A 138,079-nucleotide genomic window follows, 5' to 3' on the forward strand; every position below is an offset into this window, starting at 1 on the left:
GGGCAGAAAACTACACGTTACAGGGTGGAGAGTGGCAGGCGAGGTTTGGAGAGGGTCTGTGAGCTGAAATTCCTGAAACACCTACCCTCAGTCCTAACTTTGATAACACTTATCCAGAATTTAAGCGGAGATTCGAAGCTACTCCTAGGGAACAGGGCAGGGTTCTCAAACAGTGCACTAATTCATTTCGCTCAACAAATATTTATTGAGCACCTGCTATGTGCCAGACCACAATTCTAAGTGGGCAGATGGGATGACGGCAGCAAATATCAACACTAACCTGGGTTCTGCCCTCTTGGAGTTTACAATCCAGGAAACAGCAAACAAATAATCACACAAACTTGTCAACTGTATCTCAGTTAAGCTGAAAAAAACCAAATAAATATATATTTATCAACTATAGTAAAACTATGAAGGGAAAGTACAATGTGCTATGAGAGAAAAGCAGGGAAACCTAGTTTAAATTGCAGAGTCATTTTTTTTGTCTGCGTTGGGTCTTCGCTGCTGCACGTGGGCTTTCTCTAGTTGCGGCGAGTGGGGGCTACTCTTCCTTGTAGTGTGCGGGCTTCTCATTGCGGTGGCTTCTCTTGTTGCGGAGCACGGGCTCTAGGTGCGCGGGCTTCAGTAGTCATGGAACGCGGGTTCAGTAGTTGTGGCGCACAGGCTTAGTTGCTCCGAGACATGTGGACCAGGGATCAAACCCGTGTCCCCTGCATTGGCAGGCAGATTCTTAACCACTGTGCCACCAGGGAAGTCCCAGGGAAGACATCTTAAGTGATGTTTGACTGACAAAAATGAGTAGGAGTTAATCAGATGAACAATGGGGAAGAGGAGAGCAACGCAAAGTCCCAGAGTAGGAATGGGCTTTTCCTAGAGGGACTGAAAGATGGGAGGCGAATGGTACTGATAAAGCTGGAGAAATAAGAAGTCAAATGGCAGTCTTTGTAGACCAAAGGTAAAGAGATTTGTAGTCCAAACGTAAAGAGATTTTTTTTTCTTAAGGGTAATTAGAAGTCATTGAAGTATTAGAGCAGGAGAGTGTCATTCAATTTATATATATATATATGCGCTGCACTGCACAGCTTGTGTGATCTTAGTTCCCAACCAGGGATCGAACCCGAGGCCCTGGCAGTGGGAGCGCCAAGTCCTAACCACTGGACTGCCAGGGAATTGCCCAATTTATATTTTAAAAAGTTCACTCTGGCTACTCCATGGAGAATGGATTGAAGGGGAGCAAGAGCAGAATTTGAGAGACAGTTGGGAGGCTACTCTCATCATTCAAGTGAGAGATGATGGGGGCTTGGCCAGGATGGTGGTGGTGGTAGTGGAGATGGAAAGAGGCGGACACATTTAGGACAGCTTTTGAGGGCAGAATCTCAGGACTCAGTGCTAGACTGGATGTGGGGGAAGGAGGAGTAAGGGGGAGGGAGATCTTAAGGATGACTCCCAGGCTTGAATAATTGTGAGGATAGGGTCATTATTTTGTGTTGGGGAGAGATTTAGATTTCAGTTTTGAACACGGCAAACCTGAAATGCCTTTGAGACATTCAAGTGGAGCTGTCAAGTAGGCAGTTGGAAATACAAGCCTTGAGCCCGGGGGAGAGTCTGGGTTGGAAATATACTCTTGAGAGTCATGGGTATACATATGTATTTAAAGCTATGATATTGGATGAGATCACCAGGGAAGAAGTGTACAGAGAGGCTTAGGACCAAGACAGGGATGGCAGTACTTAGAAGCTGCAATGATTAGAAGGTGCCAGCCAAGAAATCTGATAAAGATGTGCCAGAGAGGTAAGAAGAAAATAAAGAAAGGGCGGTGTCCTAGAAGCTAGGAAGAAGGAAGTGGTAAACTGCTTAAAAAGGGAGTGATAAACTATTGAAAATAACTGAAAGGGCAAGCAAGATAAGAACTTAAAAGAATCCATTTAATTTAGCAACAGAGAAGTCATTGGTGTGTACAAAATCCTGCAGTGAATAAACTCATGCATATGTTTTCTCACACACACACAAAAGTCACTGTTGAGTATCAGAAGAGGAATTCTGGTGGAGAGGCTGGAGTGGAAGCCACACTGGAACAGATTGAAGAGTACATGAGAGACGAGGAAGCAGAGATGGCGGTTGCAGAAAAGTTTGTCTGTGAACGGAGTTAGAACAATTGGGCAATAACTGGAGGTGGGTTGTGGGGGTCAAGGAAGGGTTTTCTTGAAGATGTAGATAATAGTGGGTACATGTGCCTGTGGGAGTGAGCCAGCTGAGAGGAAGAAAAGGATGCTTCAGAAGGGAGATGGGATGATCAAAAGAGCAAAGTCATAGAGAAAGGGGCAAGGGAGATGGTACCTAGAGTAGCATCTTCAAACTCCTTTGTGCATGTACCCTCACAAAAAATATATTTTTAAAATGCACCCTCTTCATTTTTAGTTGATGCCTAAATTATTTCATAATTTTAAATAGTTGTAAAGGACATATTTTCTGCTTGTTGTATATTGTGCTCTTTATTCATTTCTAAACTTTTTTTTTCTCTTGGTGTTTCATTTTGGATAATATCTATTGCTATGTCTTCAAGTCCACTAATCCTTTTTTTTTTTCTAAAACGTCTAAACCGTTGACTCCATCCAGGGATTTTTCTTTTTTTTATCAGACATTTTAGTTTTCATCTCTACAAGTTCAATTTGGGTATTTAAATATATATATATATATATGTATTTTTTCTAAGTCTCTACTTAGCTATGTGAACATATGGAATACAGTTATAATGTTTGGACATTCTTGGCTTTGCCCTCTCAAGATCTTCCTCAAGCAGAGCATTCTCAAGTAGTCCTTTTATTTGTTTTTCAGAAAATACTGCAGAGGGAGATGCCAGAGTAGGAGTCAGAATGAAGGAAGGGTCAACTGGGAAAGCGGAGGTTGGGGAGGCGAACTTGCCGACCTAAGGCTGCTTCTTAGGCTGATGAATATGAGGAGAGGAAAATTATGAAGAAGGAAGCTCTTGAAACTGATTCCCTTAAAACTATCTGTGCCCACCTACCTTCTAGAAAGTTTTCATGTCTCTGTGGGAATGCAAGCCCTAGTCGAAGGCCTCTGATGCAAAGTGTGTGAAGCCATTGATGGGGCCATTACTGCTTCTTTCTTTGTAACAGAAAGGACGGGTTGAGAAGCCAGTAGGAGCACGGTAGGTGGGTTGGGGACTTGGTGCCTTGAAGGTGAGCACATTTCACTCTGATGCCTCCAGGTTTCTTTATGAATAATGAGGTTTTTGTCTACTGAAAGTCGGGGTGCAGGGAGGTGAAGGGCATCTGATGTCTGAAGCAGGTAGAGAGAGTATGAAATGATCATTGCAAAGAATGGAAACTAGTAACTGGAATGGAAGCTAGCTAGGCAGGACGGAGACTGCAGGTGAGGTTGGTGGTCATGGGTTCAAATCTACGTCAGTCTGCCCAGCTGAGTGATATTCGTTAGCAATCCTGAAGCTCTTGTTTGATGTTTGTGAACTTGGTAAAATGTTGATCTTTTCCCTATGTTAAGGTCTAACATGAATAACCACACAGAGGCCTCATGAAAACAAGTTTATCAAGGTCTTTCCAGGGCTCTTCAGCTTGGGACAGCTTGGGACTTCCAGCCATGGACAAATGGCTTGGGACGGCCAGCCATTTACATAGCACACAGTGGCTTTCTTTTGTTTCTCATCTTCCCAGTGAATTGAGTTACAGCTTCTTCTCTTAAGCATAAACACCACTACACCTTGAGTTACTGTTGTCCCTGTGAACAAGGGTGAGGTTAGAAAGTGTAAGCAATGTCTGTTTTTCCCACCCCCAAGCAAATCTTTTTTTTTTTTCCCAAGCAAATCTTGATGCATGGCATGGGTGCCAGAAAGCTTGTCATTGCCCACGTGTATTATCAAAGGCCAAGATAAAGCCACCATGGAAGAAAAGATCAGAAACTCTCCAATATGTCCTCTTTCCTGGTACCCCTCCCCCGCCTCCCTGTCTTGTCATGCGCTGGGAGAAGAAGGAGTTAGTTGCAGGGGCTGAGGGCATTTGGCTTATAAATCTCCTGTGAGATGTCTCTTTCAGAATCAGGCTCAAGCTGAGATATTGCCTAAATATCATGGTATGGGATGTGCCCGTAAAATCTAAGATTCTGCTGGTCAAATCTCTAACATTGTCACCAAAGTGCCACAGCCATGGAAAGATGGGTTTCCCCATAGTGACAAACTATTCCAAGTTACATTCTTAAAACGTTCGGTACACATACTCATGCTCTGGGTGTGAGTTCAAGGACCTGTGGCACAAATAGGACAAATGACCTCAAGTCCTAAATGAGTGTTCATGCAGTGTCTCAGTGTTAAGAAACCATTTCTTGAATTTTCCAGAGCCATCATGAATGCTTTGACTGGTTTTCCCTTGCCTCACAGCATGCATCTAAGCCTCTCCCCACATGTGTCCAGGGCCATACACTCACTGTAACCACCCATAATGATAATAATAGATCTGCTGAAACTCAAAGGAAATAGAAAGTGCTTCAAATCCTGCTTTCCAAAGTTGGGGCTAGAGAGGCGGGTGGGATTACCCACTGCTGTGGGAAGCCTGCTCTTCGTTCGGGCCCCTCTGGGTGTGAGGTGCTGTTTTGGATTACCACTGGGTTCTTCCAGTCTTTGGGCCCGCTGGTGTAAAGAACATATCTAGTGGGTGCCTCGGCTGCTCTGACTCATCTGCCTTCCTGAAGGGTTGTGTGGCCACAGCCTGCCAGAAGGGGACCCTGCGGAGGGCCCTCAGTTGTGCCCAGATCCCTGATGCCCACCCCAGCGACCACTTCATGCTCTCTCGAATGTTTCACTGGTTGTGTTCAGGCCAAATTCCTGAAGCTCCTGTCCCAGACATCAAGGTCTCCCCCTGCAAGACACGAAAGAGGGTGCGGAGGAGCAGGTCCTTTCGCCCAGGGCCCTGCTGCCGTCCTACAACCCAGGGCAGAAGAGCCGCGGTGAGTCACTGAGAGGCCACTAAGACGCTGGACTCGCTTTTGAGTCGAGGCCAGACTTCTGCTCATGCTCAGTAAGAAGGGCTCATCTTGTCCTCCCTCTGGCTGATGGTCTCAGACGAGACCAGAGCTCTCTCAGCCTGGCTGTGTGATAACAGAAGCATATAGTCCATGGTGCAGAGAAGCCAGGCCAGAGAGGCTGAATCCTACTCGTACATGAAGAGAAAGAGGTCCCAGCGGACCTCCAGGGAGATGGTCCAAGTTAGTCCTAGTCACTGTCTCTCCTTCCTGGTGTCAGGAGTCAAATGGTATCATTATCTTGCAAAGGAGCCGACATAACCGGTCATTTCTGCCCACGGTCTTCTGTCTCTTCCACAACGCCCATATTTTCATTGGGCTTCTGGCCTCACTTCTTATGGGTTACTTGGAGTGGGAGGTAGGGCTCAACAATATAGGAAAAAAACCCAAAACACCCCCTGATTTGCCTCCAGCTCTGCCACAGGCTGTCTCTTTGGCCCTAGAAAAGTCCTTCCCCTCTGTGATACTCATCCATAAAATGACCTGCATCAGTGGTTTCGCACCACAATCTTCAGAGCCACCGGGAGCTTGAGGGGTTCCCCAGGGTCCCCTGAGAGGCACAGTAGAAAGGGAGGCTGACCTGGCTCTGTACTCCCCCACCCCCAGCACCCACCAGAGTGGCTGCTTTTTATCTGCTTTATATACTCTTTCCACCCAAGGATTCTTTGAAGAAAGGATCCTGAGGCTCCAAAGTTTGAAAACTGCTGGAATAAATGATTGTTAAGGTCCCTTCCAGTTTGAGATACTTGGACTTCTAAAGCCCAGCTCAAGTCGTTCCTCCTCCAGGAAGCCTTCCTGGTTACCATTCCTGGGTACTTGAGCTCCAGCAATAGTCATGGTGACAGGCCTATGGCCCTCAGCATGTGCTGCATGCTACTATCAGTGACCCATTGATGCCTGCATGTGCATGTGAGCTGTTTCCCCAGCTAGAGAGTGAGCTCCTTAGGGCAGATGTCTGATTTTCACTCCTTGCCTCTGTCCCCGTGTAGTGCCATAGGCAGAGTTGGTGTTCAGTAACTTGCTGAAGCTCCAGGTGTCGTGAGCTCTCATGTGGGATAAAACCTTCCAGAGAGACCCTTTGCTTTGGGGAGGGGGCAGTCAGCCTTTGGTCTGCTGAGTGCACCTAGAGAGACCTGTCCTTAGGAAGCTGGGACCTTGACCTGCGAAACAGCTTCAGACTTACTCCTAAAGAGGGCAGCCCTGAGTTCCTGCCTTAATTGAACTCTTCTCAGCCTCTACTGCCCTCAATGCCTCTCCTGGCAGGGACTCTCCACACATTGTGGCCACTGAAGAGGCCTCCTCCTCTTGACCCTGAACCTGGGAATCAGAACAGCCAGGATGCCTTATGGATGGTAGGCTTCTCAGCTGGAGCTGGAGGGAAGCACGGGGGAGATGGGGAGGAACTCCAGGCTTGCTCAGAATGTAGCTCTTTCTGGAGATGCAGGCCTAAAGTGAGGAAGGAGAGGAGTTTATTGAGAGGCACCTGCGAAGGCAGGTTGTTAGAGGGTGTCAGAGACCAAAGATCAAGACAGCCACAGGCCAACGTCCCTGGGGCAGGTAAACAGGAGGAGAGTGGCAGGTGTGGTGGGATGAGTCAGGAAGCCTGTTCTGCCATTTACTAGCTATGCGACTTTGTGTAAATCACTTAACCTTACCTAGTCTCAATGTCTTTACCTGTAAACTGGTGGCAAAAGGACCTGACCAACTGTAGGCTACCCCATACAGAAGTGGTGAGATTCCCAGGACACGATGGGTGTGGAAGTGGTCTGCAAACTAAAAAGTGCAGGACGTAAAGGATTCTTATTGTTGTTAACAGGGGAGAGGACCCTTCCATGTCGATGCAGCTCCCCATGAGGGACCATCAGCAATTTAGGGGTGCTCTGAGGTTGACCATTCCTCCTCCTCCGCTTCACTTCCAGCAGCCATCTCTGCCTGGCCTTGACAAATTCCTGGTCAGACTGAGGAGTGTGAGGGGCACAGGTAGTTAAGGACAGAGGGCCCAGCCCAATTCTGGCCCAGAGAGGATCCCCAAAGAGAAGGAAGTGTCCTGATAAAAAGCCCCTGAAAGGTGTGAGGTCCAGGAGGCTGCTGAGGTTTCCCAGCGCTCTTTTGGTTGGTGAGGGGCCCTGGCAGGGTCCCAAGGACTGGGTCCCTTAGTCCCAATGACCTTCTTGTCACTTGGCATGGGGGCCAGGTCAGCCTCCCCTGATACATAGAGCTACACCTGTGGCCTTCCCCCTTCCAGAGGGTGGGTCCTGGTTGGCACTGTGGGGTGGATGAGTCCTCAGCAGGTCACAAGGAGAGCTTGGCGTTTCACTCCAAAGACCACCCCCCCGCACGCCCCCACTGAATCCTCTAGATGTGGGGAGGAAGCAGAAGCCCCTACCAAAGCTGGATCATCTGGCACGGTTTAAAATCCACAGCTGGAGAGTGAGACCCCTCCACGCTGATGTGAGGAAACACCAACAGGCTCTAGCCTGCTGCTGCCCCTGCCTTGTCACCCCCGACAGGCTCTGGGCCCCAGTCCGGCCTCTCGGGGCCCCCCTCAGCTGCTGTAGCCTGAGGTGTGGGTGCTGGGCCTGCGCACCCAAACGTCTGGCAGATCTGGCTGGCTGTTGGGCAGCACCACAGGGCTGCCATCCCCCGGCCCCCCACGGCCCTTCCAGGATGAGCTGCTCTGGTGGGAGGCGGGCAGTGATGGATCGTACACGGTCTCTCTCAGCGCCAGCCACAGCGTGTCCCGCTTCCCATTCAGCTGGCCCCGCTCATGTACTGTTTGCTCAGTTTCATCCAGGTCCTCTGGAGAGGCACCCACGGAATCTGGCACACGGGCACTGGGCTCAGAGGTGCTTAGGCAGGTCTCATCAGACACACTGAGCCCCTCCAGGGTGCTGGCTGAGGAGCAGAGGCAATCAGGAGGCTCTGCGACCTGGGGCTTGGGCTTGGGGGAGTGGGCTGGGGCTTCCGGTGATGCCTGCACGGGCTCAGCCTTCTGCCCTTGGGAGTCCTGCCTGGCCCGGGTTTTGGGGCTGGGGCCAGCCTGCTTATAGGGGGAGGAGGTCTGCAGGGCTGGGCACTGGCTGAAGAGTGCCTGGTGGTCCAGGAACACCTCCCTTGGGGAGGTAGGGGCTGGTGGGAGCCGGGAGCAGCAGGGGCCATCATGCAGCTGTAGATCCTCAGAGAGCACTGAGGGCCGGTGGGACAGCTTGCTGGTGGCTGTACTAGTGTCAAAGCTGGGACTCCGGCGTCGTGCCAGGGGCTGTAACTCGTACTGCTCTGGACAGGACCCAGGCGCCCCTCCCACTGGCCCTGGTCGTTGGCGGCCTGCCTTCTCCCCACCAGGCTCCCCAGTTCCGGCGTCCCATGGCAGGTGGGCACAAGGCCAGAGGATTTGCCCACAGTTCTTCTCTGGTCCAAAGAAACAGCAGAGAGATTGGAAGAAGAAGCTGGCGAAGCCGCAGCTGACGCACTTCACCATCATGAGGACGATGCCCAGCTTACGATAGAGCAACACCGAGGCAGGCAGCATGAGCACACCGGCTGCAAACAGGGCTGCAGCCCCCACTGCCGTGGCGCAGCTGGTCTGGCGCAGCGAGAAGGCCACGCGGCTCAGGCGGTCAGGGTGTGGGCACAGGTGATAGGAGATGCAGTAGTTGACGGTGAAGTCGACCGAGAGGCCCACAGAGGCAGAGAGAAAGAGGGCCTCAGCAGTGTTGAGCTGCCACTCGAGTAGAACCAGGAGCCCCACCGTGAGCAGCACGGTGCCTGCCACGGCTGCCACAGAGAACAGGCTAAGTGGAACGTTCCAGGTGCCCAGCAGCAGTGTGGCAAAGGCCAGCGCCAGCGCCAGGCCCAGCACCACGGCAGGCTCGGTGCTCAGGCTGTGCTGCAGGCTGTACAGCTCCAGACGGCTGGTGAACCAACCCCGGCGCAGGCCGGGGGGTGCCCTGCCCAGCTCTGCTGCCAGCCAGTAGCTGACCTCAGTGTAGAAGTGGTGGGCCTGGCTGTAGTCTGGACTATACTGGAAGTTGGTCTGGAACTGCAGGACCAGGGCAGCCAGGCCGCCCTGGGTATTGAAGCGGGCCCCCAGGTCCCGGGTGCTCTCGGGGCCTTGCTCCAGAGCCATCATCTTGAGGCAGTGCAGGAAAAGCTGGGGGGCCCAGGGGAAGCCCGAGGGGCCACAGCAGAGGCCAGGCCCCAGGCGGGCACAACCGGGGCTCTCCATCCAGCGCCGGAGGGCCTCCACGAAGCACAGTGTCGGCCAGCCCTCTGGCTGGGCCCCAAAGAAGCTCTGATTCCGAGCTCCCTGGCAGAGTGCCAGCAGCCAGCGCTGGGCCTCAGGACCGCTGGCCGAGAAGGCAGGGTCACTCACCAGAGAGCTGTTGCTGCGAGGGTCCAGGGGGTCGCCAGTGTCCACCGGCAGGATGCCCCACACCAAAACCACAGGCATGTGGCCGCCCTCGCCCTGAGGCAGCCGCTCGAACAGAAACTGCTGACGGTACTCGGCGTCGAAGCGTTCGAAGGGGTGGCTGGGCCGGAAGACCTGGCCGCGGGGCGGCGGCAGCGTGGGCAGCCGCAGGCGGGGGCTGACGCCGGCGATGTAGGCGCCCCCCGCCGCCAGCGCGGCGAACCAGCAGATCCAGATGTAGCGGAACTTGATGACGCCGCAGGGCAGGAGGCGCTGGAAGAGCAGGCGCGAGGTGCTGGCGGCCGCCCTCCGAAGCCCGCGGAGCCGCCGGTGCAGCGCCAGCGCCAGTCGCCGGGGCGCGCTGCCGCCCCACGGGCCGCGCGCCTGGGACGCACAGCCGCGCGCTAGGTAGCGCTCGTGGAGCACCGCGGAGGAGGGCAGCCAGGCCAGCGTGAGCGCCAGGTGCGCCAGCACAGCCGTGCCCATGTAGAGTGCGAAGCAGCGGACGGCGGGGAGGCGGCTCAGGTAGCTGGCGTAGAAAGCCGCTCCCGTGGTGAGGCCCGAGACGAGCAGCAGGTAGCCGAAGTGGTGCATGGTGCGGCCCACGCGCTGTGCCAGCCCCCCGGAGGGCAGCTGGCTCTTGCTGAGGCGCCAGAGGTCGAAGAAGATGAGGGTGTGGTTGGCGCAGACGCTGCTCAACAGGACAAGGGCCGCCAGATTGACGAAGGGGAAGTAGGCCATCCGGAAGGCCACTCGGTAAAGAAAAAAGGCAAGCAGCAGGGAGCCCAGCACCCCCAGTAGCACCATGAGTGTGAGGAAGAGGGAGCGCAGGTAGAGGGCGATGCTGAGGAAGATGGCGGCCAGGGCCAGCAAGGGGTACACCGTATCCTGGGCCAGGTAGTGCCTCAGCAGCTCCTGCTTGAGGCCCAGGTCCATGCCAGTGATGGATGTGTAGTTGTCGGAGAGCCCCCAGGGCACGGCTAGGCGGTCCAGGTAGATGCCCATCATGGAGGCACCCTTCGGGGTGGGCAGGAAGAGCAGGCTGTACTTGAGGGAGGGCACCTGGTAGTCAGCCGTCTGGGGACTCAGAAAGTCCCTGTCCAGCAGGAAGTGCAGGAGTTGGTAGACAGCACTGCTCCGGGAGCACTTGGTGGGAACCTGGGCACAGCGCGGGGGCTTGTCCTTCCCAGGTCCCAGACAGGAGGGCACCAGGGCACCACGGTGATAGTAGAGGGCACAGGCCCGCAGCAGGGCCAGCGTGCGGGCTGTGTCGGCTTGAGTAGTGTCCAGGCAGGAGGAACGATTGGAGAGCACGGCCACATAGTTGCCCAGGGACCAACTGGGGCAGCACTCGTTGGCCGCTGTACGCTGGCACAGAGCCCCAAAGCTGGTATGGGAGCGGACCTATAGGACACACATAGCAGGAGAGAGCTCAGGGGCAGTGCAGGGGCCCAGATTTCCCCAGCACTGTCCGAGGCCCTCTCACCTCCTTTCAGGCTTTAGGGCAGAGGCAGAGAGGTATCTTGACTGCCCAGCAAAACCTGATTGGCCAGACCCAGATTCCAGCAGCTACATCTTGACTCCATCAAAGAGGAGCCTCAGGAATGCTGCCCCAGGCCTCAGCCTGAGAGGTCTTGCCCTAAGGGCCCCAGCAGGTCACACACCCCAACTCTGCACTGCCTGAGACAGGAGTAGGAGTGGAAGTGGCAGCCACAGATGGAACGGGGCCAAGTGTCCAGGGAACTGGACAGGTGGGAAAAGTGGAGGCCGAAAAATTCCAGGATCAGGGTCACTGCCAAACCCTAGCCCCCTATCTCTGTCCACTGGTCTGCTTAAACCTTGTGAGGGATAGGGCTATTTCTTTTTCAGACCTCATGCCTGTTTTTCTCTCCCAACCCTGATGCTGACATTACAATAGCTGGTGTAGTTACAGAGAATGCCAGCCTGGGAATCAGAGGCCCTGTACTGCCATCAACTGGATGTATGGCGTTGGGCCTGAGATCATGGTGACAATAGTAACATTTATTGAGAGATCACTAATGTCAGTCATTATGCTGTATTTTTTACAAATTCTACCTTGTTTCATTGTCACAACACCCCTATGAGGAAACTACCATTATTCCCATTTTATATAGACAAAGACCGAGGCACCGAGAGGTTGAGAAATGTGTCTGAGGTCACACAGCCAAGAAGTATTAGAGCTGGCCTTGAATTCAGGCATCTGACTCCAGAGCACATGTTCTTTAAGCCTAGTGGTGTTCACACAGTTTTTAGTAGTGAAACTTTCTTCAGATGTTATAGCACATGGTTCTCCAGTTAGCATGACTGGATCTGCAGCGCTTGAGTTGATGGGGGCTGGGGGCCTTGGGCCAGGGCCTCCTCAACAGCTCTTGAGGCTCCTTTTCAGGACCTTTCGAAAATCCCCAGGCTCTGCAGGGTCTGTCTTCCAGCACCTGTGTCTTGGCTCTTCTGGCAACAGCTGACTCTTCTCTCCCCGCCAACCCAGAACCTCTCAGCAGGGCTGCAGTAATTTTCTAAGCAGGGAATGCTCTCTCCTAGTCCAGGCTGGGAGTCCTGGCTCAGCTGTATTTCCTTATGATCAGGTCCCTGGTGTCCCTGGTTCCCTCCCAGCCCCTGGCACCTCCCTAGCCAGCTCACCTGATCCTGTTCCATGCGACACATGGAATGGATGGCGTGCAGGTTCCACAGGCTGCCCGCTGAGGTGGACATGAACACCAGCTGTGCATAGCTCTTCTCTGCAACACACCGCCCAGAGCTCACCCTTTGGCCCCAGGTCCTGGGCCCACCAAAGGGAAGATGCTTACCCAGGGCCATAAGAGGTTTAGATTCCCAGGAGCCTGAAACCTGTGCCTGGCTGCCTGATCCTGGGCCTGCATCCCTCCCCTGTGGCACACCCCCATCCAGCTTGCCCCTACCTGGCTGGAGTACCTGAGACCTGCCTCATCCTCCCAGCTGTAACTCAACTTCCTTGGCTTGAATGTGACTGGCCAGGCTCCTTGCCCTTCTGTCTGCCCAGATTTGTTCTCCTGGGCCCTCATGTTCTCGTAGGTGGGGAGGGGGGTAACCACCATTAAAGCCAGGAACTGGCCAGGCCGCAGCTTACCAGGGGGGCCACAGAAGAAGCTCTCCTGCCCTCTGGCCTCCAGGGGTTCCACCATCCTCCGAGGCCGGACCATGCCCTCCTGGGCACTGCTCCAGGGTGTGGGGCTCAGAGTGGTATGGGGGTTTGAGCTGAGGTAGAGAGAAAATCTATGCCAGGCCCTCTGACCTGCTTTCGGCTGCTCTCTGGAGACCTCGTTCCTTCCCCGGTTCCCCCCAACAGTGGAAAGATGGGAACCCATTACCTGTTCAGCTCAAGGTCTGGAGAAAGGGAAAGCAGCTTCTTGGGGCCTGTGAGGGACTGTAGTGCTCTCCAGACCACTAGCTTGCGCCCAATGTCCGTGTCCCGAGGCTCAAAGCCCTGCAGGGAGGAGGGCAGAGATCAGGCCGACAGGAGGGGGAGTTCTCCTTCTCCCTTCTCGGCTCTGCCCTTTTGGGTCCCTGGAGCAGGGAAGGCTGGCCTGCCTGCCTGGATTGTTGGACACGAGGATCACCTCTATACCATCTCCCAGCTCTCTCTGGAGAGCCCACTGCTGCCACCCCACTCCCAGCTGGGCCACTCCAACTTTCTGCCCCAGACTGAGCTGAGGTGGCCAGGCCTGGGGGCCCATCCCTCCCCTTGGTCCCTCACCAGTAAGGGCTTGGAGAAATCGGGTAGCTGGCCCCCCAGCAGTCCAGCCAGGGTGCAGAGGAGGATGACAGCCAGACACAGCAGCAGCACGGCCACTGGCCACTCAGCAATCAGCTGGGAATAGCTGGGAAAGAGGAAGAGATCCCACATGAATTAGCGTTGGGTGTGATAGCAGGGAATGTGGGAGCTTAGAAGCTACCAACAAGGGATGGTGGGGCTAAACTGGGCACTGGCCTGGCCACCCCTAGGGCTCCAGAGAAGGCCCAGGCCTACCTCTTTGGCATCTGGAAGGCCCGTACCTGCCTGTGGAAGAGAAGAAAAGACACTTGCTTGCTAGAGTCCTCTTGTAGGGTGGGAGGTTGGGATGGGGGTGGAGGATAGAGGAAGATGGTATGAACCCTTTTAGGCTTTCCCACTCCCAAGCTCCAACGCTTCCTTCCTCTTCCATCCAGGCTGCCTCCTCCATCAGACGCAGGGGACATCCTGGGCTGCCTCCTAGTGAAGGAGTCCAGAGCCTGGGGGCGGGGGTCGACCCCACTTTTAAGCCCTGCCCCACCTTCCAGGGCAGCTGGCAGGCTGCTGGACCCCTCCTTACCTGACGCTGACCACATGGTGCTGCACAGATGCCGGCTTCCAGGCCCCATCATGCTGTGAGGGGGCTGGGGAAGGGCTGAGGCTGGAGCCATGGGAGCACAGCGCTGCCCGGTCCCCAAGCCCTGGAAGGGAGCTGCCCCCCCGGTATTCCTGTGGTGCCCGGGGATAGGTAAAGTGGGCAGGGGCCAAGGGGCTGGATGGGCCCACAGGATGAAGGGTGGAAGTTGCTGGTGGGGGTCCTGAAGAACTGGAAGGGTCCTCAAGGGGGCAGCTGTGGAGGGTGCAGCTTCTCTCTGGGCTTGCCTCAGGGACCACAGCCTTGCTCTGGGACCTGGGGAGAGAGGAGACAGGGAAAAAGGGGGTGGGAGACAGCGGTGGTCCACACCATGCAGCAGCCTTGCTCAGTGAGCTGAGATGGACGGGGCTCAGGCTGTTCTATTCCTAGGCCTGGGGAGAGGCAAGGAGGGTGGAGGCTCTGGGTCTACACCCCCAGCCTACTTCTTGGGGTTCACTGTCTCATTCAGTCATCTGCCCATGCACCTCAAAACACATATGATCTTATTTACTCCTTTAAAAACCATACAGGGGAAGTACTTTCCTTCTTTTATAGATTTGAAAACTGAGGTTCAGTGAGCCCTGAAGAGCTGGGCCTTGAACCCAGTTCTGACTTGCAGCCCTGTGCTCTTTCTGCTATAGTTGTCTCTTCATCCTCTTGTCAGACGTTTATTGAGCACCTGCTGCACTTTTGTTCCCACCTTAGAGCCTTTGAGCTTTCTTTGCCCTCTGCTTGGGATGTTCCTCCCCAGATAACTGCACGGCTCACACCATTACCTTCTTAGAGAAGCCCTCCCTGACTACCCTCTCTAAATAATCATCCACCAACTCCCATCCCCCTACCTACTCTATATTTCTTCCTAGCATTTTCCACAACTGGACATTGTATTATATATTGTCATGTTTACTGCCTGTCTCTCCTATGGAACGTGAGCTCTGGGAGAGCAGGGCCTGGTGCATTTGTTCATCTGTGTCCCCAATGCCTTGAGCAGCACCTTGCACACCGAAGGTGCCCCAGGGACGTTTGCTGAGTGAAGGCTGAGTGCTGGACGGGCTGCTAATAGTGGTGCCAGGATGAATAAAGCCCAGTCCTTGTCCTCCAGGCACTCATGGTAGGTGGGCGATGTGCAGGGGCCACCGTGTTGAGTGCTGTGAGAGGGGAAGTCACACAGGGCTGAAGGTGCCCAGAGGAGGACCCAACTTTGACAGGGATGGGGGGGTCAGGGAAAGCTTTGCAGAGGCAACCACTGCCTTTTCACCAACCCCGGGCCTTGGGGCAGGAGGTTTGTTCTGCAACGGTGTGCACAGTTGGGAGAGGGAGTTGGGACCCCCAAGGAGCTTGCCAGGGAGGAGTCAGCAATAGATTCCTCTTTCCAAATTACGCATGAGGGCAGCACTCTGTGCATGGACCCAGCCCCACTCCTTGGGTGCAGGCAGAGGTGCAGTCCCACCCCAGGGGCAGGATTGCCAGACCTGGGACAGGAGAAGATGGCCACAGAACAGAGTGCCTGAGGGCCATGGCGGGTTCCCAAGGGGTTCTGGGCCCTCCAGCGAGTCTTTCTTCCATCCGCCTGCTACAACTTGCATAGCTCCCATGGGAGAGCCAGGTCTATGCCGAGCAAACCCTGGCTTCCAGTCTTGCCTGCTGCACTGCTGAAGAGGCCGTGGGCCAGAGTCCTGGCTGTGGTGGCACGTGGACATTGCCCACAGAGGCTGGGTTCTGCCCAGAGACCAAGTAGAGGAACTGGAAAGAATAGGCAAGCTCCTCCTCTTCCTCCCAGAAGGTTGGATGGCAGACAGTCAGGGGGTGGGGTATAATTCTCATGCTTGGACTAAAATAGGGGAGCAGTGGAGGTGGGATCCTGGCTCCATCATCCTTTAACTCTGGGGTCTTGGGAAAGACACACAATTCTTGGAGCATTGGCATCCTTGTCTGCTGAGTGAGGGTACGATGATAACGTTTCCCTCTCAGGTTTAGTATGGGCATTAACTGAGGTAACACATGTGAGGTGCCTGGCGTGGAGCCTGGCATGTGGAAGACATTTACTTTCCTGCCTCTTCCCACACTCAGTGCTGCAGGGAGTGTGTAGTTTAAGAAGTATATTTATATTTACAATTTGACCTCTTTAGGCACTGCAGATAATATATCTCCATTTGAGAACTTCTCACACCTTGAGAATCTCACTACATATATAAGTACTTTTCTTTTTGTTATCCAGAAGCAGCATCAGAATTTGTTTCATGATTTAAACCACTGATTTTTTTTTCTAACTAACTCAACACTTAGAAAAATAGGAATTTGACTAAACTTGTTCTCAAGCAAGACCTCAGATGACACAGCAACCAGTGTCCTTGCAGATAAAATAGCTTATGGGCCCATCACCATGGGCCAAAGGGAAGCTGGAAAAATGACCGGGGTTCATGTGTGTAAGTGTGGACATCTACTTCTTTAAGATTTTTATTCTGCAGGTCTTTTTTTTTTTTTTTTTTTGCTGTACGTGGGCCTCTCACTGCTGTGGCCTCTCCCGTTGCGGAGCACAGGCTCCGGACACACAGGCTCCGCGGCCATGGCTCGCGGGCCCAGCCGCTCCGCGGCACGTGGGATCCTCCAGGATAGGGGCACGAACTCGTGTCCCCTGCATCGGCAGGCGGACTCTCAACCACTGCGCCACCAGGGAAGCCCCTGCAGGTCTTTTTTGAGCACCTGCCACAGGCTGGATACTGTGCTTGGTCTGGGTTGGATCCTGAAGGCATGAAGGTGACCCATTAGTCTTAGTCTCCCTCTTTAGAGCAGGGCCTGCTTTCTGCAGTCAGGAGGGTGGGGCAGCCAGGGTGCCTATTTCAGCTGCGCATGGTCTTAGAGCACTCACTGAGCTTCGGGCTTATCCTAGGAGCCAGGCCCCCGCTTGGAGTGTCAGTTTCTTTTTCATTAAGGGAAGCCAGCACTCCAGGGCGTGCTGGCAGAGAACAGGAACTCCAGTTGTCCTTAACCAGTCTACCAAATCTCATAAGCCACCCCCTTCCTTAGCAGGCTCCTGTTCAAGGGGGATTCCAGCATCCACCATTGGTTTGCTTCTACTGGGGTCTCCCTGGCCCCAGCCGCTTCCTCTCAATCCCTTCTATCCCTCTCCCAAATCTCACCCTTTATGACTGTGCCCATCATTGTGAATGTGGCAGAATTTGAAACTTTCCACATTCCGACTGCTGTAGAACCGGGAGTTTGTCTTGACCCTCCCAAGGAGAAGAGCCAAACTGTTCTCAGAATAAAAGCTTTCTCCTGCCAGCCACTGCTGCCCTCTATTTTCAGGAGACCTAGTAATAGTATGAGTTAAGCACCCCACGCCTTGCCTCCCCAGGGGGCTTTCATTTTCACCCTCTCAGTTCCATGGCTCTGACTGGGATGAGCGATTTCCTGGGCCACCTGCCTGGGCCCACTGGTCTGTAAGCTAAGTGATTGGGGCAGGCAGGTAGGTTAATGGAAAGTGATGACACAGGCCTCACTCATGGCCAAAGTCACAGCAGTCAGGGCCTGGCTAATAGTGCCCCAGACACCTCTCTTGGGAGCCCCGTGAGCGGAAAATGTACATGTGTATTAACCATGCCCCCAAGTCCACAGACACGTAGCCATATGGACATCCATGTGATCCTGCAGAGTGGCCAGGACAGATGAGGGAGCAATTCACGCCACTAGGAAAATAAAAAGGTAATTTTAAAAACACAAAGAATGAACTATTTCAAATTGCTCTGTTGTCAATGTATTAGTAAAGGGGTGTGTGTGTGTGTGTGTGTGTGTGTGTGTGTGCGCACACGCGGGCGCTATCTTATTCACTCCCCAGAGTGCTACTTCGTTCAGCAGGAATGTATTCTTGTTTCTTGGATTGAAATGAATCCCTTTGCCTGATTTGTCCAGGGTCTCTGGGGAAGTGCAGAGAGGGGCCAGAAGTCTCAGGGAGTTGCTAGAAGAAAGCAAGTGATTCCTGTGCCCAAGTATGACCCCCACATGCAGGGGAAGTGAGTAGACCAGACAGGGCTGATCCTTGGCAAAATATCCAGGGCAGCAAATGACTCTCCAGTCCCTTCTAGGGATGATCCTGGCCCCTGCCCTGTCCTGTCACTGTCTCTGCCTTGTCCATACTTGGCTTTTTGGTCAAGCCATAGTTCCAGGCAGCCCCCTGGTCCAGGGAACACATTAATCCTGTGTACCATCCCGTTGAAGAAAGTTCTGTGGCTTTCAGACTGAAAGGTGGCTAAATCTACCCAGGCTGATGTGTCAACACAGAGGGAAGAAAACATTTCCCTCCACTTGTGGGGTCTCCTCTTCACTCAGGTACAGATGCACATTTTAACTGGGGCAGTCTGAAGACAATGTGTCCACCTCTGCTTTTGCCCCCAAAGAACGCTTCCTATTTCAGTCCAGGCAGGAGATAGAGGCGGTGTCATGTCAGGTGAGGGATTCTGGGGGCGGCAGACCAGGCAGGGCACAGAAATTGCGCCATATTGCTACCTGGCTGGGCTGTTCCCTCACACATATGGTGGAGGAAGGGAGAGGAGAGGCACCAAGATCTGGGCCCGCAGCGGGAAGATGTTCCTTCTGTCCCGCCAACCTGGTGCTCCTTCAGGGACGGTACTGACCGCAGCCTGAGCCTCAGAGCCTGCCCACGCAGCGCCTCCGAAGAGTGCAGGTGGCTGCCACACGTGGGGACTCGAGCCTACACGTGCGCAGCTGGCCATGTGGGGCAGACCGGAGACAGACGGTGATGGACAAAGACAGACCCTACCTAGCTCGGAGGCCGAGTGTCTGCCCTCCCCCCAGGACACACCTTGGCGAGTCTCCCGTCTACAGTACACGCGCACCCTCGACCACATTGACTCGCTGGAACCCGGACTGAGGTTGCTGCAGGCTTGGGGCTTACAGAGAAGACGCGGGGGCAGGGCCTAGAGGGAGGGGCTCTGGAAGCCGGAGGGGCTGGGGATACCGGGGCCTTAGAGGAAAGGTAGGAACAGTGGGTGGGGCAGGTCCTGGGGGCGGTGAGGGCTAAGCGGGCTGACAGTAGCGGGTATCGGGAGAGAGAAAATTGACCCGGCAGGATGAGGGCGTGGCCAGGGGGCAGGGAGTCTGGAGGCCCCAGAAGGGGCTCTGGGAGGGGCTGGGGACTGAATGGGACGACATATGGCGGCTACTGGGGATACCTGGGGCGGGGATTCTGGGAAGGTCTGCGAGCTGGGTCTGCGGAGCAGTCCGCCCCTACCTGTCCGGGGAGCTGCCGTCTGGAGCCAAAGGCTCCCCCTCGGGCCGCTGCTCCCCTTCCGGACCCGGGCCGGGAGCCGGATCGTTGCTGCCGCTGCCGCTACCGCCGTCCATGCCCGTGGGGGCGCCGCTGTCCGGGCGCTGGTGCTGAAGCGGCGGCAGCGGCGGCAGCAGCGGCGGCGGCGGCGGCGGCGGCGACGGGCTCCTGCGCACGCGTCGACGACAAGCGGGTCGGTCGCTGGGCGGGGCCGACGAGGAGCCCAGCCAATGGGCGCGGCACCGGGGGGCGGGGACAGAGGCTTCCCGCCGCGCCGCTGCCCGAGGGCTCGCTGTCTTTTAAGACCCCCGGGCTAGAGTTGTGGGCCCTTGAACTCAGGCCAGGTCTGAGAGATGCTGTTAGGAGTCTGTGCAGTAGTTCGCACACCGGCCTTTCCTGGGGGGGCATCCGTCTTCTCGTGAGGGACCAGGAAACGCGACCCCAGGCACCGTGTAAAGAGCCTCATAACTTGTAACGCAGACTCTTCCAGCCCCAAAGAGGGAGCAGCTCCATGCCGGCACTTCACTGCTCCGGACGCTGAGGGGTTGAGAGGGGTTGGGCTACTTTTAGACTCACATTTCTCTCGGCTCCGCTCAGCGTCCCCCCTTTCCTTCCCAGTAAGGCTAAGCACCTGCTCAAGTTGGGTCTTCACATTGATCTGGACCTGGGTCTGCGCCCCTCAGTTGTGGAGCCTGGATTCTGTTATTCAAGTGTAGGGTATGGCCGGGGAGAGGGACAAGAGAGACACTCAGAGAAGCCCCAACTCTCTCTTATAACCACCCCACTTCAGCCTGGAAGGTACCCAGTAGCCACTCCTTCCAGGGCGCTTGCTGCTTCCCCTGTCAGGGAATGGCTGTGAGAGAGGGGCGGTGTGATAGGCGGTGGAGAGGCCGGGCTAGAGGGCTGTTACCACAGCTCTAGAACAGATACGGGCCCTGTGAGAAGCCTGGGAGTTGGGGAGCGGAGAGGATCCCAGACGTGGAATTTGGATGGGCAGAAGAGGTTTTACAGTAAGCAGGCTCTCTGTGTGTGTGGTAGGTGCCTTGGCTGAAGCACGCAGCTGGGGAGAGAGTCAGAACCCAGGAGTGTTTGGACTATGGGTATCCCTAAACTGTGTGCAAACCGTGTGCAAGGCATAGACCAGTAGGCATGAGGGTGGGAGAGTCTAGAGGTGTAGAAGTGGTGGCCCTGCCCTGAGTAGCTTAGTTTGGTGAGAGAGATAAAAAGCCAGCCCATTAATTGATGCCAACTGGGTAGGGTGTGGTGGGGCCCATGTGATGGTCGATAGGAGCTGCAGAGGAGGGGGCAGTGTGCAAAGACAGAGAGGACCTCACTCATCCTAATGGCCTTCATGTTGATGGTGGAGCTTCAGCTGGCTTGGAAGGAAGGCATTCCTGACCTGGGGGTGAGGTGGAGGTGGTGGTGGTGGGGAAACTGTGCAAAGTTTAAGAGGCTGGAAATTTCTATGTGTTTTCAGGGGATAGTGAGAAATAACATCTGGAGAGTTAGGGATCCATTGAAGGCCTCTGATCTGTAGGGTGAGGCATGTAAGATGGAACTTTGGAAGGCCCACCAGGTCTGGGTATATATGATGGGATAGATGTGATGAGACCATACTTGAGACCCTTTGGTGGGGGGTTGGGGCAGAAGTGAAAACAAAAGGAGGGGTGATCTTGTTCGACCGTATGCTATGGACACTACTGAGAATGCCTGACTGGGTGCCGATTTTCACAACTAGGGAACTCAGAGACCACTGGGCCCCCTGAGTGCCAGTTTGGATGTGAAGGAAGATAGGCTCTTTTAAGAGTAAAACATGGCCTCCAGGAGGCTGTTTATTAGATCCAGAAGATTCTGGTTCAGGCCCCATGCCAGGTCATGCTCTCCGTTCTTATGTCCTGTTTCTTCTGCTTCCTCAGTGATGTGGGCCAGGGGTGTGCCCACAGGGCCCTGGGGGTGGCCCCGCATAGGACAGTGCCCTGGCTCAGGGTGGGAACCTGGAGGATGGTTGCCATGCCAGGGGGTTGCCCACCACCATGGCAGTGCCCAGGGCCAGGTCCATGACCATGCCCGCCACCATGGCAGGGCCCCTGTGTAAAGCTGGATGAACAATATTAGAGTCAGAGGTTAGTGCCAACCTTACCTGCAGTCAACTCTCCCTCTTCCTTCCCCTTCCCCCTCTCCAGCCCCTACTCTAGGGGACTCAGGATTCCTGGGCACTAGCAGGGGCTCCTTGTGGAGGTCGGGAGACAGGGATAGCAAGTGACTGCTTCTAGCCCTGGGCCTTTTACCTTGATGAAGCCAGAGCACAGAGCAGACACAAGGGGAGGAACCTAGATTCATTGGGTTCCATTCCTTGAGCTGAGATATGACTCCCACTCTGTGGACCTCAGTTTATTTTATCTGCAACTAAGAAGCAGAATTATCTCATCTCTCTTCCCTCACCCAGGAACCCATGCAGAGTGATTAGAGGTTTTGCCATGCTGACTACTTAGAAGTGAACGTGGGGCTGGGGGAGGCTACAGAGGAACACAGTGAGGGCCAGGGGCAAGGAGGAGACAGGAGGTAGGGTGAGGGGAGATGCAGGAGCCAAGGAGAAGGAGAGGCAGCTGGAGAGTGGGAGGAGACAAAGGTAGGAGGTGACAAGGTAAGGAAGTGCTTGTTCTCTATGCAGGTAGTGTATGCAGGTACAAGGCTATGTGCTGCATTTACATACAAATAGCTATGTCTGTATACATGTGCATGGGTGAGCGCCTGTACATGCCTGCTGTGTGCACAGATACATGTGCATGGGTGCATGTGCCTGGTTGTGTGTATGTGACAGTGGGAGTACATGTGAGCCCATGCCTGTCCCTGAGCAGGTGCCAGACTCAAGAAACCAGGAAGAATAGAAAGTAAAATCAAGGCTTTATTGCCTAAGCCAGAAGAGTCCTGGGAAAAGTGGTTTAACCTTTTGTCTTGGCTGGAACCACTCCTGAGGCCCCAAGGCCAGAGAAGTCTCTTTGCCTCTTGCCACAGGCCTAGGGAAGAGTAGAGACGCTACCTTGCTTCTGGTGCTGGGCACAGGGCACCTGGGGCCCCGGGGGAGAGGGCTGGGGCTATGGCCCTACTCTTGGGGGTGGATAACTCCCCAGTCTGCTCCTGCCGCCTAGGGCCTGAAAAGGGCTTATAATCAGTGGGGAAGAAGCAGGCTCCATGGTTAAGGGACTTTCCTGTGACCAAGTTAGGGCTGCCGCTGCCCCATCCAGGCTCAGTGATGCCTGGAAACTGCCACTTCCCACCCTGCTTGACTCTTCTGTGACTCTTTCTGTGGTGGGGCCAGTTCCGGGCCTAGGAGCTGCGTCTGCTGGTGGTAGCCAGTGGGGGCTGGGGGAGGGGAAGCAGGGAGGAGGGCAGGCAGCCTCCCTTCTCTGGCAGAGGCAGGTCACTGGGGCCCTGCAGTGTGGTTGGGATTTGGGAGCAAGCCAGCTATCCAGGGAGGCTGTGAATAGCCAGGAATGCAGAGAAGCATGGAACAGGAGGGGAAGCAGCAGGAGAGAGGATGGGCTGCTGGGGCAGGGAGGGGATGTGAGAAAAGGAGAGACAGATGGGAAAACAGGAGGGGAGCAGAGGAGAAGGCTGACGCCTGTAGGGGGCGAACTTGCGCTGTGATGCCCCGCCCCGCCCCCCCGCCGTGGGGGCGGAGGCCTCCCTATTCTGCATTTGGGGGACACTGTGGCTGCTCCCTGAGGGTCTAGGAAGGGGCTGGAGGTCTGGGGGACGTGGCAGCAGGGAGGAAAAAGGGGAGATGGCTGGGGAACTTTCTATCCTTTGGACCTGTGGGAAAGGAAGGGAAAAAAAGAAATAGCTTTGGTTATTCGGTTCTGCAGTGAGAATCCTGTCTTCCTCCTGGTGCTGATTTTGTGCCCACCTCCCACCCCCCTCCTCCAACAAGGCTCAAGAGCCAGCTGAGTTCTCCGGGGGGGGATGGGGCTAGTTAGGAAGCGTGGGTTCTTGTCCTCACTCTGTCAGCTGTCTGCCCTCCCAACCTCGGCCAAACTCCCTAACACTAAGGGAGGCGCCTGCAGTGGAAACCCTGTTTCTTCTACTTCCACCTTCAGGCGGGCCCCACCCAGTCTCCCCCTCTGCCTCCTCCCCCCGGATCCCACTCTTCTCAGCCCAATCTCTACTCAGATCCTCAGCTGTTTCTTGGCTTCTGCTTATGACCTTCTGGTCCCAGCTCTTAGCCTTTGCTCATGTCTCCTGCCACTTGGAACTCTCTTGCTTGACTCTGTGTCTCATTCCTGCAGGAAGTCTGCTTAGATTGGGCCGTCCTGCCTGCCCTCACTGTCCAGCTGCTGGCCCAGAGGGCTCATTCTTGCAGTAACCAATGTGAGTGGTCCTGGGTGTTCTGAAGTGCTCCCTCGGTGAGAATCGCCTCCCTGATGAGATGTATATTTCTTTTTTCTTTTTCTTTTGGCCGCATCACACAGCATGTGGAACTTCCCTGACCAGGAATGAAACCCGCACCGCCTGCAGGGGTAGTGCGAAATCTTAACCACTGGACAACCAGGGAAGTCAGATTTTTATTTCTTGAGGGCCAGCATGGTCTTTTGTTCCTTTTGAGGGGAGCCAATGGCACAGCTGCCAAGAGCTGTGTTCAGGGCTCCAGACCCAGCCACACCTCCAGGGCCTCACCCTGAGCATGACCCCTAATTCCCCAGAGCGCATGTGTACACAGGAGGAGCCCCTGCCTGTTTTACTCCTGAGGTTGAAGATCTAGTGAGATGACGGATGTGTGGGCATGCTTCTTAAACTGTAGAGTGTATTACAAAATTCAAGGGCTTGTTTTCATTTTGGAACCCTACCCCCCCCACCCCCAACACACACTCTCTCGGCTTGTGGTAGATGTGACTGACTGATTGCCCCTGCCTTCACCACCCTCCCCTTCCTTCTCTCTTCCTTCCTCCACCCTACAGCCTCCCGCTGCAGTACTTACCTGGCTCCATCTTTATGAGGCAAGCACAGGGAGTGACAAAAAGAACACCTGTGAGTCAACAGGTAAAGTTTAGTTTACTGTAATCTAAATCTCAGTCTCTCCTTCTTCTTCCCAAGGATGTACACACGTAGACCCTTCAAGGGATGAAAGGGATAAAACTGCTCCCTGTGGCTTAGCTTGGGACTCACTGTGGAGCTGGAGACTGAGTAGGCGCCAGGCAAGGGTGTTGAGCGGATGCACTGGGTTCATTCATATGGTAGGTAGACAGAGACATGAGAGCATTATGCACCCCTGAACCCTACACCCTCACACGTGACCCACCAGATCCATCCCCAGACTCACAATCGTGTATTAATTCATTTTTTAAAAAATAAATTTAGGGGCTTCCCTGGTGGCGCAGTGGTTGAGAGTCCGCCTGCCGATGCAGGGGACACGGGTTCGTGCCCCGGTCCGGGAAGATCCCACATGCCGCGGAGCGGCTGGGCCCGTGAGCCATGGCCGCTGAGCCTGCACGTCCGGAGCCTGTGCTCCTCAATGGGAGAGGCCACAACAGTGAGAGGCCCGCGTACCACAAAAAAAAAAAAAAAAAAAAAAAAAAAAAATAAATTTAATTTTTGGCAGCGTTGGGCCTTCACTGCTGCGTGCGGGCTTTCTCTAGTTGCGGCGAGCGGGGGCTACTCTTTGTTGCAGTGCACAGGCTTCTCATTACGGTGGCTTCTCTTGTTGTGGAGCATGGGCTCTGGGCACGCGGGCTTCAGTAGTTGTGTTACACAGGCTCTAGAGCACAGGCTCAGTAGTTGTGGTGCGTGGGCTTAGTTGCTCTGCATCATGTGGGAGCTTCCTGGACCAGGGCTTGAACCCGTGTTCCCTGCATTGGCAGACGGATTCTTAACCACTGTGCCACCAGGAAAGCCCCCTATTAATTCATTTCTACTTGGGTCAATTTCAATCATGTTAATTATTCATGTAGCATGCCTACCATGTGTCAGGTCACAGTACTCAGTCCCTAGAGACTCTTGTCCCTGTGTAGACGCCTGGCATAAAGGTGGGGAGGGAGGCTTGGAGAGGTCCGTGTACCCAGAGCAGGGAGAATGGGGTTGGTGGGTAGGGGCCTCTGGGGGATCCAGGGGATCCTAAGACCTTTACCCCCATGGCACAAGTGAATGGAAAACCTTCCTTGATCCAAGCTGCTTGTTCCTGTCTCCTCCCACCAGGACTGGAAGGGGACTTGGGGGCTGAGCCAATCTGTCATTTGCCAATAAGTGTGCTCTCATAGGATGGAGCTTCTGAGGTGCCCTGGTGCCAAGGCTGGCCTTGTTTTGCTTGGAGCTGGTGCATAGGTCATAATGGACAACTCCAGAATGGACCCAGTACAAATGTGGTATATTAATTAATTTTTTTTTCTGACCCACAAATCAGAATATAATATGTGACATACAGACCAACTACTTGATATCAGGGCACTCTGGTACTCATATGGTTGCCAAACATAGAGGCACAAATGTTCACACACACAGACACACACACACTTCTGTACTACAACAGCCCCAGCCCCTTGCAAGACAGGCCCCTGGCAGCTTTTTTTTTTTTTAATTTATTTATTTGGATCTTCATTGCAGCATGTGGGATCTACTTCCCTGACCAGGGATTGAACCCAGGCCCCCTGCACTGGGAGCGCAGAGTCTTAACCACTGGACCACCAGGGAAGTCCCCCGGCACCTTTTGAGCCACCCATTTTTGCTGGCTTTTACTTATGCAAGAAATGTTCATCTGAGGTCAGCCTCTGAGCTATGCCACGGTCCTTCCTGTCACCTCCTTCTTCCCCTTAGTGAGTGATGAGTATGGAAGAGATCCATGGGACTAGGCTTGGGGAGGGAGTGGTAAAGAAAACCTTAGGGCCAGCCAGGATCTGGCTTGGAAGAAAGAGAAAAGACAGGCCTTGGAAAAAAAACAATGCCATTAAAAAATGGGCAGAGGGGCTTCCCTGGTGGCACAGTGGTTAAGAATCTTCCTGCCAATGCAGGGGACATGGATTCGAGCCCTGATCCGGGAAGATCCCACATGCTGCGGAGCAACTAAGGCTGTTCACCACAACTACTAAGCCTGCACTCTAGAGCCTGCGAGACACAACTACTGAGCCCACGTGCCATAACTACTGAAGGCCGCGCAGAGCCCGTGCACCACAACAAGAGAAGACGCCACAATGAGAAGTCCACACATGGCAACGAAGAGTACCCCCTGCTCGCCACAACTAGAGAAAGCCCACGCGCAGCAATGAAGACGCAACGCAGCCAAAAATAAAGAAATAAATTAATTAATTTTAAAAAATGGGCAGAGAACCTGACATTTTTCCAAAGAAGACATACAGATGGCCAGCAGGTACATGAAAAGGTGCTCAACATCAGTAATCATCATGGAAATGAAAACCAAAACCACAAGGAGATATCACCTCACACCTGTTAGAATGGCTATCGTCCAAAAGACAAGAAATAAGTGTTGGCGAGGATGTGGAGAAAAGGGAATGTAAATTGGTGCAGCCACTATGAAAAACAGTATGTTGGTTCCTCAAAAAATTAAAAATAGAACTGCCATATGATCCAGTAATTCCACTTCTGGGTATTTATCCAAAGAAAACAAAAACACTAATTTGAAAATATATATGCACCCCCATGTTCATTGCAGCATTATTTACAATAGTCAAGACATGCAAACAGCCCAAGTGTCCATCAATAGATGAATGGATAAATAAAATGTGTATTATAAACAATGAATATTGTTTAGCCATATTGTTTGGCAATATTGTTTCAGCCATAAGAAAGAATGAAATCTTGCTGTTTGTGACAACATGGGTGGACCTTGAGGGCATTATGTTGAGTGAAATAAGTCAGACAGAGAAAGACAAGTATCATATAATCTCACTTATATGTGGAACCTAAAAAAATTCCCCAAACAAACAAACAAAAACCCTCAAGCTCACAGATACTGAGAACAGATGTGTGGTTGCCAGAGGCAGGGGGTGGAGCCTGGGTGAAATGGGCGGAGGGGGTCGAGAGGTACAAGCTGCTGTACACCTCACACTAATCTAACCTTATCGTTAATTATAGCTCAATTAAAAAAAAAAAGACAGGCCTTGGACTGTCTCTCCCCAGTTCAGGCCAAGGTGCTTGAGGGGTAGGAGTTGGTGGCTCTGGAAGGGAACTAACACAATCTCCTGGACCCTCAGCTAAACCCCTGTGCCTGGCGCATCAGAGGCTGTAAATTCAATTCTAACTCAAGAAGAGAGCGCAGACCCAGGAGTGGGGTCAGGCACCTAGACACATAGCACAGACCCACATGGCATTTATGAGAGACACACATGCGCGTGCGTGCGCACGAATGACACCCACACAAAGAGACACAGAGGCACAGATACCAATTCAATACACACACACACATACCCAGAGAGACCATGACCACACAGGCCCACAGTACTCACGGATCCCACAGCCAGCGGAGCCAGACCCTGACCTGGGAGTGCAGAGCAGGGGGCAGGAGGCAGTCTGAGGCTCTGTTTGTCCTCAGGTATATTTGTAAAGGATAGGGAGGGGCTGGGGTGGGCCAGGTGCACTGGGAGGTTCATGGGCTGAAGGTGTGGAGGAATGAGGGGGGCTGGGCTAATCTTTAACTGGGCAAAGAGCAGCTGGAAACAGGGTGTGTGTGTGGGGTGTGTGTGTGTGTGTAAGGGTGGAGTGGGTGGGAAGGAGCAGGGAAGAACCCGTTACCCCATCAGCCTGGTAACAAGATGCCACAGAACCAAGGCAGGGGGCCTATACCCTGGCGAGGCTGTTTAACACCCAGAGGGCCGTCTCTAAACACTTATGGAGCTCCTACTAAATGCCAGGCCCCAAGGTGCTTCACACACTTAGTTAACCCACTGACTCATACAAAACAGTGTGATTATCACCTGCTTCCATGGGTGGAGGAGGAAACAGGGAGCCTAGTGGAGGGGCCTCTGGAATCTGTGCCCTGGGAACCGAGCCCCAGGCCTGAGTTCTCACATGTGCTGCCCCAGCTCAGGGAGCTCGCCTGGGAGTGGAAATTGAGTGAGTCAGAAAAAAAACAAACTTGTGGTTACCAAAGTGGGGAGGGACAAATTAGGGGTATGGGATTAACAGATTAAAAATTACTATATAGGGGCTTCCCTGGTGGCGCAGTGGTTGAGAGTCCCCCTGCTGATGCAGGGGACGCGGGTTCGTGCCCCGGTCCGGGAAGATCCCACATGCCGTGGAGAGGCTGGACCCGTGAGCCATGGCCGCTGAGCCTGCGCGTCTGGAGCCTGTGCTCCGCAACGGGAGAGGCCACAACAGTGAGAGGCCCGCATACCGCAAAAACAAAAACAAACAAACAAACAAAAAACTACTATATATGAAATAGATAAGGAACAAGGGTATACTGTATAGCACAGGAATTATACTCATTATCTTGTAATAACATACAATGGAATATAATCTTCAAAAATACTGAAGCATTATGCTGTACACCAGAAACTAACACAATGTTGTAAATCAACTATACTTCAGTAAAAAATTTTTTTAATAGAAGTGGGCATAAGATTAATAAATTTCCAGGACACTGAAAAAAGAAAAAAAAGAAAAGAAGAAGAGGGGACTTTGGGTTTAGAATGTCGACAAGCGGGAGGCAAGCCTAGGGTTTTGCAGTCCAGACCACCAGCTTGCTCTGTGCTCTGCAAGCCCCTGTGGCCCGGCCCAGCTGAATCCTCTGGCCTCTTGCTTGTGCCACACCCCTTGGCTTCCCTTAGGCCCCTGCAGACAGACCAGATGCCCCTGTTACAAGGCATCCCCTCTCTCCCTGCATCTTTCTTCTCCTGTATCCTGCTCCGTGGGACTGTCTGCTCACCTTTGTATCCCCAGGGACTGGCCCTCAGCAGGTGCCCAATAAAAATCTGGTGAATGAATGCAAGGTTGGGGTGTAGTTACTGTTGGGTAGTAACTGGTCTCCATTTCTGTGGTTTATATTTTGTTTATTTTTCTCTCTTTTCTACATATTAAAATTTTTTTTATTTTCTGGAAAAAGGAGAAGGAGGAGGATTTTTCCCGTGATGGCAGTCCCCTGGCTGACCTGAGCTCATGCTGCCCACCCCTGGGCTCACCGTGATGGGTGAAACCGAGGCCAGCTGACACTCCCACCCTCAACTAGGCGAAATGGCTCGGAGGGGCCCTGTTTTGATCAAGGAGAACAAGGATCATGTGAAATCGAGAACATGCAGGAGGAGGCAGAGAAGCTAAAGCAGCTGCTCTCTCTAGGTTCTCCTATAAAAAGCCTGGTTGAACTGGATGCACCTGAACTGCTTTAAATTCATTTTTAAACAGTGACCTGCCGGAGAGAAGGGAAAACCTGGGCCTCACTACGGTTTATACTTGAATGTAGTAACTTTGTTTGGAATAGCTAAAAACTGGGGAACTTCTCAAATGTCCATCAATATGTGAATGAATAAACGGATCATGGTGCATGCACTCCATGGAATACGACAGTAAAAAGGAATGAACTATTGATAGGCACAAAAACATAAGTGAACCTCAAAATAACTGCTGGTGAAGGAAGCAAGACATGAATCCATACTACATAAGTGTCTATAAAATTCTAGAATGGTGTAAAATTCTAGAAAATGTGAACCAATTGATAATGACAGCAGATCAGTGGTTGCCCGGGGAAAGCGTGGTGGGAGGGGGAGGGACTGGAGGGAGACGTTAGAAAGGGACATGAGGAAAGTTTTGGGTTTCATGGATGTGTTCATTATCTTGATTGTGAGGATGGTTTCATGGGGTAAACACACGGCAAAACTTATCAAATTGTACATTTTTTGCCATTTCTGATATATCATTTTGGCCTCAATCATAGCTGTAAAAACAGAAGCAACATAACCACATCAGAAAACAATTTGGAAAATGGAGAGGAGGAAAATAGTGATTCTCTTTTATTTCCCTGGTGGGCAGGAAAGGAAAGTATTTGTGTGTCAGTTTCTTTTTTTTTTTTTTTGCGGTACGCGGGCCTCTCACTGTTGTGGCCCCTCCCGCTGCGGAGCACAAGCCCCGGACGCACAGGCTCAGCGGCCATGGCTCACGGGCCCAGCCGCTCCGCGGCATGTGGGATCTTCCCGGACTGGGGCACGAGCCCGTGTCCCCTGCGTCAGCAGGTGGACTCTCAACCACTGCGCCACCAGGGAAGCCCTGTCAGTTTCTTTTAAAATACCAATTATCTCACATAAGCTCTTGGGGATAGGTGTTATTATCTTCCTCTTTTTTATAGATTAGGAAAAGCCAGGATTCAGAGAAGTTAAGACACTCGCCTGAGGTCACCCAGCTAGCGTGTAGTTAGTCCCAATCAAGGACCATCTTAGTCTGGAGCCTGGGCCCCTTCTCCACATTACATTGTCTCTCTTTTCAGGAATGCATTTCTGAAAAATTCCAGCCTGCTTTGGTAACACTGTGCGCAAAGGACTTTGGTTTATGACTAGATGGGGAGTTATTAATCTGTCATGTACATATTTGCTGTGAGCCTTAGGGGAGCTACTGCACGGAGGGCAGGCGGAGGTTTACAAAGGCGCGGTGTCTGCAGAGCTCACACCTTTCAGCCCATGCTGCCTGAATGGTACTACCTGTGGCCACCACGCCCTGCCCTCCCCAGCCCTCCCAGTCCCCCTCTTCCAGAAATCCTCCTTTTCCCCTTCTGGGACCCTGATGTCACGACCGGTTCACCCCCAGCCCCAGCCTTTGGCAGGAAGCTAAAAGGAGAGGCCTATGGCTTCATGGACCCCCAAGGGGGAGAGGGGACTGCAGGGCTGAGGAGGGCAGTGGGGCCTCATGCTCTGGGCTCAAGGTTCAGTACCCTGGTTCTCTGAATCTCTGGAGTCAGGGTCTGGGCTCAGGGTCTGCATCACTGCAGGCAGGCAATAGGAGGTACGGAGGCCTTGGGCCGAGGAGGTAGACCCATCACTTTTTTTTTTTTTAATTTTTATCAGAGTATAGTTGATTTACAATGTTGTGTTAGTTTCAGGTGTACAGCAAAGTGAGTCAGTTATACATATACATATATCCACTCGTTTTTAGATTCTTTTCCCATATAGGTCATTACAGAGTATTGAGTAGAGTTCCCTGTGCTATACAGTTGGTCCTTATTAGTTATCTATTTTATATACAGTAGTGTGTATATGTCAATCCCAATCTCCCAATTTAGAGGTAGACCCATCTTGATGGGGTGGACAGAGAAGGGAGGACAGTCTGAGTGGTCTGGGTGGGGTGCAGCCTTCGGGAGGTGAGGAGGATGTCCACAGCAGTGGGTGGGCACACTGGAGTCAATTTTTTTTTTTAATGGATTTGTCTTGCTTAATAATGTCTTATTTATTTATTTATTTATTTTTAATTTTAATTTTTTTTGGCTGCGTTGCGTCTTCGTTGCTGCACGCGGGCTTTCTCTAGTTGCAGCGAGCAGGGGCTACTCTTTATTGGGTGCGTGGGCTTCTCACTGCGGTGGCTTCTCTTGTGGAGCACAGGCTCTAGGTGCGTGGGCTTCAGTAGTTGTGGCACGCGAGCTCAGTAGTTGTGGCTCACGGACTCTAGAGCGCAGGCTCAGTAGTTGTGACGCACAGGCTTAGTTGCTCCACGGCATGTGGGATCCTCCCGGACCAGGGCTCGAACCCGTGTCCCCTGCATTGGCAGGCGGATTTGTAACCACTGTGCCACCAGGGAAGTCCTGGAATCAATTTATAGCAGAGCACGATGTTCCATGGGATCCCTCTACCCAATCCTAGGATGTTGGGGGTGAGCAGAGCCTCGACCACGTGTGGGTCCCCTCTACCCTCTGGCACTATGTCTTACAGATAGTAAGTGCTTACCGAGTGCTTTTGTTTATTGCCTGGCAGAGAGGTGGCCCCTCCCTGCCAGAAAGGCACACCAAGTGGAGAAGAAAGGCACTCTGGGAGGAAGGAGAGACATTTCTGGGCTCAGGGAGAGGAGAGGCTGAGGGCATCTCCAGAAGCGGTAGAGGCCATGGGTGGGGGGGCCTCAGGGAGCGTGTGGACTGATGGTGAAGGCCAAAAGGCAGGATGTCGGCCCTCTCTGTGACCCCCAATCCCTGTCAGTAGAGCCAGCAAGGCCTTTGCTCCTGGGCTGTCCTGGGGGGTGGGGTGGGGAGGGAGGCGGGACAGCCAGGCACCTTTGCAGGGTTTGGGGGGACAGGTTTCTCCTGGCAGGAGGGTAAAGGTGGCTGGCCTTGACCTGGGCATAAGAGGGTGCTGCAGGGATGGGGCCAGTGCATCGGGAGGCCCCCACCCAACCACGAGACTCCCGGGCAGGTCACTGACCCTGATCGCCAAAGAGAATTGAATAACACTAGCCCTGGCTAATCCACATATTTCAAAGCTTGATGATATCAAATCACATCACATGTGTGAGGGCTTTGGCAGTGTTAGATGTAAGTGCAAGATGTTATTATGATTATCAGTATCAGCACTGATGACCTATTTGTCTTCCTGGCCTCATGGTTCATCCCCTTGCTCACAGTGGGATCTTCCTGAGGGACACATCTGCATCTTTGGCCTCTGGCATCACTCAGAGTATTTCACTCACAGGTGAAGATTCCCTCCCTGCCCCAGCCTCCTCCTCATAAAGTGACCAGACATCCAGGTTTGCCTAGGAATGGGGGGACTTCTGGACACAGGACTTTCAGTGCTAAGATGGGCTCAGTTTCAGGCAAACCTGGACAACTGGTCACCCTACTTCCCTTCCACCCCCAGGCTGCTTCCTCTTCCCTGTGATGACTGTGGTGTCCCAGGCATTTCAGCGTGCTCTCTCTCACCCTGGTTGCCCTCTTCTGCCTTGAAGCCTCTAGGCTGGGTGATATCACCTCCAGAGAGGGGGCATCCACCCCCTGCCATTCCAAAGGTCAGCGCTCAGCAATCCCTCGGCCTTCTGTTGGGCTTCTGTCCTTCTCTCCGCCCCTGAAAACTGTGCCAGACCTTTTCCCTATCCCTGGAGGGTGTGATCCCACCCACACCTCATCCCCATGAGAGGCCCCTGTGATGAGCTTCAAGCTGGGGAGAGCCTGTCTGTCCCAAGCTAGCCTTCCAGCCTCTCTGCCTGCCTAGAGGAAGGAGCACCCTGGGCACATGTGGGTAAGCCTGGCCTGCTCCCCACATCCATAAGGACCCCAGGCCTGAGTCCTAGACGCTGTCTTGGCTGCCCTGCCCCTCCCCACCCCCCACCCATGCTGATGCTCTGAGGCCTCCTGAGGCTCTCCTGCTCACCCTTCCCTGGAAACTCCTCTGCCCTCTCTGGTACAGACCCTTCCCTCCACGATCCGGACTCAGCCTCCTCCCTGGCTTCCTAAACCACTGCATGGCCTCCTTAGCTCCTGCTGTAAAACCTTCAGTGAGCCCCTCTGGATGGATTTGTCCCCTCAGTCTGCCATTCAGTGACCTACGTGGTCTGGTCTGCACTTTCCTAACTTAAGGGTCTCTCTCTCTCTCTCTCTCTTTTTTTTTAAATTTATTTTGTTGCGCCGGGTCTTGGTTTTACCGCACGCGGGATCTTTGTTGTGGCATGCGGACTCTTAGTTGGGGCATGCAGGATCTAGTTCTCCGACGAGGGATTGAACCCGGGCCCCCTGCATTGGGAGCACACGGAGTCTTACCCACTGGACCACCAGGGAAGTCCCCTAACGTTTTCTTACTAGTAAGATGCCATTACCGCTTCATGTAACACTCTCACTGCCATCCCCTTGCTGAGTCTTGCTCATCCCCTGGAAGGTTATCTCCTGGAAAATGGTAAAAGGGAAGAGCCAAATCTGACTACATGTAGAATCTGTTTCTTTTACTTTAACCTTTGCTTTCCGCTGCTTTTGTTCACTAAAAGGATATTGTGTAGGGCTTCCCTGGTGGTGCAGTGGTTGAGAGTCCGCCTGCCGATGTAGGGGACATGGGTTCATACCCCGGTCCGGGAAGATCCCACATGCCGCGGAGCAGCTGGACCCGTGAGCCATGTCCGCTGAGCCTGCGCGTCTGGAGCCTGTGCTCCGCAACGGGAGAGGCCACAACAGTGAGAGGCCCGGGTACCGCCAAAAAAAAAAAAAGGATATTGTGTATACATAATGGCCTGCCTCAGGGAACCCTGCCCCTCTGCCAGAATGTTAAACCAAGTGCCTTTTGTTCAGGCAAACATCCGGACCGTGTCCACCTGTGGATGGCTAAGAGAAAGAAGAAATTAACAGTTAACACATCCCTTCCCGGAGGCTGGCCATTCCAGGGGATATTTGCAAAACGTCTGGCCTTTTTACTTTACTGCTTCTCTCCTCCCCCTCTGTGCTATAAAAGAAACTGGCATCCAAACCCCGATAAGATGGTTATTTTGAGACTTTAGTCTGCCGTCTTCTCCGTCTGCTGGCTACACCTCATCTCCGACTTATTGGCCTGTCCTGCGGCAAGCAAAACTCCTCAATTGATGAGTCTTATGTCACCCTGGCCTCAGGCTTACGTGGCCTGGTATCGTCAGGTGCCTCTGAGGTGGAGCCTGGGTCTTCACTTTTTGTTCCCTCATTGACTGGACCAGGTGAAGTAGCTCAGGGGTTCGGTTCCACGTCAGGGTTCTCCTCCCACTGCCGGCCTGGAGCTGGAAAGCTCAGGATGCCCCAGCCCAGGGTGTGCCCTGGAGATCAGAATGGAGGAGGGGTTCCCCAAACCATCCTTCTGCCACCTGATACTTCAAAGGACTTCGGCCCCACCCTGCTCTGGCACGTGTGTTCTTGGGAGTGGTAGGGCCCAGACTGTCCCTGGCATCTGGAGCCTGCCAAGCGCTTGTCCCTCTGGCCCTACCCCATGCACTCTGAGTCCTTCCCACCCAGGGCCAGGCCTGGCCTGACCTGAGAGGCCTGCACTAAACCTCTGGTCAGTAGGAGTCATGACAGCAGTTTCTTGATCCAGGGAGGTGCTGAGGGTGAGGTGGCAGTGCTATGGGCCCAGCTGGCAGGCTGCCTGAGATGGGGGGAGACCAGCCAGGGAAGAGACACGGCCCGGATCTGCGGCCCGGGACAACAGGCCCATCCCTGTGTAGAGGGAGGGAGGGCACACAGTGAAGTATCAGGAGGAACAGCGTTGTTGGGACAGCCAGGAAAAGAGCTGGTCAGGAGGCAGGTGCCCGGCTGCTAGGTTCATCTGAGCCACAAACAGGCTGAGCAGCCTAGGCAGAGGGGCGCTCCCTCTCTGGTCTCATCACCAGTAAAATGAGGCTCTTACAACGCATGTGGCTTCTCTGGTCTGGCGGAGTTGGGAGGTGGGGGTTATGGAGACTTGTGGGCGGGGCGCTGGGAGCAGAAGGGAGGGGAAGAGGGCCCCCCAACCAGGCTTTTGTAACCCTGCTGCCCCCTAGTGGTGACACAGAGTAACAGAGACATGGTCTCCCCGGGGGAACACAACGCTGGTCACACCCCGCCTTCCCTAGACAGGGAAAGGAAATTCACGGTTAAGGACCTTAGCGGACACCGCCTCCCTCAAGGCTGCGTGTGTTCCGGGTGGAGGGAAAGGCAGCCCCAGCCAATGCACAAGTACCCACAGCCATGCACAGGATAGCATGGCTTCCTCACTCCTGTATTCATTCTGCAAGCGCCGACGGAGGCCCTGTAGTTTCCAGGGGCACTGGGCCAGACCCTGGGGATTTAGAGCCCCTTGGCACACCATTCCTGCCCTCAGAGCGCCTCTGTCCAGGGGAGAGCAGACAGGCACACCAGAGACTGGAGAAAATAGGAGACTGCTCTGAGGCATGACTGTTGTGTGAGTAACACTTGGGAAGCACATGGCCGGCAACCGTGGGTCTGTCTGACTATTGGTTTCTCCTGGGCACGTGGGCCTCCAGCCTGCTGGGTCCGGAGGCCTTTGCCACTAGTTTAGGGGAGTCTTTTCCTGCAAGGCCTTCCAGGGATCTGGGTCGCCCTCCCTGCAGGAGAGCTGGATTTCTACCTGTGCCTGCTGCTCCCCGCTGCTGTCCTGCCCCCACCCTGGCTGCGAACAGGCACAAGGGGGACGGCAGACCTTGCCTCTCTCCTACAGCCTCCTCTATCTACACCTGCCCTCCCCAAACCTGGTCTGGGGACCTGGGTTGCAAAGACAACAGAGAACGTTAGGTCTCAGCTGCATCTCCCCCTCCCAGGCTGGTGCTCTGCGGGCCTTCCAGCTCCAAACACACGGCACGGGGCAGGTGACAGGGGGCCCAACTGCCACCCCACCAGGGCCCTGCCCTGACCTTCAGAGACTAGGCTGGAACTCAGTAGGCAGCACGTGGAGAGGGTGGGAGAAGAAGCGTGTGTGTTTGTGTGTGTGTGTGTAGCCTGGGTGCGTCACCATCACTGGGAATATAGACGAGTCTGACTCAGTGGGAACATCCGGCATGAAAGGAAGAGAGAGCACAGTGGCATTTGTAAGCAGGATGGGAACTCTGGGTGGTGGAGACTGGCCATGGGGTCAGGGTTGCTGCTCCAAGGCCTGGCCTAGAAAGAGGCTAAGCGTGGTGGGGAGGGGGGAGGGGAGGGGAGACAGGAAGGGGTAGTTCAAGGGGAGCAGAGGTTGGACCTCTGACTGCCTGGGCTGGTCTGGGTAGGAGAGAGGGCAGCAGGGCTTTCTGCTCTGGAGACAGAAGGGGACAAGTCATGCATGGAATTAGAGAAACAGGCCTGGTCAATCAGGCATGAGGGGAAATGCAGGGACTTCCGACCTGCCCTTCAGGGCCTGGAGGTTGGGCACCTGTTACTACTGAACTAGACCCCAGGTGCTCCTGATACGGAGAGACCACCCCTCCTCCCAGAGGCACTAAGGGTGGGATTGCCAGGCAAGCTGCTCCCCTGGGCAGAGACAGCAGCCTCAGATGCACCGGGAAGATCTGGGGAGAGACTTTCCCAGGAAACGTTGCTTCCTTTCTCAGGATCAGAGAGGCTGAAAGGGCCAGCCCTGGAGAGCAAGGCCAGGAAAGGCCCAAGTTAGGAACCAAGAGGGAAGGCTGTTGGCCAGCCCTGAGCTGTGGCAGCGCAGACCCTGAGGGATGCTCCCCACACCAAGGGGTGACCCGGACAGCTGAGTGTCCCAGGAGTGACTGTACTTGAAAATACAGGGAAGGGCTTCCCTGGTGGCGCAGTGGTTAAGAATCTGCCTGCTAATGCAGGGGACACGGGTTCGAGCCTTGGTCCGGCAAGATCCCACATGCCGCGGAGCAACTAAGCCCATGCGCCACAACTACTGAGCCTGAGCTCTAGAGCCCGCGAGCCACGACTACTGAAGCCCGTGTACCTAGAGGCCGTGCTCCACAACAAAAGAAGCCACTGCAATGAGAAGTCCGCGCACCGCAACGAAGAGTAGCCCCCGCTCGCCGCAACTAGAGAAAGCCAGCACGCAGCAACGAAGACCCAACGCAGCCAAAAATAAAAAATAGGTGAAATAAATAAATATTTAAAAAAAAATATATATATATATAAAGAAAATACAGGGAAGACAATGTTGAACCTAATGGAATGAATGACAAATGGTGTTATTTTAGGTATGTGGTAGTACTTGGTGGCCTAGGGGAGGGGAGCTTCTTAATCCCTTCGAATTACTTAAACCAGAACTGATGAGAAGAGTGAGGGGACAGGGGATGCTCATTTGAGTTGGGCCCCTTGGACCAGGGAGCACAGTGGGCTGGGCTATAGGTCTTTCTCTACTAATGGGAGGGCCAGAGGCTACTTGGCTGCCCATCTGTCTGCAGGCAGGCCCAGGCTGGGGTCCCACTGGAGCATAGGGCCCCCTGTGTGGACTCAACCCTCCAGAGAGAAGTCCCTGCCAGTCCATCTGGGGATGCCGGGGCAGGGCAGGGAGAGGTGCTGGGCAGGGCCAGCTGGCTGCCGGGGCCCTGATCCTCGCCCTCTGAGGGTGGATGGTGAGGGCGGTGGCCACGGCGTTCCTGGCTGGGAGCCCAGAGGAGTCTTTTGTAATCACAACATGATCTCGTGTGCTGGGCGGTGAAGCCGGCAGGGAGAGGCCTGCAGAGGCCCGGCTCCGGTGGCTCCAGCTTCCCTCCTGCTCTGGCTCCCCCAGGGCTGCTCTGGAAATCTCTCGGTGCCTGCTGTTGCCATGCACTCGGCTGTGAGTGGCACCTTGCCTTTGGCGGGGGGCTTCTTGGGGCTGGGACACCAGGCAGCCACACTCTGGGGGCAGCTGGGGGCAGCTGGGCCTGGGAGGAAGAGGGCTGTGCCTATGCCGGTGGGGGGCTGGGCAGGGGCATCGGCCACAACGGGGTCCCTGCAGCCAGAGAAGGAGGGACTTGGGGATCTCGGTGCTGAGGCACAGTGTGCCCTGGGGTGACCCCCTGGCTGGGCCTGCCCTCAGAGCTGGCTCTTTCCTGCCCCGACTGACTGTAGGTAGCTCAGGGCCTGGAGAGGCTGGGCCTGTGGGAGTGGCTCTTTCCCACAGTCTGGGCACAGGTTTGGGGAGTGGGGTCCAGGGCCTGGGAGCCGAGGACAGAGCAGGGGCCTCTTTTCACCGTGGTTCTTGGCCTGGGAGTCAAATAGCCCCCCCTCGACCTCCTGAATACCCTGGCAACTTCCCAGTCACGGCAGGTTCCGCTGCCAGAGCCATTTATAACTCCCATTCCAGGCTCGGCTCTGCTCTGCAGTGGAGCTCCCAGGAGAGCCGGAGGGAGGGGCAGCCACTGCTGGGAGCTGCAGGCCTGGGTATGAGGCCCCGGCCTGAGCCTCAGAGGTGGCAGGAAGATGGGCACAGAGGCCAGCGGGGTGGGGCTGGGGGGCCTTCCATGGGCCATCTCCCCACGTGACCCTCGCTCTGGGTCTGGAGTCTGCTCCTTGGGTGGTAAGAACATGGTAGAGTGGGCGAATGTGAGAGTCGGGGAACTGGTAAGGGATGGGCCCAGCAGTCAGGAGCTTGGGCCCCCTGGCCTCTGCAGGGGCCTCATGGGGCCGAGTCCCCAATGAGCAGGCAGGAGAAGGATGCAGAGCTGGACAGGAGGATCGTTGCCCTTCGCAAGAAGAACCAGGCCTTACTGCGCAGGTACCAGGTGAGTGGGCTGTGACGGGCCGGGAGGACTGACCGGGTTGGCACTCCCTGTCCGATCTGCAGACCCTGAATGGTTGTCTCTCCCTGCAGGCTCTGGGCCTGGGACCAGGGTTAGGTTGGGTGCGTTCCATCTCAGGGGCTCTGTGAGGGTCCTGGGGACTCTGTGATGTAGTGCCTCTGCCCCCTGGTGTCCCACTGGTGTCTCTCTGTGTAGGCCTGTCAACATCTGTGTCTCTGTGCACCTGGGGGGCCATGGCCTGTGCTGACCCCAGGCCCTCCCACAGGAGATCCAGGAAGACCGTCGGCAGGCAGAGCAGGGGGGCATGGCTGGGACCACGCCGGAGCTCCTCCGTCCTGACGGCCTCACTGTCACCATCAGCCAGGTTCCTGGAGTAAGACCCACCCAGCAGACAGGGTGGGGTGGCAAGGAGGTGGAGGCCCAGCCCGTGCCAGGGGAGCACAGCTGCCCCCGCTCCTCCCGCTTACATTCTGGGGCATATACCTACCAGCTCCCAACCTCATGCAGCCCAGGCCACTGCTGGCCCCCATCCCCAAAGAGCCACAGCTGAAAGGTGACCAGATAGAAGCCTCTTCATGCCCTTTTCCAGCCCCAGAGCTCTGCACCCGTACCCCCAAGCACAGGCCGCTCGTAAACCCCAAACCCCAGGGGCACAGAGACGTTGGGGCTGAATGCCAGGAACAGCGTCTGAGGGACAGAGCCTCATTGTCTGAGTGCTTTGGATTGCCCAGCTCAGAGATGATGGGCCACTGTGGAGTCTTGGGCCCCTGGGTGGCCCCAGGCCCGGATAACCTAATGCCACTGGTATGTGAACGCCTCGCAGCGTCAGCTCCTCTGTGGGCATTCCAGGGAGGGCCAGGGCTGGAACCCAGCCTGGGGAACCACCCAAAGGACCCAGGCCCCAGCCTCTGTCCGGTGCTGTCTATGTGGCATGACGGCACGGCCCCTCATTCTGCAGGGGAAGCGGGTGGTCAGCCGGAACTGGGCAAGGAGCGCCCTTGGGCCTGGAGCAGCCAATGAGATGTTTGAGGATGAGGAGGCAGAGGCCCACGCTGGCGCCTTCCGCTTGGGGGAGCGGGTGGAGCTGGCTGTGACCATGGAAAACAAAGCCGAGGTGAGCAGTGCTGGGGGGGGGAGCCGGGCGCCAGGAAGGCAGCCTCTTCTTCTCTGGCTCTGCCACACTGCCCATCCGCACCTTCCCCAGGCCAAGCGGATCGTAAGTGAGAAGCCTACCAGAGCAAGGAGCCAGGGGGCAGAAGGGTCACCTGGAGGGGGCTTGGGCCGGAGCCCCTCCATGCAGATGGCCATCAGCTCAGATTCTGCCCAGAAGGTAGCTCTTCAAGAGGGGCTGGGGGCATGAATGTGGTGGTCCCCTTTTGGGGGAGGCACAGAAGCTGAGTCACATATGTCCCCCTTTGCAAGGACGTGGCCCAGGCAGGACCTGCAAGAATTTCCAACTCCTTCTTCCTTTCTCTGGCCAGTCTCCACGTTGGGTGGGTCTTGCAGTGAGAGACAGTGTAAGCCAGAGGTGTGACCTAGCCCCTTACCCTACCTGGACCTCTGGAGGCAAGCTGGGGGGGTGGGTGGTCTGGAGGTCTGTCAGGAGGGTGTAAGAGACTGGCCATGTGCCAGGTGTGACCTCTAGGTGGCAGCAGCCCCTAGTCTTGGCTCTCGCTCACGGCTGCTGGGTGCCTCTCCACCCTGCCTGCACCTGCCCACACACCCCAGCGACAACTCTGTGGATAGATGCTGTTATTATCCCCATTTTACAGATGAGGAAATGACACACAGAGAGGTTAAGTAACTTGCCCAAAAGACACCACTAACGCGTGGACGGAAACCGTGCCTATAGCAAACAGCATGTTAGAGATGGAATGGATCTAATTTTTTTGGTGGGGGGACCTCAAGACCTTGAGAGAGGAAGGGGTTAGTAGACTCTGGATCCCCATTCCAAGCTCAGGGCTCTTTCTGCTTCGACCCCGTTGTGCTTTGTGTCTTCTCCCTGCAGGGTGTCCGGGAGCCCCCGAGTCCAGGCCTGATCCCAGGCCCAGCTCTCCGCCGGCCAGCGGGGGGGCCCCCGGAGGTGGGCTGGGACTATGCCCAGTGGAAGCAGGAGCGAGAGCAGATCGACCTGGCCCGCCTGGCGCGGCACAGAGACGCACAGGGTGACTGGCGCCGCCCGTGGGACCTGGACAAGGCCAAGCCCACGTGGGTGGCAGGGCTGGGCATCCTGCTGGTTTGACATGCTTGTGGGGCTGAGTTGGGCTAACTGTGGGTGTCTCTTGGAGGGCTGCTGGGACCCTCCCCAGGGTGGTGAGGCTCTGCCTGACACTCTGTTCAGACCCTGGGCTCAGGGCTGTGTGTGGGCACTGCGTTTCCCACCTTTCTCGGGCCCACCCTCTCCATGCTGTCCTTGGTTCGTGGCTGGGCTTGGGGCTGGGACTGGGGCAGGAGGTGTCGGCCCACCAGCAGCCTTGCAGCCTCTGTGCTCCCTGCCAGCAGCCTGCCTGACTCCCCCTCTCTGCAACGCAGGCCACAGGACTCCAGCAAGCCTTGGGAAGAGGGCCCGGCCAGGGTGGGCAGCACGAGGGGTGAGCCAACACCCACCCCTCCTGGATTTTTTCACCCCTTGCCCCCACTTCCTCTCTGTTCCCTGTCTCTTGGTTTACCACTTATTTTCAGAGCTGGAAGGAAGCATGGAAGGACATCTTCCTTCCTCTCCCTCCCTATCAGAGGAGGTCACCACTTCCCATCCTCCGAACCTACAGCCCCTGTCCTGGATTCTGACTGCAGAAGGTCTGGGGAGAAGGGCTCACCAGGAAGTCAGCGCTGGGGTCCTTTTGAGGTGTTGGTCCCTCGTGGGCGGCAGCCACCCCTCGCCTGTTATAGGAACAGAACTCTGCGTCGCTGGCCCCTCATTTTACACACAAGGGAGCTTGAGGCTGGAGAGGCTCTGCCGGTCACCTGGTCAGGAGTGACACAGCGAGCACAGGGACACAGCTCCCCGGACCCCCAGGCCAGGGCTCTTTTTTGGGAGCCAGAACACTCACAGCTGGCAGCTTCCTGGTCCCGAAAGAACTGATGTTCCTGCTGTGGGTCTTTTGTGACGCCCACCCTTTCCCCATTTCCTTTTTCCACTTAGGCCCCAGGAGCCACCGAAAGCTACAGCCCCCACCGTTGCCCCCTGATGGCAAAGGTGAGTTGGGACAGGAGGAGGAGCAGGTCCCACGTGCTGGTGAAGGAGCTGGGCTGCTATGGACCTCTTCTCTCTTGATTTGTGGGCCATCTCTTGCAGGTGGTACTACTCGGGGTGGGCAACCCAGCAGACCTTTGGTGGCGCTGGCCACGCGCAGCAAAGCTCGGGGGACAGAGAGGCTGACTGGCAGGGCCCGCAGGTAACATGTGGCAGGGAGCAAAATCGAGGGAGGCATCTGGGCTCCCTAATTTCCTGGCCCTCCCCTGCCCCTGGGAGGTCAGGCCCAGCACTGGCCCAGGTGCCTGCTCCAGCTCCCGGGGCCTCTGCCTCTTGGCTGACTGCTGCCTTGTGGCAGGTTAATGAGATGCGGGGAGAGGCCATCAGCAAAGGCAGCAGCAGCGAGAGCCTGGTGTCCAGGGAGGCTGGTGGTAATTACAGCAGTTACCGTCCCCTGGGAAGTCAGGCGCGCCTTTCCCAGGCAGCGCAGGCCGGGACACGCACGGAGTCCCCACAGAACTCAAGGTGCTGCAGGCTTGGCCATAAACAGCAGCTGGGGACCTGCAACGGGGCTACGGTGGGCGGTGTTCAGAGGAAGTGGCTGGGTTTGGGGAGGAAGGTTGGGCTGGAAGGGAAGCATCCTGGAGCCTCGTTCTGGCTCTGAGGTTCCTCTGAGACCCTTGGGCTGTCCCTGAAGGACATGGGCTGCTGGCTACGGAGCAGGTGACGTGAAGTGGGATGGGTAGTGGTGGGGCCTGCCATGTTCTGCGTTTCTGCAGGTGGGAAATGAAGGAAGGCAAGGAGGAGCTGGAGAGCCAGGAGGTGGGTACCTGGGCATAGGATGGGGCGGGCTAGGGACATGAGCCCTGAATTCACCAACCAGCAGAGCCGACCTCTTGTTGTCAGGGGAGCCCAAGCACCAGAAGGACTCCAAATGAGAAGGAACATGCGCAGACTCCGAGCAGGATGGAGCCGGGCGGAGCCATGAGTGTCCCAGCAGCCAGCCCAGCTCCAGCATCAGCATCACCAGAGGAGCCAAAAGGGGAATCAGGAGCTTCGACAGCCAGTCCTGAGCCTGGCTCTCCACGAAACACGGACTTGCTTCCCCTCGACCTCTCTCTAGGATGTGCCAGTGGCCCTGGGCCCGGGGAGAGCACGCGTGTGCTCAGTCCAAGGCCTGGGACCCAGGAGAGCCCTGCGTCCTGGCTGGAGGGTCACGAGCAGCCCCTGGGGTGGACCGAGCCCCAGGCTGAGCCAGAAGCCCAGACTTGTTCTGGGCCCCCAAAAGAGGCAGGGCCCCTGGAACCCAGAGAAGACAGGCCTGGCAAGGCTGGGGCCCGGCAGGTCCTGGCACCTCGAAGCAGACCCCCCAGAGGAGGCAGCCAAAGGGCGAGGGGCACAGGAGGTATGAGGCGCAGGACAGGGGGTCCTGCCCCTGCAAGAAGATGCTGAGCCAAGCTCGCGGGGGCAGGGGGCCAGGCTGGGGAGGGGAGGAGGGAAGACACCGTCAAAAATCTTTGAGCTCTGGGCACGCGGTAGCTGGCAGCTGTGGCAGCCTGGCCGAGCAGTTTGGCAGACTCTCTGGCGGTGTGACACTGTGAAGGCAACGAGCCAACCCCTGCACCTCACGGGCGGCCCCCTGTGCACGTGTGTGCTCTCACCTGCAGGTAGAGCCCCTGGTGTATCCCCACGCCACACCTGGTCTGTGAGGCTGGCAAGCCCTGCCCCCAGCCTGCTGCTGCCCAGGCCACAAGCTCCCTGACCCTGGCGAGAGGACAAGGCTTGGAAGCACTCAGCACCTGGCTCTCCTGGCTTCCATCACCCCCAGGGCCTGGCCTCCCTCTCCGGCTGTCGGCTCCTGGCTCCTCAGGTACAGGCAGCCTCAGCAGCTGGCATGGCCAGCCCAGACTCGGGCCCTTTCCTACACTCCTGCCTTGCACCCAGGTGAATCACAGTCCAGGACTCACAGGATGGCCAATCTGGGGAATCTCACAATCAGCTGGAAGCCTCCTGCCTTTCTCTGGGCCTCAGCCTCCTGGAAGAGGAGGCTGAGGCCCAGAGAAAGGGAGGCCACAGCCAGCAGGGACAGAGCTGGGGATAGAAGAGCAGAGCTCAGGTCTCCTCTGTGAAAGGAAGGGTCTCTGAAATGGGGCGGCGGGGTGGAGGAAGGAGGGGCCAGCTTCCTCTCCCCACAGCAGGCGCGGGAGCCCACCGTCAGGGACCTTGTCCCCCACCCCCAGGTCAGACATGGAGTGCACCCTGAACTGGGGCAGAGGGAGCCTGCCACCCAGGGTCGTTTCCTGCCATCTGCAGCTTCCTCCTCCCACCACCTCCCTGCACTGTGTCATGCTAGAGCAGAGCAAGGTCTCAGGCAGTGACCCAAGAGGCAGAGAAACAGCAACTCCAGCTAAGTACGACATCAGGACTTGTCTTTCCTACTTAGTCTCTGTTCCCATCCCTCCCCTGAGGCCCACGTCTCTGCACAAGCTGTGGCTTCCTCTCAATTCAACAAACATTTCCTGAGCACCCACTACCAGCAATGCAGCCGGTGGGCGATGGTGACTTTGCCAGCAAGAGAGAGGGAAGAAACCCCTGCATCCGGCAGACCCAGGCTGCGCAGCAGGAGCTGTTCTCGGCTGTAGGTGCCCGACAGGGGCTGGGGATGGTAGTAGGAGCCCAGAGGGAACCATCCCACCGCAGCTCGCAGAGGCAGGCGCGTCTCCCTTTCTCATCGCGTGTACCCTTTACCCCCAATCCCCTGCCTGGATCTCCCCACGTGGCTCTGCCGCGGTTGTTCCTCTCTGCTGAGGGTCCTGGGCCTCACCAGCCTCTCTGGGTTCTCTAGGGAGTGTCCGGATCATCCCCAGCATCTCTCCACTGTCAGTGAGGCCTAAACTGTGGCTCTTGCTCCGCTCTCCACCCCCTCTATTGAGGAAGCATGAGGAGGGGGTGTCTTTTTGGCAGATCGGATTGTTTAGAGCAGTGCCTCTCACACACTAAGGTGCCGAGCAATGCAGATTCTAACTTGGGAGGTCTGGGCTGGGCCTGGGAACTTGCATTTCTACTAGGCTCCAAGTGCCGCCTCTGCTGCTGCTTCCTGGACCACACTGTGAGAGTAAGGGTTTGGACTAGAGTGTATGGAAGGCTAGGGGCAAAGACAGACTCTAGACTCTAAGGGCTGGCTGCTGGCTCTGTAGGGGATGGGGGCAGGCTGCCCCTGCCCGGTGGGAGCTTCCTGGCCTCCGAGTTGGGTGGGACACTGACGCACTGGGTAGATGCTTGAGAGTGGGTGGTGTCAACTTCCTGTAGTGGGGAGTGAGAAAGCTGGTTGGGAATGGGATGAGGTGAAGGGGGTTGGAAGAGGTGAGGACTGATCAGAGGAATTTTGGAAAGGCTTGGGAACATTCTGTGCCTATGGGAAGAAGACCCCTGTGAGATATGAAGAGGCAAGGGTGAAAGAGTCCAAGCTCAAGTTTTCCTTTTGCCTTCCAGTCACATGTGTGTGGCTTTGGAACATGACACTGGCTCTGGAACTCACGACTCCCAAAGGATGGAGCTGGGGTAGAGCAGGTTCGGGCAGCCTCGAATTCAGATGTCTCCCACATAATTCTGATCCAGAATTTGAATTCTAAGATTCACAAACTTCCCCCAGCCCCCAGTGCCCCCAACGGTACAGATGTGCCTTCATTAAAGGGTCTGTGCCAAGGCATGTTTGACTATGGGATGGGGATGTAGAACTTGGGCAGAACTCTGGTTGAGGCCTCACAGCAAGACCTAAGCAGGAGAGGAAGCTGGACAAAAGGGCTATGGAGAAATAGGGCTTCTCTCCCTTCTGGATGTTAGGAGAAAGGGATGTCATGGGAATGAGTCACTAGGGCTTGGAGAGAATGGAGTCTGGCACAGGACATCTTCGTTGCAGGAGGACTGGAGTGCAAGGCAAGTATCACTGAACTTTTCTCAAAAAAGGGGAGCCCTTCTTCAGGAGCAATGAACCAGCAGCTCTGGGGGCCACCCCTCCTGCTCTAGGATGGAACCAAGCTAAGGAACAGGAGGGAAGCATAGACATCCCTCCACAAAGCTCGGGACCATGGAAGGCTGCTCTGTTTCCTTCTGGCTCCTTTGGTTAAAGGCCTGGCTGGGAGCCTTCTTCTTGGATTCCCTTCTCCTCTCCAACCAACAGACAAGACTGCTCCTCAAAGGTGGGAAGTTCTTCATGGAACACGGCTTCAGGAGCCCAGGCACAGAGCTGGAGGAACTGACAAGGGAGAGTGCAGTGGGTAGTAGGGAGCCAGCAGGGAGATGACAGCTTTACCTAAGGCCTCAAAACAAGGAGGGCAGAAGAGGTGGAAAGCATCTGTGTCCTGGCCCATATCCCCTTACAGAGGGGAGCAGCAGACCACATTGTAAGGGAGGTATTTTGGGGATGATAGGCAGCATGGTTGAGGGGAACAAACATGGGCCTTGGAATCGGAGGGACTGAATCTGAATCCTAGGTCTGCCACCTGCTAGCTGGATGACTCTGGTCAATTTTAACATCTAAAAGCCTCAGTTTTCTTGCCTGCAAAATGGAGCTATGATGAAGGGTTGTTAAGAAAATTAAAGATGAGAATATGCAAAATATACCTGGCACACCGTAGGCACTCTATTCACAGTAGCACACAGAAGGCACTCAGTAAATATCTGTCGAATAAATAAAGTAGCTTTTTGTTGTGATCTCTGTCTACTTGGTTTTCTGTCTTTTCCATTGTCTTCTCTTTTAGTCTCATGGTCACTGGAGTCAAGACACTCTCAGGGAAACAGGGATGGTTTGTAAATGTTACCCAGCCTTCTAGGACAGTGAGCTGCTTTTAATCCCCCGGGGTAGTCTGGTTCAGTTAAAAGCATCATGAAGTGACTCTGCTCTTACAGGGAATGTTCTTTGCCCTCATCCACCCACTGGATCACAAGGATATCCTAAGCATTTCCCCCTGACTTTGCACACTGCCTCTTGCAGCTCAGAGTGTTTCCTCTTTTCTTCTGTTTACATCATAGCAATCTCAGGAACTCACTCCCCAGAAACAAACTCCTTTGTGGAGTTTGCTCCATGCCTTCCAAAGTTTTATCACTGAAAGGAGCAGCAATGCCGGTATTTTCTTATAATCAAGAGACGGGTAATTGGGGATCCCTGGAAGCAGGGGATCCCCAGCTATCTAACAAGTCCCAAGTTTGGAAGGTTTGACCACCAGTCAGCTCCAGCCCCAAACCCTAGCCTCAGGGACAGGAATAACAGGAAAAGATGGCACTGGCCCCTGAAAAGAAAAAAGGAAATGGCAAAAATCCCACTTTGGCCATATCTTCTTATTTGGGGGACTAAATCGGGGGCGGGGGGGTCAAGGGAATAGGAGAAACTAAAGGCACCACTTCACTTCTGCCTCTTAAGTCATTTATCAGTGTCCACAGACCCTGCAAGCGTCTCTTCCTGAGTGAGGGATATCAGGGCTTACGAGGAAGAGCTGACACAGGGTGACCACAGCCCCACTGAGGGGGAGAAGGCGAGGCTGGGCAAGGCAATGAGAGAAGCCGCGTACGGCACAGACCAAGGCTGCTTTCTCTCAGCAAGTCTGCCGGCCTACGTCACGGCCTCTCATTAAGCATCCACTTGACGCCAGGGAAGTGAAATAGCACAGACCTGGCACCAGAAAGGACAAACGTGGCACCCACTGCTCCTTTTAAGGACTGGCTGGAGGAGCTGCAGGCCCCAAGGCAGGAGGTGAGGCAAACACATCAGTACCTTTGTGGGAGGGGGAGGGAGGACTCTTTCAGGCCTGCCTCCTTTTTTAAAAAAATTTTTTGCGGGCCTCTCACTGTTGTGGCCTCTCCCGTTGCGGAGCACAGGCTCCGGACGCGCAGGCCCAGCGGCCACGGCTCACGGGCCCAGCCGCTCCGCGGCATGTGGGATCCTCCCGGACCGGGGCACGAACCCGTGTCCCCTGCCTCCTTCTTAACAAGCTCTCCAGGACAAGCTCTCCTGCAACCTTCAAGAATAACCAACAATGGGGCTTCCCTGGTGGCGCAGTGGTTGAGAGTCCGCCTGCCGACGCAGGGGACACGGGTTCGTGCCCCGGTCCGGGAGGATCCCACATGCCGCGGAGCGGCTGGGCCCGTGAGCCGTGGCCGCTGGGCCTGCGCGTCCGGAGCCTGTGCTCCGCAACGGGAGAGGCCACAACAGTGAGAGGCCTGTGTACCGAAAAAAAAAAAAAAAAAAGGAATAACCAACAATGAAGGCTTTTTCCCTTTTAAAACTCTAGGGACACAGTGTTTCCTCTTCCCTCAGCAGGGCAGCTGGCTTCAACCAAGAAAGAGGGTCAAAAGTCACCTTTGGATAACCATCTGTTCAAACAGTAATACCCTAACCCCAAGTTACTGAATCAGAGGGAGAGGTTGGGCCAGTGCTTCTCACATTCCAGCGTGCATCCGAAACACCCGCAAGGCTGGTTAACACAGTGCGGAGCTCCTCCTCCTGAATTTCTCATTCGGTTGGTATGGGATGGGGCCTCAGACGTGGCGTTTCTAACAAGTTCCCAGGTGATGCTGATGCTGATGGTCTGGACACTGGTGTAATGTTTACTCCCTGCCCCTTCACATTTCTTTCCATGCATCATTTTTGCCCAAAGGGACAGTCCCTCCCATGAAAATATATTAATTACCTCATGTGAATATACTGTACTTTTATTCCCAAGATCTCGAAGCCCTGTCACACCTATTAGCTCCATTTGCTCTCATGAATTCCCATTTGGTTAGGAGGAAAGAGAGAGGTCAAGGGCGATAACCCATGCCATCGCTGAGTCCGTAGGCTGCCTGTCTTCCAGTTCAGGGGTCCCTCCCAAGAGCACACTGCCTCCCCAACCCAGATCCTCATGATATGTGAGCTGCCTACAGCTCAGAGACTGGCTGCTGTGACTCAGCACTGCCCAGACTTCTAGCAGGGAGCTGAAGGGACAGGTGGCCTCCAGGACAAGGTGGGAGGAGACCTCAACTCATCCTCTGAACACGGAGGTAGCAGAGAGAGGTAGAGGTAAAAGGAAATCCTTGGTAACCAGGAACTGCTTTTTTGGACAAGTTGGTTTGGGGACTTTTGAGGCTCACTTCGTACACTGTAGGCAATAAATAAATAGTTCTTGAAATAATGGTAGTGGTTTATGGAAAATGTTCTAAGGAAAGTTAGAATCTTACTGCTGATTAACTGATGAGCTATTGTAAAAACAGATTACTGAAGTTAAGGAAACAGGAAAGTAACAAGGGTAGATTCTTGTTGGCATGACTGTAAAATCCTTGAGGGCAAGAACTGTATGGTAATTTTCTGGTCCCATAGGAGCAGCTTAACAAATGTTTGTAGAATGGAATGCGGCACAGGGAAGCTGGTTTGGCTCTGGTGCTCCTTACCGACCAGGTGGCTCAAGGACACTGTGTGCCACTGGGAGCCACGGCTGTTTCTGCGCTTAGGACAAACAGACAGCCTGGTAGAGTCTGGGAGTGTGGTTAAAAAAAAGATTTCATCTTTGTATTTTTAAATTAGCTACTGGAGGGAACAAAGAGCATAACACAGGTTTTCTGGCAGCAGAAACCTACATGTTATGTCAGCAAGTAAAACAGATGCGACCCAAAAACTGTTGATAAAGCAGATATTTTTATAGCTCAAATTGGCCACAGGGCCAGGACAAAGGAGACAATGAATGGGTTACATATTCTCTGTTGCCTCCTTGAAGCACCACATGGAATACAGCTGTGGACTCCTGGCACCTGGCAAGAACAGGCAGGCCAAGCCCAAGCCCCTCAACCTGGCAGTGAAGAAACCGCGGCCAGAACGGCCAGTGCAGCTGTGATCTAGCAATTCACTTCCCTGAACCAAGATTCTCGGCTGTGGATACACAAGTGGATCATGACAGTGACACCACGATGACTCTAGGGCCAATGCTATCCAACGCAGTGATCAACCAGGTGATCAACAGTGCCAGGCACTGAGCTTAGTGCTGGTCCTCTGAAACGAGCGAGGCCACTGTGGTCCCTCCCTCCACCGAGGGAGAACAACAAAATGTACAGCTGTGGCCCTTTTGTTACTGCACTGCAATTCCAGAAATACCACCATTCTCTGCAGACAGGAAGGGGAGGGCAATTATTATCCCTTTTAAATAGCTGTGGTAGCCCTAAAGCTCGGGACCTGACCTTTCAGTTCCCCTTAAAGAAACATGTAGAAACAAGTAGATGCTCTCCACTCAGCATTTCAAAACAGGATATAAATACTCAACGAAAGAACACACTATCTTAGGATTCCCTAGTGAAAACCAAAAAACAAGGTAGACAGAAAAAATTCCAAAGCTGTGGTATCATATGTGTAGAAATCTCGAGCTGTTCGGAAGAAAAATATTTCTTATGCCGGAAACTTCAGAGAAACACTTCCTCAGCACAGTGGGGGAAAGAAATGATACCCACACAAGCCCGGTCTAAATGGCTTAGCAAACTCCTCACCCCTCACCCTCCAGAGCTACGCTTTCAAAAGAGGATTATTTCATCAAATGCAGGCTGTCGAGAAATAAACGCACACGGTCACTTCTAACATAAACACCTAGAAATGATCCAGGTAGTCCCAGTGCAAAGCAGTTAAAGGAAAATAATCCCCCTTTGCCCAGACCTCTCCTTCCCAGATCAAAACCTGATGGACAATTTTGCAGCTAATTTCTAACCCTTGAAAATAAAGCTATTCCAACCGCTGCTCCCTGCCACCAGGCCCTGTTCTGGTGGAACAGTGACCTTCGCATTGGCCAACAGGCTCCTGCTGCACACACTGCTGTATGTGCCCAACGTGTGAAGCCGTGTGCAACTGCAGAAGCCACATGTCCCCGTCTACAGAAAGGAGGGGCTGGCTTGAAGAACTTTGGAAACTCACTCCCCTTCTGCTCTGCCTTACCGAGCCCTCTCACAGAAAGCCATTGTGTAGGCTCAAGAGGGAAGTAAAAGAAGGGTGGACTTTTTCCATGCTCCCCTGCGGACCACAAGGTGATGGAAAAGCACAGCAGCCACCCCCCAACAGCTCCGGAGAAGTACAGGCCTCAGGGGGCCCCACCGACACTGGCTTCTCACTCGGGTTCGCACTGGGCAACATTGTCTAATAATGAGCTGAGCTCAATTGCTTGCTGTGTATTTTGCAGCACAACTAATCCCTCATATTTGTGCTTTCCACCCACATGTCTTTTATTGTTTGCTCTAGGGAAGAAAAAGCCTCACCTCTGAAGCAACCTACACCTTCTCTCTGCCCTGTGGCTCTCTCACCTCCTCCACTGTAGACAAAGCTCTGTCCAACCACTGCAGACACATCCATTTGTCTCCCCCAGTATTAGCACTTCTTGAGCTTTCTGGGGGCCGGTGGTTTAAAGGCGAGAACAGCGATGCTATCAGGCGGCTGACCCTCACTTCAGCTCAGCTCTCAGCCAGCTCAATGTTTATAATAATTCTCAATCTCGTGCTTACTGGTCCCTCAGCTCCCTCAGCTGGGCAGCTGCTCAGAGTCCTTTAAAGGCAGAACTTTCCCCAACAATTTTAGGGTTGGCAAAAGGTAGCTGTTCTTCCCACCCTGTGATTGCTTCCCGACTAAGACGGATTCCTGCCATCCTTCATTTTGGTCAAACCATCAGGCACAGAGAACATTAGAGCAATTGCTTTTTCCTCTTACACCTTATTCATTACCACCCGTCACCACACCTCAGACTGTCACCTCTACTCCGTCCCCAAGAAGCATGAAGAGAGAAATGATCGACTTACACAGGCTGACAGAGAGTTCTTAGAATGTATTTTTGTTCACCTGAAAAATAAAACTTTTAAAAAATATACAGGACTTTTTGAGTACAGGTATATCTTAAATGGCTGAATTATAAATAATGTCTCTGGTCACACTCACAGCTAGAGCTGGAGCTAATGTCCCAATTCCAGTGAAGGCGTTAGAGTCAGGAGACCAGCAGCTGGACCCACGAGTGGTTTCTCTAGACTCTGATCCATCCCAAAGTGGATTAAACAGTCCAGAATGCAGGGGTCAGGATGGGGACAGGGGATTGGACTCCCAGATGTTCTCTTGCAAGTTCAAAGGATTCTTGGAATAAGAGATCGAGTTACAAATTATTAAAATATAGGACTAAAAATTCACACAGTAAATATAAATTACAGGCTATTATTTAAGTTATAAAGTGGCATTTTATGTTTCTTCCCCCAGGCCCTCACCAAAAATTTAAAAAGGCCTCAGGGCTTCCTAATGACCGAAGTGCTCAGAAATCTTCAACCAATACACCTTGGGGGTGCAACCAGCCTGCCCCTAGGCTATGATAGCTCATCTGCTATTATCTTGCCCACACCAGGACATGGCTTAAAGCAAGGCTGCTGTCCTGTAAACTTGGGTCAGAGCTAACTGGAGTGTAAGTCAGAAAACTGGAGAGACAAATTGTTTCAGGACTCAGGTGGACAAGTTGTTGTTGTCATTGTTTTAAAGTGCCTCATTTCCCAAAAAGGAAACACGAAGGGGTTTGATATCTTGTCACTACCCACACTCAACTGCCTAAAAACAAGTGGCGGAAGGAAACGGAATCCAAATTGAGGATGTATAATTCTTGCTGCCCCAGAGCTAGCTCTACATATGTCATTTCACTCGATGTTTCTCATCTCAATAAAAGTATAGGCTGCATATAAGTAGAGCTTATCAGGAGAGGTAAATACAAGCCAATTTAACCTTCCTACGGCTGGTCTATTATCTGGCTATCCAAACACAATCCTGAGGTTGAAGCCCACCTTTCGGCCTTTTGCGTTCCACAGTACAATTCATAACCAGAGGGTGTGCTCAAAGCTCTGGTTTCACAACAGATTTCGTCCTAATCACAGGGCTACACTGTCACTACAGGCTCAGGGAAGAGGGAAGGTGAAGGTGATTACTGAAACGAGACCAGATCTTGAAGAGCAGGGAAAAAAAAAAGATAAAACACTTGTGAGCCACTCTACTTACAAAAGCTTGCTCTTCCTAAAAGAACTCTGTGAGAAGGCCAAGGGGTGAAGCACAGAGGCATTGCTTTTTCCCTTCCTTCTTCCCTGGCCCATATCCAGATACTTAGGGCTGCAACAGAAAGCCTCTTAGGTGGGGGCACTAAGGTGGGAAGAGGAGAGCAGGGGATCAGTACATTCCCCACCCTCCCTGAACTGCTTCTACTTCTCCAAAGGTTTTCCATTGTCCTTTCAACAAGTTTAAGAATGATTAGACTTTTGTCTTCTCTAACCCTATCGTGTCATAAATCTATCTTTCTGAAACAGGAGGGGGAAAAGGGGAAAGAGTGGGTAATGAAAAAAGTGTTTGTGCCCTTTTGGCTAGCTGCACTTTGGGGGCCAGCAAATAGCCCTTGCTTAGCCCCATCCATCAGTCAGTAGCTACCCAGGGTGTGGGAGGATACATGTAGTTATATGTAATTATAGTTTCTAGTGCATATGTCAACAACTATATACAGGGATCTATAAATTAAATGCATCTGTGGCCACTGCAACTAGGTTGACGTACCTGAGCTCCACTACTTTTGGTGCCCTCCTCCTTGCGAGAGCTTCGGCTTATTAAAGAAGAGCCCCTACAGCTCCCTCCTTCCCCTGAGTCTTGGGGGAAAGCCCGAGTCACCCCTCCACGTAAGATACCGAAGAGCCAGCGGCGCAGAAGGGTTCGGTGCTGGGATCTCCCTACCCCTCCCCCCATCCCCCTTATGGCTCAGGGCCCTGGCGCAGCACGGTCCTAGGAAGACAAAACCCCGAACCCCCGGAGAATCGTGGTCCCTTGGCTGAAGATCCGACTTCAGGCCCCTCGCCCCTGCGGCGAGCGCGCGATCGTCGGGGGAAGGGAGGCGTTCACTCCCGTGGGGGTCACTCCCGCGGGCTCCCCGCCCGGTCCTGCTGCAAAGTCCTGCCCCCGGGCTTGGGGAGGATGGTTTCCGGCCACCCCTGGCACGGAGGGGTTCAACGACTCCCGGGCGCCGCCGCCGCTTCCTTCTCGTCCTCTTCGGCCCCCTGCGGCTGCTCCAGCGGCCCGGCCAGGGGGCTGTCGGCAGAAGGCTCAGGAGACACGGGCCGCGCCGCCTGCAGCGGGGGCGCGGCGCGCGGCGCCTCGCGGCGGGACGACCCCGTGGTGTTGGGCCCCGCCGCAGCCGCCGCCCCTGAAGTCCCGGACGGGCCGGTGGCGTTGGAGCCGCCGGGGGGCGGGCCGGCGGCTCCTCCCGAGGTCCCGGCGCCCACCGGCTGCCAGATGAGGCTGTAGTAGACGGCGAGCACGATGGCGGCCAGCGACACGGAGAGCACGTAAGCGAACACGGTGGCGAGTCGGACCCACTTCTTGTTGGTCTTGGCCGCCATCTTCGCCTTCTTGTCCCCGGTGTAGGTGGCCGGCTTGCCCCGCTCGGCCGGGGCCGCGTCTCGCTCCTTCATGGGAGGGCCCCGGCCTTTGCCCCGGTGCTCCACGGCCCCGGCTGGAGGGGGCCTGGCGGCCTGCAAGGACTGGGCAAGGGGCGGCCCGGTGCCCTCGGTTCCCGGCCACTCGGCTCTCCGCCGCCGCTCCTCACGCCGCCAGCCCGCAGCCCGCCACCGCGTCGCTGCAGCCGCCGCCGGGGCCTGGACCAGTCACCGCCGCCAGCGCCGCCGCCGCCGCCGGCCCGTCAGCTGCTTCCCGGCCGCCGCCACAGCCACAGCCGCCACAGTCGCCCGGCTCCGAGTCCCCATCCGCCGCCGCCGCCGCCTGCCCGGCCGCCGGCCGCCCGGTCTCCAGTGGCCGCGCGGACAGCGCTCTCTTCTCCTGCCCGGTTCCCCCGCCTCTCGCGCCGGCAACAAGGGGCGGGAGAGGGCGCTGCTGGGGGCTGCCTCTTAAAAGGGCGACGGCGGGGTCCGGAAGTACCGCACGGGGAGGCGGGCTGCAGGCGGGCGCCGCGAGCCCCGCCGGGACGCCCCGTTAAGAGACAGTTAACGGAGGCTGGCTCTTAAAAGGGCAACGTCGCCGCAGCCCCTTACGGGCTGGCGCGGCGACGGTGGGAGCCCGGGGCGCTTCTTTAAAAGGGGAACGGCGTCGTTTGGGGCGGAGTGGTGAACTGGAATGGGGGCGGGGAGGGGCGGTCGGAGCGCAGAGCTGTCAACTCTGGCGCCTCCCCTCTGTGTCCAGACTGTCCGAAGTGACAGGTGGTATAGCAGCAACGGCTTCCGCTCCCAGGCCCCAGGCCTCAGTTTACCCCCAGAAGTGGGGGTGATTTCACGTTGGTGCTCTCGACTCGCGCCCCGTTCCACGTACCCGCCGGGCGAGGCTTTCAGACCCCTTTACACCTAGCGAGTCTGGACCATGTCGTCTGGCGTAGGCAGCCAAGGAAGCTGGAGCGTGCACTGTGGTTACAGGTGGTCGCGCCCTTTCCCAGCCCTCACCCCCCACCCGCCGCCGGATCCCGCCTGGGCTTCAGGGCTCTCCCTATTCTCTGTCCTCGGAGATCCCCGAGTCGGCGGCCCAGACCTTCCACAGCTTTCGGGACAGTACAAGTGCTGAACTGTTTCTCCTCCCACCTTAGTCCTGAAGTTTGCAACAGGTCCCAGGTCCCGCTTTGGGGGGATTCCGACTCCCGGGTTTGGGCTTGATTCATGGACTCAAGAGGCTGCCCTGAACCGGTGGAGCGGTTTACAGTACAGGGCTTTTGCCCTCTCTGATCCTCTCCAGGTCTCAGAGCCTGCCATCCTTCCCAAGTGAGGCTTGTCATCCCTCGTTTAGGTGCTGACGAACCCCTCCAAGCTCGGACTCTCAGTAGCCGCTTACCCTGTGCCTTCCCCCTCCTTCAGCCCTCTTCTCTTTTGGCTTCTCTCCTCCCCATTCCCTGTCTATGAGGTTTTCTAGAATTTCTGGTTCTTTCCTCCTTGAGTTCTACTTCCTGTGTTCCCACAGCTAGGTGTGTGGACCTCCTGGGTATCTCAGTGGGTGTGGGAGACTGCCTTGGGGGGGGGTGGGGAGAGAACCCAATTAGGTCGGTCCTAATTGGGTTCTGTGGGCGAACCACCCCTCCTGACTCCTGGCTTCAGACTCTGTGGGGCTGGATCATCTCTGCCTTTTCCATTTCCCCTCTTCCACAGGAACCCTTAGCTTCCAGACACCATGCCCCCTGATGAAGAAGCCCCACCCCAGCACTGCTGCCCTGCCTCCCCCACTGCACAGAAGTCAAGTGGCTACCAGAGCTGAGTGTGTTGATCAGGGCTGGAACTCCAGGCCCATAGCCCAGCCCCTGACTCCTGAAGCTCAGGTGCGAGTCTGCCACTAGCAATGGCCAACTGGATGCTTATTTCAAGAACAGGCTGCCTTTTTACTTTCTGAGAGATTTTAAGGACATTGAAAGTTTGGAGTGCTTATTGCCTTCTGCAGGCTGATGGGGAAAAGACAACCACTCCTTCCCCAACCTGCTGCCAGGGTGGCCAGAGCCCGTCTAGCAGGGCGACCTGTTAAGCCAAAATCCCTGAATTGCCTCTGGATGTTGAACTCTCTCTCCACCTTACTCTCTGGCCTTCCTGGCAGGACCGATCATACCAGCTGCACCAAGGTGAATTATTCTTAAAAGATTCCAGGTGAGGCCAACCCAAAGCCTCCTTCCATCTGCTTCCTTGAATGCACTCTGAATTTCTTCTGTTGCAAATTAAACTTCTTTCTTCTTGCTTGGCTCCCAGCGGAGTAGGAAAACAGCCTGTCACTTTTTTCCACACTGAAGAATAGATATACTTGAAGCCCCTATTCAATTCCTCTCACCCTATTCTTCTCCAAACTAAACAGTGCCAGATTCTTTAACCTGTCATCAATAAGCCGTATTTATTATCTGGATTTACATAGTGTCTTTTACCCTAGGAACTCAAAATGCTTTCAGATATAATTGAGGCTGATCTCCCTGGTGCCTGAGCCATTAAGAAACCATTAGTGTATTCCTATTGCAGGCAACTAAACGGCCCCCTGGCGGCCTGAAAGTGAATATGCTTCTCTAAGTGCCTCTCCTGGACTAAGGGTAGGCAGAATCAGAGCAGAGAATCAAGGCAGCTTGGGGATAGAATGGGCCCAAAAGGTCCTCTTTTGTAAAAACCCTCATGGACCCTAGAACCTTCCCCACAGCATCCCTATGGAGCACTCTCCAGCATTAGCTAAAAGACCCTCCATGTTGGTGTACGTTATTGTCTGCTCTCTAAGGCAGCCCTTTCAGGCTTCGGAAAGTTCTGACCAATTGTAACAGCATCCACACCTTTATTATGTGCTAGGCACCATGCTAAGCACTTACATTCCTTGTCTCATTTGTCTTACAACAGTCTATCAGGTAGTTACTATTTATCTTCATTTTAGAGATGAAGAAATTGCCTCAAAAAAGTTCAGTAACTTCCCCAAGGTCACATAGCTAGATAGAATTCAAACCTGAGTCTTTCTGACTCTAGAGCATTAGATACCGATCTCTGTTCCACTCTGCCTCACTGGCAGAGCTGAACTTTGTCTCTGTAGTGGATATTGGGAGTACCACGCACATCACCCTCAGGATGGAGGCGCTCATTCCTCCAGCTGCTAGGAATGTTGGCTACTGATGGCTCCCAGCTGCCACTGTCCCTGGGAATTGCCCTCAGGCACCAAAGGAAGCTGTATCTCTCTCTTGGCCTACAAGACCAATAAACAGGGCCAAGCTGCAACAAAACCCAGCCAGAGATGTGCAGGGTTCCTGCTAGGGAAGGAGGAGGGCTCTATCCCCAAGGAGCTGCGGAAGTAGCCAGCATGGACTGGCAGGAGCAGGAGAGGATGTATTGGCTGGATCGAGGGGGAGGTGAATACTAAGTTGAATGAGGGGGTGTTTATTGATATGGGAACACTCTCCCATGAAACAGGATTTAACATCCTGACAAGGATCCTGGGAGACAGGCTCACCAAGTGAAATGGAAATGCCAGAAGTATCATGGCAGAAGATGGAAGAAGGGTTCAAAAAGCTCAGAGAAGTGGGCATGCTCTACTGGGTATTCTATGTAAGATCAGAAACCCACTTAAGTTCTGCAGGAGGGCCCAGAGGATACTCTGGTTATCAAAGCAAAGAGGAGTGCACTGGTGAGAAGCTGACTTTTGGCTGTCCTACGCAGGCCAGGGCTGACAGCAAGAGGCCAAAACAGAACCGGCTCCCTAATAGCAATGGGGATGTTAGGACTGCGAAATGATAGAAGCCAGAGATTGGCACACTATTGTAATAAGCAGCAAGTCGCAGTGTCAGTTCGGGAGGGGGGTGGTCCTGACAATAGAGCTATGCAGATGGTTAAAAGTTCGTAGCACCTCTGGGGCAAATTAGTGCGAAGAGTGTCTTTTTTTTCACATTTTTGCAAGTCACTTAAATGTGGCTTTAGAGACAACAGCTGGATTCTCATATCTGCTTTGGTTGGCAATATGTTGTTTTGCTTAAAATACGTGACGGGGGCTTCCCTGGTGACGCGGTGGTTGAGAGTCTGCCTACCGATGCAGAGGACATGGGTTCGTGCCCCGGTCTGGGAGGATCCCACATGCCATGGGGCGGCTGGGCTCGTGAGCCATGGCCACTGAGCCTGCGCGTCTGGAGCCTGTGCTCCGCAACGGGAGAGGCCACAGCAGTGAGAGGCCCGCGTACCGCAAAGAAAAAAGAAAATTAAAAACAATATATGTGAAGAAAATCCAGCCTCACGAATATATGTATTAACAGTTGGAAAAGAGAGGAGCATTTTAATAGACTTTTCAGCTAATTGTGGGCATTTTCCTTTGATACTACACCAAAACTCAACAAGTAGTATTTTCTTAAATGGTAGTTGTAATGTAGAGTATGAAACTATGTCAGTGAACTTTTTGTACTCAATCATATTAAAGTCTATTGATCTACCTTGCATTCTGAACGGCTCTTCTACCTATGCATGATTTTGTAACATCCTTTGGTCATTTGGAAAATATTGGTTCATTGAATTATACAGATCTTTCAAATATTGATACAATTCATTATACAGTACTAAAAATCATATTTGTTAGTATCATCGGAAAAAGTTTTAAGTATTGGGAATCTGTCAAGTTCATGATAGTGCATACAAGTTTCCTAAAATTCTAATTTTCATTTGAAAGCTCAAATTGTATCATTGGCAAAAAATACTATCAGTTGCTTTCCTCAAAGTCACAGGCCTACTTGGTTTGAATCTGAGAAAATATCTGCCAGATAACCAAGTCTGGATGACCATAGTTTACCTGTCAGTTATTTTGTCGAGTGAAAATGGTGTTCTATGAAAAAAATGGCTAGTTTAGCTCATACTCAATTGCACAATTGCTTTTTCTTGAGAGAACCATTATATTTCTGGGTGCAGTATGGTACTTTCTATTTAATTACAGAGAATATTAAAAAGACATGTTTTTAAGGGTTATGATTTAATAAAATTTAACAAATTTTATTGCTTCATTAAGGACATTCTTAAGTGAAACTGACGCTTTTCTTCCCTTCCTCCCTCCCTCCCTTTCTTCCTTCCTTCCTACCTTCCTGCCTTCCTTCCTTCCCCTTTCCTCCCTCCCTCCGTCCTGTCTTTCTTTTTTTCTTTTTCCTTCCTTCTTTTTTTACAATGAACTACCAGAACAGTTTAGTGCCACTGCCTTGGTTTGATAAGGTGCCAGAAATTTTATCCAACATTGTGTTTGCACCATCAGTGCAAATATCAACACAGTTTAAAAGGTATATAATGTCTTAGTATTATTATGCAAATATTTTGACCTTGTGAAATACCTGAAATGGTCTCAGGAACCCCCAGCCATCTGCAGACCACACACAGAATTGCTGAGCTGTACAATGAAAAGAAATCAGGAATGAAAGATCAGGAGTTTGGTGACAGTTGTTCCAATAAAAAGTCACGATACCTTGTCTGGTTTCCAGACCTGACTCAATTTTCAGATCTAGAACCCTTTTTTTTTTTTTAATTTACTTACTTTATTTTTATTTATTTTTGGCTGCGTTGGGTCTTTGTTGCTGTGCATGGGCTTTCTCTAGTTGCAGCGAGCGGGGGCTACTCTTCATTGCAGTGCGCTGGCTTCTCATTATGGTGGCTTCTCTTGCTGTGGAGCATGGGCTCTAGGCACGTGGGCTTCAGTAGTTGTGGCACGCAGGCTCAGTAGTTGTGGCTCACAGGCTCTAGAGCACAGGCTCAGTAGTTGTGGTGCACGGGCTTAGTTGCTCCGCGGCATGTGGGATCTTCCCGGACCAGGGCTCAAACCCGTGTCCCCTGCATTGGCAGGTGGCAGATCCAGAACTCTTTGACTGAAGGAGAGGTTGGGTCTCCAGGAGGAAGGCTTCCATAATACTATGGCAGTACAGTAATGATTTTCTACTCCTTCCCCAAAGGGACCTATGGCCATTTACTTGGGTAACTGTACAGTGGGGAAAGTGGAATAGCCAAACATTTTAAGGTCATGCCGTGTCTGAGTTGACACCGATATCTGGAGACCCGAATCATCATCATGGCTGCCTGGTAGAGTGGCCCTACATAAAAGTATGTACAGGCTCATGGGCTGTAGAAAACGGCTTGATGAGTTGGTTAGAGGCCTAGAAAGGGAAACAGTGGAAAATTGGGAAGAAGAAGAGGCACGTGAATGTATCTATGGGAGTTGACACAAAGTGTGAAGATCTATACATTGCATGTTAATGTCCACCCGAGAGCATCCACCATGGAGGAGAGGCTAAATAGCCAAGTAGATAGAATGACTTGGCTAGTTGACATTAGCCAGCCTCTGTCATCTACCACTTGTGCTGGCCCAACTGGCACATGGAAAAGTGGTCATGTTGCCATAGATGGAGGCTACACATAGGCATATAGCGTATGACGGCAGGCGTGCACCCAGCAGAATGGGCTCCCACTCACCAAGGCTGGCCTTTTTATTGTTGCTGCCAAATCTCCAACCTGCCAACATCTGATGTTACTTGGTAATAAGGTGACTACATTGCACCTGTTCTAATTGGGAAGGCTTGATGATTCATCTTGACTTGAATCAGCATGTGTTCTGGATGGCTTTTCTTTCCTGCTAAAGGCCTCAACCAGCACCACTCTCTGAGAGCTTAAAGAGTGTCTGATTCACAGATATGGGATCTCACATAACATTACATCAGACCAAAAGTCCCACTTTACAGCAAAATGGGCACATGGTTGTAGAATCTTCTGGGCCCATCACATTCATCGCTATCCACTGGTGAATAGAGTTGATAGAGTGAAAGAAAAGCCTTTCAAAGGTGCAGCTGAAGCACTGTTTTAGAGATGATGGGACGCCATGCTCCAGGATGAAGTATGTACCCTATTCAATAACTATAATATGGTGCTATGGACCAACAGGTAGAATATAAAAGCCTAATAAACAAGGGGTTGAAGTAGGAATAACCCCACTCACCATCACTCCCAGTGATTCTTTGGGGGGAATTCGTGGTTCCTATTCCTACAGTTCTAGGACCTCTGGGTTTAGAGAATCTAGTTCCCAGAGGTAGAACACTTCCACGAGGGCACACAGAAAAAGAATCCCATCAATTTTAAGTGTGGCTGCTTCCTGCCTTTTAGGTTCCTTGTACCAAGACACCAGCAGGCAAAAAAAAAAAAAAAAAAAGAGTCGCTTCCTGCCAGGGGTACTTGACCCTGATCCTTGGGAAGAGATAGGGCTGCTGCTATATAATGGGGTCAGGGAAGAAGATGTTTGGCACCCAGGCGACCCTCTAGGGTGTCTCTTGGTACTCCCTTGCCCAATTTTGGTAGTAAGTGGACGATTCAGCAGCATGGTTTGAAAAGGGCATGGTGGTTAGGAGCTCAGACTCCTTGGGGAATGAGGATCTGAGTCACCCCACCAGGTAAGCCACCTAGACCAGGAGAGGTACAAGCTGAAGGTAAAGAGAATCTAGAATGGGTAATGGAGGGATGCTGAATATCAGTGTGACACCAAGACAAGCTTCAGTAGTGGGTGCTAAGTTCAACCTACTTACCTTCCTATAAGTTTCTCAGAGGAAACAATCACTAGAATTCTGGAGGGGCTATTCCCAGGCAGAGGGTGCTTACCATATGATGCAAAGAGTTCCAGGCTGTGCAAAGGGGGTACTGTCATGGTTGCTATAGTGCACTACCCAGATCCTGCCTCTGGGACCAAGAAGCTTATCCCCAAGTTGCTAGGAGTGTTGTCTGCTGAGCGCTCACAGCTGAGTCTCTCCCTGGGCATTTCCGTCAGCTGCCAAAGGTAGCTGCCTTGACTGACTTCATGAGGGATAATCTGCCTAGTCAATGTTGCTGGGTCGGGGTGGGGCGTTCAGTCTCAGTTGGGGCAGCTCTGAAGTGTCATCCCAACCCCCGAGCTCCCTGTGGAGGCGTCCTTTGTTGTGACTGCATCCTTGATCAATTTCTTCCTCTGCTCAGTCTTCATTCCTTCACTCCCTCAGATGTGTTGTTTCTGAGAGCACTTCCCAATATACTTCCTACAAGAAGCAGATCTGTTTCATAATGTTTCATGAGAAACCTGACCTAAGACAGTCACCTCAGCTACCTAAGATTCCAACCTTTAGGACCCAGGTGAACAAGTCTCATCCATTTGAAGGTGGACCACCTGACCACCTTTATGTCCATGTTGTGGTTCCCTCCACCAGCCCTCACAGAATGTCAGGTACATCCTACATCCTGGCCACCTTCCACCAAATGCCCTCCAGCTTGTACGTTTCCCTGTGATAAAGCCACTGAGACTGAAGTCCCTGAGTGCATTAGATGTGGTCTGACATGCCAAGAATGAGAATGCGACCGACTGTTTCTTGGTTCTAGAGCCCTGGCTGCACACTGGAACCAAGACTGAAGCTCTTTGGAAATCCAAACGCCTCACTTCCTTCCCCTCTCGCCACCCACCCATCCCAGGTCCTGAATCAGTGGGTCTGGGAACAGCAAGGAGCATCCAGTGTTACCAGAGCTTCCCAGACGATTCTGATTGCTATCAAGATGGACAGTCACTGGGCTCAGTACTCCACTTTAATTCAGCAGCCTGAGTCTGTCCGTTTTTTTGGCAGCCTTCTCGTTTGACTCATATGAAGCTGGCTGTCAGTGAAAACCCTCAGTTTTATTCACACATGCTTCTGCTAAGCCGCTACTTCCCCACCCTGTCCTTGTACAGTTGGTGCCTTGGAGCTAAGTCCGGATCTCTCAGTTAAGCCCTGTTCATTTTACCTTGTGAGGTTCAGGCCGTTGCTCCAGCAGGTTAGGGAGTTTTGGGATCCTGAGTCTGTCTCTCAACACCTCCCCTATCCTCACTGGCTTCCTGCTATTCACAAAGTTGAGGGGCCGGTTCACTGTGGCTTTGCCCAGGTCCTGATAAACAGATGGACCAGGACGGGGGTAAGGAGAGAAGCAATCAATCAATTCTGAGGGCACTCCTTATGTGCAATGCACCATGCCCACCTGGAGAAGGATGTTGTCTAACTTATTTCCGTCACACTTATGAAAACGGGTCCATTTCACAGACAGACAAACAGAGGCAGAGAAGATGAGTAATGTGTCCAAGAATACCCGGTGGGGGGAAAAGCTGATCCTTTTCCTGCCATCTTCAGCTCTCATCTCTAGGTTTGTCATCTCTCAGAGAAAGTGACAAGGTTGGCCCTTCTGATGGGACAGAGATTTTTAGAGCTGGAAGGAATCTTGGAAATGATCAAAAACTTAACAGATCAGGGAGCTCAGGTAACTTGCCAAGATCTCACAGCTAACCTTTGCTCTGGTTGAGATTAAAATCTAGGTTTCTTGAGGATGGATCCAGTGTTCCCCTAGTTACACCTCCAGGTAAGTTTGATCCAAAATGATACTTCAAAGGGAAACACACATGGGACTGATTCTTTTCCACTTCTAAGTCCAGGCTGGTTCCTTCTATGATTCTGGGAGGGGTTGGCATGAGAGGACAGGCAACGTCTTCCTCCTGGGTTTCTGCAGAGAACTCTTGATCGCCTGTCCTTTTTCCCTAAGGGAGCGGAGCCTCAGCACCTGCTACCCAGCCTTGTCCTTGCCTGCATTCACACTCAGCTCTCAGCATGCAGAGGGTGGCTGGATCTGGAGCCACAGCTGGACATACAGCCGGACTGATGGACACCTCCTGGTCTTCACTGTCACGCCTGCCTCATCAGCTGTGATGGTGTGGAGGTGGTGGGAGGTTGGCATTTGCCCATGATGTGACTTCACGAGTTCAGGCTGCTTGGGGGACAGCCTGCTTCAGGAGCACCCCTAACTCAGCCTGCCCTGGGAAGGTGGGTCCAGGACCTGATCCACACAAACTGCTGGAAAAAAAACCCCACAAAAAGTCCAAAGAGCAAATCAGTGAAGATAGTTGTGGAAAGAATAGCAATATACACTGAGGAGGAAGTAATAAGAAACTGCTTTTCTCCTGTCAGTGTCTACTAACAAGTAATTATAATAATAATAATAATAATAATAATAATATTGAGCTCATGTGCAGGCAGGGTATTAAGTACTTTACATCCATTATATTACTTAATTCTTATAGAGTCCTGTGAGGCATAATTATCCCCATCTTACAGGTAAGAAAGTTGAAGCACAGGACTGTTACAAGATAAACCAGCTAGTAAGTGGCTGGGTTCATAGAGTAGTGAGCCCAGCCTGGCTCCCTGTACCCGACTAGGAAACAGATCTTCGAGGATGCAACATCTGAGCCAATCTTCATTCCAGAAGTAAACTAGCCACTGGCCCAAGACACTCAACAGGCCTCCGGGCTTCTGAACCCCACTGCTTCATCAGGTAAGTCATGGCATCAGGTAAGAAACCCACCTAATCTGACTCTCGTTTGTCTGGTAACTGGGCCACCCAAAGATCTGAGTTCGACTTCCACCGCTAAATTTCTCTGATGAACAGGTTGAGAAACCAAAAAGCAAGAGGTCCCCACACAAAGCCGCCAAGTGAGCAAGTGACTTCGGGACCTGCCCCCAGGGCTCCAGGCCACCAGTATCTCCCTGGGAGACAGCACGACCTTCTATGGCCCAAAGTTCTCACAGCCTTCTGTGTCCCAAAGCTCGGACATGCCAAACTCTCCAGCATACCCATCTTCACAACTGATACAGACCCAGCAGCGACTTCCCTAAGGGTCTGCCTTCGGGGTTCCCAGCCTTTCCCCAGGAGGCACGTGCTCTCCAGTGCGCCCAGCAGGGGGCATCCTCGCCCTTCACCTTCTGCCCTGGGGGGGATGAGATTGGCAGACTGTCTGAGGCGCCCTCTTCTCAGCTCAGCCCAGGAGCCAGTCTCCCAAACTGTGTATCCGTGTGACCTCTCTGATCTTCTCTGTATCCAGTCTACCATTATTTACATAGTATTTTTGTCAACTCACATTTAAAAAAACCTAAATGTATTTTTAAAGGAAAAAAATCCCTGTTGGATGAAGGTTTTCCCAGCTCCCTTTGCTGCTTGGATTTCTTGCATTCTGAGGGCTGCTTTGCAGGATGTGGGCAGGCAAGGACAGACGAAGCTACAGTTGGGGGGTCTCAAGAACAGGGTCCAGGCAGTGTCATCACTGGGTAAAGATGGGTGAGGCTTTGTTCTGTGGATTCAGAGCCTCAAACTTCAGAGCCGGAGATAGAAAGGGTCAAAGAGTAAAGAGCCCTGAAATCCTTGCCTTCCTTGTGGCGCTCCCAATCCTGTGAAATGAGAGAGCCTCCACCTTCCCCATCCCCATGCTGAGGGAGAGAGAGGGGATTGTCTTTCCAGGCCCAAAGTAGAGAGAAGGCTGCAGGGTGGACCAGAGGGAGGGACTTGGGTACGGGAGCAGGGGCGGCTGCAGGTGACAGGTGCAGGGGCTTTGGGAAGGGACAGGGATTTCCCTCGCAAAATGCATTCAAACAGACAGAGAGGGAATCTGATCCCAGGGAGGGAACTGAAGAGCAGGAGGTACCAGAGGGGCCCCCAGAGGGGTCCAAGGCTGGAGGGATGAGGGAGGAGAGATGAGAGACAGCAGAGCTTAGAGGGAGGGCAGGGCGGCTGAGTCCTGAGGGCACAGGGCATGGCAGCATGGAGGATTCCCAAGCTGCTTCCACAGGTTCAGTCAGGCCTTGCTCCAGGATCCACCCTGGTGGTCTTAGAATCATTTTTCCAGGGCTTATTTTTGTGCTAGGAACCCCCTCAGCTCCAACCCCTAGAGGCCCCCATCCTCCTGCCCTGGGCTGGACTGGCCATCAGAGGCAGTTCTAGGGCCTGGGTGAGGGTCCTGTTGTTGTCAGGGTGTGGCACAAATGTCCATGTTGGGACCTGGAACAGAAAACCGGGCCCTGAGAGGGGAAGGAAGTCCGGGGCAGAGCTCCCGGCTACCCCAGCTGGGTTAAGAAGGGTGATGAGAGCAGATTAGGCAAGAGGAAGTGGGCTGGGCTGGACTGGGCTGGGCCAGAGCAGAGTTAGGGCCATGAGCCCTGAGCAGCACCGTGAGCTGAGGCCCCTGCGAGCAGCCCTCCTGCCCCAAGCGTTCTCTCCCACAGGCCCCGGCACAGGGCAGAGGAAGGAGCCTGGCAGGACAGCAAGGTGGAGGCTGGTGGCTGAGGGGTGCTTGAAGCAGCGGTGTGTGTAGTGGCGGCTGGTCAGTGAGGTTTCAGGCCTCGTCCAGGTCCGGAGGGCCAAGAGGAGGGAGTCACGTGTGACGCGGGTGAGGGGCGCGATTGCCTCACTTGCACCTCATTTTCATGGGGAGGAAGCACCGAGAAGGAGGGGCTGGGTGTTCAGCAAACTTTGCTTATTCAAAATGCTCAGTCCCAGCTGGACCCTGCTTCTCCCTCAGCTCCCACCTCCAGGGTGGTCCCAGGCTCCTCGGCCTCTGAGAGTGACCCCTGTGCTCTGGGACCCCACCTCTGTGGGGGTCCCTTCCCCTCGTGAGCTCCTTGCTCGCCCCCCTCAGTGTCCACCTGGGCAGCAGTATCCCCAGCTGGCCCCTTCCCACATCTGACCAGGCATGACCCCTGGGATGGAGAGGCCCCTGCTCCAGGGCGGCCAGGCCTCCAGGACCTGCTTCTCAGTGCTGAGCAGTACAGAGAAGGAAGCCCTGAGCAGGAAGTGCTGAGGCACTGGGTGAGGGTGGGGGGCTTTGCAGAGGGGAGCCCGGCCTCCCTGGGCAGGAGCAGCGACCACAGCCCCCCACTGCGGGCAGGCGGGATGAGGTTGATTTAAAAGGCAGATGGGCCTCTGGCCGAAGCACTCAGCTCTGCACCCAGCTACTGCCCGCCGCGGGCTGTAAGAGCGCCCAGACTTCCGGACTAGCTGGGGCGGGTGCCATGTGAGCCCAGCTAGTCCCCCCCCCAACCCCGCCCTCCTTCCTCCCCTCCTCCTGCGCGCTGTGTCTGCCCAGCCTCTCCTAAGACGGACGCTTGGCACTATGTCTCTGCTTAACCCTGTCCTTCAACCCCCCGGGGTGAAGGCCTATCTGAGCCAAGGGGAGCGCTTCATCAGATGGGATGATGTGAGTGGGGCTGGGCGGAGGGCTGCAGGGGTGGCGGCTGCGCTGCTTGGGGCTTTGCAGGGGGGTGGGCGCTGGCTTGGTTTATGTCTGCCAGGACTCAGGCGCCTCTGTGGCTTGGCCAGGCAGCTGACACAACTACCCAGATAAACAAACCTGGGTGGGAGGGTGTGTGCCCTGAGCCTGTGTCCCTTGGCTGCTGGGGCTAAGGCTCTGTGTCTGGATGTGGGAAGACGATAGCTGCCTGGGTGGTCATAGGAGGAAATTTCTTTGGGTCTGGGTCTTCCTTTCCCCAAAGCCCCCAAGAAGAGAAGGGTGTGTTGCTCCCGGTCTGGGCAGTGGGAGGAAAGGGGTCCCAGAGCTGAGCCAGGCCCCTACTCCCAGCACAGATAGCCCATTCCAGCCCCAGCCGGACGCCTGGACTGGAATCCTCGCCCCTCCCCACTCGGCCCCGGCCCTGTCCCTGTCCCTGGGTTGCCCTGCTCTCCCCCAGCTGCTGTGGGGTGGCCACGAAAGGCTCCTGGACCCCAAGTGAGAACTGGAGGCTCTCCTCCCAGGGGCCTGGGAGGGAACGGATAGACTTCTGCTTCCGCCAGCTGCTCTCAGCCTGGCTCCCTGACGCCGGCCCGTCTGCAGGGAAGGGGAAACCACACTTTGCCCTGTACCTCTGTCTCCACTGTGTCTGCTGCTTCCCAAACTGGGCCTGCTTCCCAGCCTCCAGTCCTCCAGGAGCCTGAAGATGTGTGTGTTGCCATAGGCCAGGGATTCTCCTGGGCGGGTGAGAGGAACAACTTGGGGCCCCTCCTTCAGGGAGGTAAGACGGCTGGGCTGGCCCAGCATGACAGTCAGCACTGGCTGCTCCCAGGAAGGGAACCTGAAGCCTCTGGACTGGCTGCGGGGGGAGGAAGGGCCCTTAGGGCTGGTTCCTTCTCCTTACAGGTGGGATGAGGGAGCTCTGAGTCTGTGAGTTAAGGCTCTCAGGCCTTTGGGGCTGGGCTAAGCTGAGTAATCTGGTTGCCATGGCTCTGGGGAGTGGGCCTGTGGTGAGAGGCTTTCTGCTTCTCCACGAGTGGTGTGGTCACTGCAGCATGGTGGAGCCATGTCCCAGGAGCCCGTGGAATGAGGGAAGTGGCTCAGAATGAAAAGTGAAGCGGCCTCTCGGCCTCTCTCCGTTCCTCTGGGAAGTGCGTGTAACCTGACTGGGCAGAGGGTCACCAGGGATGGGGACGTGCTATGTGGCCTTCTCTGCAAGCCAGCATCCGTGTACCTGGCAGGCCCGCTGCCCTCCCCAAGGCAGGGCACTGCAGGGTCCTGGATCCTGCCTCCCACGAGCAGGAATCTTCCCCGTCACGGGGCACACACACCTGCCAGACGAGGCTCTGCTCTCAGACTGCCTTTGGCCCAGTAGGCAGATGACCTGGGTACTGGAAAAGCACAATGCACAGGATGTAATCAACTCCCAGCTTACTTTTGTGTCCCACAGCCCGTTTACAATGTATTCTGTGGGAGAAGCTCCCCCATGACCCATGGAAGGAAACTCAGCCAGTCATGAGATGTTCCATTTGCTCCTGGGGAATAGACAAGCCTAGGACACTTTTCCTCACAAAGCCCAGTCTTACTTCAGAAACTAGTTATAACTCACAACTCCAGTCTTAATTTAGAATGACATCTTCTGCCCCACCTCCAAGAATGGTTTCAGGTGGGCTGCAGGCCCTGTGGAAAGGCCTGTGGGAGGGTTCCCTGATCTTCCTCTATGCCCACTAGGGGTGGGGTGCCATGAGGAAGGAGGGAAAGAGGTACCAAAGTTCTTAACTGAGCAGCTGCTATCACGAAGTGGGCCTGGCGGAAGTGTAAGGCTTCTTCTTTCTCTCAGGCGCATTTTTGAGGATTCTTAGGAGACCCTCCCACTGAGCTGGGGATCTCCTATTTAGGGTCCTCCTGCCATCTCTGTTTCAGGAGCTCACTTGAAATTACTTCTTTAGCCCCGCAGAATCCAGTTACCACCCTCAGCTTCCTGCACCTTCGGCTTTGCCCCTTTCTCCCACAGGCCCACTCTGGACCCAGAAAATACTCACGAGTTCATTGCCCCACAGACTCTGGGGGTTCAGGCTCACCTAGCACACCAGCATCTCTCTCACCCGCTCAGTTTCCTGGGCAGGAGTCAGACCCCAGTTTGCCATGCACCACAACTGCAGGGGTGACGAAAGCTCTCCAAGTGCGAGCTTAAGGTGAGGGGTCAGGTACCCCGACCCTCCCTTCGGGAGGGAAGGGAGCTCACAACACAGCTTTCTCCAAAATTAGGTTCCTCACACAGTATTCTCTTTCCCCCCATATCCTAACTGCCCCTGATCTGAGAACCTTTTTCTGGGCCATCTCCTTTGTAAATTCTGCATTTGGTCTGGTTTGGTGTGCAGCCAACTATCAGGCCTTGTTGGAAACTTCGATTTTAGTATCTTGTTATTTGTGCACACAGAGACCATTTAAATAAAAGGTAGGCTGTGTGCTCTGTGAGCGGAGCAGGAACTCAGAAGCGAGTTCATTTTTCATTCACTTGCTCCTTCAGCAAACATGGCGCGTGCAACTCATGGTCTAGTACAGGCTTGTTTCCCGGGAGTCCGGGAGCCCCTTGGGGATTTCCTGGAGGGGCTTCCAGGTCTGAGAACTGGCCCCCGCCCTGTTGTTGCAGCATGCTTCAGGAAAGGCTTTGCAGAAGCTAGTCTGATGGTATTTTAGGCAAGAGGGGCTGGGTGCTGAGGCTGGGAGGTGGGAAGGCACTTGGGACAGCTGGGGGGTGGGGCAGTGGAGGTTCATGGATGGAAGGGCTGGGCAGGCAGGAAGCTTAGGCAGCTTTGCGGGAGTTGGGCTCTCAGCTCTCACCGTGTTCAGCTCTTCTGGGGGTAGCATGGAGTCTTGGTGAGGGACATTCTACCTCTTTGGCTGAGCTGTGGGCCTTGAAAATAGTGTGAGGTGGGGGCCAAGACCCTGCTTGGGGTCTAGAGGGAGATCTTCTATTTGGGATTTAGAGGGAAACCCTCTTCTCTTCCAGAAATGTCATCTCCAATCCTCTACCCCTCCCCACCCCTGGTTCAGAGCTTTTAAGGCTTATACCCAGCCCTTAGCTCTGGAGAACAAAGAGAAACGCCTGCAGATCCCTGGGATGGCCACCTCCTAGGCAGATGGTGAGCTCTGAAACCCCTGGCCTGGGCCAGGAAAGCTCGGCCTGAAGTCTCAGAGCAGGGAGCTGACTCCTTCTCTCTGCAGGAAACAACAATAGCCTCCCCGGTTATCCTCCGTGTGGATCCCAAGGGCTACTACTTGTACTGGACATATCAGAATAAGGTGAGGCGGCCCCTACCTACCATGGCCCTGAGCTCCTGCTGTTCCATTGAGTCCAAGCAGCCTCCCGATGACACAGGGGTGGAGGTGTGGATGCCAGGAGTATAGAGTGACCCAGAAGGGTGGCTCTGGGGGGATCTCCTGTGGGCAGGGGCTATTTGCTTTGGGGGGGAGGATGCAGTCACTCCATCCATGGCTGCCTTGGGCCCAGATGCTTCAGCTTTAGTGTCCCTTGGAGAGAGAGAGAGAAAGGAATTAGAGCTACTGCTGAAGGCTGATTCCCTGCCTGTGGTTCTGGGTAAACTTGAGGGCTCAGAGAGATCAGAGAAGGTCCTCGGCACCTGGGCGGAAGGAAGGGAGGGGGAACCTGGGGAGAGTCCAGGATGGTGGAGGGGAGGCTGGAGGTCACAGCTCCCAAGTAACTGAGTGGCCAGGGGAGGAGTGGCCAGAGGGGAAGGGAGGAGCGTCACCATGAGGAAGGAGAGCCCGATCGCTGAGGAGGGAAGGCTGGGGTCTGGGAAGCCCCACAGTCCTGGCATCTAGAGAAGGCAGCTGGCCAAGGTGTGAAGGGCTGTGAAGCTCCCTCCTCGCTGCCCTTCATTCTTGACCTGATGTCTTTGTCCACATCCTGTCTTTGCTCCTACCAGGAGATGGAGTTTCTGGATATCACCAGCATCCGGGACACCCGCTTTGGGAAGTTTGCCAAGATGCCCAAGGTAAGTGGGCCCAGTAGCAGCCCAGGCTCAGCAAGGCCACCAGCTCCACGGGGCTGGGGCAGGAGTCCCTGTGGGGGCAGGGAGCCTGATCTCTGGAGCCAGGGAAGGGTCCGTGGGCTGAGCAGAGGGTCTCTCCCTGAGCTGAGGAAGGGGTATGACTGCTCCCTGGCTTGCTGGGGCTTTGGTATCAGGGCACAGTGGATGGAGATGTTGCGTGGCCACCTACTGCCCCTAGAGCACCCCAGGCTGTCTGAGAGGTGTTGCTTGCATCCTCTCCCCCTCCACCCCGACTGCTTTGCCTATATTTGCCTAATGCTGGTAGGAAAATTGGAGGAAGGGATTGGTGGAAAGCAGGATTCCCTGAGACTGGGGACTAAGAATCTGTCTTCAAATGAAAAATGGCAAACAAAATCCACAGAACTCCCAGGCCCCAAAGTCTTGGTTAATCTCTTCCTGTGGGCCTCTCCCTCCCGTGGCTCCTAAGATGGGCATGGATGGGATGCCACCCCCGTGGGCCAGATTTCAAGTGGCTGAGAGGGAAAGACAGGGAGAGCCACAGTGGGCAGGGATGGGGGCACACACCTCTGATCCTAACTGTGTCACGACCTGCTGCAGAGCCAGAAGCTCCGGGATGTCTTCAACATGGACTTTCCTGACAACAACTTCCTGCTGAAGACGCTCACCGTGGTGTCTGGCCCCGACATGGTGGACCTCACCTTCCATAACTTCGTCTCCTACAAAGAGAACGTGGGCAAGGTGCACCGGGGGCGCCTGGTCTGGGGCTGGGCACCTGGGACAGCCTGAGAGACGGGCCGGGGCCACGACGTTGGGCGGCACCTTTGTGGTTGGGGGCCTGACTGCTGTGCCCTGGGGTCCTGCAGGACTGGGCTGAAGATATCCTGGCTCTGGCCAAGCACCCGCTGATGGCCAACGCCTCCCGCAGCACCTTCCTGGACAAGAGGTAAGTGCCTGCCTGCCTGGCCTAAGCGCATGGGGCTAAGTGTGTCAGCCCGGGCCTTGACGGGCTGCTTTCTGCCCACCAGCCTGGTGAAGCTCAAGATGCAGCTCAACCCTGAAGGGAAGATTCCTGTGAAGAAGTGAGTCTCCCCTCCCCCCTCCCCACATGTCCTCTGAGCTCCCCAAGGCCTTCCCTCTCCAGGCCTGACCCCTCTCTTGGCCTGGTGCTTTTCTCTGCTTCTTCAGTTTTTTCCAGATGTTTCCTGCTGACCGCAAGCGGGTGGAAGCTGCCCTCAGCGCCTGCCACCTCCCAAAAGGCAAGGTGAGTGGTTCCCCCCTCCCCAGCCCACCCCCAGCATTCTCCTTCTCATCTGAGTTGCCTTGGACTGGAGGGCACCCTGGGCAGGCCTGGTGGGGATGGGGAGGGCAGGAATGACAGTTCAGTCCCAGCCAAGAGCCCGAAAAGTCAGTTCACTCTAGAGCCACCGGTTCCTGATACAAGGCACAGTGACAGAACCGGGGCAGGGGGTTGAGGTGCCGGGTTCAGAGCAGGTTGGTCTATACCTCTTGAGCTCCAATAGGAAAACATTTTTCCTTTCTTTTTACTTAAGTAATTTTTAATTACAACTCGTATGCTGGGTCACCCCATGAGATGCCTTATGTGACTTACAAAAAGGAGCCCTCTGGGCAGATGCAGCCCTGAGCCAGGGTTCCTGCCTGGCGGGGGTAGATCTCAGGCCCCTGTCCTCCCTTGGCCGGTGCCTTTGTGGATTCCATGGAGTCTTTTCTCCTGGTAAGAATTTGGAATGTTATAAATAAATAAAACTAAGGCCTCATAGATCACTTCTCCACATGAATCCCAGAAGGAATACTTCCCCCACACTCAACTCTACGGAGCTGGTGACCCCTTGGTGCAATGAGCCACAGGGGATGCAAGCTTGGGGTTGGGGAGAGGGTGGGAATGGGCTGCTGCTGAGGGCACCACTTGGGCTGTCACGTCCAGCCTCCTTTTCTCCTGCCTCCTGAGTTCCCACCTTGGCTAAGTCCTCCTTATTTAGCAGCTCTCCTGCATCCCGGGAGGAGCCGTTGCGCCATCTTTGCTTGCAGCTGATGGGTCCAAGATTCGGTCTAGCTATCCTGCTCAGAGCCTCTGTTCCAAACTAAGACTGATGATGGCTTTCCAGAATGATCCTGGAAAACATTTGATGGGTTTTTCTGGAATGGAATGCAAAGGCACAGAATCCCTGAATGCCACCAAATCTACTTTCTGTTTCTGTTTCTATGGATTTGTCTATTCTGGACATTTCATGTAAATGGAATCATACAATATGTGATCTTTGATGTCAGGCTTCATTCATTTAGCACAGTGTTTTCAAGCTTCATCCATGTTGTAGCATGTATCAGTAGTTCATTCCTTTTTATTGTAGAATACTATTCCATTGTGTGGATATACCACATTTTGTTCAACAGTTGATGGACATTTGGGTTGTTTCCACTTTTGGGCTATTACGAATAATGCTGTTATGAATGATTCTGTCTGGACGTATGTTTTCAAGTCACTTGAGGACATACCTAGGGGTGGAATTCTTCGGTCATATGGTAACTCTATACTTAACATTTTGAGGAAATGCCACACTGTTTTCCAAAATGACTATACCATTTTACAATCCCACCAGCATTGTATGAGGGTTCCAATTTCTCCACATCTTCATCAACACTTGTTATTGTCTGTCTTTTTTTTTTCTTTTTTTTACTTTAGTCATCCTGTGAGTGTGATGTGGTATCTCATTGTGGTTTTATGTTATTTATTTATTTATTTTGGCCACGCCACCCATCTTGCGGGACCTCAGTCCCCCAATAAGGGATCAAACCCGTGCCCCCTGCAGTGGAAGTTCAGAGTCCTGACCGTTGGACCGCCAGGGAATTCCCCTCATTGCGGTTTTGATTTGCATTTCCCTAAGGACTAACGATGCTGACTGAGCATCTCTTCATGTGCTTCTTGGTCATTCGCATATCTTCTTTGGAGAAATATCTATTCAAATTCATTGCCCATCTTTCAGTTGGGTTTTCTTTAGTGTGAAGTTGTCTACTACTGGATATCTGATTTGCAAATATTTTCTCCCATTCTTTTTACTTTATTGACAGTATCCTTTGGAACACCAAAATTTTTAATTTGGATGAAGTCCAATCTGTCTATTTTTTGTTATTGTGCCTTGTGCTTTTTGGTGTCTCCAACTATGGTTGTTGAACTGTCTATTTCTCCCTTCAGTTCTGTCAGTTTTGCTTCGTGCATCTTGGGGTTCCGTTGTCAGGTGCATTGTTTATATGCAAATTGCTTCTTTTTGAAAATTTATCCTCCATTTAAAAAGAAAAAGATAGCCCACAGCTCTGGCAAACAGCGAAGCTTGCTTCTGAGCTCTTTTCTTCCCAGTTCTGGTCATTCTTAGTTTGAATCCTGTCCCAGCCAAGAGACTGGCCAGTATCAATCCAGGGGCAAAGCAAACCAGCTAAGATGCTCTCTGCTCAGCAACCAGGGCCTTGAAAAGTGGGGGCTCAGGGTGCCCTTGATGCTCTTCTGTCTGTCCTGAGCCCTCCCTCTCCCCGGGCTGCCTCGCGCAGGGCTGGGCCTAGTCTCTAGTGCTGGAAGGTGGGGGCAGGAGTCATCAGGTGACTCTCTATCCCCCAGAATGATGCCATCAATCCCGAGGACTTCCCAGAATCCGTCTACAAGAGTTTCCTCATGAGCCTTTGTCCTCGGCCAGAAATAGATGAGATCTTCACTTCCTAGTGAGCTTCTTGGGCTGGGCTGGTCTTGGGGAAGGGGTGGTGGCTAAAATTCCCACCTGCCATGCTGACAATTAGGTAGCATTGCTGGAGAAGGGGGTTGTCCTAGCTCCCACTACCCACACCCCAGCCCCCAGCCCAGGGGATACAGAGGAGACCTGTGCTCCTCTCTTTGGCCTGCAGCCACGCCAAGGCCAAACCCTACATGACTAAGGAGCACCTGGCCAAATTCATCAACCAGAAACAGCGCGACTCCAGGCTCAACTCCCTGCTGTTCCCGCCTGCGCGGCCTGACCAGGTGCAGGGCCTCATCGACAAGTACGAGCCCAGAGGCATCAACGTGCAGAGGGGTGAGGACTAAGGGAACTTCTGATCCTCCACGGTCCTCTCCGGTCCTGGCAGCCGGGCTGCTGCCCTGACAACCACCCCTGTCCCCCAGGCCAGCTGTCCCCCGAGGGCATGGTGTGGTTTCTCTGCGGGCCAGAGAACAGTGTGCTGGCCCAGGACAAGCTGCTGCTGCACCACGACATGACGCAGCCGCTCAACCATTACTTCATCAACTCCTCCCACAACACCTACCTGACAGGTGGGCCCTGGCGACCTCACTGCCAACCTCTCCTTTTACGGGGGCTGTTCCTGCTCCCTGAATCCCCTGCAGGGGTTGCCCACAGGGCTGCCCCATGATGGAGTGGGGCGGGGCAGAGCTGGACTGCCCTTGAGTGAAGCCCCCGCCCCTCGCCCCTCCTCTGGCTCAGCCGGCCAGTTCTCAGGCCTTTCCTCTGCCGAGATGTACCGCCAGGTGCTGCTGGCGGGCTGCCGCTGCGTGGAGCTGGACTGCTGGAAGGGGAAGCCTCCTGATGAGGAGCCCATTATCACCCACGGCTTCACCATGACCACAGACATCTATTTCAAGGTGAGGCTCGTCGTGTGGAGGCTGGTGGCAGTGGCACTAGGGAAGGGCCCTGGGCCATGAGCTTTTTGGGGTTGGGGGGAGTGAGGCCTGAGAGGAGGGATGGCTGGGAGGCCTCGGACCAGTGTGGGTCCAGAGAGGACCAGAAGAGACACGGGGCCAAGAGTGGCCCTCCAATTCTATGTGTGTGTTGAAACTGGGGAGTGGGGAAGGATGCCGTTGAGGGAGGCGAAGCCTGGAGGCACAGCACTGACCTCCCCATGGGGTCTCCTTCTCCTCCAGGAAGCAATTGAAGCTATTGCAGAAAGTGCCTTTAAGACCTCCCCTTATCCGGTCATCCTGTCGTTTGAAAACCACGTGGACTCGTGCGTATCCAGGCCATCCAGCCTCATTCTCTACCCTGTCCCCATCTCCCGCCTGCAGCTGCCCCTCCCCACAACTGTCCCCAGCCTCTAGCCATGCCTTCTGGCTCTCTCCCGGGTCTCAACACAATCTCCTTGGGACCCCAGGCTCTCCTGCCTGTGTCCCTGCCTCCCCAACATCTTGAGCCCCTGATCTGGGTCATCAGGGGGCACAAAAGGATGGACAAGAGGGTGGAGTGGAGCTGCTGAACCACATCCACTTCTGCTCCCTGCAGACCCCGCCAACAGGCTAAGATGGCCGAGTACTGCCGAACGATATTTGGGGATATGCTGCTCACAGAGCCACTGGAAAAGTTCCCAGTGAGTGGACTTCACTGTGGGGCATCTGGGTCTGAGGGCTGGGGAGCCAGAGCAGGGTGCCAGATTAAGGAGGCAGATGTCCCCAGAGGATGCTGGGGTTCATTTGGGAGGACTGGGGCTGGGGTCCTATCATCTACCACGTGTTAGGCACTGTGCTGGGCTTGGGGGGTATGTCAGTAGCAGAGGGGCAGTCCCAGCCTTCAGATCACTTACCCTCTAGTCAGGAGGCAGACAAGTAACCAGGCCATTACAACCACTGGCTGCTACGAGAGCACCTGGGGCTTCAGATCTGGTCTTGAGGATCAGGGAAGGCTTCCTGGAGGAGGTGATGGCTAAGCTGAAACCTGAGGGAAAGAATGGAGTTATCTTGGTGAGAGTGGGGAAGGGTGTTCTAGGCAGGCTGAGTAGTTGAGAAAAGATCACTGAGGAGCTGGGATAAGTTGGGTCAGGCAGGGGGTTAGCGCACGAGGTGGGAGTGATGAGAGGAGAGGCTGGAGAGTTAGGCTGGGGGCAGGTGCAGCATAGCTTGCCATGCAGGAGCTTGGGCTACACCCTGAAGGTGCGGAGATAGTGCTGAGGACCCTCTCTCCTCTCCCACAGCTGAAACCAGGCATCCCCCTGCCCAGCCCTGAGGATCTCCGAGGCAAGATCCTCATCAAGAACAAAAAGAACCAGTTTTCTGGTCCCCCAGCCCCCAGCCAGGAGCCGGGTGGGGAGGCTGAGGGGAGCGGCCCACCCAATGTCCCTGTGGGTGAGGACACAGGTGAGTCCGCCTGGGAGGAGTGGGGGTGGCCGTGGAGGAGCACCTGGAATGGGAGAGAGGGGCTGGGCCTGGAGGGGAGAGCCAGCCTGGTGTGGGGGTCTCCCCCACCCCCAGTGCTGATGGAGCTGTATGTGGCAGTGTGGGCTGGTGAGGAAGGGGCTGAGCTGGAGGAGGAGGAGGTGGAAGAGGAAGAGGAGGAGTCGGGAAGCCTGGATGAAGAAGAGATGAAGAAGATGCAGTCAGATGAGGTGTGTGGGGAGCCCCGAGGCCCTTCTGCCAGCTCCACTGCAGAGCCCTCCAGGCGGGGGCGTGGGACCGGGTCCCTGGGCTCTGAACTGGCCTCTTCCCCATCCTCCCCCCTTCTCCCTAGGGCACAGCGGGCCTGGAGGTGACGGCTTACAAGGAGATGTCCAGCCTAGTCAATTACGTCCAACCCACCAAGTTCATCTCCTTCGAGTCCTCTGCCCGTGAGTTAGCATGCGGTGGTGGTAAGCTGGAAGTTAGGCTAGATTCAGGAGAAGGCCCTTAGGAAGCGTGTCCAGGTGCCACAGCAGCCTGATGGGTGGGGGTGAGGGCGAGGCGGGTCCTCCCTCTCCTTGGGCTGGGGGCCCTGTTTATAAATACCCAGCAGAGGAGCCAGGCAAAGGCATGTTTAAGTGGCAGTGGCTCCCAGTGTCCCATCACTGTACTGAGAACTTGGCACCAAGCGGAATGCTCTGGAGTGTGTCGGTGACAGGCAGGTCATTTACCAAGGGCCACCTCAGCCGGGCGGCCTGGGGCTCCTGCAGCTTCCTTCTGTGGCTGCCTGGGCATGAGAACTCCTGGGATGGGGAGGAAGGCAAAGAAACCAGCCAGCGCACACCTGCCCCTTGTTCCCTTCCCTTTCTGAGCGCGTCCGTGCTGTTTACCTTTATCTTCTCCGGACACGCGCGCTAAGAGTTCCTCTCACCCTCTGTGCACAGCCCCGACACGAACACCTTTTTCTGTACGCGCTCTGCAGCACTGGCTCCTCATCCCTGAAGCCCCAGCCTGCACCCCCTCCTGTGCACCACCCTTGCTGTGTGCCTCTTACCCCTGCACCCTGCTCCCTGGGCATCACAGCGTGTTCCTGACCCCCTGGGCTCATCGCTGTGTGTTTCCCACAGCCTCTGCGTCCACCCAGGGCACGTACCCCACCCTTTAGGACTCTGGCACGCACACCCCATCCCTGTGCGTATGTATCCACTGTGCGTACCCTTTACCTCCAGCACACACTGCTACCCACACAGATCTGCACATTCCCCACCCCAGGGGTGGCCCCTCAACTCTCAGCCCTCGGTGGAAACGCTAGGTTGGAGGCATCTCTGTGCTGGAGGGAGCCGCACCACAGGGGAGGGCAAGTCTGTGGGAGGGGTCAGGCTGACGCGGACTCTCCTTCCTCTTTCTCCCCTACACAGAGAAGAACCGAAGTTATGTCATTTCCTCCTTCACGGAGCTCAAGGCTTACGACCTGCTCTCCAAGTCCTCAGTGCAATTTGTGGAGTATCCTTGAGACCTCAGTGCCAGGGTCCCCGGTGGGGTGGAGGGAAGGGGGAGGCCTGGGACGGGGCTCGCAGGGGGTCTGTGGGTCTTCGCGGCGCAGGTGGCTTTGCTGGCTCCTATACCCTGCGGCAGCTACAACAAGCGCCAGATGAGCCGCATCTACCCCAAGGGCACCCGCATGGATTCCTCCAACTACATGCCCCAGATGTTCTGGAATGCTGGTTGCCAGATGGTTGCCCTCAACTTCCAGACGATGGGTGAGGGCATGCTCAGGCCCTTAAGAACCTTCCCCTGCCCCTCCCACCTTTACCCCTTCCCTGGGGAGGGGGTGTCTTTGGAACAGACCTGGGGGCCGGGGGGCTGATGTTCATTTAGGCTCTGGGCGCATGTGCATGTGTGCGAGCGTTTAGTGCATCAGCTCATGCCTATGTGACTGCACGTATACGAGTATGTCTGTGATGATGCCAGGGTGCTGGCATGGGTTCTGGCTGCTCGGCCTGAGTGGGTCTGTGGGAACACCTGCTCCACTGGCCTCAACTCCCACTGTGAGCTTGAGGTCCGGTTGTGGCTTTGCTCCTGCTGACTCCAGGTTGCGGGCCCTTCCTGAGAGATGAGACCCTAAGGAACCAGGCTGGGACATGAGAAACCCTCATCCTCACGGTCCACCCAACCTCCCCATTTGCGAGACGGGAAAGGCTGGGAAATGTGGAAAGAGAGGCTGCGTGCAAACCCAGAGCTGGGCCGCCCTTCCTGAGTGCCCTTGTCCCCCCAGACCTGCCCATGCAGCAGAACATGGCGCTCTTTGAGTTCAACGGGCAGAGTGGCTACCTCCTCAAGCATGAGTTCATGCGTCGGTTGGACAAGCAGTTCAACCCCTTCTCGGTGGACCGCATCGACGTGGTGGTAGCCACCACCCTTTCCATTACGGCAAGGCCCTGAGGTGGACAAGTGGCCGGGAGGGCTGGGGTCTTGAGGAGAAAGACACAGGAGCCCCACTCCTCCATTCCCAACCCCCTCCCCGATATCCCGAAAACTTCAGCCCCAGCCAGTTCGTGAAGTAGCAAGTTGCCTTGGAAACTGCCTCCTCCTCAGCACTGGAGGCTGCCTCTTGGTCCCCATGGAAACCAAGGGGAAGGGCTGAGGCTGGGGTGGGGGAGGGGAGAAGAGTGGGGCAGCAGGAGCCCCAGGCCCCGGGGGGAGGGCCGTGTTCCTTCCTCGCTGGGGAGGGAGGTGGGGAGTCCCACACCTCTTCCCTAAATGCTGGAAGCACCCTGGGTGCCAGAGCTTAGCTGTAACCCTTAAGCCACACAGCCTCTACTCTGTGGCCAGACTTGAATGGGGCTCTTCACAGTATCCAAGAATGGATGTTTCAGCTAGGGGGAATGGAGGCCCTAAGTTCTGGCCTGGGTGGGGGAGCTGATGCTGGTCTCCCATGGGCCCCAAACTCCAGGTGATCTCTGGGCAGTTCCTGTCAGAACGCAGTGTGCGCACCTATGTGGAAGTGGAGCTGTTTGGCCTTCCTGGGGACCCCAAGAGGCGCTATCGCACCAAGCTGTCACCCAGTACCAATTCCATCAATCCTGTCTGGAAGGAGGAGCCCTTTGTCTTTGAAAAGGTGGGGTGGCTAGATCAGGGCAGGGGCTGGGATCTGTCCCTGGTTCTTGGTCTCTACTTGTAGAAGAGAAATTACATAAAGGGATTTCCTTGATCCTCCTCCTCTCCCACCCCTCATCTGTGCCCTCCTGAGTTTCAAGAGTCCAAAAACCAAGTTTACAGAAATTTACTTTGTGGGCAAGTTTTGTATGTGTGTGTACATGTGTGTATGTGCATGCTTGTCCATGTTACGATTAGAGGCAGAAATGTGAACTCCCAGACCAGGGTGCAGGGACCCAAGGAATCATGGGGGCCTTTTGCTCCCATTGGATACTTGTTGACAAAGCTTCCAAGGGCTGTCTGCACCACGCCCCCTGGAGCCCTGGGCTGCACATCCAGCTGTCTGCCCTGTGTGGACCAGCCATGACATGAGCCCTTAGGATGTCTATGTGTGTGGCTTAGAGTGGGCCCTCTGTCCACACCAAATCCAGTAAAGCCTGCCATGTTCTCACACTGACCCTAGATTTCTGGAATCAGGGAAGGGGGGCAGCTTGGCCACTCTCTCCCTTCTCCAGCTTGTCCTGTCCTGAACTCTCCCCAGATCTTGATGCCTGAGCTGGCCTCCCTCAGGGTGGCTGTGATGGAGGATGGCAACAAGTTTCTTGGACACCGCATCATCCCCATCAATGCCCTGAATTCTGGTAAGGATAGGGGTTCTTCTTTGCTGTTCCCAGTGGGTCTGAGACCAAGACCAGCATCAGGATCCCGTCCAGAGTGTGGGGCAGCTTCAGGGAGGTGGCCTTGTCATGTTATCAGCCCGGGAAAGTGGGGCAGGAATAGGACCTCTCCAGGAAACTGACAGAGGTGGGGACTCTGCCCACCCAACACAATGTCTCTAATTCTCTGGAACTACTGGGGCGGTTTCCCAAGTAGCTGACACTTATTGGGCACTTAAAATGCTTTACGGGCTTATAACACTTTCTCACTTAATCCTAACAATAACCACATGAGGTAGAGCCAGACTGAAGCCAGACGTGTCGAGCACTGGGCTGCTGGTGAGCAGTGCTGGGCAGCAGTGGGTTCTGCCTCACTGGCCACCCGGTCATGTCCCACAGGATACCACCATCTGTGCCTGCACAGTGAGAGCAACATGCCGCTCACCATGCCTGCACTCTTTGTCTTCCTGGAGATGAAGGACTATGTACCTGACACCTGGGCAGGTGGGAGGCCCGTGGAATGTTGGAAGCCCCAGGGTGTCCATCCCCCCCCCTCTCCGCAAGCCAGCCTCCAGAGCGGGGCAGGACAGGGTATCCTGGCATAGGTGAGGATGGGGGAGGCTCCCAGGTACATCTCCTTATCAGGCCCACCATGTCCCTGTGCACCCAGATCTCACGGTGGCCCTCGCCAATCCCATCAAGTTCTTCAGTGCCCATGATAAGAAGTCTGTGAAGCTCAAGGAAGCCATGGGAGGCCTGCCTGAGGTCTGTGTTGTTAGGTCCACTGCCAGGGGCCCCCACGAGCTGCACCCTCTCTGTGGGAAGATGAGGGAGGGGGCAGAGTCCAGGGCTCAGGGAGAGAAGCACCTTCCTAACACGCCCTCCCTACACAGAATCCCTTCCCTCTTGGGAGTCCAATTGCCCGCCAGGTCAATGGGGCATCGGCTCCAACAAGCAACGGGTCAGCAGGTACGCACTGCGGGGTCCCCCCACCTACCAGAAGGGTCTTGATCTCTCCGCTGCACCGGTAGGTACATCCCAGACGGGGGCAGATCTCTATAAAAACAAAAACAAAAACAACCCCGAAAACTTTCACCTGGGGAGGAAACGGCTGCATGTGAAGCCTCGGGCTGGGCAGTGCGCAGCAGGGGGCCCACACCGCCACCCCCGGGAGGCGCGGGAGCGGCCGAGCCGAGGGCACCGGAGAGCCTCTCCTTTGGCTCTTGCAGCAGCCGGGGCCAAGGCCAGGGAGGAGGCCACGAAAGAAGCTGCGGGTAAGGCCTGCTGAGACCGAGGGACGTTGGGGTCGAGCCCAGGGAGGGTCCGGGACTCGGGGTGGGGGGCGGTTCCCGGGGGGCGCGCGCCTCACCCCTGCCCCAGCAGAGCCGCGGACCGCCAGCCTGGAGGAGCTGCGGGAGCTGAAGGGCGTCGTGAAGCTGCAGCGGCGGCACGAGAAGGAGCTGCGGGAGCTGGAGCGGCGCGGCGCGCGGCGCTGGGAGGAGCTGCTGCAGAGGGGCGCGGCGCAGCGGGCCGAGCTCCGGCCGCCGGGCGCTGGGGGCGGCGGCGAGGGTCGGGGCCGCAAGCTCGGCCCGGGGAAAGGCTCCCGCAAAAAGAGGTAAGGGCGGCGGAGGCATCCGGCCCCCCGCGGCTCGGGCGCGGGCGGCCTGGGGCTCACGGCTTGTTGCCACATGGCCTCCGCAGGACCCCGCCGGGCGAGGACCCCGCCGGGGCGGCGCCGGCCGAAGACCCCGAGGGTGCGGACGCGCGTCTGCGAGAGCTGAGGGACAGGCTGGAGCTGGAGCTGCTGCAGCAGGGCGAGGAGCAGTGCGAGTGTGTCCTGAGGCGCAGGGCGCAGCAAGTGGCCGAGGTACCAGCGTGAGGGAGGGGAGGCAGCGAGGGCCCGACCGACCCCACACCCTCTGCACAGCCAAGGGCATCTCTTCCGTCTTAGCTCAGCCGGTCCTTCCTCTCCCTCAGCAAATAACCAAGATGATGGAGCTGGCCAGAGAGAAACAGGCTGCAGAGCTGAAGACCCTCAAGGAGACTTTGGAGATGTACGTATGCCTGCCTCCCTTCTACGCCTGACTCTTACCTCCCAGGAGGGCCCAAGTCTCAGGAAGCATCTTCCTGATGCCTGTTTCTCTGCAGTGACACCAAAGAGGTGAAGAAAAAGCTGGAGGCCAAGAGGCTGGAGCGGATCCAGGCCATGATGAAGGTCACCACAGACAAGATGGCTCAGGAGAGGTGAGCCCTGGAGGGGAGGCGCAGGACTCAAACTCCAGGCCCGGTGCTGAGCAGGGACCACACTGGGTGGGAAGGGGCCTTCCTACAAGTGGGTCCTGACTTGCTTCCCAGAGATGTGCCTGTCTCCTGGTTCTGGAAAGTTAATTCTACTTCCGTCACCTCTGATCAGAGAATGTCCTCCTTAGGCAAAACACAGATGCCACCACTATTTGAGGAGAGAGAAGAATTTAAGGGAAAATCAAGTGTGTAAAGAGGGAGGTGAAACCTTGGGAGAGCTGATTCCCACCTGCACTTTCCCATGCATGCCTTGAAGAACAGTGCATTTTAGTGAGGAAGCCCTTCCCTTAAAGGGCCCCCAGGGCTGCCAATATCTCCTTAGGATCCTCCTTGGGTCCCCATGCTTACCCCTCTGGCTGGTTCCCAGACCAGACATAGATGCATGCCAGCCACAGAGGGTTCTACGATGGAGTTCTCATGTTGCCTACACCCTGTGGAGGCTTTGTCTCATCCAGCTCTTCCCAGGGGCCTCCTGCCCTCTCTGAAACTCTGATCACCCCAACAGGTTGAAGAGAGAGATTAACAACTCCCACATCCAGGAGGTGGTGCAGGTCATCAAGCAGGTGTGTAAGAGCTGTGCCCTTCCCAAACACACTCTCTCTCTCTCTGAGGGAAGGAGTGGCCCCAAGGCCTTTACTTTGCCCTTACTGAGATGCACTCAGCTGATGGGCTGAGTGGCCCATCAGCTAGGGATGGGGGGAGAGGCAGTAGAGGGGAGGGGCTTCCCGTAGGCCATCCAGGGTTCTGACCTTTGTGCAGAGGTTGGGATACCAGCCTAAAGGAGTCTGTCTTTGGCCAGCTGCCCTCGATGGAAATGATATGGGCCAGCTGGCCAAGGGGAGGTGGGATTGGGGTGGGTGAGTAAGAGGGAGCAAGGGGGCTTCCAGAGTCAGGCTTCCAGGGAGTCAGAAGAGGAAGGAAAGCCCTGTGGAGAATGTCCCTAAAGCTCCCTGGGGATTACTAACAACAGTAACAGAGCTACCAGCTCCTGAGTCCCGACCTTGTGCAGGCACTAAGCCGGGTGCTTCACATGAACCGTCTCATATAATCCTTCATAATCCAGCAAGACAGGTACTATTATCCTCATTTTACAAATTAAAAAACAAAACAAAACAAAAAAACCCAACTTTTCAAAGGTTAAGGAATTTGTCAAAAGGCTCACAGCTGGTTGACTGGGATTGTAGCTGGATTTCACCCCAGATTGCCTGCTTATGCTGTCCTGATTCTCTGTCTCTCACTCCTGCCCAGATGACAGAGAACCTGGAGAGGCACCAGGAGAAGCTGGAAGAGAAGCAGGCAGCCTGCCTGGAACAGATCCGGGAGATGGAAAAGCAGGTGACGGGGGGACCACTACCCTGGCCCACAGCAGAGCTGGCTTGGCTCCAGGGTGTAAAGGGACCCAGCTCTGGGGAGCTGCCAGTCAAGAGGTGGATGGTGGTGGGGGACTCGCCCCTCTCCAGGGGGTCAGGGCTCTGATTCCCAGAGGATCATGAGGCAGCTCTGCAGATCTCTTTGCTTGATTGGAATTCCCTCTCCTGAAAGACCCCCTGATGGGCTCCACTACCCCCCCCCCCCCCCGATCTCCTGGGAGGTCTGAACAAACCAGGCATCTCCTGGTTCCACTGTTCAGGTGAGGAAGAGTGGGCAGGTGGCCCATCCTGAGCCAGGGGGTGGTCCTTGCTGTCCCCACAGTTCCAGCAGGAGGCGCTGGCAGAGTACGAGGCCAAGATGAAGGGCCTGGAGGTGGAAGTGAAGGAGTCGGTGAGGACCTGCCTCAGGGCCTGCTTGCCCTCTGCGGAGGAGGACAAGCCTGAGAGGCCCTGCCGGGTCTCCAGGGAGCTGTGTGAGCAGGATGCACTCACAGAGAACACAGATGCCCAGGAGAGCCTCCTCTGATGCCCTCATGCCCTTGGGACATTCTGCAAGGACATTCACCCTTCTCTGGGACGTGGGTCCATTCCCCCTGGAGGAAAGGGCCCCAGCACCGTGAAGCTGCGGGAAGCTGGAGCTCCCTTGGACACTGGAGCCCCTTTCTCAACAGCCAGGCTAAGTAGGAGGCAGGAAGCAGGCCAGCTGGGGCCCATCTGGGGCCTGAGGTCCTCTCCATCCAACATCCTGCCCCTCCTGCTTCCGCTTCCCTTCTGAACAAGCGTCTGTCACATGTTTGTTGAGGGCAAAAGAATATGAACTTGGAGGCATGAAATGGGGCCCTGGCCCCACTCTGCATTTCCTAGTGTGCCACTCTGGACTCAGTTTCCTCACCTGGAGGGTTAGGCCCGGCCACCTGGAACCTCCACTCCAACACGTGTAGTTCAAGCAGGTCCAAACTCCAAACTCTCCTGCCATAAGGCGGGCAGCTCACCCTGGCTTCTAGGCCCCATCTTGGGCTTGCCCTGAGTTGGCCTCATGGTCAGCTCCCTGATACAGAGTCCAGCTCTTCCTTCCAGCTCCCTGGGGACAGCTGCTCCCCGGATCCCAGGCTAAGGTACCTTCCCTGCCTCCTGCCCTTGGGGGATGGCAGGCTGATGTGGAAAAGCTGCCTCAGCTGTGTGGCCCTCAGGCCACTGAGACAACTGGGGCTGGGGGTGAGGGGAGAAGGACGGCCTTTCGGGCACTCTCCCACCCAGAGCCCAGCCACCCCTTTTCCTAGGCCTGGGGGGTACTTCCCAGCAGGTGCCTCCGCTCAGGCTGTCTGACAAGGTCAGCACCATTTTCTCTCCTGACTTTATGAGGTTTATTTATTTTTCTCTTTCTTACTCCTACTAAAGAACCCTGTCTCAAGATTTCCTGCCTAAGCCTGGCCTCTGTTCTACCGCTAAGAAAGAGGGGGGTGGGCAGGGCTTCCCTGGTGGCGCAGTGGTTAAGAATCCACCTGCCAGTGCAGGGGACATGGGTACGAGCCTTGGTCCAGGAAGATCCCACATGCCACGGAGCAGCTAAACCTGTGCGCCACAACTACTGAGCCTGCGCTCTAGAGCCCGTGAGTCACAACTACTGAAGCCCGAGCACCTACAGCCTGTGCTCTGCAACAAGAGAAGCCACTGCAATGAGAAGCCCACGCACCGCAACTAGAGAAAGCCCGTGCACAGCAACGAAGACCCAACCCAGCCAAAAATAAATAAAAGAAATGGGGGGGGGCAGCGGAGTAGCGTGCCCCCCAAATGAAGTGGGCTGGGGAAAAAGTCCATGAGAATTGACCCGGGCACGAGGTCCCTTCTAGAGCCCAGTGGAATGGCCCTGCCTCTCGGCTTGAAGAGGATTCACTTCCCCATCTGCCGGCCCTGATGCCACAACCACTGGAAAGTGATGTCACCCTTCTGCTCCACTCCTCCAGATGTGGCCCTTCCTTGTCTCCACCCTCAGGGCTGGAGCAGAAGAACCTCCTGCAGAGGTGCCCCCCACCCTCTTGGGGAGTCGCAAGCTGTCAGGCCACCTGGGCCCCTTTAGGCAGACTTAGAGCGGTGGTATTCTCAGGCTCCTGTGGCAGTTACGGTTGACCCAAACACAGGCTGTAGAGAGGCTTCTGGGCAGCCATTCACTGCACCTATTGACATAGTCCCAAATCCCAAGTGAAAACAGACACTGGCTTTGGAGAGGCAGGGTGGGCGTTGATTCTGGGAAGAGGCTGTTTTCTTATCAGAGTTACAGCAAATGCCATTAGCCCCTCCCCCCATCGCTCTGGGGGCTTGATCTCTGGGATGCTAGCAGTCCCTGGCTGCAGGGTGAGGCTAGGGGGCCTGCGCATTCACAGGAGTAAGGCCTGTCATTGGTCAGCCTGCATACACACTGGAGACAGCGGAGGGCGGGACACCTACACCCCAGGGCAGTGCCCTGTCTTCAGCAGTCCAGCTGAGCACTCAGCTACCCCATCTCCTCCCCAACCCAGGGGTAGAACCTCACAGGGATGAGGATCCAGGTCTGGAGGAACTCACTGACCTGGGCATGGGGCATAAGCCAGAGCCAGTGCCAAATAGGGCCCACTGGGCAGTCCCCAGCTTTGACCAATGACCGCTCAGGGGAAGAAGACTGCCTTCTCTTTGCCCCTCAGTCAGGCTGGGCAGAGCCTCTAGGCCTCCAGTCTGGGGCTGAGAAGCCCAGGAATGGGGAAGGGGATGCAATCCTCCCTCCTGGAGAGGCCTCTGCACAGCAGGCTGGGGGCTTCCCAGGAGGACAGGGCAAATACCCACCTCCCTGCTTTCTGTCCTCTCCCAGGGGCAGGGTGCCCCTGGGAAAATGCCATAGTCCTTGGGCCCTGGACGTGAATTAATCTCTGGCCTCAGGGGATGTGCAGAGGAAGAACTGATGCCCTCCCTCAGGGCTCTAGAGCAAGGGAAGAGCACGTGGCTTCCACTCCTGCCACAGATCTGTGGGGCTGGGGCCAGCTTCCCTATCCACTTGGCATGCCTCAGTTTCACCTTTTGCATAAAGAGAAGGGTCCCTACCCCCTTCCCAATCCCACTGCTGACTCAGACGCCAGAGTCCCCTGCTGACTCACCCCCCTCCCCAGCTCTCTGGATCTCCCAGCCACGTGCCACCAGGCCCAACCCTGCTGAGCTGGTGCAACGTGACAGGGTGAGGGGGCTGGTGACACTTGAGGAAGAAAGAAGGGGGCCTGGGAAGGGGGGCAGCTGCAGACAGAGTGACAGACTGCAGACCTGAGCCGCCTCTGGGAGGAAGCCCTTTTGCCAGCCTGGGGCCTGCAAGGGGGAGGCTCAGCAGGTGGGAGGGGAGGGGAGTGTGGCGTGCTGGCCTGCCCCCTGCCTGCCTCAGCTCCATCGCCTGTCAGCCTTCAGCTCCCTAAGCGACAGCTTCTAATTCCGGCTGTTGGTGCCTCGGTGCTCCGCAGCAGAGTCTCAGCTTTTTTTCATCGTTGCTATTTCTTTTCTGCTCAGAACATGCTGAGCCCACTGGGAAGTCAGAGCAAAGGCTTTAGGGCATGAGACGTGGCCCTGCCCCCCCTCCCCCCATCCCACCTCAGGCCTGGCTGGGTTGGTAGTACCAGCTGGGGCAATGGAAGGGCCGCTCCTTCCAGAGAGTACCCAGCACAGCACACTCTGACGGGCCAGGGTGAGGCCCTGATTCAGCTCCTCTCCTTCCCTGGAACTCTCTCCATCCACCACAGAGAAAAAGCACAAAAATGAGGCTGAGCTGGCTCGGGGAGGGGGGGCAGGGCTCTTTGGGACCGGTGCCCCTTCGTGTTCCTGCTGCTTCTCTCCTCCACCTGGGGGTGTCACTGCCTGGCTTGTTGGGCTGGCCTGCCACACAGCTTCCTGGGATACCCCCTCCCCTAACCCTGGAAACAGAGAAAGAAGAGAATAAAGCAATTTCCTTCATGCTGCAGAAAAGGGAAATTGAGTCATGAAGAGAAGAAAACCTTTCTTCTGCTACCTGAGTAAACAGGGAGAGCATTCCTGCGTCCTTACTAGGCTTGGCGAGTCTATTCCTACTCCAGGTGATACCCCTGGTGGGGCTCGCAGGTCTGGGTGTGGGATTGGGCTTTCTGCACTCTGAATAACTGTGCAGCTCTTTCCCTGACACTCTCTAGCTTGCTGTTGCTTGCAGCAGGCAGGGTTGGTGTTCTTGGCTTCCTTTTGCAGATGAGAGTATGCAGGCCTGGAGCCACACTGCTAGTAAATGCCTTCAAGCTGGGACTTAACTCTGCTGTCAAATACTGTGCCCTTTCTGTGACACCATGAGAGAAAAGTGGCAGATCTCAGAGTAGGGGGGGTAAAAAAAAGTCAGAAGGGGGGGCTTCACGGTGTGGCACAGGCATACATCACATGCTCCGCCCAGGAGAGAGGGAAGTGGGAGTCCCTGCTTCATGGCTGGCCCCGATGCCATGTGGGCATCCCTGAAGCCTGGGAGCTGGAGAGAGGTGAGAAGCTCAGGGTGCAGAGCTATGTGCCCACTTTGCCACTCCCCCATCTGGGCCCACGGGCTTTTCCCAGAGGCAAATCCTCTCCTTGCCCATACCTTTCCCCAGGCAGAGCCTGCTGCAAAGCTTCTGGTCACTGCTTTGCCCAGGCTGAGGACACCTTTATTCTTCCCTTAATTTCCTGTCTTTCATATAAAGGGACCCTTTAAAGCAGCTCTCAGCACTAAAGGTGTTTTTCCTGCTTACGTGCCCTTGCTTCTTAGCAGCCAGATCCTACACATCCTTGAAGACCATCTCAGAAGCCCTATTCTCAGAAGACCCTAGAGTCCGCCTTTCCCCACAACTCCGTTTTCTCCTCCAGGGACTGTCTCCGTTTTGTATTTAACATACGTATTCAGCCCCCAGGCGATAAACTCGACTTTTTATGTCCCGATCTTGTTTTCCCGCTTGAGAGGGGAGGTTTCTTCCATCCAGAACCGAATTTCCGCCTCTGTATTTCCCACGGCTGGGAACACACAATACCTAGCTCACAAAAAGTCTCAGTAAATTCTGTAGTCGATACCTGACTCACTTCTTTTGTCACAAATATCCATTCCAACCCTACACACCTTCCCACCCTCTGCAGCTCTTAGGTGCTCTGACTCCCCTCCTCCGAGGCCTGCTCCCCCCTCCCCACCCAGGGCGGAGCAGCGGGCCGGAGGGAGAGGGGATGCGGTAGTTTTCTCACACTCTGTTGACTCGTGCTCTCTTCTTATCTAGGAAGGGTTCAGCTAGTGGTCAAGGTCAGAGCCCTGTGGTCTGGGGGTGGTTTTGTGCTCAAGAGGGAGACGGGGACCCTGGGGGAGGTTTGCATGTCCCTCGCTCTTTCCGGGGTGGCGATGGGTCCTGAAACAGCGGGGAGGCGGCGCCGAGGAGTTGCTAACGCGGCTTCAGTACTCCCGAATCTTAAGGCGCCCGCTCCGGTCGCCGCGTCTCCGCACCGCCAGCTTCTCAGCCCCCCGGGAGCTGGCAGGCGGGCGCGTTGTCTCGATTGGAGACGTCCGAGATACGAGAGCGCACTCCCCCACCGCCACCCCCGCGCCGAATCAGCGTGTGCGGGAGGAACAATTGTGTGTGCGTGCGTGATTCGCTACACTTCCAGTGGCGGTTCCCAGCCAGACTGAGGGCCCCCAACCCCGCGCAGCGTAGGTACTCCCCTCCCCCGATTTGGGGAGTGATTTACTCCCCGCCTGCCTTTCGCCACCACCCCCAGCTCGCTTATGGTCCACTTCTGCCCTCATGGGGTCCCATTTCCTTCCAGCTGCACCGATGGGGGCAGCCCTCGTCTTCTCCGACGGGCTCAGGGTCCCGCCAGTTTCTAAGGAGCCCCGGGCACCGACTCCGGTGGGGGCGGAGGGTGGGGAGAGAAGACTGTGACTGGGATTGGCCCGGTCGGGTGCATGTGGCCCCCTGCGAGCAGCCCCCGCCCCGCCCCCGCTGCCGCAGCCCTAGGGAAGCGCGGAGGAGAAGCTGCTCCCCGACGTCGTGGCCCACCGAGAGGTGGGTGAAGGTCAGGGGCGGTCTCTGCCGCCCCGTCAGTTTCGGCCCTGACGGCTCAGCCCGCTTCCTGAGTAGCCATAGCCATGCAGACCCCCGAGACTATAAAACCAGGTATCTATACGGGCGGCGACTCCCGCGCCGCCAAGCCCCCCAAGTAAGGAGCAAGCGCCCTGGCGTGGCCCGGCCCCCGCGAGAGGGGAGGAGGCGGAGGAGCGGCGCCGGCAGATTGAGGAGCGGCGCGCCCCGCCAGGGCTAGAGGCAGGCGCGCACGGCGGGCGCCACCGTCTCAGCAGGGGAGCGGTGCTGCCCCGGGTGTGGGTGAGTGGCGCGGCTCCCAGCCACGACGGACTGAGGGGCACCGGACACTGGGAAGGCAGCGGGAGAGTCAGGAGGGGCCCGAGCTTCGGCTCCCGTCGTCTTGTGGCGGGCCAGGCGCGGAGCCCGGAGTAGCGAGCAACCTACACCATCAGGCGGGAAGCCCAGGAAAGGAGCAGCGAGACGCCGGGCGTGCGGCCCAGGAGCGGCGGGGCAGCTGGAGGACAGAGTGGGAACCTCAGGACCCTCGGCCGCAGCCGCCCACGCGCGGAGGGAGCCATACCCGAGCGCCTGCGGGGGCCGGAGCCCGGCGGGGCTCAGGAACAGGGGCGCCCCCGTGCGGAGCTGCCGGGCCGCCTGGGCGCGGCGGCCGAGGCCATGCTCAAGCCCAAGGACCTGTGCCCCCGAGCGGGTACGCGTACCTTTCTGGAGGCCATGCAGGCGGGCAAAGTGCACCTGGCCCGCTTTGTGCTGGATGCGCTGGACCGCAGCATCATCGACTGCCGCGCGGAGCAGGGCCGCACGCCGCTCATGGTGGCCGTGGGCTTGCCAGACCCCGCGCTGCGCGCGCGCTTTGTGCGACTACTGCTGGAGCAGGGTGCAGCAGTGAACCTGCGGGACGAGCGCGGCCGCACGGCGCTCAGCCTGGCGTGCGAGCGCGGCCACCTGGACGCCGTGCAACTGCTGGTGCAGTTCAGCGGCGACCCCGAGGCGGCCGACTCGGCGGGCAATAGCCCGGTGATGTGGGCGGCAGCGTGCGGCCACGGGGCGGTGCTCGAGTTCCTGGTGCGCTCTTTCCGCCGCCTCGGCCTGCGCCTCGACCGCACCAACCGGGCGGGCCTCACGGCGCTGCAACTGGCCGCCGCCCGCGGCCACGGGACCTGTGTGCAGGCCCTCACCGGGCCCTGGGGCCGCGCAGCCGCCGCCGCCGCGGCCCGGGGCTCCAACTCCGACAGCCCCCCTGGCCGTCCGGCTCCCGCGCCCAGCCCGGAGCGCAGAAGACCCAGCCCCCGCCGCCTACCGCGGCCTCTCCTGGCGCGCTTTGCTCGAGCGGCCGGCGGCCATGGTCACGGCGGCGAGGCTGGCTCAGGGGTTAAGGGCTTCGGTCGGCACCGGGCGCAGGGCAGCGAGCGGCCGGAGCTGGGCCGGAGCATGAGCCTGGCGTTGGGTGCCGTGACCGAGGAGGAGGCGGCTCGACTGCGGGCGGGAGCCCTGATGGCACAATCACACTCGCCCCAGTCTTCAGGCGTTGGGCGGTGGCGTTCGCAGGAGGTGCTGGAGGGAGCGCCCCCAACCTTAGTGCAAGCCCCCGTCGGCCTGAGCCCCCACCCCGAGGGCGGCCCCGGCTCTGGCCGCTTGGGTTTGCGCCGACGCTCTACAGCTCCAGACATCCCCAGCCTGGTCGGGGAAGCACCTGGGCCCGAGAGCGGCCCAGAATTAGAGCCCAACGCTCTGCCCCATTCGGTGCCTGGGCCTCAGCCTTGGCAGGCGGGCACGGAGGCCGTGGTGCTGCACGCTCAGCGGTAAACAGCCTCGAGGCCGAGCCCTGCTCCCCCCACCTTCCCCTGTCTGCTCCACTGGGGTTTCTTTTTCCCAGGTCCCTCACTTTCCTGGCAGTTTCCCACCCCCAGATCCTAGCACCTGTCCCTACTGCCAAGGTGAGACCTCCCTCAGCCCTCTCTCCGAAACGGACCCCTATCTTATTTCTTTTTTGTGCTTGTTGGTATTCCCTGCCCGAGTCTCTCACCTTTTCTAAAGGCCCGCCATTTCTGTCATGGAAGCGAGGAGTAGAAGACTGGATCCATAGGCTACAGCTTTCCAGCTGGACCCCCTTCCCTGAGCGCTAAGGCGCACTCCTGCGTCTTTCAGGCTCCTGCCGGGTTTCCTTCCCCTTGCCGGGCTTTCCCACACCCTAGTCAGCCAGGCAGGCGGAAGAGTTGTCCTGTAGAACAAAGGCCTAGTCTCCCTACCCCCCCCCCACTCCCCCAACCCCCAACCCCTGCCCCTCTACCCCAGTGACGCTGACAGTAATGCCCCACATGACCTAAGTATCCCTTCCCCTTGTGTTGGAGTGAAGGAGAAGGGGAGCCTGGAGATGGGCCTCGGAGCCTTTCTGAACGGGAGGGAAGGAGTCTGGAGGTTAAATTTTTGGGGGGAGAAACTCCTGCCTCAAGACATTGAAAGCATAGTTTGGGGGTGGGAGGAATGCTAGTTGTCCCTTGAACCAGCTTCTGGGTAATTCCAGCTCCTTCTGCCTCAGCCAGAGGCAGACCCAAGATTCAACTTCATCGGCAATGTGGGGTCATTCCCCCCACCCCGCTCACGCGCCCCCCTCGCCCCCCTTGCCCAGCCCAGCTCTGGGCTCTTGAGCCTATTTCCTCTCACTCTCAGAGGCCTGAAATGGAAAGGACTTATCACTTCCCCTGCCCCCACCGCCTCGCAGCTCCCGGTCTTGCACGTGGGTGCTCCCGCAGGGGGGAACGGTTGCGAAGGCTTTGATTAATTGTATTTCTTCCAGTCCTCAAAGAACTCGTGTTTTGAGTCTTTGTATGTGAAGCAGAAAGCAGCGGGTCTGATCCGAGGCTTAAGAACCTGACAATGTCTCTTTAAATAGAAGCTCCGCGAGGGGGATAATTGACTGAAGTGTTTGCCACGTTAAAGGCGGCGGGCGCGCGGGAGTCTGAAGCCCACACGAGCCGCAGGTCCGGGTTTAAATTATATCAAACTCCTTTGAGAGCTGGAAGAGGGCTGTTAAACGGTTCCTGCTTCTCTCTGGGCCGTTAATGGAGGGCAGGGTGGATGATGGATGCTAGAGCTCGAGACCAAGGACCCCTGCGTCTGCCCCAAAGCGTGGGACGCAGGCCCGGCTCAGCTTCAGTACTGGGCAGATTAGTGAGGCAGAGGCAACTGCGGAGAGGTGGTTAAAGGCCTTTTCCTAGCCTGGCCCTTCGTCCCCATCCCTCCCCGGCCCCGCTCTCATCTTTGTGCCGGCCTAGCGAGAGGGGTCTGGAGGGTCTGGCGAATCGAGTGCCCTGGGATCCTGCTGAAGCGCCAGCACACGAACCTGTGTGCCCAGCCCGTGGGGTGTCGGCACGTGGGGAGTTTTTTGTGAACCCCGAAGGTTGAGCGTGCAGCCTCTCAGCTGCCGGCCGTGGGGTCTTTTCAAGACGTCGATCTAGTCATCTTTGCAGAACGGAAGGTTTCTCACCAATAACTCTAAGGGAACTGCCCAGAGCGAGAATGACCTGTGATGAGAAATTGGGCCTGGGGTGAGGGATGGGTGATCAGGGGCCGGCCTCGTGTAAGTGTCAGACACCTCCCCAGTGCTTCCACCGCTCCAGGGTCCGCGAGGCCGCGAGGGCCCAGACACTGGACGTGATCTCTGGTGCCCCCTGGTGGCAAAGTTACGCTCTCGCTGCGCCCAGGCTCGGAGTTCAGCCTTGTGGTTTTATTTGGAGCCACCGCCGTGTACTTCTCCCTCCCTGTGCACTTACCCATGGAATCCTCTTCCTCTTGTAGTGTATTAAATCCGGATACTTGAAGTCATTTCACAGCAGTGAAGTGAGGGAAAATGAACAAAAAACTCGCATTTAGAGTAGCAGGAGGCCAGACCCTTTACTTAGGACACCAAGATCTTCCAGGTTAAGGCTCCATATAGAGAGCTCCTGCTGTCTTCTGAGAAACTGGAGCTTCCAACCCATCCCTTATGATTTCTGAACCTTGAGACCTGCTGATTATGCATTATGCAAAACATATGCATTATGTTTTTTTTCTGATGCGATTTGCTTTCGTTTCTGGGGTGTTTTGCCCTTCCCCCATTTTTCTCTCCCCAAATATCTGCCTCTCCTCAGTCCCACTGTCTGGGTGGCGGCTGAACTGAAAAGTTCTGAAAAACGCCCGAAAAGCCAGAAGGAGAGGATCTGGGGTGGGATGGGTGGTAATTTGACGCCCCAAGTGCAAACTCCTTTTTTCTGATCCTTGCTTGCTCACTTATCCTTTTCCAACTGTGTTTAATTTTTATGGTTTAATTTTAATGGTGTAAGAATACAAGTATTTTGGCTTCTTCAAAATACCACATTGAAGACATGGGTCTGGGTTGCACGTTGTGTTGAAGGTGCTGTCATGTTTCAAGTGTTGCTGACATGGGGCTTTCTGGTCGAACGTCACCTTGGGCCCTCTTTATTGGATAAACAACCATGAGGGCTCCTCTCTGGAACTGCCAAGGGTTTGGTGGTTGAAAGTGATGTTTCTAAAAAACCACAGCAGATCTTTCCTGTCTGAACTGAATTGTGTGTTTGACTGCCTTGCTGTTCTTGCAGATTTCTTACCAGGCCCAGCTCTGTGCAGAACTTAAGATGTTTCACCACATTTCACTATCCTGAACTTCCTCTTATTGTCAGCCCCAAGGCATTGAGGCTGGGGTCCCCTCGAGCTCAATCTGGTTTAGAAGAGACTTTTCTAAACATTTTGTTTTTCCAATTCTTGTTGCTTTCATCATTGTGAAGTCACCTGTGCCACTGGAGCTGGTACTCTCGGGTCAAGCTCAGAACCGGTCTCTGTGTGAGGCTAAATGACATACGCACATGCTTTTGGAATGACACTGTGCAGTGGAAGGACTCTTAGAGCTCAAAAGAATAGTTAATAAATCCAGTGTTATTCAGTTGCAAGAACTGGCCTCTTTTTGCCTTGCCAACCACTCCTGACCGTGGGCTTCGGTTGGGAGGTGGAAGGTTCCGCCTTCCCTCAGCCTCCATCCCTGCCCAGCCCACTGTGGCTGCTTCCTGGAGGTAAGACTCAGGTGCTGCTTCAGGCTGAACTGGTGGGACAGGGGCCCTTACACCAGGGCAGCTGTCTAGGTGGGGAGCTGTGGGGAGGAGGTCTGCAGGACTCCTGGGTAGAAGGTTTCGGTGACCCTGACAGAGAGGGGGTAGAATGAGACCTCAGGAAGTAAGTGCTGGAATCAGTGTCAGAGCTGGAAGTTTAAAGACCCAGGTCTCTTGGTTTCCAGTTGCGCTCTTTCACAGCTCCTCACGGTCGCCCTCTGTTCTGAGAACCGAAGCAGAGACTGCTTTCTCACTGGAAGCAGTTCCAGGCCACTTCCTATGGACAGTGTGAGGAGAGCAGCCTCTGACTTTCCGGGGAGGTGAGGGGGGAGCAAACGGGGGGAGGGAGATGCTGCTGCAGAAAGTGGTCATCAGCCCTGGTGGCTGCCCCAGAGCCCCTGTGGTGCCAGCAAGCACAGCCCCTGGCCCTGGCTTTCTGGGTTGGGTTCTTCTGCCCTGGGAAGGAGCCCTGTCTATTTCTCAGCTCTTTCAGTCCCGAAGGCCTTTCACTTCCTGTTTCCCTTCATCTCTGCCCTCATTTCAGGCCCACATGCCACCAGGGAGTAGGATTTTCTGCGGATCACAATGACCGTCGGGGGTCTCACAGCAGGGAAGAGGGAGGGCCACCCTGGACACCCACTACAGCGTGTCCAGTTTGAAAACAGCCTGGCTCCACTCCCAGGGACAACAGGAAGGCCAGAGGTTTTGAACACTCCGTTTAATTTAAAACAGGCACAAGTGCAAACAATTCACAAAAGGGACAATGCTTTTGTTTTTAAAACTCTGACCCTTAAAAAAAGTCTTTTTTTTTTTTTGCCCCAAAGCAGGCCACTAGGGATAGAGGAATCTAAAAATATTATCTAGATAGGGTCCAGACACCTGGAGTTCTTCCCTGGGATTCCCTGTCTCACAACAGCCCTGAAGGTGGAGAGGGGAGGGGGACAAGGAGACAGGTGTCTGAGGAGGCAGCTAGGGGCAGGTGGTTCGCACAAATGGGGTACCCATTCCAGTGACATGATAGAATCGGGAGCTGGTTCACCTCCCCCAGACCAGGATTTTGAAAAGAACAGGTCCCCCAAGCACACAAAAGAAGAGCGGGTCCCCGATGACCTGGTTGTTGAGATGAAGCTCACAGGTAAAACAATGGTGAGGTGTTCCCTCACCATTCTGGTCCCTGGCTCTCAGATTCCACAGTACAGGAGAAACTCGGAAACCGGCCAGGCCCCCAGATGTGTTCGACTCAATACAGACCTCTTCACTGGTCAGGTAGAACCCCGGGACTTAAGAGGTGGGAAATCGGGCCAAGGAAGCAGGTCACCTTCAGAGCAGAGTTTAGTGGAAGAGAAGATGGAGAAGCCTAACTGAAGACAGTCGTGAGTGACCTTCCTCCACACCACACACACACACACACACACGTGTGCGCGCACACGCATCCTATAAAGTGAGACCACTTTACCACCAGCTGCCTTCTTCCTCTTTCACCCAGAAAGTTCCCCTCCCCCTCACAGCCTCTGAGCAGGCTGTTCACAGTTGGGCGCGGGCTGTGCAGGGAGTGTGTTGCCAGCTCAGGTGGGTCGGGAAGCAGGTGCAGGTGGGACTGTGCCTTCAGGAAGTCAGACACCAGGGAGGAAGATGGAGTCAGGCAATGAACACCTTCCAGACCCCAGGATTTGGAATTGGAGCTGAGAACAGCAAGCATCCTGATGAAGACAGGCAGTCTGCCTCTTGCGTGACCTGGGATGCTCGTGTACTACTACTTTAAAAAAAAACAACAACCGCAGCAGCCTTTTCTGCTGTGTTGGCCACAGTGGCCAGAAGCACTGGTCTCCATGTTTCATAGAAATATCCCTGTGCAAATAACAAAGGGTCATCCTGCAGAAGGGGTCTCCTCATCCCAAAGGCAACTGGGGACTCTTGGGAGGGAAAGTGACTGAGGGGCAGGTCCGGCCTGGCCCAGTGGGCTGAGGGGCAGGAGGGCAGGGTCGGGGCTTCACATTCAATCTTTGGAGAGAATACTGAGAGAATGAGGCAGGCAGCCAGGCCCTGTTGGCAAGTTGGTGGCCCAGTGTCCCCTGCCTGTGGGCACAGGTGGCAGGCGCACTCAGGCTGGGCTCAGCAGGTGGAGGTCTGCTTGCGGTAGAGCTGGATCAGGGGCACCAGGCACTCGGGCAGCCCCGTCTGCAGCAGGAAGGGGTGGTCCAGGAGCTCCTGGGCCGTGGCTCTCTCCTGGGGGTCTCGCACCAGCATCTGTTCCAGGAAGTCTCGCAGCACTGGGGAGACCTGTGGAGGCAGGGCAGTGAGAGGAAGCCACAGTTTGCAGCCACTTTGGGGTGACCCAATCTGCCTGGCCCCACTGTCATTTGAAAGTCTTAAATTCTCGTTTCTTACTTCCTGTTTCCTCCCAGGCTCAGTACTTTCTGGACTATCAGGTAGGTAAAGAAAGTCAGCATCAGTCCGGGAAAGGTGGCCAGTTCACCTATAGGGGGTGCTGGTGAGCCATGGAATTAGGATACCAGGAGAGTTGGGGAGCTGGGCTCCAAATACAGCCCATGCACCACGCTGCTTCTCAGGGCTCTCAGTGTTCAGGCTCTGTGAAAAGGGGCACGGGATTGGTACCCAGTGATCCAGTCCTGGGTCTGTCCCTAACCTCCAGTAAGTTGTACTTTTCTCTAGAGCTCAGTTTTGTCATCTGTAAAATGGGCTAATGATAAAATGTGCTTTCCCTGTCTGCTACATAGGGCTTTAGTGAAGATAAAAAAAGAGGTCAGGGAGGAAGGAGTGTTTTGAAAAATAGAAAAGAACAAAGTGGGACCTGAAAAAGGAAGATTCCTTTATTTCTCTAAGCCTTAGAGTCTAAGTCAAGGGCTTACCCTGGTTCAGTTTTAGTCAATATTTTGGGATAAGGCTGAGTCTTAGGCTGTAACGGAAGGCTTCATCCTCTGGGGAATTAGCCAATTAGAAATATCTGCTAGTCTAGGGGGTCAGGAGTGTGGGTTCCAAGGACCAGCTGTCTTAGAAAGTGTTTCCTGTCTCTCCTCGCATCCAGCAGGGCTACAGAACTATTTTGCATTTAGAGACTGAGCTTCAACCCTCTGGGACATTTCTCACTCTGGCCACCAGATGGCAGTGCCATTCTGCAGCCCTGTGCTGAGCTGGCTACCAGCAGGGGGTGCCCACAGGTAAGGACTGTGGGTTTGGGTGGATTTGGCAGAAAAGCGTCTCTCTCTCTCTCTCTCTCTCTCTCTCTCTCTCTCTCTCTCTCTCTCTCTCTCTCACACACACACACACACACACACACACACACACACACACGTGTTTTAAGGGAAAAGCTGGCTCAGATGTGGTTAGGATGTACATTGATGGAGGGCAAGCTAATTCTCTGTGATGGACTGGAACACTGTGCCTTGGTATGCCTTCCCTGACAGATGGGGTAGAGGCGTTACTGCTCAGTTAACTTCTCTAGATTCTTTCCCAGGGCATCAGGGACTCCCGCCGGCCTTGCTTTCCCTTCTTTCAGGCTCCTGTCAGTTATCTGCAGGTGGAAACTTGTTGGAGTGACCATGGGAGTTTGTGACTAGGCTCCACACCAAGGTGCGGAACTTGTGTGGAGAAAGACGAGCCTCTTCCGGGACCCCGGGCCCTCTGGCTTCTGTGGGAGGGAGAGGCTGGGCCTGACAGCCCAGACTCTGATCCTTGAAGCCTCAGGAAGAATGGGGCCCGCAGGGTCACACCCTGTGTACCGACTGACCTTGTGAGAGTTCCTCAGCTTGGGTGGGGGGCTGTCCCGGAGCCTCTTCATGGCTTGCACTGGGGAGTCACTGAAGTAGGGTGGCTCTCCATCTACCATCTCAATCACCATGATGCCCAGAGACCAGATATCCACCTGCAGGAGGAGAATGTCCCTGACTCCACCGGCCAGAGTCTGGCCCCTTGGTAGCAACATGCTGCAGGGGGAGGGGAGCAGCTGGTCCCAGGTTTCCTTGGTGAGCCGGCCTCCTTCCTGGTCACCTCCCCTGTGGTCAGTTACTACCTGCGTGAGTGACCACTGACTGCAGGGACACAGCTGTCAGCCACTCTCTTAGAAAGGCCACCACACATGGGGAAGCCTGGCCATACCCCAACCTGCCCTTGTGCTTGGGGGAGAGCCTTTTGGGGACCAGTTTGTGGCAGCAAAGTCACAGGCCAGAGAAGATCCAACCAAGAGTGGGAAGGGGGCAGTGGACGTTGGCGTAAGGTATTGACTTAGTGGGAACCCGACAAACGGGGCTATTCGGGGTGGAGGGCTCTGGAGAAGACCACAAGTAGAAGAGCTGTGTGTTCCCAAGCCTCTTCTGGGAGGACTGGGTGATGGAGGGAGCCGTTACCTCAGTCGCATACAGACACCTGGAGATCACTTCGGGAGCCATCCAGTAGGGGGTTCCCACCAGGGACTTCCTCTTAGGGACATCTTTGCTGATCTGTGCACAGAATCCGAAGTCCGAGAGTTTCACCTGGGGTTGGGGTGAGAGGGAGAAAGGGGAGTGATGGCGAACTAGGGAGGAGGAGCCGTGAAGTGGGGTCGTGGGTGTGCCAGGGTGGGAAGGGCCCTACCCTGCCGTCGAGGGTCAGCAGGATGGAGTCGCTCTTGATGTCCCGGTGGATGACACCCTGGGCGTGCAGGTAAGCCAGGGCCTGCAGCACGGCCTCGCACACGGTGGCGATCTGCTCCTCATTCAGCCTGGACGGGGAAGTCAGGGCCACCAGCAGAAGAGCATGTTAGCTTTGGCGGGGCTGCAGGGCAGACGGGCTGGGCAGAGTAGGTGCCCCTGGTAGGGGGCCCCACAGCTCCTGGACGATGTGTGCGGGAGCCCAGTCAGGCCAGAGCCCCGGTGGAAACGGGCCTGGGCCTAGGCTGGAGACCTCGTGTCTTCCCCACTGCCCTGAGACCCCTGGGTCTGTTAACCCGAACAGGTGGGGGTGGGCAGGGTGGCTCAGGACCACGTGATGGGCACCCCAATCATCCGGGCCTGAGGCTGCCTAATATCCCTGCCAGGGCAGTGGCGGGAGCAGCCAGCGCTGGGCCCCAGCCCTCCCAGCTGCCCACCTGACTTGGGAGATGATGTCCGTGAGGGCCCCGCCCTGCAGGAACTCCATAAGCACCCACAGCTCCTCGCCCACCAGGTAGCTCTTGTACATCTCCACCACGTTGAGGTGCTGGTAGTCCCGCATGATCACCACCTGGGGGCAGGAGGGGACGCCTGAGTGCCGGGCACCCTCCCCACTGCCCCTCCTTGCAGACGTCCAGCCTGCCTCTGCCATCACTGCCCATCCCAAATGCCCCGCCACGCCCTCTCCTCCCACCTCATTAAAGAGCAGCTCCCTGCGCTGCTGCTTCCTGAGGTCCATCATCTTGACGGCCACCTGGCGGCCCGAGTGCTTCTCCCGGGCCAGGCAGACGATGCCCGTGGAGCCCTCGCCGATCTTCATGTAGCTGTCCAGCAGTAGCCGGGGGTCACCCTGGTCCACCACCATCCTGAGTGCAGCCTTGAACTGCTCGTGTGTCACAACGCCCGTTTCCTCACCAGCCAGGGCACCCTTGGCCACTGCGGGGTCCTGGGGCAGGTACAGGTTGCTGGTGCTGATCTGGGCGTGCCGGTTGCGGGGGGAGCCTGCCGGGGAAGACCGTCCTGGAGGAGGGCCGGCAGCTGGGGCTGTGCGGAGGGACTTCTGGGGGCTGCTGGTGTCCGAGGTGGCCAGAGGGCTGAAGGTCCCCACGGGCTGGTCTGAGGGCAAGGACTGGGCCTTGGCCACCAGGCTTGGGGGGCGGTCTTTCTGCAGTGGTCTGAAAGAGGAGTTGGGCTGCAGGGAGAAAGGAAGAAACAGAAAGGGGTTTGGCTGTGGGAGCATCTGGAGTACCCTTCCCAGAGGCAGGGGGTGGCTGCCGCGACCTCTGGACACTGACAGGGTTGGGCAGAGCCGGGCTAGGTATCAGACTAATGTGGGAGGTGCCGCAAGCAAAGATTTTCAAATGGAGCTGAAGCCAAACCATAGTCCTGCTTGAGAAGTCAACCCCCAGTGTTCCCAGGTGAGCAGACAAAACAACAGCTCTTTATATCCACACTGTCCTTCCTGCGAAGACAAAGCCGAGTCCCTGGGGTGTCCTGGGCCGGTATTTCTTCCTTGGGTGACTGACAGCCAGACCCCAGGGAGGCCACCAGGAGGCAAGCTGGGTCAGAGGCGTTCACAACCGTGGCTACCCTACCCAAGGGCCCATGCGGGCAGAAGAGGCCCTGGGCCTAGGGGTGGGGGCTGCAGCGAGGCAGCTGTGACTGACTCCCAGGACAGGGCGGGGAAGCCACGGCACAGGGCTGCCGTCTGATAGTCCTGCTTGTTCCTGACAACGGGGAGTCTGCGTGTCTGTGCAGTGAGATTAGGTCCCCAACAGAGGACCACAGAGCCATGTTACCATCTTGGGAGGTCCTCAGGTGTCTCCTGGGCTGGGGATCTGGTGCTAGACAGATCTGGAATCAGGAAGGTAGGTCCAGCCAAACCCAAGCCTTGGGGCCAGGGGTGAGGGGGTTTCCTCAGGGCTCCCCAGAGCAGCTCCTCCACTAGCCACATGGAACTCCTGGCTGATGACCCCCAAGAAGGAAGAGAAGGCAGGGGGCCTATCTTTCTGGTCTCTGGCAGGGAGGGAGGGGGGAGGGAGGGAAGGTGGAACTGAGCAGCAGGCTTGGCCCCCAGTGAGTCTTGCTCAGGCCCAGCCCTCCGGGCAGCCCAAGCAGGAAAGGGTCCCATCCCTGGGTTTCCCCAAGGGGCTGGTGAAGTGCAGCAGGACCCTTCCCAGGGACTGTGTATGTTTAAAAGGGCCACCTGGAGAGGGCCATATGCGACCTAACGGGGGACACCTGAGGAGCTCGAGAGAGGCCTTCCTGGAACATCTCAGAGCCCATCTCACAGGCGGCTGTCTAGGTGCCCAGAGGGTGCTGGTCCTCAACCTCAAAACTGAATCAGCTTCCAGGGAATCTACTCAAGCATTCAGCTTGGGCTGGGCTGCTTGAATCTGGGCCTTGGGCGCTACCAGGCTCAGCCAGAGCCTTTTCAACCTCTTCAGCACCCCTTACCCCCTAGACTTCGGGGTCCTCATCCCAGTCCCTGGCCTTGCCTAGGATAGGGCATGTGCACGGTGCCTCTTCTGGCAGAGAGCCATGCTGTGGCGGGCTCCGCCACCCCCAGCCCCGCAGGACCACTGAGCGTGCTCCAGCCTCTGCCAGGCCGTGCCTTGCTCGTGCTCAGCCCTCGAGGTGAAGGAGCCAGGAAAACCTCCCGGGACTGCCGAGACTACTCCATCCCTGCCCGGCAAGCACATCTGTGCAGTAAATGGATTGTCCCCGCCAGCACCAGCACCCAACTTCACCGCCCTTTCCCTACTCTTTCGTGGCGGAGCAGTGGGAACTCCAGACTGGGGGGTCAGGACCTGGGTTCCAGTCCTGCTCCGCTCTGACTTGTGATAAATCTTAGGCCATTACCCCTCTCTGAGCCCCAGTCTCCTCTGTGAAGGCACAGTGATCTGGGGAGCTGGATAAAATGCAGATTCCCTGGCCTTGGAAACGGCTTCAGCAGGTCCCTAGAGCAGGGGCTCCGCATTTTAACAAGGCCCCTGGCTTTGGATGTGGGAGGAACCTTGGACCACAATTTGAGCAGCTCTGCAATTCCATGGCCTTGGGGAGCCCGTGGGAGGGCTGGGACTCGGGGTGGAGGGAGCACGGCCACCACCAAGGCTGTGAGGCCACAACCAGGAGCAGAAGGACCATGAGATGTCACCTGGTAGCAGCCTCCAAGGCTCTGTGAAAAGCCTGCCCGCTGGCCTGCGAGGCAGGGACCTAACACAGAAAATGTGCTCCCTGAGCATCTGTGTGGGGCTGGGCAGAGACTGGGGATCCGAAAAGCTCCTAAAGCTGCTCTTGAGATTGCTCTCACGGCCCTTGACCTCTCTCCACTCTGGATTTCTAAGGAAGACGGTAAAACAGTTTCCCTCTCCTTCTGGCCTCCCGGCCTCCCGCATGAGCTCTCTGCTCTGAGGATGAGTGGACACGGGGAGGGTGGGGACAAGTCAGGCAGAGGGGCTGAGGAGGTGGGTTCGCTTCCCCCCTGCTGTCGAGGCCCCTGTGGAGACCCTGACGCAGGTGCTGGCTGAGCTCAGGGGCCGAGGCTGCAGCAGGTGGATGGAAGCAGCAGACGGGTCTGGGGGTGGTGGGCAGCACTGACGTGGCCTGGGACATGGGACATAGGACACGGGGGTGGTCGGGCCAGGCTTGGTCTTCACCTCAGCATGGCCTGGTCCCAAGTGTCCCTTTGTGGGCCTTGCTGCCTGTCTCCACAAGGAGGGAGATTTTACTTAACGTAACCACAAGAAAGGACCAGATGAAATGTGTTAAACCACTCCAAGAAAGGGAAAGGGGGACAAAAGGTGGAATTAATTGTTAGGGGCTCTGGATTAATTCTGGAGTTACTTGTGTGACTGAGGCCTCTTCTTGGGCAGGAAGTCACTAGAAAGAAGAGTTGTACATGGAGTTACAATGATGCCTCATGTTCCCTTCCCAGGCTAAGAAGACAGGGCCAGGCTCTCCAGCTGTGGGCTCAGGAGGCTGTTCTGTTCTGTTAGTGCCGCCCAGGCAGAGGCCATTTCATAATATTTAAGAAATACTAAAGCCATTTTATTGAGGGCTTACCACTTTGACAAGGGCCTTAAATGCATTATCTCATTTAATTCTCATAGCCCTGTGGACTGTTTTATTAGCCCATGGGTAATATTATTATCTACATTGGTAGATGAGGAAACAGGCTCAGAGAGGTTAAGTAACTTGCCTAGAGTCACTAAGCAGTAAGGGACAAGGCCAGACTTCAGCCCTGGTCAGCTTAACCTCTGATCCCTATGCAGTGGTCCTGTTGGGGATCCTTGGCATGTAACCGAGTACATGGTACACAGTAGGTGCTTAACCAAGGTTTGCTGATTGTTGAGGTCTTTCTGATATGGCCTTTCTGCCGCTAAGTGGGACCACTTTTAAATCTCCCAAGGTCCTAACTGTCTTACCTCTTTGGCCTCTCTGTCCCCACTTGAGGTCTCCTTTTGCTCTTTAGCCAAAGCGAGTCAGTGCAGGCCAAGCTGCCTGGGGCTAAGTACAAGAGCTCTAGGGTCACAGACCCTCCTGCAGCCATGCCTGGCACGCTGTGGCTATTGGTGGCCTGCCCTCCCAGGGCACTAGTGCATGGACTGCTGCTTTAGGAGTTGCTGTGAGTGTCCAGAGCCAACCTCTGGGATGTGCTGAGTGCGGAGGGCTGGCTGCTGGCTTGGTCTGGGTTCCCAGGGCCCAGGCCTTGGGGGAGGAGGAGGAAACTGAATGCTTCCCAACCATACGGTAATTTGCTGAGAGCAGTGGTTCTCAACTGGGGGTGATTTCTTTTTCCCTCAAGGAACATTTGGCAATGTCTGTAGGGATTTGGGGTTGTCCCATCTGAGGGGTGCTACTAGCATCTAGTGCGTAGAGGCCAGAGATGCTTCTAAATAGCCTTCAACACTCAGAAGAGCCCCTGCAACAAAGGATTATCTGATCCAAACGTCAATAGTACAGGGTTGAGAAGCCCTGGCCCAGAGCGGTTGTGGGGTAGTCTCAGCCCCGCCTTTCAGAGGCCTGGCTTGAGAACATCCATCTAGAAAGGTGTGCCCAGGGGGCCAAGAAGGAAACCACTCCCCTGGATTTGGAACTGTGGTGTTTCTGAGCCCCGGATGAGCACCACCTGCCTCCTCAGCTGCAGGGGAGACCTCGTACAGCCCACAGCAGTGGCCCACGGTAGGTGCTTTGTGGGTGCGCAGGGATAGGGGCGGTTGGCCTGCCCCCTGCTGTGGGGTGCTGGCAGGAGCCCAGGACCATGCATACCAGTTCTGACACCCCCTTTCTCCAAATCCCTGAAACCACCCCCCACCCCAGCAGGACTCTCGAAGTGCACTTCCTGGCAGGGTGCACTGTCCTGCTCCCACCTTAGTTTTCTGGGGAATGTCTCCCCAGGGGTACAGCCTTCCAGAGACCCCTCGGCTCACAGGCACTCATGTTTTCTCACGGGCATATCAAGCCACGTCTCATCTGTTCCTCCCTAAAGCCCCCGCCCCACAGGGGATCCCAGCCTACCGTCCTTTGTCCCAGTGGGGACTGGAGGGCACAAAGCCCAGAACCTTCCCTGGGTGCCTTGGGCTGGCAGTGACTTATATGGGGTTGAGGGTCCAGGACACCCCTCAACCCCCCACCGCCCCTCCACGATTGGGCTGGACACACTGACACCATCCCGGGAGGGGGGACTCCATTACTCATGCTGCTGTCGGTGGCGGTTTCTTAGGTGAGACTTAACAACCCTTGTGCTGCAGCCTAAGCTCATTTCTGTCTGACCCTCAGGGAGGAGCTAAAAGATGCCTTCATGGAAAAGCCTTCCCTCCCACCTTCGGCTGACTCGTTCGTGACACCAGGGGGTCGTCCCACGCTCTCTGAGTCAGTCTTCTCATCTGCCAAATGGGAAAGGATGTTACTGTCACCACGGACAGGATGTCATAGGGCACGTAAGAAGCAAAAATGTTCTCCTCGGTCTGCTAAAAAATGTCACCATTAGGGCTCCCTTCACTGTTTCCTTTTTTACAAGAAAAATATGTGCATTTGAGGCTGTCACACACCAAAAGTCAGCTCTCCTGTTGCTCCCAGACCCAGGCAAATTCAATCCTCTAGCTTTTCATATGGCACACAGTATGAGAATAAATAATTACAGGAATGTCAAACAAAGCAAGAACTACTAGAAAAAGGGAAGGAAGGAAGGGAGGGAGGGAGGGAAGAATCCTCACTAGAGAAGGGGTAACATAAGCCTATGGGAGAAGCAGGGCAGAGAGGCTGTGCATGACCTCAGGAGAGCACTGGGACAAGCTGGGGGTCCAGGCAGAAAAAAGATCAGAAAAGGGAGCCAGAGAGACCCTGCCCCGCCTCCCTGCCCCCCAGGGCTGGAGCACCTACCTCTGCTGGGGCCTGGGTGGGGTCGCTGGGTATTGGGGGCAGGGGAGGGTCTGGGCTTGTGGTTAAAGGTTCTGCTTTTTCAGGGGTGCCTGCCTCCCCGTGTGGTCCGCCTAGACACACCCCAGAGGGCAGGAATGTCAGCTGAGGCGTACCATAGCCCCTCAGAGGCTCCCGGAAAATGACCTGGCTTGCAACATCTGACTCACACGTGTGGAGCCTTTGGAGCACTAGGGCTCAGCTGGTTCAGGGTAGAATCCTCAGCTGATGATCTGTTTGCCTCATGCTTTCCCCAACCCGACCGTGTAAGTGGGGAAGGCCGGGCAGGGCCTGTGTCCCCAGTGGATGCTGCTGGGCCAGGCTCCCTGCCCTGTCAAGAGTGGCCCCAGCGGGGGCCGTGGCCTGACCTACCTTGCTCTGTGGTGGAGGGCCTGGCTTGCTGCTGCTTGGAGGGGCGGCGGCAGGAGCAGACAGGAACATGCTTCGGAACAACCTGCGCTTCAGGCTGCTCTCCAGGGTCTTAGGGCTGGGGCTGCCCTCCCCCCCCGGCCTGCCTGCAGCCGAGCCCACCAGGCAGGACTGTGGCCGGGCCTCCTCAGAGCCATGCCCGGCAGTCTTGGGCCCCCGCCTGCCCGCAGCCGTGGAGGCTGAGGTGCCGGTTGGGGAGCTCTGTAGGCGGTGCTGCGGGGCACCCTGGAACTCGGTGGGGCCCAGGGACTGTGCCTTGGTGGCCAGCCCACTAGGCAAGACCCGCGGGCTCTGTGGCTCGGGCCATGGCACGTGCCTGCGCCCTGCTGGTGCGGCCCCGTTGCAGCTGAGGTAGAGGCCGTGGGGGTCCCTGCGCTCAGACTGGGGGCTCTGCAAGTACATGTCCGGGTCGGCGGCCCACTGCTCATCCCCTAGCAGCCCCAGGGACTGTGCCCGCCGCCGGCTGGTGGGGCTGCGGCCACGCAGGGTGTTGGAGCTGATGACTGACAACTTCTGGATATCGTTGAGCAGCCCCGAGATGTAGCCGTCCGTGGGCACCGCGCTGCCCCGCACCACTGTCTGCAGGGGAGGGGGAAGAGCGTGGTGAGCCTCCTGTCGTGGCAGGGAGGGGGCGCTGGGCGGGGACCAGGTCAGAGAGCCTCCCCGGGGGGCCTGGGGGAGGAGCACCCAGGGACCTCGCTTGCTGTGTCATCCATCTATTCTTAATTTTTCAGCCCCTTCCCAGGGCCCACAGCAGGCCAGGCCTGTGCTAGCGGACGGATACAGGGAGAAGCCTCATTTTCACGGGCCCACAGCCTAGCAGGGCAGACAGGTGAGTAGCCATGGCGTTCAATCCAGCGTGCCTGATGGTGCGGGCAGCTGAGCTTCGGGAGCTGGAGAGACTGCAGGCCCTGCCTGGGGCCCGCTGCCGTTCTCCAGCTCTGTCTGTGTGTGGCCTTCCAGGGGACACGCACCAGTCCAGGGCTCTCCTCCACACGTACTGGCTTTGTGGCCTCCAAACCCTGACAGGGCCCTGACCCCAAGCCCTATCAGGCTCTTGCATCAACCCCTCCTGACCCACACAACTTAATCCCCCGGGTCTGTGAGAGCCCCCAGCCCCACAGGGGCTACATGTCCAAATTTTGCATGGGACATACTTAAAGATTATTTGTTATCTGAAACTCACATTGTATTGGGCATCCTGTATTTTTATTTGCTAAATCTGGCAACCCTACCACCCTGTGGAGAGGGACTCCCCAGGATCCTCCTCCCTGGGTCACCCAGGGAGAGAACGAGAGGCTGATTAGCAGGGAATGAAGACATCCTGGCTAATTGATAGCTGGTAATCAGGTGGTTCTTCAGGTGCCTGTGTGGTCTTGCCAGCAGCCCTCTGTGAAGGGGGATGGTCTGAATCCTCCCCCTCCGCCATCCCTGATGCCCCCCTCACCTTCATGGGCTGGAGTTGCACCCGGGTGATGCGTGAAGGGTCCACCACGGGCTTGGGTCGCCGCAGTGTGTCCAGGATGTTCTGCCATTGTGGGGGGAGGCCCACGAACTTGCCTTCTTTGGGGTCGAAGGAGGTGTGGACGCGGTGCTGGAAATTCTGTGGGGCCGAGATCTCAGGGCGTTTCTTTTTTTTCTTGCGGAACATGGTGCCTGCGTGGGGAGGGTCAGACTGAGTTCCAGGGGGCGCTTCACAGGAGCCTGGACCCGGGAAGGACAGGTGGCCGCAGTGGGTGCTGGGGCCCCAGGCTCCCTCCCCCGCTTCAACCCCCTGCACTGGCCCACCTCTCAGGCCTACTCCCTCAGGGAAATGGCTAGCTCCCCGCAGAGCGGTCCCAGAAGCAGCAAAAGACCCATAAATAAGCCAACACAGACTACAAAGGAGGAAAAGAGGTGTCTGTCTTCTCATCTGCGCCAAGTCCCCTGCTGAGGAGGCAGACCCTGGGGGTGTGTTTTTATAAGATCCAAAGCCCATGACAAATAACATTCCACCGTTGAAGAATTAAAAGGGGGGTGGGGAAGAGGGAGGAAAGCTGGCAAACTCATTTTATGAAGTATGATCTTGATTCTTAAACCAGATAAGAATAGTACAAGGAAGCCCCCGGTGGCGCAGTGGTTAAGAATCTGCCTGCCAATGCAGGGGACACAGGTTCGAGCCCTGGCCTAGGAATATCCCACATGCTGCGGAGCAACCAAGCCCGTGCGCCACAGCTACTGAGCCTGTGCTCTAGAGCCTGCGAGCAACAACTACTGAAGCCCACGCACCTAGAGCCTGTGCTCTGCAACAAGAGAAGCCGCCGCAATGAGAAGCCCGCGCACTGCAACAAAGAGTAGCCCCCGCTTGCCACAACTAGAGAAAGCCCACGTGCAGCAACGAAGACCCAACACAGCCAAAAATAAATAAATTAAATAAATTAAAAAAAAACAGTAAAAGGAAAGGAAAATTTGAACCAATTTCACTTCTGAACATAAATGAAAATCCTAAACAAAATTAGCAAATTGAATCCAATTGTTCGTTAAAGGGTTTTTTTTGTTTGTTTCTTTCTTTCTTTTATATCACAGTCAACTCGGGTTTGTCCCAGGATGGTTCAAAAACAAAATCTGTTAATGTGACATACAACTTCATAAAAAGTCAAGCTGCTGATTCAGAGACATGTTGCCCCATCAGGGACCAAACTAAAAGGGCCTTCATGGTCCCCAGGTGCTCGGCCCTAATTCTGGAAAGGCCCTGAGCTAAGGCACTGCTGCGGGGGGTGAGGGCAGCTATCTTAGGGGAAAAGCTCTCCAGGAAGAGAGAGCCCACCTCCCTCTGGGTCCCCTTCTCTCTGGTCTCAGAACTCTGATTGTACAAAACATCACCTGCAGTCAAACCTCCATCCCTCACCTTGCTGGTTTGGGTTTGCCTTAGGCCCTATTAAGCTCTAACAACAGCTCTGAGTGACACCGGCATGCAGATCTGAGAGAGGGAGACTGGAGACCCAGGAGGCAGTGACTCTTCCAAAGTGCTGCTCTGGCCTCACCTTCAGGGAGCCCTGGGATGGGACCACATGGAAGACAGGGTTGGGGGTACCCACTAGAATGCTATTGTATTTGAAGTGGCTCAGAATAGCTCAGTGCATTTGTGTGGGGCGATGGGTGCTAAGGACACTCGGGCTCTTGTGTCAGCTGGAAAAGTCACTTCTAGGTTTGTTTCAACAAGACGTTTGTTTGTTTTTTTTTTTTTTGCGGTATGCGGGCCTCCCACCGCCGTGGCCTCTCCCGTCGCGGAGCACAGGCTCCGGACGCGCAGGCTCAGCGGCAATGGCTCACGGGCCCAGCCGCTCCGCGGCATGTGGGCTCCTCCCAGACCGGGGCACGAACCCGCGTCCCCTGCATCGGCAGGCGGACTCTCAACCACTGCGCCACCAGGGAAGCCCAAGACATGTTTGTTTCTTGAATTGAATGCTTGGATCATTCATCTATCTACAGAACTGGATAGACCTGTGCCATGGCACTCTCTTTTTTTTCCTGCTCCAGAGAGAGAATTTTCCTGGTCACATTCACAGGTTTGGAGCAGGTCACAGATCTGGGAGGCAGCTGGTGCCACTCGGGAAGGCAGGGGGCTCAAACAGCCAAGTCTCTCCACTAGGCATTCACCAAGCATGAATCAATTTGAATCCATGTCATACCTCTTGGAATGGCAGCCACCTTTTGGGACCTTGAGGTTCAGGAAATCTACCAAACATTCCCACCAGGCAAAGCCACATGTGCAGGAGCCCCAAGGACCAAGGACTTGGGAATGAAATATAACTGTTTGAGTTACAGGTGAGTTGCAGGGAGTCTTCCACTAATTTGGGGAGACTTTGAGCGAGCTACCTAATGATTTGAGCCTCAGTGTTCTTCATCTATAGAATGGGGTTAATAAAAAATAATGCACAGAGTTTAGGGAGTGTTAAGTGAGTGAATTCCCAGGAAAAAGGGGCTGTTTCTCTTGCTATGTTACCTCTCCGTGCATCCTGTCTCTCAGCTCAGGTCCCTGCAGACATCAGAACATGAGCAGATCCAAGTCTGGGAGTGACGCCCAACTCCTGTCCTCTCGGAGTCACCTGGCAGGGGTCATGCCTGATTTCTCATTCTGGGGCCCTCGTCACCTCTCCACGACACAGACTCTTCATGGCTTGGTAAAGCTTGACCTCCTCCCTGTAGTCTTTGGCTACAGAAAAGTCTCAGTTCTGCGATTCTGTCCTGACAGACCCTCTATCTCTGGATTAGCTCAGCTGATGGTTTCACTCTCCTCCCCACTCTGTAAACCCTTCTGGAGGTGTAGGGACACAGCCTAGAGGTAGTTGCAAAAGAGGTGGCTAATACTTCCCTTTCCCCCCACCAGAACATCCCTGGCCCCAGCTCCCCAGCCACACCCAAAGGCCCAGCGTTTGCTGCAGGAATGCACGGGGAAAGCATCTTTTTTGTTTTTGTTTTTTTTTGGTTTTTTGTTTTTGGCTGCACCGCAGCATACGGGATCTTAGTTCCCCGACCAGGGATCAGTGGAACCCTCGCCCCCTGCAGTGGAAGCATGGAATCTTAACCATTGGGCTGCCAGGGAAGTTCCTGAAAAGCATCTTTAGCAAATGGTCTACATGACTCTGGGATGCCCCTCCTGAGTCCACCCTAACAGCAATTCCAGAATAAGTTCTTCCCACAGGCAGCAGGAAGGGCCCGAGGAGAAAGAAGGACAGTGCAGAGTCCTAGGATCCAGGGGTTACAGGGGAGGTGGGGAGCTGACAGAAGCAATGAACTGAGCTCAGGCTTTGGGGGAGGGGGAGTAGAGATTTAGAAATCAGAGCCAGCCACTTAGCTAGCGGGAAATCCACACCTAAAGGGAGGCTGCCAGGACTTGCCCAAAACCATGGTGAGGCCAACACTGCCTGGGACAATATGACTGTGTACATAGAAAAATCTACATACAAACTTTTGGGATTAAATGTGAATTTTAGAAGTCCCCAATTCAAGGTCAATATAAAAAAAATTGTATTTTTGCATACCAGCAACAAACAAATAGGAAATGAAATTTAAAAACAGATTCTGTGGTACAATGGGAAATAGACGTTTGGTCATTGTACACCCCACACCCTGCCCCCTATTCCTGGCACAGAGCTCTTAAACCTCTTGGAATCCCCAGAGGGACAAGAATGTTGGAACTTTCAGCCTCCCCATTCCCACCTCTGGGGTGGGAAGAGGGGCTGGAGATTGAGTTAACCATCAATAACCAATGATTTAATCAATCGTGCCTACTTAATGAAACCTCCATAAAAACTCCTCAGAGATAGGATTCAGGGCTGGTGCACGCCTCAAGGTCCAGAGAGGGTGACGCGTCTGGGGAGGGCATGGAAGCTCTGCACCCTTCCCCCATACCCTGCCCTATGCGTTATGCATCTCTTCCATTTGGCTGTTCCTAAGTTGCATCTTAATGAACTGGTAATAGTAAAGTGCCTTCCTGACTTCCACCAGCCATCCTAGCAAATTATCAAATGTGAGGAGGGGGTCGTGGGAACCTCAATTATTAGCCAGCTGGTCAGAGGTACAGGGACCTGGGCCTTGGAACCTGAGTCCAAAGTGGGGGGCAGTTTTGTGGGGCTGAGTCTGAGGAGTCTGTGCTAATCCAGGTAGTTAGTGTCAGAATCAAATTGAATTGTTGAACGCCCAGTTGGTGTCAGAGAGTTGGAGAAATGATCTCAGGAGGAGAAAAACCCTCTCATTTGCTGTCAGAAGTGTTATTAGGGAAAAACCCCTCAGACACCCTTTCCCGCTTTACATTAAAAATATCAGATACCTAGGAATAAATCTAATCAAAGATGCGCAAAGTCTGTAAATTGAAAAATATCAAACATTAAAGATAATAAAGAATGTTCATAGATTGGAAGCCTCAATATTATAAAGATATCAATTATTCCCAAATTAACCTACAGAGTTATTGCAATCTCAATCAAAATCCCAGCATACTTCTTTTGGTAGAAATTGACAAACTGATTCTAAAATGTACAGAGAAACATAAAGAATCAGGAATAGGGCTTCCCTGGTGGTGCAGTGGTTGAGAGTCCGCCTGCCGATGCAGGGGACACGGGTTCGTGCCCCGGTCCGGGAGGATCCCACATGCTGCGGAGCGGCTGGGCCCGTGAGCCATGGCCGCTGGGCCTGCGCGTCCGGAGCCTGTGCTCCGCAATGGGAGAGGCCACAGCAGTGAGAGGCCCGCGTACCGCAAAAAAAAAAAAAAAAAATCTTGAAGAACAAAGTTGGAGGGTTACACTACTAGATATCAAGATTTATTATAAAGCAACCACAATTAATACAGTGTGAAATTGGCACAAAGACTGATGAGTAGGCCAGTGGAACAGAAGAGAGAATCCAGAAATAGACCCACTCGCATAAGTTCACTTAATTTATGACAAGGTGACACTGCAATATGGTAGGGAACAGATGATCTTTTCCATAAATGTAGCTGAAGCAATTAGATATCCATATGAAAAAAAAAGCAGTCTGGAAAAATGAATTCATATCATATCCCCAAACTAATTGGATCTAAATGTGAAAGGTAAAAATAATAAAGCTGGTGGGAGTGATGGTGGGGGGCAGGAGAGAGGGTAACCCCTAGTCTGGCCATCCCCTGCCCCAGGTCTGGTGTGAGTGACTATGGCGAGCCCAAATTTGATGGGCTCTCCTGGAGCCCCTGACCTGCTAGGGCCCAAACCTATTCACACCCATGGGTCCCGAGGACAAATTAAACTATCAAGGTTTTCTTTGTCCAAAGCAGGCCTAGGTTAGGAGTAGGAAATTCTTTCTAAAGATTTCACCTAGACTAATTTGTAAATGCAGTATGAATATAATGAATATTTGAAGGAAATACAGCAAAATATTCATTGTTGTTGTGTTTGACTGGTGGGGTTCCAGGTGACTTCCTCCTACCCCATCTTTCTACTCTTCTGAACTTTCCTTCAAGATGATGGGCTGCCTTTCTAAAGAAAACAAAATATTTTTAAATAAAGAAAAGAGTGATCCACGAGCACTGAGCTTCCTAAGAGATACGCACCCACTTAAGTATCCGATGTTGCCAGGTCACAGGGTGTCAATCACCTGAGACCCAATCTTCCCCTGCATCTCTCCAGCTCCACGTCCTGGACACGCACACGAATGCCCAGACAGGGGCCCTCACTTGCCATTCCTATGTTTCCATCTTCCACCCAGCTTCCTGCCTTCTGACAAGCCCAAGGACCTCGGGGCTGAGGGAGAGGGGGTGCTGAGTCAGCCGTGAGGTTAAATCAAATCAGGCCATGCCCGCCTTTAAAACTGCCATCCGAGAAGCACCACCTCTGTGCATCCACACTCCACTCACCTAGTGGAAGAGCTTCCCCTAAAGAAGGTACTCTGGAGGAGGAAGGAGGATGCTGTTCCCTCAGAGAGCCAGTCCCTGCCTTTCCCTCTGCCTACCTGACAGAAATGATGTGGGCCTTGGCCACTGAAGTAGAAATGGGCAGAGGCAGGGCGCCAGCTCTGGCTCAGGGTGACCTCCGCTGCCCGAGCCCCTCCAGCGCAGTGCGGGGAGGTGCTGAGGAGCCTTTCTCAGGCTGGGATGCACCTTTATGACTGAGGAATGCTTTGAACATTCCTCTTCTGAGAATGGCCGAGGACATCACCTTCCAGCCAGCAGGCTGGCCCATGACTGGACCAGAGAAGGATGCCCATCACTGGGGAGGGGAGGGGCAGGGAGGGGCAGGCTGCCCCAACCAGCTTTAGAAGGAAGCTCCCCGCCACCGCCACCAGCACAGCTCCTGCTGAGGCTGCTTCCTCCAGCCAGAGCCTGGCAGATGGGGAGCAGGTCAGTTCCTGGCAGAGGCTTCTGGAGGAAATGCTGTCACACCCAGTAAAACTGAGGGTGGAGGTGGTGGGAGAGTTCAGGGAGCCACAGGCCTGGGGTCACTGAGGGGTGGGACCATCATGTCAGAGGAGCAGGAGACTCCAGAAAGGGAAGTAACTTTTCTTGAGCACCTACTACATGCTAGGCCCTTTCCAAGCACCAACTAATTTAATCCTCACAACGAGCCTGGGAGGTAGGAGCTATTATTATTATCCACAAATCCAGATGAGGCTCAGGGAGGTTGAATAACTTACCCAGGGTCACAGAACCAGGAAATGACCGAGTTGGTGTTTAAACCCAGATCTGGTTCCAAAGCCCTGCTGCGTCCACCATGCCCACTCAGAGGGACTCAGGCTGTTGTTAATCTCCTTCCCAGGGGTCTCTGTGAACAGGAAGGGGGCTGGGCAGTCTGTGTACAAGGGGATGGGCCAGGGCCAGCTCCCTCAACCAAGATTACTAGGTGCTTTCCTGGGCTGATCTGTGAGTCAGAGGCCAAGGGAGACTGGCGCTGTCTTGACTTGCAGGCTGACCCTTACTTTGTTTGGAACCAGGGCTTGTTTGTCTGTTTTCTTTGCCCTGCAGTGGTGGTGGTGGGGTGTTCTAAGGAGCTTGCCTTGGCAGCTGTGATGTCAGGGCCTGGCACACATGGAAAGAGCCGCAGAAACAGCAGGAGGGTATTTTCTCCAGCACAGGCCCACGTCCCCTTAGTAGGGTCTCAGCCTCAAGTCAGGCAACCAGCAGGCCTGGCTTGAGGAGTGGTGGGCAGAGCTTTGCGGCTGATGCTAGTGTTCCACGGTGCCATGGGGTCTGGGTGGTGAGGGCCCCCAGACCAGGCACTTTGGCTCAGCTGGTCCAGGGTCTACAACAGGGACAGCAGACAGCTGTGCTGGGTGGGTCACCCCCTCAAACTGCTTTTCCTCTGGGGGAGGAGACACCCGTCTGCCAGGGCCTGGGGCTCCAGGGCCACCAAGCTGTTGGTTCCCCAGCCAGAACCATGGAGAAATGAGTCTGCACTTAAACCTCAAACCAGAGCACAGACTTTCCAGTGAGCACTGCCATTTGAGGCAGACCCTTGGGAGTGAAACTGCCTGTTGCAGACGTGCTCCAGGACTTCCAGAAGTCCTCTTGGGAATCAACTTTGGGGCCCATCTTGGGCCAGCATCAAGTGTTTTCCTAACCTGTGGCCTCTGCTTTTCACCAGAAGAGCTGGTGTCCAATGTGGTTGCCTTGCCACCTAGACCTGGCTTCCAGTGAGTTTTGGCTGTTCCCACACATCGAATTCCTTTCAAGGAAAGGACACTCAGCCCACTGAAGGGAGTCACAAGAACGCACTACAGGCTGGGAAGGTGGTTTCCAGAAAGCAAGTCTGAAGGAGCTTGCTGCCACTCTGAGGGGAGGAGGATTTGGTTGGTTGTGTGAGTTCTGGGATGTAAACTTTCTGTTGGGATGAGGCTGGTGAGATTCCCCTCCATTTCCAGACGAGTGGGAAGAGAGAAGGCAGCTGCACCTGGGGCCCTGTTCCCTCTGAGGGCCAGAGAGTGAGTGTGGGGTGCACGCCTAGGCTCCCCTTGAGGGAGGCACGGTCGGCTTGTCAGGGCTGAGTGCGGGCTCAGCATGGACCTGGGGCGTGGCGTTCCTAAGTTCCGCTTGTGATCCTGGCCCACTCTTCCTTTCTAAGCCTCAGCATTTCCGGGGCCCACAGGGGTACGGACTTATTCACTTCTGCCAGCTTCTCCAGGTACAGTGAGGAAAGAAACAGCATCTGTCCTAGTTGGAGGGGCTGTTTTGGGTATTTTTAGTAATTGTCACTCAGGGAGTGCCTAGTATAAGCACCAGGCTCTGGGCTGAGCATTTCACACACAGAATCCTCGCCACAAGCCGGTGAGGTGGGCCTATTATTGTACCCATTATGCAGATGAGGAAACCCTTGTTCAGAGAGATTAAGTGATTTGCCCAAGTGGAGCAGCAAAGAAGGGGAAGACCCCTGTTAATCTGATCCAGATGTGAACAAGGCTGCAGTTAGCTGTCACCTCCCACCACCCCAGCCTGTCATTCTCAGACCCACGCAAGACGCTCTGTGACATCGAGATAGAGGTAAGCCCCTGAGTCCTAGAGCACTTACAAAGGTACCCCCACTACTGCCACCATCCAGTCACAGAGGGGCTGATGGAGGACCTGCCACCTCCAGAGCCGGGCCCTTTCACCCCGAGGTCTGCCGCCCAGCCCCTTCATGACGGCCTTTGGGAACTGACATCCCACACCCTTCCGTGAAGAGGCATGTCCTCGAAGGCCCCTGGTTGAGAAAATCCTGGACAGAAGCCGGTCTTTCATTGGAATATTCTCATGAGCCAGGAAGATCTTTCTCAAAGTTTAGTTTCTGGAGTTAGTTTAAATACGACATTATATTATTCATTCGCTTATTTGATAAATTCATTTGTTGTGCATCTGCTCTGTTCCAGGCTCTGGGGACCATGGTGAACAAGACAAAATCCTTGCTCTCGTGCAGTTTAGCTGGCTTTTCCAAACAGATGTTGCCAGACCCCACCCTGACCTGCGCCACCCACCTGTGGGACTTACTGATGGGGTATGGCCTCCCCTTTGCCCCTGCCCAGTTTTCAATCCCTCGGTGGCATTCCCGACAGGAGCTGGTCCACGCCCTGCTCGCCTTGCTCCAATGAATTCAGTGATGGGGGCTCCTCCCCCTTTCGGAGGCCCCTGCCCTCTGTCTCTCTGTCCCCTCACAGCTCATCCTTCATGTGGGGCTGAGCTCTGTTCTCCCTCAGCTTCCACCAGGGGTCCAGGCCTGCCATCTACCCTCTTCACGTGACATGAGAGGTGGCACCCCAGCACTCTTCCTGTCCCCTAGAAATACACCAGGGGAAGGGCCTGTAGAGAATTTCATTCGCTCTTCTGCCCAGTTGTCCCCCGTAGGGTGGATGGGTCCTAGACCCAGGCTGTGGCCCTTACTGCCACTGCCCACAGGCACTATTTAAGATCTGCCCAGGGCCGCTGTGTGGAAGTGTGGAGCATCCCCGGGATGTACAGCAGTACCCTGAGGTTCTGACACACTCGAGTGGCCCAGAGAGAAGCTGAGTGTGCAGGGCAGGGGGCACTGTGCACAGAACGCGCCCAAATGTCCGGGCTCCCCACCCTTGTTCTCATTCCCACACTACAGGTCCCAGTGAATCCCCAGGGGAAAGATAATGGGGCTGTTGTTGAAAAGAATATGATAATAAGTCTCATTCAATCACTTGTGTCAACACTCCAGCTGAATGAGAGGCCGAAGAGCTAGGCTGGCCAGCCAGGGAAGGTCAATGTTGACTCAGGCCTGCCTTTTGGGCCCAGCTCCAGCCTGCAAGTGCTGTGCTGCCGCCGCCCAGCAGCAGCTCAAGCCAGAGCAGCCCTCTGACCTCTGTTCACTGTACTTAGAATCCTAACCGCTTCCCCAGTCCACAGCACTGGGGTTTCCTGGGCATGGCATAATCTCCAAGGGAGGAGTGAAGACTGGGAGAGCTGCAGGCCAGGCACCTCTTCACTACCCCAGATTTTCTTTCTTTCTTTTTTTTTTTTTTTGCGGTACACGGGCCTCTCACTGTTGTGGCCTCTCCCGTTGCGGAGCACAGGCTCCGGACGCGCAGGCTCAGCGGCCATGGCTCACGGGCCCAGCCGCTCCGCAGCATGTGGGATCTTCCCGGACCGGGCATGAACCCGTGTCCCCTGCATTGGCAGGCGGACTCTCAACCACTGCACCACCAGGGAAGCCTACCCCAGATTTTCAACAGCTTCCACATATAGAGGCTCGAGACCTCATCACAGAACCCTCAGTGCCTAGCCAGAAAGAATCTCCAGAGTCCCCAAGTCACAGGATTAAGTCCCCTAGTCACAAAAAGATTATGTTTTTACAGGCCTTAACCTTCTGTATCACTATATTGTTCCCCTTGTCACTCCAACTTCACAATACTGCAGTGACATGGGCCAAACCTGTTTTACTGGGTGCGTTTTTTTTTGTTTGTTTTTTTTTGCGGTACACGGGCCTCTCACTGTTGTGGCCTCTCCCGTTGTGGAGCCCAGGCTCCGGACGCGCAGGCTCAGCAGCCATGGCTCACGGGCCCAGCCACTCCACAGCATGTGGGATCTTCCCGAACCGGGGCACGAACCTGTGTCCCCTGCATCGGCAGGTGGACTCTGAACCACTGCGCCACCAAGGAAGCCCTGGGTGCGTTTTAAGAATGGCGAGTGACTGGGGAGAGGAAGGAGGAGCTGAGAAAGGGAAGCGACACATACACGTGTATAAAGTGCCTAGCATGTGTCAGACACTGTACTAGGTGCTTTTCACTAGTGCATTTAATGGTAACGACTCTACGAGGTAGGTTTTATGAGCTTAATTTTACAGGTGAAGAAACTGAGGCTGAGAGAGAAGTAATTGTCTGATATGGTGAGTGTGTAGCTGGGAATCAAATCCAAGCTCCAAGCTCTTGCACCATGCCTAGTGCACCCAGAGAAGTCAAATGACCTGCCCCAGATCACACAACTACTCTGGGCAGCGATAGGACTGGAAGCCTCAAGCCAGAGTCTCTCTCTCTGCCCCAGGCTGCGCAGGTGGTAACAGTGTGTCCAGGGTCACCTACGGACAGGTGAAGCCGTGTGATGTGTACAGAGCACGCTGCTGTTTCTGCTTCTGAAGCGGGATTCCCTTCCAGAAATGGACCCTTCTCTGGGGCCACCTTACTACCCACCCTGCCAGACCCTCTGCCGTTACTTTATTCCCATTGCTTTGCTCTAATGTCCTCCACAATCTCTTGCCACACAGCCAGACCATTCTCAAAGTTCTCCAAGAGAGGAGGGCTCGGGGAGCTTAACCTTTCCCAGAACTGGAGGCTAGGCAGGTAGCCTCCTGCTGGGGCTGTTCTCCTTTATCAGTTATCATTGTGACTTCTCACAACTGCCCTACAGAGGAAGGCACGATCACCCCCATGTTATAGATAAGGACATTAAAGTTGGGAGAGGAGTAAAGCAACTTGCTTAAGGAATCAAAGGCAAAATGTCAGAATTCGAACCCAGCTCTTTCTGGTTCCAAATGTGTTCTCTACCACTGTCCTATCTATGGCCTGAGGAGAACTCACAGCAGAGCTCGCACCAGAATGGGGCAAGATACAGAAAACGCAGCCTACACCCTGGGAACTCCTCATGTCTTAGCCCTTGGTGCTCCCAGCAGCATCTCCCTCCCAGGGTGGATGCCACTCACTGGGTGTGGGCAAAGCTGGAGAGATTTTAGCAGGTTGGACAGCTGGGGAATGAGCTGACGGCAGGCTGGGATCTGCCCAGCAGCACCTCTGGCTGGGGCTGCCTCCTGGCCTGCTCAGCACGGACGCTGGGCCTGCTTCTGCCCTTCCTGTTGGGAGCCTCTTTCCCAAACAAGAATTTAGTGCACTGGCCTTGGTGACATTGCCTCGGCCCCTGACCGGCAGCGGATGGGAGGACAGGCGGAGGCTGGGCCAGGAGCCAGGGCGGGGAGTTTGAAGCCATGTGCGCCTCCAGTGGGCCGAGGCGGCTGAAGTAACAAGGCACATCCACTAAGGACTGAGAAATGGCAGCTAGTAGGGACCACTGCCTAGGTCCCTAGGGGGACGGGCCAGCCCAGGAGGGCCACCTGCCCGCCCACTGTCCCAGCCTGTCCCTCACGGAGGTCCCGAGAGGGCCCCTGGAACCCCCTCAGGGCTACTCACCTCCAGGCCGCCTTCCCTGCCTCCTCTTTCTCCGGACTCCTCACTCTTCAGTGGGCAGAGCTCTCAGGCACCGAAGAGAGGGAACTGGGGACCTTCGCGGGCCAGTCCTCCGAGGCCTGGGTGGAAACAGGTCAGAAATTCATTATGACCGATGTAGTAAGGGTCCCCGCGGATTTCACGACTGGCCGGAATCCAGAGCATTCGGAACCCGCCCCCCACCCCCCACCCCGGCCGCCCGCCTCCGGCTGAGCCACCTTCTCAGGTGCGAGCGAGCGGAGGCGGCGGGCTCCCCGCAGGGCGCACGGGGACAAGGGGACAGCGGGCTCAGCGCTTCCGGCCCCTCTGCTCTCCTAGCTCCGACCCAGCGCGGCCACCGGCCCCGCCTCGGCCGCCCGAGTGAGGCGCCCTCTGGGACGAAGCCCCCCGCCAGCCTGGGCGCGAGGGCCGGGCGCCCACGCGGAGCGAGGTCCGCTGCCGGCGCTGCCGACTCCCCTCGGCCCGCGCCGGCGGCCCCGCACTTCGGGGAATGAACACCCGAGAAGCGGGAGCCGCGCGTGCGGGGAGGCCTGTCCCCCGTCCCGGCCCCTACCCGGGCAGGGCTCGCAGTACCCCGGTGGTCGGGGCACCCACCTGCCGAGCGGGAAGCCCCCGGAGCTCTGGGAGAGGCCGCGGGAGCCCGGCCCGCCCTCCGCCGGGAGGCGCCGGGAACGACGAGGGGAGGCCGCGCTTACATGTTTGTGCAGCGCCGGCTTCACCTGCCGCGAGTTTGATTTCGGGGTGTGGCCTCAGGTAGGACGCCGCGAACGCAGAGCCCGGGAAAAGCCGCCGAGGGGCGCAGGGGCCGCGGCCAGGAGCTTCTCTGCCCGAGGGGCGCCCCCTTTCTCAACCCTTTCCCCCTACCCGCTCGGCTCCGGCTCCCGCCGGCCCTTTGCCTTCCGGTGCTGGCCCCGGCCGCCCGCTGTGACGTACACGTGGCCCCTCGGACCCTGGGCTGCGGCCTAGAGGCCTGACCTGGACTGTCCGCGGAGCGCCTCTGTGTAATTAGCTCCTTAATTTGCACTGCAGACGCACACTCGGGCGGCGCGTCCCACCCGCCCACCCTGGAGAGCCCGGCTGGAATCCTGAAACCTACCACCTTGGCCTGTCCTGTCCCATCGCGCGACAAGGCCCTACGGCTGTCTTGGGGTAGCCCCCTTGTGCAGGCAGAAAAGTGGTGTTTAAAGAGATTCCAATTCCCTTGTCAGACCCTGCTCAGTTCTGAGAGCCCTCGGGCCTCAGGATTATAAGGGACCTCTAGGGAAAGAAAGCTTCCAGGAGCCCTGCACCCCCAAACAGAGGATAAGGCACGGTTCCAGAGTCAGCATCTCCTAGCTGTCCCCAGCAGTTTCCTGGCCTAGGATTAGGATGGCTGTCCCAAGTGGCTCACTCTGGGCTGCCCTTTGCCCTGCTGCTTCTGGATTGGAGGGTGGTTTCTCCTGCGTTTATTTGTGGAGGAGGGCAGGGGCCATCTGTCTCTTCCCCAAACAAGGAAGTGGGAAGACTTCCAGGTCCCCAGGGAGGGCTGTGTCCACCCGAGTGCTGAGGGGCGTCTGGCATGGAAATTCAGTATATCTAGACCTCAAATGGCTGCCCTGAAGGAGGAAGTGGAGCAATTTCTGTCATTGTTGGGCACCTCAAACTTTAGGTACTGAGGTCACTATTGCCATGTATTGTTTTTATTCACTGATTCTTTAGACATATCAGCGCAATTTATGGATAAAGATTTTGCATTATAGGCTCAATTGTTTATGCACAGTTTACTCTAGGCTCCCACCAAACAGAGCTGAGGTGGTCAGTGGGAATTCACTACCCCAAACAGGCCTGCACCCTGTCTGGCTGCATCCAAAACCCTGATGTCCTCAGCCTCCCGGGGAAGGTGTGGTGATGCCAGGTGGAGACGCTGGCTATGGGAAGGAGGTTGTGCTGGGTTGGGGGGTGGGTATGGGAATTGGTTGCTGAGGATTTGAAATGAACCAAGAACCAAAGCTAGAATGAAATGCATTACTTTATTGAACCTAGAATCAACACCCTAAATTATTTTTTACCGACACACATGAATGATTTCCTTTTGATACAAATACCTTATATACCAAAACCACGGCTCCAAGCAGTACTTTTGAACTGTTAAACTACAATGAAGTGTGAATATTAGAAGATTATCAGAAATGAACTGGTATTTAATTTGGTTTAATTCAGGCTTGGGTATCCCAAAAAGGCTACACACCCAGTCCCCTCCTTACCCCAAAGGGAGAGAGTCTAGGGTACCTTGGGGGGCCTCTCACCTTTGAGAGCTGCAATGGCATTTGGTGCCTTTAGAGAGACAGGACTCCCAAATAAGACTGACTGAGGAGGTAATGAATCCCCCATCACTGAACGTATTCAAGAAGCAGATAACTGTCAGATATGCTAGAGAAAAGGTTCCCATAGTGGGTACCAGACTAGAGTAGGGGGCCTCTTGGGTGCATCACAACCCCACATTTCTGCCCTTCCAGGTGGGTCTACGGCGAGTCGGCTGCAGAGGGTTGGATGACCCTCTGCATAGTGGAATGGCTGGGATGTGCAGAATGGGTTCTGAGTGATTAATTTCTGTGTGTGACTCTCCCCCCACCCCCATCTCCATCCTCCTCCGATCCACACCCAACTCGGCCCTGCCCAGGAGGAGGGGGCAGAACAACAGTTCCGGAAGTGGCAGGGACAGTCTAGAGACAGCTTCTCCTCCAGCATCCACATGCCTCCTTCTGGCCTATTCCCAGGTTGCCATGCCAAGCACAGGGAGAGGGACCAGGCACACCCTCCTTTGAAGAGCCTTGGCAGCTGGCATAGGCCTTCTGGTCAAGGGCGTTGTCCACGCACTGCCATTGCACAAATTGGGCAGGAGTGCTGGACAGGGGCACTGAGAAGTGGCATTTCACCATGGGCAATGGCTCTCGGAGCTCCGCCAGTTCTGGGGCATTGGTCAACCAGCCTGGTCTGGAGGGTGTCCGGGAGGGCACATGGGCAGGGCAGGCACTTCCAGGCTCTCAGCCTGTGGCTCTGGGGGCCTGTTGTAACATCTGAGTACCTACAGCCAGGGCTGAGAACCCGGGTTAGGGCCAAAGAGGAAAGATACAGATCAACTTGTGGTTTAGAAACACAAACACATTATCCTTTCCTGGCACCTTTCTGCTCTGTGACTTGAAAAGCTTCCTCAGCGTCCTTTCTCTGGATGACCGCCCTTCTCTAATAATTGTAATAATAATGCCTGCCGATTATTGAATGCTTCAGGTGGTCCAGGCCCCATGCTAAGCTATTTACACATGTCATCACTCAAGTCTTCACAACCACCCTGGGACAGAAGTACTATACTGTTATTATTCTCATTTTACAGATGAGGTAACAGATGAGGCTCAGACTGGTTAAGGAATCAGCTCAGGGTCTTGTAGCTTTTGAGCGATGGAGCCAGAATTTCAACCCAAGGGTATCTGTCCCCAGTCCGTTCTCTTAACTCTGTACTGCTCAGAGGTTCCTGGTGCCAGGGACTGTCTGATATGACTTGACCGTGTGGGGTCAGGTCCCTGGGAGCAGCTGGTGGGGGAGGTGCTGGTAATTTGCCTCTGTGCCAACTCTGACTGCCACCCAGGACGGGTATGTCATGTGACACAGAGAAGTCGGGGGGTGGGGTGGGGACATCCCTCCTCCATTTCTGATGAGGGCATGAGGACGCCCACATGGCACTGGGTATGAGGGGCAGAGGGGGGCCTCAGTTTCCACCACCCTGTCACTGAGTCATGAGCCAGCACCCTGCCTGAAGTCCCTGAGTCAAGCCATCTGTCCTTCACAGACCCAGAATGTGCCAGGCGCCATCAGGCCCATATGCAGGCACTGCTGGGGAAGTGGGGCTGTACACCTGCTTGCTACCTGCTTGGAGGAGCTCCTTGGGGCCTGGGCTCCAGGGAGGTAGCTGCCCACTCACCCTGAGTCCCCAGCCCTAGGAGAGAGGCACCCTTTGGAGAAGATCCCTTCCTCCCCCTCTTTTGGGCTGTCCCACACCTGTCCCTTTCTGCTCTTGGGGTGGCCTGGGCCAGTGCCCCTCACCCTGATGGGACCATCCATCTCTCTGCTGATGGGGCTGGGAGGCAGGTGCGAACCTCTGAGGGTCTGGGAGCGTGAATTGAGAATTGAGAATTGAGGTTGCTAAGCCCTTGGGGTCCTTAGGCAGGAAGGAGGTAGAATCTAGCTGCCGAGACCATGGGTTCCTGCAGGACTGGAGCCCTTCTGCCTTTCTAGACTTCCAGCATGTCTCAGCCTTAGTTTCTTGACGTGTATAACGGGGGAGAGGGTGCCCCTCTTCCTTGGGAAGGTGGTGGAATGATGAGGTCTAGAGAACTGGGGTACAGGAGCCCCAAGGACCAGCACCCCCAAACAGGGTGAGAGTTCTTGGCCCTCGGCCCTCACAACTGCTGAAGGGACCGAGGAGGAAACTCCCCCCCCCCCAACGCCATGCATGCACACAGCTGCCACAGGGAGCAATGGAGTCCGGTTTAGTGTGCCATGGGGGCTGAATCCCAGGGTTCTTCCAGGAGAACTTGTTATTAAATCAACGCAACAGGTCTATCCACTCCAGATCCTGGAGAGAAAACCACAGCTCCAGCTGGCAGCACCATCTGGGCCCAGTTAGGTGTTCGGGAAAAGTCCACTGGATTCTCCTGCCTGGCCGCTGGACAGATGTGTCCCTCTGCCACCCTGAACTTCAGCAGAAGGAAATGACCACACCCAGAAGCCTCCAGCCTCTCTCTGCCTTTTTCTCAAGTGTATATATGTACTAGGCTTCCTGTGCCAATGAGAATATATAGGCCTGTCTCCCCTAAATGAAAACTGACACTGGCGGCTGAACTTGCGTGATAGTCCCAAAGGGACCTGGTGACCTTGGGTGAGCCACCCAGATGCAGAAGCCACTGTCCACCCACCTCAAGGAGCTAAAGCAGGGGCAGGGCAAGCTGTGGCACCCTTCCCGGGTGCATGGGGGCATGAGCTATGCTGGGGGGGGGTGGCAACAGAAAGAGCTACCTCTGTGCTAAGGACGCTCATTTTAGAGACATGATGAATTCCTTTAATATCTTCTCACTATGATCACTTTGCAGCCCCTGCTCTTAATGGGCTCCAAAATTCCCTCCAACTGTCTGTTGCTGGCAATTTAGCTCTCTGGCTGGCATTTCTGCTGGCAGAACTGACAGCTGGGAAGCTTCCTGAATGGATACCCTTCATTGTCCTTTCCTCTCTGCTCTGAGCCTCCAGCAGCTGCCCCCAGTCTAAGGCCAGGGCAGGGTTGTGACTGGCACCCACGCCCTGGAGCCCAGGGCCTGACTTTCAGGAAGGACAGGTGAGTTGGGGGAGTGGAAGGCTTGTGCCAGACCAGGTAAGAGCCCCAGCCAGAGTCCAGGGAAGAAGAGTCTCAGGAAGCATGCTGTTGGCTACCCAAGCCCCATCCACAACCGTCTGGGGGGAACACCTTAGCTCTAAATGCATGAAGTTCACAGGATCTGGGCCATGTGGCCTCTTGGGAACTTGCTGCAGAGCTTGTGGAACTCCACCTTCTGCGTCTGCCCTGGGTTAGAAGGCATGACCTAACTGCCACTTGGCTGGACTGGGCTATGCTTAGAGGGTCCTAGGGTAGGGGGTGGGGCAGGCAGCTACTGCCATCCCTTCTCAGGGTCTTTCCTTCTTTAATCTCTGGACCACACCTTGACTGCCCTGGGGTGGGCCTGTGGGAACTTCATGTGAACACTGATGGAAGCAAAGGGTCCTGGTGTGCATTGCCCCGCCCTCCCCAGTGGCTCTTGCTGGGATGGTGGACAGTCTGAGGCAGCCCCTCCTCCTGTCTGACCATCCTCTCCTCTACAGAAGCCCTGCATGCTTGCTAACTCCTGGCCTTGCATTCTTGCCCCTGGGTCTGGCTCCACCCCTCCCCAGGGTCCGAGACCTCTACCTTTCTCCACCTTGCCTGACCCTTGACACATCATCTTCCAGCAAACCCCACTATAGTGGAATATAAAAGACTTCTTGTCCAGCTCGTGCCTGGGGTCAGGGAGACAAATGACAGACAACAGGCCACCTGCTTCTGGGATCTGACCTCTGATGGTGGGCGTTTAAATTCCTGCCTGGGGTCATGGTATATAACTGGTGAAAAGACCACCTGAGGTAAAGGGGGTCTCCTGTGTTCCTCCCACTCAGGGTCTGCCCCAGAATCTCTTTCATTCCTAGATATTATCATCATTACCCCCTCCTTTGGCTTAAGACATTAACAGGCTTATGTTTAAAAGGTAAAATGCTTCCTGGGACAAGAAATTGAGTCTATCCATTTACAAATTAGCTGGATCTGTTTATCAGAGAGTGGCTGGGTCCCAGGAGTGGGCGGAGCCTCTCCTTGGGGGGCGCTGGTGAATAAGCATGGGCTGAGCTGGGGCTCCAGGTCCATGGAGATGGAGGGTCTGGGGGTGGGCAGGAGACACAGAGGAGTAAGGGGACCTGTCCTCCTACTGTGTTAGGCCAGGCCACCTCTCTCAGGCCATCTTGTTACCTGGCAGCTCTCACCTGTCCCTGCTTGGGCGTGCGTTTGCTGATACTGCTGATGGAAAGGCAACCTAGACTGGGAGGCGAGGACCCCCAGGCCTGAAGCTGACTCTGTCACCAGTTAGTTCTGTGATCTTAGGACCCCACTTTCCTTCTCTGGGTTCTGTTTCCCTCTATGAAATTATGAAGGCTGCAGTAAACATTCTTTGGGCCTCCCTTTGGCTTGAATGTACTACAGCAATCCAAGGCGGCTAGCTCCTCTCTGGGGCAGCCCTTTTCCTCCTCTGCCCTCCTCCCCATTGACCCGAGACTGTGCTCTGGATGCACAGTTGGTGCCCGGCTCCCTGCACTCTCTGTGCCTTCTTGCACAATTCCATATGGAGCCTCATTCGAAGCCGGAAGAAAGAAAATGGAGGTTGGAGGCTCCAGGCCAGGACTGAACCAGAGAACCAGTCCTCCCGGTTTTAACCCCGCTGCCACCGCTGCAGCACTCAGGAGCCTCGGGAGCTGGGTGGACAGGCAAGCAGCAGGGGCCTTGAGCGAGGTGACTGGTTCGTTGCTATTTGCCCTGGGGTGAGTGGGCTGGGTTCCGGGTGCACGGGGGTCAGAGACCAGAACAACAAACGAACCAGCTGACCTGAGCTTCCTGGGCCTGCTTCTCTGAGCAGGCAGAGGCCGCCCCCAGGTCCTGGGCAGCCTGAGTGTGCAAGAGAATACAGCCCTGCCTTCACCCCGTTAGCCAGAGGCCCGGCACCCAAGGGCTTGGCAAACTCAGGCAAACCATTGCCAGGCCGAAAGGTGCCAGCGTTTGCTGACTGAGGCAGCACTTCGAGGGGGAAAGCTTACCACGGAGAAACCACCGGTGTAAAAAAAAGGTCATCACTGTCCCCCTGTAAAGTCTCTGCACTGCCTGGTGGGTCAGAGTGAGGTTTTATAGAAAATGCTGACCAGTGTACGTGTCCCTTTGCTGGAGCTGATGTGGCCCCTTGCAGTTGCGAGGGAACGGTCCCTGCCTCCATGCTAATTCTCCCCAGGGTATGAAAGTCTGTCCTGTTCAGCTTTCCTTTGCACTGCTCTGTCGAAGCCTGTAAATTCTGCCCCCCACCCCTGCCCCCATCCTGCCACCAGTATTTGGTACTCCGTAGTCAGGCCATAGCTCTTCCCTGCCTGCAAGCCAGTGAGCCAGAACAAGGTGCCAGTGGCCACCACCTAGTGCTGCCTAGAGCCCACACCCTGCCCAGAAAACATAAGTCCCCCTTTAGCCCACACCTCACACCTCTCACCTTAGCCCCCAGTGGGCCCTCGGGCTGAGCTTGGAAGGGGCAGCGTCTCAGGACCAGTCGGCCTGTTCACCCCGGGCGGGAGGGTCAGCCCCGCTTCCGGAAGTTGAGAGCTCTTCCGAAGCTTCCATTTTCCACGGTCTACTCCAACCTGTTGGCTAGTCCACTTCTTTCAGGGACAGGCTGCAGAAGGCCTGCTAATGAGGTTTGCTAGCAGCCTTCCTACTGCCCGAGTCTCCTTCCCGCTCAGGTGTGGAATGCATCCTACAGGAAGGGCTCCACTTCCAGCCACGGGTCAGCTCCCCATGAGTCCTTCCTGCCTTCTGCGCCCAGGACACCGTGCGCAGAGGCGCCTCTGGGGCCGTTTGGGTGAGGAATGAGGTCTCTCAGGGTCTCCGCCTCCGCCCTGCCCGGCCCTCCCACTGAGGCGGTAGGTATAAGAAAGCCCTCGTCCTGAGCCCTCCCTGAGCTTTTCCTCTCCTCCTGGCCCGGCCAGCTGCCACCCTGCTGGCCTGCTGTTTGTCCGGTGTTCCCCAGCCTCTGCCACTCTGTCCCCAGCTGGGCACCAGCTGCTGCTCAGCTCTGCATACACGGGGCACTGCCAGGCTTGGAGTGGCCTTTTTCCAGGAGCTGGGAATACACCCACAGCTGGTAACCCCATGGCTAGTAAATACCCCCATTTTCCTCTTTCTGGAGCCAGGTATGGGGATTAATTGAGTGCGAGACACTTGGGTTCATCCTGACTCTGGTCCCATGGGCTCTTCCAGGACAGGGGGCATTCCTGGTCATTCTTGGGAATTATGCACAGAGTGGGTTTGCCATGGCTGGAGGTCCCAGACCTGCCTGCACATTTCCCTGTGCCTGGCACATCCCAGGGGGCTCCGCTCACCAAGAATGTCTGTCCTTGGGGGGCCGAATGGTCCATGCAGCCACCATACTCTCCTCTTGTGGCCACTCTCAGGCGCACAGAGCTTTCCACCCAAATCAGGGGCGCCCAGAAAGCTTGCTTCTGGTGCCGACCCCTCTTGACTAGGCACCCTGGTCACCAGGGCTCCCAGGTTTGTCACTCCTGAGCTGCAGAGAGGACCCCTTGCTTGGCCCAAAGGCCTTATTCTAAGCTAGATGAGCTTCTGTGAGGCCGAGTCCCAGGCCCACCAGGGCCCATGCAGCCCAGAGCTCATCCTCTACTTCAGGAACCCGGTTCCCACCAAAACCACTCAGGGAAAGACCCCAAGCAGGACCTTCCAACCTTGGTGTGTGATACCAGGGAAAGAGCAAACTACACTGTATGGACCTTGCTTCTTGGTGGGGCCCCAGTGCTTTAGAAACCCGAGCTCACTGGGCCTGACATCCCTGGAGCCAACCAGGTCCTTAACACTGCAGGGGAGTCTGAGGTCTGTGAGGAAACATGGTGCTCTCAGCCAGGCAGCCCCCTGAATCCGGCCTGAGGCTGAGTTTCAGAGTGAGAATCTGTGCCAAGTCAAGCTCAGCACAGGGGCGTGACTTGGATCCCGGGACCCAGCGGATGCTCCATAAATATCTGTGGGATGCACGCATGAGGGGAGTGTCCCAGAGGCGGTGGGGCCTCCTGGAGGGGCGTCCCGGTGGCACTGGCACGGCCCAGCAGGAAGGGGAGTTAAAGGCAGGAATAGCAGAAATAAGCTTATCTCTCTCTGGCCAGGGAGCCAGAGGCCAGCTTGGACGGGGGTGCTTCAAACTCCATCTGGGAAGGGAGTGGCAGTTTGGGCGGGGTGTGGGGTTCCTTAGCCCAGGAACCCACAGCTGCCCGCCCTGTCCCAGATGGTGGGCAACCTGGACACCTTGGCACCCCACCCCGCCAGGGAGGCCCGCGCCGCCATGGCAGCAGGGACCTTACCTTGGCCGTCCTCTGGGCCCCGAGCTCCCTGCTGCAGGCCGGTGCTTGCCTCTAGCCCAGGAAGCGGCACTCCCTTTGGGCAAAAAAGAAAAAAAAAAAGGAACAGAAAAAGAAAACCTCAGTGCTTTTCTAGCCCAGCCGCTTCTCCCGAAGGCTCCTGGTTGGTGTCTTGCCTCTGTGGGCACATAGCCTTCTCCCTCTAGCAGCTTACTCACTGGTGTGGAGGCGGGGGACCCACACCAGAGCACGTCCTGTGGGGTCAGGGGTCCGAGGCGTTGGCTTGAGCACCAGCCTGATCAGAGGCCCCGCTGTGTCCTGAGTATGGGCGAGCAGAGCCCTGGGCAGCATCCTTCCCAGAGATGCACCCGTGAGAGCTTGGCAGAGGACACACGTAGGTGCTGACGGGCACTGCACCGAGAGGGACAGAATTCCTGGTAGGAAGCTGTTTCCTTAGTGCCTTAGTGATTAGGGCTGTCAGAAGAGGAGGCAGCCCAAGCACCATCCGGTGCCCCCGGCGGGTTGGCTTCCATCCTTGGACCACCCCCTACCCTGGCACCCTGCCGTATCTCTGTCCCGTGGACTCAGTGGGGCCTGGGTCTGTCTGAGCTGGAGCTGCTCCTCACCTGCTCAGGCCAGGCGCCTGATGTCCTTTTCCACAGCACCCATCTTGGGGCCTGGGCGGGCCCAGCATCAGTCAGGATGAACTGCTGCCCAATCCCTCATCCCCAGTCTCTGCCGGCTCCCCTGCGGCCCACTCTCACACACACACCTGCTCCTCTCACACACACATGGGGCCACACCCGGCGCAGAGCCACCTACCTGCCCAGGCCAGCCTAAGCCAATCCAGCCTCGTTCTCCAAATGCCACTCTGACCCTAGGAGCTGCTCATTTACAGAAATATCCCTTAGGAGGTGAGTTCAAAGCCAGCCTGGGAGGACGCCAGTCAGCATGGACCAGACTCCCCTTCTCCCGACACCTCCAGAGGACAGGCAGCCTCATCACCATATCTGCTGTTGCACTTTGCCGGCTGACATCTCTCCCCGGCCCCTCAGGCCCCCACAGCGTCTTCCATATCCTTAGCGGGTGGCGGCAGACTCGTGGCGGGTCCCATCTTCCTTGGAGCCCCAGGTAGGGAGGGGAGAGCTAGAAGGGGCGGGACTCAGGTGCAGCTCCAAGTTTCCAGTTCCCAAAATAATCAGTTGCAAAAGGGAAGGAAGAAACCTCCAGGCCAGCGGTGACTCAGTGCCCGTGGGCCGGCTTAGTCACCTGGATGGCTGCTCCTGGCTCCTGGCACATCAGGCAGGGAGCGATGTCCTCCCCCCTGCTGCCGGCAGCAGGCTGTCAAAGGGAGCATGGCCAAGGAGCCCCAGCTGGCCCAGGGCTCCTGGCGAGCGGCACTGGCAGGCTCTGGCCTCCACCCCAGCCGCACACGCCTCCTCCACGGAACACCTCGGCTCACTTTGGGATTTCTCCATTAAATCCTCAGGCATCAACCCGCTCTCGTTTGGGGCGCCGAGCTGCTCCAACGTTGCTTGGCAATTTTGATATCGTCGGAGGTTGCCATGGGGAGGAGGGTGATGTCATTGACACAAAAAACCCACTGAATTTACAAATCAGCTGGGGCTGGAGCTATTTATAAAAACACGTTTTTTTCCTGCCTTCCTTTACTGAGGGGGAGGTGGGGGGAAGGGCTGCCTGCCCAGCTCTGTGCAAGCCTACCTCAGCCCCTGGGAAGCCAGACCTCCCAGGCTTCCCACCCCCACAGCTGCAGGATTCGGAATTCGGGGTTGGGACCTGGCTGCCCAGCCACAGCTGGCTGAGCTCGCCTTTAGGGGTCTCGGCTGGTTTTGCTGTGAAGGGTGAGAGAGCGGCACGCAGGGGGTGGCAGGCAGCATGGGCCCCGGCCTCCGGGGTCGGCAGGGACCCTTTGTTTCCCAGACCCTGATCAGAAACAGGGGCCTTTGCAGGTGGGAACTTGAGCTCCCCAGGGGCCAGGCAGAGCTCAGCCTTCTACAGGCAGAGTGCCCTCCTGGTCCCTGGACCCACCTGTCCCCTCACTGGCTCCTTTTCTTCTCCCAGTGCCCAAGCCCAGTCTCGGCCCCTGCTCCCCTCCCCTACACTTGCCCACACTCCCGCTGGAACACCATCCTCTCCATGGCTTTGACCATCAAGCTGGAAATGCTCACTCCAGAGCCCAAGTCACAGCTGCCCCAGTGTAGGCACCACCCTGACCTGCCAGTTCCCGTCCCAGTGCCCACTGCTGCTGAAGATGGAAACCCACCGTTCCCCTTGACGCTTCTCACCACCCAGCCCAATGTGGCACTAAGCTGTTCGTGTTATTTTTGAAAACTCTTTCATGAATTTTCTTCCATAGGGAAACAACGTGGTGTTTGGTTAAAAGCCCAGGTTCTGAGTTTTTCCTCCTAAGTTCACATCCCAGCTTTACCATTCATCAGCTGAGTGACCTTTAACGTGTTATTCAACCACCTGGACCTCAATTTCCTCATCCATAAAATGGGGATGATTTCACCTGCCTACAGCGTTGTGGGAAATAAATGAACAAAGCTCCTGGCACAGGAACTGCTCATCCTGAGAGCTCAGAAAACATCAATGTTCTCAGCTTTCAGCTTCATGGCTGTGCTCATTTTGTCGCTCATTCTTATCCACACACCAAACAGCAGCAGGTCAATCTTCCAAACCATGACTCCAGTCACCTCCCATGTAACAGTCTCAGGTTGCACACACAGACATTTTGATTGGACTGCACAGCATTGGACCATGTAGCATTAATCATAAAAACTCAGTTAGGTTTTCTAATGACCAGCCATCTTGAGCAGGAAAGGGCTTTTTTTTTTTTTTTTTTGCGGTACGCGGGCCTCTCACTGCTGTGGCCTCTCCCACCGCGGAGCACAGGCTCCGGACGCGCAGGCTCAGCGGCCATGGCTCACGGGCCCAGCAGCTCCGCGGCATGTGGGATCTTCCTGGACCGGGCATGAACCCATGTCCCCTGTACCGGCAGGCGGACTCTCAACCACTGCGCCACCAGGGAAGTCCCTGGAAAGGGACTTTTTGACAGCCATCAGGTAACTAACTCCCAGCACTGATGAGAAGTCTGGATAATGAAGTCCAGGACAGAAGCCAGGCAGCCCTGAGGTCTCTAGATATCGGACCTAACTCCACAGTCTCCACGCTTCCCCCACCTGGACGGAAGGTGCTCCCACCACGCGCTCCACCTGATGCACCTCGGCACCTGGTCCAAGAGCAGGGGGAGTCTGGTTGGAGGCTCAGGTCACATGTCCACCTCTGGCCTGGCGGAGGGGAGGGTAGCCTGGTCAAGTGTTCCCATTACCCACATGAGGTGGGGAAGAAGATTAGGGTGCTGGAGGCCAAAAACCAGCCAAGGGTCACCATGGGTCTTGGCTACTTTTTCTCATCCTTTAAAATTCCTGAGCATGATAATCCGTCATTGTCTATTCTGTTAGTCTTGTCTTCAGGGACTTCTGAAAGCTGATGCCTGCACAGACTGGAACCCGTTCCTCTGCCATCATGTTACATGGCTTCTTGATTTGGTGAGGACACCTGCCAACCTAGATCCCTTTCCTCACAGCTTGTAGAAAAGGGGGATCTGCCAGCCAATGGAAGAAATCCTGCAAAGCCTTGGCTGCCTGTTGTAGAAGGCAGTTGGCCAGATGCCTGTGTTCTTGGGCCAGTGGTATGCCCTGCGCCCTTCCTTATCCCAGCAGAGTCACTTCTGTTAATCCCAGCAGGCTGCGTTCTCGAGGGCAGGAAACCCAGCATGGTGCCCGCTACATAGTAGATGCCTTTGCAAACTTTGTTCAGTGAGTGAATGCATGAAGCGGTTCTGTGCTCTGGTCACCCTTACTTGGAATACAGTGAATCACGGCTGAAAGGGACTCTAGAATCATCAGCCCCGCCCCGCCTTCTGCAGGTGAGAAAACTGCAGCCCCCAGAGATTGACTCAGCAAAGCCACAGAGGAAATTAGAGGCAGAGTCAGGACTGCAACTCTGCTTTCCTCCTCCCAGGCCCGATGTTCCCTTTGCGGCCCACGCAGCCCGTTCTAGGTCAAGCCCCGAGTGTGACGTATCTGTAATTTAGTCCAAGGCAGCAGCGGCGCTGTCACTGTGGGCATTTCTGCCTTTTACTCTTGGCTCCCAGAAAGTGGCAGCATGTGAATCAGCCAAAATGGTGTTTTGACAATTACTTAAAGTCTTTCACTTTACTCTCCATTTTGCTTTTGAAAATAGAGATATACTTAAAGCCTCAAAAGCAACTTGCCTCGTCTGTACCATTTTGGTGAGTCAGGTTCCTGCTTACACCGAAATGTCCCACTGCATGGTTTAAACAAATCGTCTGGGGATGGGTTTGGAAAGGCCCTCTAACAGCGAAGTCCCCACATTTTCGTAGACGCATGCTTCCCCGGCTTTCCTTAAGAATAACAAGTTTCAGAAACAAAGTCTAGGGTTCCAGCGTGTGGGAAAAATGCCTTTTTACTGCCAACTTTTGCTCGATCTTTAGATTCTTCCCCACACTTCCCGCCCCCCTTGTGCTGTGTGTATAGAGGGTGCTTCACGCGGGCCTTTCTGACGGCTGTGTGGGCCTGTCTCCACCTGCCCACACTTGTCAGCATCTCTCGCCGCAGGGCCAGGAAGGGAGGAACAGGTCTGCCTGCCTTCACCCCCTACCATCCCAAGCTGGGGCAGGCTCCAGAAGGGCAGGGCTGGTATTAAGGGGCAGGCATTGTCACTGGGGCCTGTGTCCTGCGTTCCAGGGCTGGTATTACCTCAGAGGTGCCCCTCAGCCCTGGGCCTCCAGGTAAGAGGCAGGGGCCCCACCTTCAAGAGGTTTTCCCAAATGGCTTCCCGCAGGGCAGGTGGGGTTCCCAGGGAGCAGATGCCTCCAGAGAACCCACCCACCCTCCAAGGTGGTGGTAGCAAAAGGGAGAGTGACCAGTCGAGTCCTGGGGGTGGTCCTCAGTGGGAAGGAAGCATCAGGGCCTTGTCAGACAGGGATGCTTGGGCCCCTTCTGTGCCTCTCCTCCTGCCCTGCCCTTTCTCCCTCCTGTGGGTGTGGAGGGGGCAGGGAGGCCAGGGTAATCGGGTATTCTGGTAGGGGGCAAGGTATGTGGAAGACTCCTGACAGGGGGCTAAGAGTGTGACTGGCAGAATTCTCTCCACCACGATCCATGGAGTAGGAGTGCCTGCCGGGCTGCGTATTCGGGAATTTCTCCAGGAACTCTTCTTCACAAAAGCAAATTGGAAAAGCCCAGGAGTTATTACTGCTGCCGGCCAACGGCCTTGCTGCCCCGCCACTGTCCCGCTGGCCTTGATCAGAAGGCCCAACGCTGGCCCTCTGCCTAGAAGCAAAGAGGGAATGACGAGGCCTTCCGGTAGCCCAGGCTGGGCTGCGGAACCTGCCTGCACGCTGATGGGCAGGGGAGGTGGGGAGGAAGCCAAGGGGCCGCGGCACAGGCTGAGGGAAGACAGGTTGTTCCCTGAGAAGCTGGTCTAGCGTCCCCCATGCTTCCACCCCACAGTGCCCCGGCTTCTGGGGCAACTGGGGGAAGCAAGAAGAAAGGGTAATAGGGTCGTGGCCAACGGGGAGACAGACCCAGAGAAGATGGCGGTGTTAGCAGATGGCCTGGGAAGCAGAAGGTGGGCACCGCTTCGTATGGTCTTCCCTTCTTGCCCCGTTTGTCACAATGCTGCTGGGGACATGAGGGAGGGAAGCGTAGACCTGAATCTCATCAGGATTCAGAGTGATCCTGGCTAGGGTGTCTGCTGTTAACCTCCAGGGTTTCCTCTCTGGAGAAACAGGATTTTTCAAGTAAGTGAATAGGGAATGGAATTCTTTTTCCAGAATCAGGTCTATGGAATTGTGAAAATTCCTGGTTTCGTGAGATGGAGGTGGCCGCAGAAGAAAACATTTTTATCAAGTATTCACCATGTTCCTGGCATAGGATGGCTAGGCTCTTTCCACCTGTTAGTTCACTGAATCCTCAAAACACCAAGGGTTTTTAAATTTTATTTTATTATTATTATCCCAAATCGTACAGATGAGGAGTCTGAGGCTCAGAGTGTTTAAATAACTTTCCCCAAATCAGCTAGGAAGTGGCAAAGCCAGGATCTGTGCCGAGGCAGGAACTCCCTGGGGAGCTTTGGCATGACTGTTTCTGGGAGACACTGCACAGACGGCTGAAGGGAGCCACTCAGTTGGGGTCTGGCCACAACATGCTCTGACGGGGCTGAGTGCTGCCTCTGGCTGGCTTTCACTGCTGTGCCACAAGGACAAGGCCTTTAGACTTCAGGGGGAGTCAGCCCTCAACGCCCAGAAGTTCAGCTGCTGGCAGCAGGCCCAGCAGCAGCATTTCCCATACATGAGCCTTCCTGGGAGCTGCCTCAGTGGGAGGGGCTGGC

General features: G+C 55.4%; 6 protein-coding genes across 22 annotated transcripts; 3 read left to right on the plus strand and 3 right to left on the minus strand.

Annotated features, from left to right (window-relative positions):
* Positions 1-7,597: 7,597 nt before the first annotated feature.
* DISP2 (dispatched RND transporter family member 2) lies at positions 7,598-19,465 on the minus strand (the record flags this gene model as incomplete). The annotated part of the gene is made up of 8 exons (XM_081228496.1): positions 19,109-19,465; positions 13,807-14,136; positions 13,485-13,514; positions 13,212-13,335; positions 12,826-12,941; positions 12,585-12,712; positions 12,119-12,216; positions 7,598-10,864 (listed from the first exon to the last, which is right to left on the minus strand). The coding sequence occupies exons 1-8, from the start codon at positions 19,219-19,221 to the stop codon at positions 7,598-7,600; spliced, it is 4,206 nt and encodes a 1,401-aa protein (XP_081084622.1). The 5' UTR covers positions 19,222-19,465.
* An 18,791-nt stretch (positions 19,466-38,256) lies between these two features.
* Positions 38,257-47,126, plus strand: CCDC9B (coiled-coil domain containing 9B; the record flags this gene model as incomplete). Of its 5 annotated transcripts, none has more annotated exons than XM_081230193.1 (11): positions 38,257-38,274; positions 39,092-39,202; positions 39,486-40,024; positions 40,179-40,334; positions 40,425-40,550; positions 41,229-41,428; positions 41,753-41,811; positions 42,363-42,416; positions 42,516-42,615; positions 43,193-43,235; positions 43,320-47,126. In XM_081230193.1, the coding sequence occupies 9 exons, from the start codon at positions 39,722-39,724 to the stop codon at positions 43,863-43,865; spliced, it is 1,587 nt and encodes a 528-aa protein (XP_081086319.1). In that variant the 3' UTR covers positions 43,866-47,126. The 5 variants fall into 5 exon arrangements, with proteins under 5 accessions (XP_081086319.1, XP_081086321.1, XP_081086320.1 ...); XM_081230194.1 differs by having other exon boundaries at positions 38,263-38,274; positions 39,486-39,584; XM_081230195.1 differs by lacking the exon at positions 41,753-41,811 and having other exon boundaries at positions 41,229-41,385.
* A 4,997-nt stretch (positions 47,127-52,123) lies between these two features.
* Positions 52,124-55,458, minus strand: INAFM2 (InaF motif containing 2). The gene has a single exon (XM_081227517.1). The coding sequence runs from the start codon at positions 54,882-54,884 to the stop codon at positions 54,420-54,422; it is 465 nt and encodes a 154-aa protein (XP_081083643.1). The 5' UTR covers positions 54,885-55,458; the 3' UTR covers positions 52,124-54,419.
* Positions 55,459-67,811: 12,353 nt separating this feature from the next.
* PLCB2 (phospholipase C beta 2) lies at positions 67,812-86,877 on the plus strand. 13 transcript variants are annotated; one of them, XM_081228808.1, is made up of 32 exons: positions 67,812-67,920; positions 71,179-71,256; positions 71,901-71,969; positions 72,585-72,725; positions 72,851-72,930; positions 73,013-73,066; positions 73,173-73,248; positions 75,613-75,713; positions 75,894-76,060; positions 76,150-76,296; positions 76,466-76,623; positions 76,903-76,985; positions 77,258-77,342; positions 77,943-78,105; positions 78,244-78,353; positions 78,476-78,572; positions 79,542-79,626; positions 79,759-79,883; positions 80,399-80,553; positions 81,077-81,241; positions 81,821-81,920; positions 82,335-82,439; positions 82,606-82,700; positions 82,829-82,904; positions 83,165-83,209; positions 83,316-83,550; positions 83,637-83,802; positions 83,913-83,989; positions 84,084-84,179; positions 84,742-84,799; positions 85,485-85,571; positions 85,929-86,877. In XM_081228808.1, the coding sequence occupies exons 1-32, from the start codon at positions 67,837-67,839 to the stop codon at positions 86,130-86,132; spliced, it is 3,567 nt and encodes a 1,188-aa protein (XP_081084934.1). In that variant the 5' UTR covers positions 67,812-67,836; the 3' UTR covers positions 86,133-86,877. The 13 variants fall into 13 exon arrangements, 11 of the variants coding, with proteins under 11 accessions (XP_081084934.1, XP_081084935.1, XP_081084936.1 ...); XM_081228809.1 differs by having other exon boundaries at positions 83,319-83,550; XM_081228810.1 differs by having other exon boundaries at positions 83,168-83,209.
* Positions 86,878-92,343: 5,466 nt separating this feature from the next.
* ANKRD63 (ankyrin repeat domain 63) lies at positions 92,344-93,537 on the plus strand (the record flags this gene model as incomplete). Its single annotated transcript, XM_081228418.1, has 1 exon — positions 92,344-93,537. One exon carries the CDS (start codon positions 92,344-92,346, stop codon positions 93,490-93,492), a length of 1,149 nt encoding a protein of 382 aa, XP_081084544.1. The 3' UTR covers positions 93,493-93,537.
* A 5,267-nt stretch (positions 93,538-98,804) lies between these two features.
* Positions 98,805-122,019, minus strand: LOC308614930 (serine/threonine-protein kinase PAK 6). The gene is made up of 9 exons (XM_081229837.1): positions 121,901-122,019; positions 109,731-109,939; positions 108,227-108,862; positions 102,129-102,626; positions 101,872-102,005; positions 101,379-101,505; positions 101,153-101,278; positions 100,537-100,671; positions 98,805-99,068 (listed from the first exon to the last, which is right to left on the minus strand). The coding sequence occupies exons 2-9, from the start codon at positions 109,932-109,934 to the stop codon at positions 98,901-98,903; spliced, it is 2,028 nt and encodes a 675-aa protein (XP_081085963.1). The 5' UTR covers positions 109,935-109,939; positions 121,901-122,019; the 3' UTR covers positions 98,805-98,900.
* Positions 122,020-138,079: the final 16,060 nt, after the last annotated feature.

The sequence above is a fragment of the Mesoplodon bidens genome (genome assembly GCF_964165515.1).
Source record: "Mesoplodon bidens genome assembly, chromosome: 3".
Classification (NCBI taxonomy): Eukaryota; Metazoa; Chordata; class Mammalia; order Artiodactyla; family Ziphiidae; genus Mesoplodon; species Mesoplodon bidens.

Coding starts and splice junctions, on each gene's coding strand:
- INAFM2 (XM_081227517.1), bottom strand. CDS start 54,884: ATGAAGGAGCGAGACGCGGCCCCGGCCGAGCGGGGCAAGCCGGCCACC.
- PLCB2 (XM_081228801.1), top strand. CDS start 67,837: ATGTCTCTGCTTAACCCTGTCCTTCAACCCCCCGGGGTGAAGGCCTAT. Junction 78,354..78,475: donor AGAAGATGCAGTCAGATGAG/GTGTGTGGGGAG, acceptor CCTTCTCCCTAG/GGCACAGCGGGCCTGGAGGT. Junction 81,242..81,820: donor AGCCCTTTGTCTTTGAAAAG/GTGGGGTGGCTA, acceptor AACTCTCCCCAG/ATCTTGATGCCTGAGCTGGC.
- LOC308614930 (XM_081229837.1), bottom strand. CDS start 109,934: ATGTTCCGCAAGAAAAAAAAGAAACGCCCTGAGATCTCGGCCCCACAG. Junction 108,863..109,730: donor TGCAACTCCAGCCCATGAAG/GTGAGGGGGGCA, acceptor CCTCCCCTGCAG/ACAGTGGTGCGGGGCAGCGC. Junction 102,006..102,128: donor GGGAGCTGCTCTTTAATGAG/GTGGGAGGAGAG, acceptor TCCTGCCCCCAG/GTGGTGATCATGCGGGACTA.